The sequence below is a fragment of the Amblyomma mixtum genome, chromosome 9 (assembly GCF_055824585.1).
Source record: "Amblyomma mixtum isolate Tamu chromosome 9, ASM5582458v1, whole genome shotgun sequence".
Lineage (NCBI taxonomy): Eukaryota > Metazoa > Arthropoda > Arachnida > Ixodida > Ixodidae > Amblyomma > Amblyomma mixtum.
Window position 1 is genome coordinate 82,986,841 of NC_143020.1, and position 121,896 is coordinate 83,108,736.

The window sequence follows — 121,896 nt, forward strand, 5'->3', positions numbered from 1 at the left end:
AGCTCCGCCTTAAGGGCATGACTCGATTGCGTAGTGGGTTAACTGCCACATATGCAGAAGCTCATTCTCTACTTTACAGATCCCTGGGAGTCCTCATACTCCTCCTTGCGCTATGGTGCAGCAGTTAAGCGATGCACCACTGCCCTGCGATGGCAGATGCTCCTAGTGATGGGCCTTTTGCGGCCCAGATTGCTATTCCCGAGCGATCAATCAATAATTTAACTGCCGCCTGCAAGCTCGGATACCAAATTCGCATAGGCATTTCGTAGTGACTGCATGACTCCAGAGATTGGGCTGTCACTGTCATTCGTTGCCTCTCAGATGCATTGCCATTCCTCTAACAAATATTTTGACGGTAGCACCATCGTTCGTAATGAAGTTTATTATAACTGCGGCCATTATAAGTGGGCTCGACAGTATAAGGTGGACGCTGCCTGCACAGTACAGGACTAATTGGAGGGATATGGAAGAGGCCTCCGTCCCGAAGTGGGCATCATCTTCTTGATGTTGATGTTGATGACGGTGATGATGACGATGACGATCATGATGCTAATGCGCCCGGTATAGTTTTCTTGAAGCTTCTGTGCAGGCCTTTCACGCCCAAGCGGAGGTTGTATCCGATGTGGTTTACTGCATAAGAATATTAATGAGCACTGCACTTTCCGCGTCAAGGTTTTCAATGAAACTCAGCCCTATTTCCGTGAACCCTCGGCTTCAGGATGCTGCTTAATACGAAGGAAAAGGCGGTGTCGTCGAACGCAGCGTATATACTATACCTGGCTGTGGCGATATCGTATACGTTAGGATGCGGATATGCGTTTAGGTACATTTCCTACACGCATATATGGGAAGTATAGCGTGACTCGAACAAGGATGTTCCTGCGCGTAACGCGTACTCAGTGTACGGCATGCAATTAATTACTTTTCCCGTTGAAGGGCAATGCTCCATCTATAGGCAGCAGTGCGCGACTGTGTCACGTCGGCTGGCCTCTGTGTCTCGCATCCCTGCCTTTATGCGGGGAGCCGAGCGGTCTTCTATTGCAGTTAAGCAAAGCAGGAAGTTGTCTCAGCCGCATCACCGCCTTGCTTACCGCGTCCAGCAGTAATGGATACCACTTTAGGATAAGAGGGAATGTGCGTACGTTTTAGGCGAAACAGAAAAACCGAAAAGCGCAGCTAACGTTCAACAGAAAAACCGAAGCTAATTGGGGAAACTGGGGGCGGTTCCTTCTATTTCTTTATGAGCGCTGCAACACTTTTGCCTCACTATAGGTTTTGAGAAGCTAATTTTGGAAAGTTAAAACAATTCCTTTATTGAAGAAGCGTAGCTTGTTGGGCCAGTTGGTGCATGTTACAGAGGAATAGAAAAACCAGCCATACAGGAAGCGTTCACACGGCGAAGAAAAACACGTGGACAGTGTTTTTATTTGCCGTGTGAACGTGTCCTATTTTGCTGGTTTTCTATTCCTTTGTAATTCCTTTATTCTATGAAAAATTTTTAGCTATGAAACATTGTTGTGAACAGCCGTTCTGCTGGCGTAGGTGAGGGCAACGGTAATCAATCATAGCGTTCGTAAAATTGCTGACATCCTCCTCATACAGCGATCTAATTCATCGTTCGCTGCGTCATGCTGACCCGCTCTCTTTATTTCGAAGAATTCACCATCTGCGTCACTTGCAGCTGATGCCGTGACTGCTTATTCGCACCCACTGCCCGGGAAGGGCACATGGTGACGGGAGCGTGGACAAGATACCGCTGATCACTGCTGCTCAAATTGGTCACCCCGGGAGCCTATTCTCCACACGCATGGCCGCCGTTCGGTGCCATATTGTCTCTCTGATTGGTTCTCAGATTAACCACGTGCTGGTCGCGTATTTGAAAGCGCTAGCACGAAGCCTGCAGGAGAGTTGAAATCTGGGTTAGTTGGTGCATACTTATGAAAAACCAGCCAAAAAGACGGAGACAAAGGAGAGTCGTTGTGTGTGTCTCGTCTCTCCTTTGTCCCCGTCTTCTTGGCTGGTTTTTCATAAGCACGAAGTCGTTGGGATTGTGAATTCGCTTTTTGCGTTGACGTGAGAACTGACTTTTCGCAGAGCTGTTCTTAGTGCCTGGATGGAAAATACGAGTGATTGCGAAGGGGACACGAAGTTAGAGGTGACAGAGAGGAGGGCACTTGCGCTTGCTTTGGCAATTCTGAGAAGAAAAAAAAAACTGCGTAATGTGAACGGCTGCTTCCTAAAATGCGATTGGCTGGAGCAATGTCTCGGGAATCACGTGATACGCAAGCATTATACAGTGATGTCAAAATGACGTCTTGTCTCGCAAAGGTTGTGCCGCCATTCCCGAAAAGTGTCGCGTTTGGCCACACCGGAGCCACACCAGCGAACATAGTGTCCATGTCGCGGTGACGCCGTCCCCTATTTCTCCCTGAATTCGATATAGCGTACAGTTTCTTACCGTTAACTACAGTGCAAGATGGCGGCCGTGCGCTTCATCAAGCAAGGACGCCCGAGGCATGCCGGGAAAACGAGGCTTCGAACTGATATCTGGTGGCTTGTTGATTGTTGTAGTGATTGGGTTTCTTGGTTGTTCAGTTTCGTTTTCATTGCTGTTTTGCGTGCTTTGCGGTGGAGCAGTTGTCCACTTAGGCACGCATTTCATAGAAATGTGATGGTTTGGTTTATAGGAGTTTAACGTCCCAAAGCGACTCAGGCTATGAGGGACGCCGTGGTGAAGGGCTCCGGAAATTTCCACCACCTGGGGTTCTTTAACGTGCACTGACGTCACACAGTACACGGGCCACACAGTACACAGGGGGATGAAGTTCCCTTTTAAGAAACTCGCATAGATGATGGCGCCAGCTTTCCCTGTAGGCAATATTTCGAAACACTTTGCAAAATAGGGCTTAAAATCCACTCACAGATGCTCGCTTTCACAAATACTCGCAACCGTGTTTATCGGATGCCTGCCATGACTTCTTTCTAGTGCGACTACATGTGATTTGTAATTTTATTATTTCATCACATAGCATACCACAGTCTGCACCTGTCCGCTTAAGCATGCAGCTTGTATGCGGACAGGGCAGTCCGGCTGTATATACAAGGTACATATGCATGACTATGGCAGATCTGTCTTTCAAATCACCTCAAAACATTGGTTCATTCAAACAATTCAAACCGAGGTGTCATTAGTATTCACTCCCGGCAAAAAAAAAATAACAAAACGAGCAAACAAACAAAATGAAAAAAAAAATCTTCTAACCGCATACGTAATCAGCCTGCATTGGTCCTCTTCTACTAAAGATATCATGAGCATGCGAATCCACATTGTACAGGTATGTACAGTCTTTTCCAAAAGTAACCAGGCTGCATGGTTCGCTTCTCCTTCGTACAGTAGAGCCCTTACGGCTTCCCTTAAGACCAAAGAGTTCTTTGAAGGTGAGAACTGGGGCTCTTCTTACCATACAGAGATTTAGAACTTGAGGGCTGGCATAATAGAATTAATATACGAATGAGAAGCAAACCGGGCAGCCCGGTTACTTTTGGCAAAGACTGTACGTAATATAAGACGCAGTCGAGAGGAAAGGACTTGCTAAGAGCTGGGTGCAACATGCCACGCAGAGTTCAGAGAAACAACCTAGAAAAATCATTTGATTATTGTAATTGGACTAATTTGATTGCATCATGTCTACTTCAAACCGAAAATATTTCACAAAACTCTGCTTCACTGAGCTGAGACGTTTTCAAGACGTAATTGCTGCCTCGTTATCCTCATGGAGCGCCTGCGTGTGTCAGCGACCGCGATTGAAGTAGGGTATCAAAACAGCGCGCTGCCCGCTTCCGTGCGAACGATTCAGTGGGGCAGCCGCTGCTTTTAGCTCTCGCGTCGGGTGCGAGGGAGAGGAGGGGTTTCCCGAAACGGCGACCTTCCCAACCGGGCACCCTGTTATGCAACAGCCAGCGGGTTTGCGGCCAGAAGAGAGTGGACGGAGAGCGGGAAACAGCGATAGGATCGGCGAGACGCTGCTATTCCGGCTGCGATATAGACGTGCTCGCCGGGTGAGGCGCCAAACGGGCGCTGGCACAATGAAAGCAAAAAGTCGTGCGAAGAGTAACGGAGTTGTCACTCGCCCTTCTCCCCCTAGGCAGCTCGGAATTAAAGCCGTGGAAAGTGCAGCAAATTTCCGCACGGCGCACAATATATAATTTATAGGTGACCTCGAAATTATAATGGACGTTTTTAGCATGCCGAAGACTTCTTAGCGGAGAAGTTTAAGGGTTTCCCGGGCACCTCCTGCGCATGTGCAGAGGCATGGCAGGGGCTAAGTGGGGTCATTGCGCATGCGCAGGAGATTTCCGGTAAACCAATTTGTCTCCGTTATGCTAAAAACGTTTAATGAGCTTCGCTTGCTTTAGACAGTTTACAGACCGCTTGAAACGTTGCCGCGCCTGTGACAGAGCACCCTCATCGCTTTGAGGGCTCTAGACTGTTTTAAACAGAAAAACACATCTGAGGAGAAGATCAGCGCTAATTCAAAATTAGTGCTGTCACGTGATTATGTCGCAGTAGCCCCCGCGTGAATTCAGTGTTGGACACTGACTATAACCAGCGTTTGAGTGTTAACCGCAGCTTAAGAACTATTTGCTTTGAGGAAAAGTAACTGCTTGAGCACATGGCTTACTTCTGATCAGCAGAATGAACAGCTTGTAATTATGAACTAGCGCCGAGATATCATCATCTGTGGCCGAGTTATGCGTTGCAAATAAAGTGGCTCTGAGTGCCTCTCCTGAAGTACTTCTTTTGGAAAGTTCCCCTCCAACTTAGCTCTTCCCCTTTCTTTCATGCACTCGCCGCTGAGACTTTCTTTCCTTCTGTCTTCTGTACGTTCTTTCGTAATTCTTTCTAAGCTTTCCTCTTACCATTCATCTTCCTTTTTTTCCTTTTCTCTTCCTTTCTTTTTTTATTCTGACAGCTAAAGGGACAATGTGCACAAATTAAAGTTGGCCTGTGTGGATAAGGTACAGGCTTCTAATCACTAAGCTCTCACGGAAAACTGAACTTTCGTAAGCTAGAAAAGACAAAAAGAAACGAAATACAAGTGTTGCCTCTAGCGGCTCATTTCGCAACTAAAATGCATGCGTGGACAACTAACCACGGATCTCGGAGGCTACGCTGTACCGCCACTCGCTTCAAAATGGTGGCAACCCGTTCTTTTCGGTAACGACGTAAGGAGTTTGAATCGACTGCACTATAAATACGAATTAGCCTGTATGAGTAAAATGAGAGTACGCTGACCTCTAGCGACCTCCCTTTTAGGGACAGGGTGTGCAGCCCAATTCCCACGGTAGATTTTGATCACTAAATATACAGAATGCTTACTCTTGGCAATAGAGGCACATTCCTACCGCGAAGCATTGTAACTTGATACTGTTATCAAAAGGGGGGGGGGGGGGGTTAAGCACGGCACAGGAGGTCTTGATGTTATCAAATGGAAGAGATTAAAAGCATAGTTCAAAACTTTGTAACTACTAGAACTACGCTTGTTTTGAGGAGGAAATGTGGCTCCGTTGCCCACAACACTTGCCCGAGGTGTTCCACACCAGCTGCAGAGGTGGATGATCGCCACCTGCTGTGGACTTGCGCTGGGACAAGAGGCATCAAGGACACGAATTCTACAGGAAGTGGGACTAACGATGACAATTAAGGGAGAAGGATTTCTCCAAGTGGCTGGCTGACAGCAACAAGAGCAGGAGCCTTCTCCGGTTCCTGCATGAAAACAGCTTACATGATTTCCTTCAATTAGTACACGGCGAACCCAAATTATGCCTTCATGGCAAGTGAGCGAAATAAATAAAAAGTATTTATAGCGTTGCAAGCATTGGATACATACCCAACGACAGAATGCTATGTACTTAAAAGCCAGATAGTTAAAGAAGAGTTTATTCCCTTTTTATTCCCATATAGGCTAATTCGTGTTTACAGTGTGGCCGGGAGATTTTAAAATCCAATTTTCTCGCCGTTAATTGCGCCGGTTGCTGCCTTACAAACGTCAACATAACCAGAACCAAAAGAGCTGCTACTGGAGCTAGTTGGTAATACATTCTTGAAGGTATTGGTGAGCGCTATCAAAATACGGAAAAGGGACGAACACACAGGACGAAGCGCTTTCTAACAACTGTTTAATCTCTGAAGGAACATGACTATATGCACATATATTGACGTCATATGATACACAGAAGAGGCCTTCGGGGGTGTTAGGGGGAACTGAATCAACCTACCTCGAGAATAGTAATCTTCGGCTGTTGTAAGCGCACATGTTGATCGTTTTCCGGCTTCTTTTTTCCTGTTTGTTTTTCTTCTTTTTTTCCTTTTTATCCTTTTCCATAATTCTTGTCAGCGCCATGGGCTCCTCCCTGTTCTGTGTATGATATGACGTGAATATGTGTATATAGTCGTGTTTCTTCAGAGATTAAACAGTTGTTAGAAAGCGCTTCGTCCTATGTGTTCGTCTCTTTTTCCGCATTTTGATAGCCCTCCCCAATACCTTCAAGAATAGCCAGAAAGGGTCAGAGAATCAGTTTTCCTTAGAACAATAATTGGATGGAGCAGGCCTCGGTGTGCCTCTAAAGGACATTACACACCTAATTTTACTTGCATATTTCTTTCCTTCAAATGATGAATCAGATATTGGAATGCATGTATCACCGCGTGATATGCGCCAACGACTGCCAAAACAGTTGGTAACTGAATTTCTTCTCATGTTGTTTCGGTTTCATCAATTGAACGATGATTGTAACGTGAAATTGACCTTTAAGTCACTGAGCCACGAAAAAAGCCTGCAATATAAAGGCTAACACGTAGCTTTCATTCTAACAGCAAAAGCAAATTACAAATTGTTTATAGGTCGTAGGTGAATATCACGGGCGATTCATGCACATTATTGTCTAACGCACCATTGAAAGAAGAAAACACGCAAAGCGAAAATCAGGCGTCTATAGTCTTTTAAGTACCGACGAGTACCGAAAACTACGTACCGGCAAATAAATAGGTAAAAACCAACCAACATTCTCAATTACGAGTAGGTCAGAAGCCGAGAGGCACTCAGTCGGCCCGAGAACGCATACCGCTGCTTTCTTCAGCAGCTTCATTTGTATTCAGACGCTGCTTCATCCGCGCACAAGCGTGACCGGTTGGCTGCGTCCCGAGTCTATTTTCTTCTTCCGTCGCGAGAAGCCTTCTTCTTCGTAGTATACGCGTGGCCTGTCCGTCGGCATCTCGTTCGTGAATGCCGAAACTACGGCGCCCGTTTATTTCGGGAACAGGGTTACAGCCTCCTTCGGGTGTAGTACATGCCGCGGATTATTAAATACGGCAGCGCGACTAGCGCAGACGACGGCGTAAGCGCGACCCGATTACGCAACAGCTCTAATTCTGTCCTCTCTATATTCGTATAGTAGCCCCTGCCTCTTGCTTCTCTTGATCTCGTTGTGTTTTCTCAGTCCAGTTCGGATTGTCTGTGCGCTTTCTAGGGCGCAAGCTTGGACCGCGTTTGTTTCGGTCTTTGCAGACTTGAGATAAGTTCGTTTCTTTGCTCCATGTAAAGCGTCGAAAGGAGCTTGTGGCCTCCCTCTGAGCCACCATCATAGTACTACCAAGAACGTACAGTCAGGGACAAAAGTCTCCGGACCACGTGTTCCTCAAACGAAGCTTATAGCGCTACTATCAGACAGCGGCTGGAGACCGCACTTGTGGAGATGAAAGAACAAAAATTTAACTTTTACCTCCACAAGTGTGGTCTCCAGCCGCCGACTAATAGCAGAGCTATCGGCTTTGTTAGAGAACACGTGGTCCGGAGACTTTTGTCCCCGACTGTACATCATAGTACTACCAAGAACGTATCCCCCCAAAAAAAATTATGCAAAAAAAAATGACTGCTTCAACAAGGGTTGAAATCTGTTCAAATCGGATATTTACGTTGTTCTAAGCACCCTGATCTTAAGAACGCCGCAGGAGTGCTGTTTTATGGCAACAGCCAGTTTTATGGTAATACGAAGACATCACGCTACCGGTTAGTATCTAGAAAGGTGATCTAGAAAGATGGTTTTCGACGGACAAGTATAAATTCTGTATTTGGTCGGCAGAGTAACGGCTGACTATCAACAGGCGATACCATAATGGCTACCACGACAGTTAGAAAAGAATGCGTGGAGAGTGTGCGTATTGCGGTCACCGTGTTTTCTCTGCAGTAAGCAAGTCAGTGCTTTGCTTCACTCCTTGGAGCTGTACTTTTTATCATAGGCGTCTTTTTTCAACTTTTTACAATGCTCTGGTGAAGCAACGTCTGAACGCTATAAGTTTTGTACAAGAACCCGCTGGACTAGATAAGCAATATTCTTATATGTTTCATTCGCGAGAAGCCTGTACCATGTACCAACTCGTACAAAATCAGTTAAAAGTCGCCACTTCAAGATACATATCACAATCACAAACGCGACAAACACGTAATAAACACATACACACTCTAAACGAGTTTTCTTTCCGTACTGACACTTTCAAATATTCATACTTCCCTCGTGCTATACGCGAATGGAACACCTTGAACACATCCATTGTTAGTAATCCATCATTGAATTCCTTTAGCACATGTGTGGAAAATCAACTACTTATATCTTAGTATTTATTGAGTTCATATATGTCATTACCAAGTTATTCCTTCCGTTTGTGTTTTCACTTGTGGTATTATTGTCCGCCAAAATCATGTCACATGCTCCTCATCTGGTTTATTTGTTATTCGTATCTTCTAATGTATAATCTCGTGTCATATTTTTTATGTACTTTGATTAATTACCATTGTTATTTTTTTGTGTGCCTCTGTACTTTTGAATGCCCTCCCTGTTACGATCCCTGATGGGATTGACAGTATCGAATAAATAATAAATAAAATTCCCCTTTGCAGCGGAGAAGTTGAGACCGGTAGGAGAGATGTCCGGCATTTTTCGCCTGCGCTCCCTTCTGACCTCTAATACCTCTAATATAATAGGCTAATGCCTAGTGGTTGTTATAGGGCTTTGTGAGCCAGTTAAGAGCCAATACCACATGTATTCCGGGGATAAACACAATCTCCCACCCGCACCCTTGTACAATGACTTCCGTATGACTTCAATGAACGCATCGCACAACGTATCTTGCAACCTAAGTCACCACTCATGATAAATGACGGAACGTTGCACAAGAATTTACCAGGACCGCGGCTCCCATTTCAGTCGCTTAAAATTTCTTTCGTGCGCGCCTTATGAGACGACATTCGCGCAAAGTCAAATATAGAGAAAAAGACGCGTTACTATAACTGTCTAGTTATTATCTTCATGTCACTAGTTCATCAGATAGAGATCAAATACTTCAGTACAGTTAAGAGATAATTATTAGAGAAAGTTACTCTGGTTTTAACGCAGTTCAAGTGTGACCGAACTTGCCGCGCACGGCTGGTCCAAGCACGCGTACGCGAATTACTCCTTCCGGCTGCCTCTAATTTATCACTCAATTAGGCAAACGAGGGCCTTAAAAAGGAAATCAGAAGTACGCTTCCGGCGGAGAGCGCGTTCCGTTTCTGTCCGTTTCCCACGTGAAACTGCAGCGGTGTTTTGTTCCGGTTAACGGCGGAAGCGTATTTCCGGGAGCCCGGATGATAGCAGTGCAACTCGCACCGGAAGCAGCCAGAGAGTAGGAGCGCCGCTTAAGCGAACGGGAAGGGCGCACACGTGTATTCGGCGGCGGCCGGCGTTTACGTAACAGCGGCTGACCCAGCACTTGGTGGGACGAGGAAGTGTGCGCGCCCGGAACGTACACGTTCACACCCGGAAACGGTTCGCCCTTGAGAAACAAAGGCGTGCCCCGAGGACCGCTTTTTCTTTCGGAGGGAACACGTGCCTGTTTGTCGAGGTTCCATTCCTGAGACGTACGTGGTCCTTTTGGAACAGGTATTTCCACCGAAAGACAACCCGCGCCTATTCGCAAATTGTAGATCGTGCAGCGTGGGGCCTGCCATTTTCTGAATATTCAGTCAGTTTTCCAACATCTCGTGCAAAGCCAGAAGTTGGAAGCAGAAACCCCAATGTGTTAAAGAGACTTGAGAGGGGCCTGGATTATGTTTACATAGCAGCGAAATTCACTAAGACAAAATGTGCGGTGCTTTGTAATGGAAAGCAGGAAATGCACTGCATAAAATGCACACACATTCCATTCAAACCCACCGCGGTGACCCGGTGGTTAAGGCCCTCGTCTACTGACCCGGAGTACCCGGGTTCGAACCCAATCGCGGCGGCCACGTTTCGATGGAGGCGAAACGCAAGAGGCACCCGTGTGCTGTGCGATGTCAGTGCACGTTAAAGATCCCCAGGTGGTCGAAATTATTCCGGGAGACCTCCACTACAGCACCTCTTTGTTCTTTCATTGCCTCCTTTATCTTTTCCCTTACGGCGCGATTCCGGTGCCCACCGAGATATGCGAGACAGTTACGGCGTCATTTCATTTCCTCAAAGCAATTTTCATTCCTTCTAAAACCAAAAACAAAAAAAGCGGCAAACAACGTTTCAATATAGCTGTTTCGTATCTTAGATGAACATCAACTCTGAATTTGAATTTGAATTGGTTTTTGAGGAAAGGAAATGGCGGAGTATCTGTCTCACATATCTCGGCGGACACCTGAACAGCGCCGTAAGGGAAGGGAGGAAGGTGGGAGTGAAAGAAGGAAGAGAGAAAGAGGTGCCGTAGTGGAGGTCTCCGGAATAATTTCGACCACCTGGGGATCTTTACCGTGCACTGACATCGCACTGCACACGGGCGCCTCTTGCGTTTCGCCTCCATCGAAACGCGGCCACCGTGGTCGGGTTCGAACCCGGGTACTCCGGCTCGCTATACGAACGCCTTACCACTGAGCCACCACGGCGGGCACAACTCTGAAAGCCAATTTCGAATTTTGGGCCTCGAAGGCCTTGGCGGCAAGAGTGGTTCGTGCTCGTGCCGCTGCCATTACAGACGCTGCGGTCGCGGGTTGCACTGACCAGGATTTGCAAACAGTCACCCGGGGACGTTCAAAATTAGCTAGGCCCGAAGCAGGAAGACATGCGAGGCAGGCAATTCGGAGGAATGTTATTTGAAAAGGACAAACAAAACCTCTTGGATTGCCTGCCGCGGCGTAGCGGAGACGGCACCACCTAGAAAGGTGTTGCCTTTGTTGTCTTTCTAGGTGGCGCTGCCTCCCCTGAGTCTCGGCAGCAAACTAAGAAGTTGGCGGAGGGCTCACAAGCTTGCGGTCTCAGTCCCTGCGATTGTGGCGGCCACCTGTCGGAGAAGCCGGAAAATAAATATGAATGTGCCTTCCGTGGTTTCTGTGGCTTAAGACGACGTTGAGCAGTGAAAACTAAACCGGAATTACGCATATTTGCAGTGTGTCTAATAGCACACGTCTATATACATTTCCAAAAGGCTGCTCCTGGGCACCGCCTTATTGCTCGCAGTAACGTTGTGCGCATCTGGCGCTATAGGCTCGGGGTAAGTAGTAAGGGGTAGCGGAACCGCTTAGCAACAGTCCAGAGGAAGGGGTCATGATTGTAAGAATGTTACTGCACATGTCCTTTGTTCCTTGCGTGGTTAGTCCTTGTCTCTTTTGTAGCGCAGTAACGTTCTTTCAGTTATGAGTCAACTCGCCGAACTTGCTGCTTGACTACATCGGAGGTGGTGTCTCGTCACCTGCGCGTACGCAATGGGAAGGTCTATACGTTGGCATGATGATGTGAGTCAGTTCTCAATTTTCTGGTGTGCGTACCTGTCATGTGTTTCCTGTGCGTACACATTCTTGCAAAAGTCCCTGAAGGACCTGAAGGAAAAGAAGTGAATTTTTTTCTTCCACACAAAGGGTTTAAGCCAAGATCCGGCGAAACCTCCAGAGTCTGCCAATAGTGATCATGCAGTAACAGAGGGGAAAAAAACGAATGCGCCACAAATCGGATCAAAATTTGAAACCGCGCTGTACGAAATGAGCGACTTCCTGGCTTTATTACAAAACTCGTCTGCACTCTTCTAACTTTCTCCATATCCCTATCCCCTTTTCTAAGCATATATCTAATGATACATTCGTCGAAGAAAAAAACATATTTGCAAAAATTTCATTTCCTGCGTGGCACTCATGCTGCCGCCAAAATTGCCTTATGCACGCAGAAGGAATTACGAAATGAAAGGCCATTCTTATGAGAAAGACGATTATGATGGCAGCTAACAATCAGGGAACGAGCGCAGTACGTGTGCTAACCTCCGGCGTAATTTCCGGTCTTTTCATGTCACAGTTCTATTTCCCGCAACCGGACGAGCTGCAATCTTATTACAACCAGCGTTGAGAAACCAAGTATGGCAGTGTGTGCCGTCACTATCTCCGGTTATTTCACGTCTACAATTTACGGAAGAAATAGATGCGCTCAAAAGTAGCTGAGACAGCTTAACCAAAATATAATAATAGTCACAAAGCCGGATTGAATCTAAAGCTGGACAGAGAGAAGTGCAGGACCCAAATACCTGAAGAAATGAATGAGAACGAATACATGGTCAGTTCTCCTGACGATGATAATGACGATCTGATGGCTAGTCCCAATGTAGCGGGTGGACACCAGGGTGATGTGCCAGTCGGACACTAACCTGATATTTCCATCTAACGCCACCTGTCGGCAGCTAGCAGCAAACACCACGTGCCTCACTGAGAATATTTTTAGTTATAATTGGGAGTTATAAAAGTTCTAAACTACTTCTGATGCCAGCAGGAAATTGATTAGTGGGGTGCATGACACATTCAAAATTCCTGCGAAACATTTTGTTTTCCAGCGCCATGCAGCAGTAGCGTAAGCCGCGCGAACTAGAAGTTGCTTGTTTTGATTTCCTGGCCTTGAATGTTTGAAGAGAACGGAAATTGTAAAACAGCGACAAAACCGCTTTACATAGCGCTTTTGATCGTGTGATAGAAAATACTTTTTCGAATAATTACATACCCATGTTGATCGTGCTAATGGCCGTCCGATTTCTTAGTTATTTATTATATTTCGTTATTTACGAATCTCTCAATACACCTAAAAGATTTGTCGGCCTGTAAATGCAAAATTTCAAGCAAAGCATGCAACTAAACAGAGCAAGACGAAAATACAGTCTGTATTATTACATCGAAGCTTACGTAAGAGTCACACATGCAGTCACACCTCAAAACGTCCGAAGTGCCCAAAGCCAAATAAAAGAGTGCAGAAACCGACTGAACCAATACTCTCAATGGGCAGCCGTGCAGACGAAGAGTACATACGGGTCAGAATAAAATATAAATACCCTTCTTGTCACACAATACAAAACGCACGGAGTACCTGTAACGATCGCATGGAACGGACGTAATACGTTCTTGTTGCCTTGTTTGAATACGTACATGCACTCTCCTTTTGATTATTCATGAACACATTCCTCTTTCAACGCTTTCCAAACACGTACTGCTCTACTGCTCTTATTCGATCAGAAAGTGCCCTCATCGACACAAATAAACACATACAAATGTGGATTGAGTTGCGGAAGCACATGTCCGAAAGTGGAGATTGCGGCCTTTGAATGCCTTTCAGTCGATACTTTTCATCTGAGGAAGGTGCGGAGTGCATTACAAAGGCGCAGTTTTCCAGACGTCTACAGCGCGTTCGATGAGCGGCCTTTGCAGTTTCCAGCAAGATTCAGAACGGGATGGGCCCAGCTTTGCCGAGTGACCTTATGAAGGTGAGTTACTGCGACGCTTCGGCGCCTTGCAAGGGCGCACACTCTAAGTGTGGTGCACGTTTACAACAACCCCTAATTAGAGTGTGGCGACTACTCGACTATAGTACCGGTTATCATTACCACTACGCAGTGGCGTAGCCAGAAATTTTGTTCAAGGGGGGGGGCTCATGTTGCACCGCGGCCTCCTCATAGAATTTGTGGAGGGATCAAACGCAATAATAACTGCATTGCCATTGACAATAATGTTGTGTATTAGAGAACGCTACACACCGTCTAGACAAGTTAAATATGTATTTTTTACAATAAAAGAATGTATTCGTATGTCTTAAAAATCGTGGCAGACATAACTGATACCAATGCTTCCATTTTTTAGCGTAGGTATTTAATAAGTAAAGAAAATATCACTCGAAGTCTAGAACTTTATCAGTCCGAAACCAGCAAAGCAGTGTATGCCGCTGATATGAAAAACGTAAAGGCCATGAAATGAGCAAGTAGAGGACAAATATTTTAATGAATATTTGTTGTTCAAGAACCTTTACATTTCTGTACATATGCAACGGCCAGGGAAAAATCTCAATGACGCTGTCCTTTGTTCCAGTGCACTGCGCAGCAGCAGCTGTCACCGGTCATGTATTGCGAGTAATTAATTGCAGCGAGCACGTCGCAACAGCGAGCACGTGTATAAACGAGGAGTTCTGCAAAATATACGTTAAAAGTGCGAATGTACAACTTGATAAAGGACAAAAAAGTGTCACTGGAAACAAAGTCACTGTATGTATACACAAAACCTCGCAGCAAGATATTTAAATACACATATTTATCCCTTAAATCTACCTATCTAAGCAAAAGCCACTATAATACGTCAAACAAGGCAAATAAACAATTTGCGCAATCGCAGATAGTAAACTTTACACAAGGAAAGACAGACGATCCAGGCAAGAACAAAACTATGATAGCAAAGTCGCGATATGTACTTGGGCCATGCTGTGGTCGGTGACAGTTCGAAAAATTTGGGGGGGGGGGGGGGGGGGGGGCTGAAGCCTCATAAGCCCCCCCCCCCCCCCCCCCCCCCATTGGCTACGCCCCTGCCACTAGGCGAACGTGGCAGTGATCTGCGGACGTGTCCGGAGGCATAATTGCTTTGGGTACACCCCACTTCAACCGTATACAGCCCAAGGCGTTTGCTTCTGAGGTATGCAGCCTGCCTCGTTATGCATCCTCGGCGACTGTAATCTCTCGAAAGAGGAATGGCTTCACGTCGTTAATTTTGTCAAGCTTTGGACAGCTAGATGAGCAAGGGAGCCTCGCTAAAAAGCTTTGAAGCAAACCGCTCAGGCTGTACATTTTTGACGAGGGCTGTAGTACATCTGGCCCCGAAAGGAGCTTTGACGTGCCGAAAACAAAATTCGTCCGTCATTGCCGCTTATACGGAGAAGGGGGCTGTCTATTCTTCTGTTCTAGGTGCGCCGCTGCTTGGAAGAAATTCAGCGAATATAGATACTGTTACCGCCCATAAAGCGCACCTTTCCTTTTCATACGAATAAAAAAACTATAAGGTTTTTGTTGCTCATTATAGTGTGCAACTAATCTTCTCATAACGCACCTTTTTTGATTCCAGGAAACTCCGAAGTTAAATTCATGGGTAACACGAGCGCTACCAGTGAAGCGCGCTACGATTGTTCAGAAGCTCTTTAAAACGAAAACACACAGCGCAGTCCCCAAGAATGAAAGAACTCCGTGCCGACACAAGCATGCTAATTGTGCTTCACTAATGGCCCGAAGCTTCCGGTTCCACGCTAGCCTCTGTCGCATTTGCGGCTGCTTCTTCATCAAGGACCTGTTCGAAGGGAACGGACAGTCCCCACCCAGGCTCGTATGGAAGAGCTGGTACACTTTATACTCCTGCGGCTGCCTCGCTTTTCTCCTCTGGATAGAGATCGACGTCATCGTAAGGGAAGGCTACCAGGCCGCCAACAGCTTCTACTTCCTCGACAATACCCTCCAAGTCATCACTAGGAGCGTAGTTCTGGTCAAGGTCCTCATCAACCTGCTCTGTCTCTTCATCGGATCTTCTAGGATTCTCGAGTTTTACCTGCGCGCAGGTGATTTCGAGAAGCGGGTCGGCATAGCGTCTTGTGAATGCTGTGCGCCGAGAAAGTACTTCTGGTCGGACCTCCGGAGGGCTTGTCTGTGCGTGGTCTACTGCTCGCTCTTCGTCGTCGCGCAGCTCCTAGCCCCCCGTGCAGACATCTCCCACCACCGAGGATCTGGCAGCGGATGGATGGAGGCGTACGCCTGGACGAGATTCGTCATATCTTGCCTCTTCTACTTCGCTTACGACAGCGTTCACAGCATGGCGCTGATATCGGCCAGTCAGGTGCTTGTGGAGTACTTGAGGAGTCAGCTGAAGGTCCTGGAGGAGTGTATCTCTCGTTGCCAAGGCAACGGACCTCCACCTTCTCGCTTCGATGATGAGACGAGAGTGGAAATGGTTCGGATGCGACTGTGCGACATAGAAGAGCTCAAGGGTGAAGTCAACGATATATGGAAGTGGCCCCTGGTGGCGACCAGTGTCTGCGTCCTCCTGGTCCTCTGCACTGCGGTGTACGACGTCTGCAAAAACGGCCTGGCCAGTCGAGACAACTATGGAAGCTGCTTCTACGCTTTGTACATGACGTACGAGTTTGTCGCACTGACGTTCGTCAGCCAGTCACTGGCGCATATGGTGAGTCTCAAATTGTCGAGCTCATTAATATATTTCTTACAGCTTTGAAGGAGAGCAAGAGGGGGCTATTAGGATTTTAAAGGGCAACTGCACCACTTTTTGAAAATTCCACGCTATTCAAGGAATCAAATCTATATAGGCTGTAGGTAAAGCGTCAGAAGGGTTTTTGCGCTAGCATTTAAAACAGTCACGTAATCGACGGTTACATTTCACGCTTCTCCTAACCGCACCAGAGTAGTGCGGAGAAGCTTGGTAGGACGTCACGGAAGGTACGATTTCAAATTTCCGCTGCCGTCAACCACACCCTGCCGTGCCTCGTTGGCTGCCGCCAAACAACGCTCGGAGGGCTTTTCTTTCTGTGGTGTTTGTTTTTTTCTCAAAAGCCAGCGTTTATGCGTCGGTAATATAACCGTACTTTCGATGGCGTCATGACACCCCCCCCCCCCCTCCCCTCCTTCTTGGCTTTGTGCGCTACGGAGAAGCTTGAAGACCATCGCGATTTTGATCGGCGATTACTTCACCAGTTCTAATGCTATCCCGAAAGAACTTCGCATGCCTTACCTTCAAATTCCACACATTCGACCTCCTTAAACTCGTCGATTTCTAAAACTTATGCAGTTGCCCTTTAAGTAAATAACAGGATATTATACGACAGTGCTAAATGCGTCACTGCTCAGCACTGCTTCTCGGCCATTTATCTAATTATTAAGCTGTTTTGTAAAAACACCTAGCAATGCATTAGAAAGCAAATGATGCCTCCTCTGCGTGGCTGTAATAATCACTAAACAGAACAGGCTTTACTCATCGAACCAATTAATGCACCGTATCGCGAATTCCCTGCATAAAGTTTGCACTGCATGTAATATAATTACTATAAATCGAGCTTGCATATGAAATCTTACATTGATATGTCCTGAATAGCCAGCGTTTCCCGGTCACAACTTTGGCGTGACTGTGAGCAGCTGTGTGAAAAAATATGGGGGTGTAAATAGGCGGACTTCTTGCCAACATCGAAGTAATCCTCATCTCTCATTTTCTGACTTTTTCGAGAAAAATAGGAAGACTTTGGCTGGATAAAAAACTTGTCTATACTTTCCTTGAGCCTTGCAGTCACTTCGAGGACATTGATTTGATTTCTCAAACCACTCGGAATAGAATATAGACCAAATGCATATTGCTGCTTCAGTAAAACGGCGAGTTGAGCTAGTTGGTAAAAACTTGAAGAAAACAGTGCCGCAACAGGGACAAGAGAGAAGACAGGACAGGCGCTGTTAATTGTTGCTTCTAACTGACGACATTTCGATCTATCGCATATCAGCGGTGATGATAAAATTTTTATACTGGCTTTTAAATATGGGTACTTGGCTAGCATAATGTGGAGATAATGATGTTTTTGTTTTATTCAATCATACATTGGGCATCAAGCGGCTAATATGATTAGCAGCGACAGGGTCGAATGTCAGGCATAGCCACGTAGCGGTGGCACGAAGGCACATGCTTCGCGGCTTGTGAGAATAAATGAGGAATGCTTACATGACCAGCATTTCCTTGAACTTTGCTATTTACACACCTTGTTACTAGTATCTGAAATATTACGCTGATGAAAATTCTTTTTTTCGCAGGGAAAGAAGATAAAAGACGCGTGCAAGGTTGCCAGTGGTATTGACAACGATCCCTTCAGGCACCAAGTAGGTGGATTTGCTCGAAGGCTTCAAGAGAAGCATTCGTAATGTTAGCGTATGGATTTTGCAGCACTAGTACACTTTCCTCTTTTCTGTATCTGCACACAGCTGTGCGTATGTAGCTGAGTAAAAACTAAAACTTGTTAAAAGAATGAAACAAAGCGCTGAACATATTGAGCGAATTATTATATCTGTGAATTAAATGCTTGCGTTTTCTAGAGAAGAACTGTCAAGGAATTATTCGAATGCAAGTGGCGTCACAGCTCTGCTACTTTACGTTCAGGCGGGACCTATAGTTAACAAAGCCTAATTTCTACATTTGGGCGAGTTGGCTTGATGCTTCCTGAAGAAAATAATACGCAGGAACAACGAAGGGGTGCAGAACAACTACACAGGCTCCACAATTTCACAACAGCTCTCGAAAGCAGTCAACGTTTTGAAGAGGCAGAATACCCACTATATAGCTGCTGAAAGGTTCAACGTCAGAAAGCTGCATAAAAATGGCTGAGGCTTAACTTGGTTAAGCCTGGAGAATGCGAAGCATCATCGTGTCGCGTAATTTGGAGGCGCACAACCACAGCGACGGCGCGAGGTGCGCCCCCGTTTCTCCACTGTCGTGACGTCATCGTGTCACGTGGTGTGACGTCATGTATCACGTGATTTGGAGGCTCACAACCACAGCGACGGCGCGAAGTGGGCCCCGTTTCTCCACTGCCGTGACGTCATCGTGTCACGTGGTGTGACGTCATGTATCACGTGATTTGGAGGCGCATAACCACGGTGAAGGGCTGAAGTGGTAGCTAAAGTAGTATGCTTCGCATAAAACAAATTCTGCTTACGGTAACGCCATGGGGAGTTGCACATAGAAAGAAAAATGAAAGATAACGGTCGTAACATTTGTTGTTTGGAACCTCATCATCATCATCATCATCATCATCATCATGCAAACACATGCTGCGTCCCAGCTTCAAGAATATGTATCTCGTGTTGAAGTGGACTTGTTTGCTCGGCGCCCGAGAAAGTGTCAAAGCTTCAGCACGAGGTTAAACCTGTTACTACAGAGAGACGTCTGTGTAAAGAAGCGCATGGAACGGTTCGTGACGTAGAACTAATTGCGCCTGGGCCAGTTGGTACAAAGTTGGAATTGTCAACAAGAAGAACAAACTGTCTTACATGTACTGCAGTCTGTTTCTTTGATTACAATTGTCAACGCCAACCCCGTGACTTGCCCTCCTGCTAGTACCATGCACTCGACGCCTTTGCCATGCGGCAGGCATACTGTATATATAGGGTTGTTAGTTTTCGGGTAAAACCCGATTTTGCCCGATTTTTGCACCCCGAACGTGTTCCTAACATATCGGGTAAAACCCGATTTTTCCCGATTTCTGAAACAATTGTGCCCACGGAATTACTGTGCCTGTAGTTGGCGCGCAGGCGAGAGGCGGCCAAGGCGGCCGACAGACAGACAAGAGAGCGCAGAAATCTCCACAAAATGGGACTGTGCTTTGAAACCAGTTGACATTGTGGAAAGTTGACAAAGAAGAAAACCAGTTGACATTGTGGAAACTGGGAGCCATACTACAGTGGTGTAGCCGTACTCGATCCGTTCCAGAAGCGGCTGCTGAGTCAATCGTTTGATGACTACCTACCTCTCTTTATTTCCGTGATGGACGATGTGGGCTCGCTTCGCGAATATTTTAACCAGTACTTACTTGCTGGAAGCAAGCCCCACAAATGAAGGTGTTGAAGTGGAGGACTATTGGAACGACGCAACTGTGCATTACCCAAGTCTAGCAAATGCAGCGTTGTCATTGTTGTGCCTAGCTAATGGCAGCTGTGACGTTGAGCGACCGTTCTCTCCGCTAAGATACCTGCAGAGACCAAACAGGTCTCGGATAGAAACCGAGATGTTGCGCATGCAGATAGTTATGTATGTTAATAAGGACGTGTAGAACTTCGATGACCAGCCCTCGTGAATGAAATGTTTTTTTTTCTCAAAACTGACCGTTGCCTCTCACTGCGAGTAATAATTAATTACCAAAGAAACGCCAAATTTTGCAATATTTTCTTGAAAGCAGCCCAAAATATAGCCCTCATTGTCACCCACCGGATAGAGCAAATCGAATTAATTATTAGTTTCCTAATTTAACACGATAAAACTCGAATTTCGGAGTTTTTCCACGAAAAACCCGATTTCTCCTCTATTATCAAGCCGGAAAATAACGCCCGATTTTTACCCCCCGAATATGAAAAAATATAAAACCCGAAAACGAATAACCCTATGTATATAGTATGCACACCTATCAATCAGGCTGATGCTTAAATTTTAGTTTCCGAAGGATAAGTACGACATTAACAAGGCACTAACATGACTCGCCATCTAGGCGCAGTCTGCAGTTGTAGCCGTTGTTTTCCTTGGCACAGCCAGTGTCAAGTTCTAAGAAAAGCAATAAATATATTAAACAAAAAATTACAGAACCTTGCAGTATCATGGAGCACAAAAATGAGAGCGCAAGTGCGGAGTCATTAGTCGCGTGAAAAAACTGGCAGTGGTATAGCTCTGCTTAAACCTGTAGGATTGCGAAAGCAACGAGGAGAGAGAGAGGAGGTGGAGAGCGCGCAGCAGCAGCGGCGGCCCCGGAACGCTAGCTATGCGCCGCTACTGCGCGTTAGCAACTGGCGAGCGCGGCGGCGGCACCTCTGAGTCACCTGCGCAGCAACGGCGGCGGCGCGCCAGCTGTGCGCCGTGTGACGTCACTACTCTTCGGGCATGCGCACTATGGCCTTTCGTCAGCTCCGCGAAATGGCTCGGCGACTAGCGTAGTGTTGCTTGCGCAACAAAAAAAAATTGACACCGGTTTTTTAACACCGCACATAAAGCGGTCTGTTAGAGAATGCGCCCTTCCTGACTCTCAAGTGTGCTTTTTCGTCATTGGTGCTTGTTATTAAGGCGGAAGCCTTTAATGTCTCATCGTTGTAAGCAGCAGTTGTCGACAGAAAATGTCACGCTTTTCAATTGGTGGAAACGGTCGTGACGTCACAGTGCGCGAATTTCAAACCGGGCCAATTGTACTTTGGCTAGTAACCATGCAACCAATTGAAGGGATCGTATAGTGATGCTCCCAGTAAGTGGGACTGAGCTTAGTTAATTGCTTAATTACCCAATTAGCCTAATTAGCTTTACTAGTCAGGCCATATAAATAAATAAAACCGATTAAGAAATTGGTCGAGCTCAGGAATCGAACCCCGGTCTTCGGCGTGAGAAACGAGCATGCTACCCACTCCGCCATGCCTGCTCGATGGTTGGGAATGAACAAAGGCGCGTCTAGTGAATACGGTGTCTTCAATCACTCTCATCCTCCTCCATTCCCTTCCTGCGAGGTTTAGGTGTCCACCGACAAATGAGAGACAGATACAGTTCATTTCCTCAAAAAACAATTTACTGACGAGCGAGGTGTAGAACCGAATGGGCGATGGCGTTCTATGGACTCCTTGGCAGCGTTGCAAGACGCTGTCGCGTTCCACTCTTAGGGGCATCAGTGACCACAGTTTAGGTCAAAAAAGTGCCCCCCTGAATTTTGTGACACAGTTACTGCGTAATTTCCTTTCCTCAAATACAATTTTCATTTTCTTCATTACGGCCCCTCTTTCTCTTTCTTCTTTCACTCCCACTTCCTCCCTTCCTCTACGGTGCGGTTGAGGTGTCCACGGAGATGACAGAGAATTACTGCGCCATTTCCTTTCCTCAAAAAGCGTTGCGCTTAAAGGGCAAGGCATGGCGCTGAACGGGTGGTGTTCCGTGGACTCCCTGGCAGCGCTACAACGCGCTGTCGCGTTCTACTCCTAAAGGCGAAGCTTAAGCCTCACTGATTAGCAGTTAATTAGTATTCAGGCATTAATCAGTAATTAACCATTAATTAGTGATTTGTCATCACATAGTAATTAGTACTCAATTATATGTGACGCCACCGGTGCCACAGAAACAGCGAAGGTGGTGCAGAAAACGCTTCCGCCTCTACCCACTTTAGACAGTCAAAGTGCCCCCTGAATTTTTTTCATTTTCATGTTGTTTTCAACAGTACGTAAATTGCGTTAACGCCCTGACGAAGCTAGTTAAATGTCAGTGTCCTGTATTGTGGTTCTGTCTTTCTTGCCTGCGAGTTTTTTTTTTCAGAAAACTACGTCACCATGCTTAATTCCGAACGTTCAGAATTTTGCGCGTTGCATCTAAGGCCGTTCTTACGCTGTCAGTTGCTAAAAGAAAAGTTTTGCGAAAAAACAGTCTACTACGTGTTAGTACAGGCCAACCGGTAGAAAGCAGCCCTAACTCCTGAGCATCTCCGAATCCAAAAACTAGTGTTCTTCCAAATTTTATGCTTGTTTTGCAAACCTGATTTTTATTCTTCTTGTACAGATACGGTACCTTCACGAATGCCTCGACGCAGAAGACCTGTGCCTAACCGGAGGCGACTTCTTCAAGCTGACCGTATCACTCCTGGTCTCGGTAAGCCTGCAGGCTTCACTCGGCTGCGGGCACAAATACACGATGATCAACAGAATGGTGTTTCACAGACGAAAAGCTCCTGTACTTAGGAGAGCGCCTGTCATTGAGAGTGCGTGCTGAATAAGGACGAAACAGTAATCGCTAATAAGGATAAGGGTAGTTCCATGGAGATTTTTTACCTTATCCCTACTGCCAGGAATAATTTTTTTGTGGTTTGCTATTTTTGAGGAAAGGAAAGGGCGCTGTAACTGTCTCATATCTCGGTGGACACCTTAACCGCGCCGTAATGGAGGAGATAAAGAAGAAATTCAAAGAATAAAGGGAGTAAGAGATACCGTAGTATTCCTACCGTAAAGATACCGTAGAGATACCGTAGAGATTCCGTAGTAATTTCGCCTCCACGGAAACTGGACCGCCGCTGCCGGGATCGAACCCGCGTGTTTCGGGTCAGCAGCCGAGCGCCATAACCCCTAAGCCACTGCGGCGGCTCATATAGGGTAACATATAGACAACATAACGGTACATAACGGTAACTAAGGGTAACGTATAGAATGTGGCGATGAATCATCGTAAAATACTTTCCCTGGCTAATTTTTCCTAGAATTTCATTTCTCACTCCCTCTCCCACAAAAAAAAATGAGAATTTTATGTTTTCTTCTATTTTGTCATGTTGTTCCTTATTTAGCTAAATTATTTAGTGAATTCACACGTTCTAATGCTGCAATGTGAGCTACATATGAGTCGTTCACTATTCCTGATGCAGTGAAATTCAGCTTTTTTTTTCAATACGCTGTTTCTCATTGTCTTTGTCATTTCTTCTTATCTCATCTCTATCAATGCAGATGGCTGCAGCGATAATCACGTACACAGTAATCCTCCTGCAGACCAGCCAAAGCGTGATGGAAGCATCCGGGAGCAACTCGACAGAAGTTGTCGGCAAAGCCGCAGCTTAGCACCAACTGTTCGGTGCATACTTCGTAACTTATTCATTCTTAAAGGGCAATCAATAAAGTACATAAAACATCGTTCGTTTTTCAACCACTGCACGCCTCCATTGACTGCCATGCCAGGCGCGCCATAATTCTAGGCAAGATTCACTTCTCCTGTGGTTCGTAGTATTTACGCCCCCCCCCCCCCCCCCCCCAAAAAAAAAAAAATAAAGGAGCATATGGGGCACTGAAATAGTAATTTTCCAGTCAACGTAAACGAATATTCCCCGTCATGTTAGTAACGTCAACAAACGTTCCACGGTGATACGTACCATTCTGGCGAAATGTATAGCTTCTCCAGACTGTTCACCTGGTGGTATTTTTTTTACTTTTATTGCAAGTTTTAGTCTGTGAAGATGTTGGTAAGTAATTGAAGGTGCAGCTTGCTATTAATGAACATGAAGATTAATTGCGACAATGCGTTTTCTCAGCTACTCCATGAGCCGGAGAACCCGGGTTCGTACCCGACAGCGGTGGCCGCTCTTCGATGGAGGCAAAACGCAAGAGGCGCCTGTGTGCTGTGCAATGTCAGTGCACGTTAAAGATCCCCAGGTGGTCGAAATTATTCCGGAGCCCTCCACTACGGCACCTCTTTCTTCCTTTCTCTTCTCACTCCCTCCTTTACCCCTTCGCTTAGTGCGCGGTTCATGCGTCCACCGAGATGTGAAACATACTTCGCCAATTCCTGTCGTCAAGAACCAATTTTCCAATTTTTTCTCAGCAGTATTTTATCTAGCTGTCATACGTGCTTCGTCATCTCCCCTGAAACCCCTAAAGTCCCTATATCAGCTTTTCTAAGTAGCGACAAGTTCCTCCTCACCCAGACTTCTTTCCTGCTCGGCTCTCGTCGAGTGCCGTGTTATTCCCAAAGTCCCTAGATCAGAGTTCTTTTTTAACTGATCAAGGGACTTGAGTGTATTCCAGACAGCTGAGGACACAAATTCAGTTATTACATTTTGGAGCAAACACGAACGAAGTTCTTGATTTTTGACTATAACTCGCAGTTCAATCGTAAACACTGGTCCTGGGATCGAGAGGTCGTGCGTTCGACTTCCTTCCCTACCAGCGAGGAAGAACCTAGTGGCTTCTAGGGTGGGCGGTTAAACAACCAGCCACTCGGCGAATTACGACTGAAGTGTACTCTACCTGGTCGATCATACAGCAGGCAAATAAAATCCTAGATAAGTGCTTTTACGTATATCTTGACTGGGCCCAGCGTGAAACATTCAAAATGCGGATGGAACTATTCAATGTTTTTACGATATACAAGAGAAATGAAAAGTAAACTTTAGTCATCGACTTCCAACATCGATTATGGTTATCAATTAGATCCATTCTGCTACTGCGTCGCAAGGCCGACATTACGCTTACAATTGAGAGTTCGTTTGGTATGCATCGTTTTCAAACTCTCCGCTGGCAATGTTGCGATTGTATACGAGGGCCCTATGTAAGCAAGAGAAAGCACTTAAGATGTTTAATAGATATACCGATTTGTACAAGCTCGTTTCCCAAAGACATACATTGTGCTCAGCCCTCCAAATTTTATTCCGCAGTTCAAGACTAAAATAGCGCTCGTCGCGAGCACCGTCAGCATAATTGGCCGACCCTGACGTGCCCATCGGTCATCCACGTGTTTCATGCGGTCCCCGCTCCAATTGGCCGCCGCAGTTCTACGACTGCGGCCAATGAGGCTAAGCTCCTACACCCCAATAGCAAAACAAACTGCGACCCAACTTGGCGCGGTCGATACGAGTGCAAGTGTTAGCGCACATGCCATTTGTATTGAAACTTCTGCGATCGTGGCAAGGGGGCACCTGGAGTCGCATAAATCAAGCACGCGACCGCGCCCCATCGTAGTTCTACAGGTCCGGTGTCGAGCGGTACCATGGCAACGTCAGCTCTTGTCCTCGCCTCTTGGGTCAACAACGCGATAGGCGTGAGAGTGCCATTAAGCCATCGTTAATATTAAACCCGGACGCCGGTGCGCGTGGGGACATTCGGGCGGCGAGCACACGATGAATAGAGCGGGCGCCGGACATGACCGGTAGCAGAAGTTGACGGGAGGCTTCCGCCGAATCGACAACTTCTATAAGGTATAGAGCGATGATGTGTCGTGTGGAAAGAGGCTTTGCATTGTACCCCGCTTCTTCCGGCCTTGGGCTTTGAATTCGGTGGCGAGAAAGGAACACTGTCACGCTACGTGGTTCTGTTGAATAACAAAGGGACCGGGGGCGATAACATCGTAATGTGTCTTGCGCCGTTTGAGCCGTAAGCGTGGTGTCCGGCTTGGTCGAAGAGAGAAGAAAGAACTGCGGTCTTTTCTGGTCGAGCGTCGTCGGAACGACTCCGCCGGCGGGGTTTCTGCCGCCGTGGAAACTGCCTCTTCGAACGAACTGTTTTTCCAAGTTCCATTGGAGTTCAGCGAGTTACTCAAGACGGAGGCGAACTTTTTTCTCCCTGGCACGTGCGACGAAATGAGGTAAAGTATGCTTAGTATTTTGCACGCTAATAATTTATTTGCCTTTGGTTTGATACCTACTGTAAACTCACGTAATCTGACAGCTTCATGGCGACTAAACGATGTTTATAAACGAACCTTTCGCTAGCCAGTCGCTCTTGTAATGTTTTCATTTTGAACTCAAATCGACACTTCGCAGTCAGGAAGAAAATCTTCCTGTCTGTTGCGGTTTTCTTGCAAGGACCTTAAGCGTGGTAACAATTATTGCTACCAAAGCTTCTTTATCACCTCTTTGCATGCGTACTGCAAATGTGTGGTGAGTCCTTAGTGGAATTATTAGTAAGTGCTAGATATTCTTGAAGAGTTTAAGTACACTTTTAGAGTTCGCCAAATTCTCTTTCGCTATAAAAATATCAGTTAAATCTTGCATAAAGCTACCGCTATGCAATATACCCATGATTTCACTTGCGTGTGAAAAATTTACCACAGGCCATTTTTGAAGATTTGAGTAAAAGCAATGTTCCATTCTCTACCTAAACTCCGTCGATAACAGGCGCCTACTAGTAACCCGGAAATTACATTTCCGGACTACCACTTCCGGGCAGTAGAAAGCTCGCTAAAAGTACAGTGCTGTGAGCGTCGTCCGCTACAAATCGTTTCAGGCATTATAGACTTTTCACCCTAGTTTATTCCCTCAGCAAGCTTACAGCACTGGTCATTTGAACTCGTCATGCCACAGCTAGCGCAGATATACATAGCATCCAAATCCTTTCAACCCGGCATATTTTTTGCGTACATTAACAGTGTTCGCTTCCGGCGCGTGAATTAATTGCAAACCGCGTGCAGAAAAGAAAAGAGAGGACTGAATAAGCATTACTTCGATTTTACACGTTTCCTCACCCGTAAGGCGGAACATAACACTGCTTCGGCATAGCACCGCTTCCTTGTTTATATATGTTTTTACAAATTGACTTGAACAGGCACATCTACGCTACAAGGATCGCGGAATATCTATGAAGTTCGTTCGCAATATGTGAATCCCGCGAAACCTGAAAACTAATCTACAGTCGGATACAGCTCAAGAACCGAGCGGCTTTTCCTCGACACCCCTTTCCAGCCAATGGCGTCGGCCAATTCTCATAACTTGTCAACGTGACAACAAAAGGAAGCGGCGTAAAATGCAGGGAGGGAACTACCTCCTTTCACCTGCCACTCCTTGCATTGTCACACTAGATGGTTCATGACAATCAGCCAACGCTACTGGCTGGAAGGGGGCCCCTTTGTCGGGGAAAGGCCGCTTCGTTCCTGACTTGTATCCGGTTGTCAACCTGCACCTTCTAATCTTGCCAACTTGTTGGCGAAGCAAATTGCACAAGGTAAAGTATACCGATACTCTGCACTGACACAGCTCCTAAGCACTGTGACGTCACAAAGCCCGTGCGCACTTTATTTGTCTATCCTCTTGTTTTCGTACCCCTTTGTTTACGTAACCAAAAGTGTACAGCCTCGCGTTACCAGATGTGTTTGTCATTCGGTGTGATAGACGCAGCTCAACACCACAAAAAAAACTTTCTTCCACTTCGTATTTAACCGACTCTGCTTGATCAATTTGGTTATGATAGAGCTTACTGTGGATGCGAGGGCATGGTGAAACACACCGTCACACTCGACAACAACTGCAAATCTTGTTTCAGTGAGCCGGAAAAAGAGAACGAGACGATGAAGTGCGCGCCTACCAATGGCGCACCGACGAAAGAGGCCACGTTGAAGAGTTCCACCGTGGACATCGTGCCTGTCTGTGAAAATCTTGAAAATGACTCCAAGGAACGAAAGCACAAACCTAGTCAACACAGCAACATGCTGCGGAGCTTCGCCTTTCAGGCCCGGCTCTGTCGGCTCTGTGGCTGCCTATTCATCAAGGACATGTTCGCCAAACCACCACGGTAAGAAACCAAAGTTCCTCGGAGTTAAAAACGCCGGCTCGAAGAGTCGGCACGTCACACGCACAGAAGCATCGTAACAGATGCCAGACAACCGTCAAGGATGACAGCGTTCAACATGACTAGATGTGCATTTTTCTCAGCCGGAAGGTTTTTTACGAACGCATTTTTTTTTCTCCTTTTCGCCGTCGGCTTTTTCAAATCTCCTTTTTCTCCCTGAACTTTATATCCCCTCATCCCTTTACTCCAGTGCAGGGTAGCAAACTGGTTTCTTCTAGCGGCTAACCTCCCTGCCTTTCCTCATCCTCTTCCTCCTCATTTTTTCTTTTAGGGTTAAGATTGACCCATGATAATCAACTTAAAATCAAGTTTTTGTTCCGCGTCGAAAAATAGAGTACTCCCATCAATATGTCCACAACATATGTATCTTGCAATATTCTACAGTTCCGCCACAATTACTGTAAAAAACGTACCCCTCTGGTTTTCTTTGGCAGCCTTAACTATAAGGTGAGAGCGCAGGAGCCTTTTTATAAAAGCAAAATTTTGCTACTCGTCGGAAGCTTAAACAATTCCCAGCAGTATGTTCATAACAGTATCATATAATACTCCACAGTTGCCTCAAAATTAAAGGGACTTTGAAAAACCTGCCGAGGAGAGCACATGAACTCGCTCAATCGCTACATTGTGTTGTCATGAACACCTGGGCCAAATAATATAATTCTACACGCAGCAGAGAACCCGCAATCACGCGCGACTCGGCGAGCCCTTTCCGGAAAATATTTCATGCTCGCATCCTCCTAAGTCCCAACGCCCCTGCGTATACCAGCTCAGAGATGGCTATTGGTTAGATTCTTTCAGACGTCAGGTAGCTACCATGAACGCGGCCAATAAGCGGCGTAGCTCCGGCGGGTCAGGAAGCTCCGCCCCCGGAGGCGGGGCCAGTGGAGGGGCGCCGACCTTTCAGCGTGTTAAAAGGGACGAGAGGAGAGGAAAAGGCGCGAAGACGCGCCTGAATATCAAATTATGACTACAGATAACTCAGCTTCTACAAATGGCATGAAAATAAATTCTTGCTGGAGGATATTCGTGAAGCGGCGTCCTTTAATATCACAGGCATACCGCAACTTTATTAGAGCCCCTTTCAGGACCCATTTAAGAGTCATGTGAAAGAAAGCTCGACTTGCTCGCTTCGGGTCATGCAACTTTTCTGGCACACTGACGAGCGAGTGTATGACGAAGTACACGCTCACAGACCGATCGGCTTGCGTGACTTGGAAGATCGGTGGGCTACCATATAGCGAATGCTGTCGCGGCGTTTGTCCAGGGGTCGCATGAGCTGTGAGACGCTCAAATGTCCGCCTACCACCGCTCTGCATTTGTGCTCATCCGCTGCACCTTTGCGGATGCGGCACATCGTGTAACTAGCCAACAGCTCTTATACATTTAACGCTGTATAAGACAATGAAAAATACCCCGGACGTTTAAGCTGGTGGTAGATCGAATTTCAACGACAGATGTGGTGGCACAGAATGTCGACGTCACATTACCAGAAATCCGGGACAGCTTCCAGGCAGCGACCCTAAGTCTAGCGGCCTATCAAGTTCTGCTCCGGGGCCACTCAGTCGTTCTCTTTCTTTTTAACGACATGGATGATGACAGTGCGCTGTTTTTGAAGGTTCAAAGCCATGCGCCAGGCGGTGGCAGTCAAGGAAACTAAAAGCGGTCGTCCCGAATACCTAATGGCCATAGTTTTAGAAAAATTCTGGAGGTAGAATGCGTTCTCTTTTTCTTTTTTACGGCACTTCTTTCCCATTAGCGCTGTGAACATTTTGCTTAGAGTGTTGGAGAAGAAGCAGGGGAGGGCGGGGGAGAGAGTAGGAGAGTATGCATGAGTAACACATACGTCAGGCACGTGATGTGTGTGCGGCGCTGACAGTGTTGTAGCCGGGCAAAGTAAAAAGTCACAAGGTGAAAGGATTCAGGTTAGAGGTGCGGCGTTGGGATGTGCAGGGAGATTAGGCGTGCGCGTACGACGACGCTATCTAGGAGAACAACATCCATGTTTGCTAGTAAAAATATGCTGATAACCCTGTCTTCCGCAGCATTAGATCTTTACCAGAGCAGTGCACATTGTATTCCAGGTCCCCGAAGGTCGTCTGGGTGCACTGGTACACCCTGTACGCAGCGGCATGCTTCACCTTTTTCCTCTGGTACGAGGCAGACGTCGTGACCCGCAACGCCATCGAGCTCAGCGACACCAAGCGATTCTTCACCAAGTCCCTCCTCGTCCTTCTACACGCCGTCGTCATCGTCAAGGCGAGCGGGAACTTCCTCACCATGTTGGTCAATAGCCACAAGATTGTACAGTTCCTCCAGAAGGCCGAAGCTTTCGAGAAGGACCTCGGCGTCAAGTCCTGCCTCTGCTGCGGCCAAAGACACTTCTTTTGGACTGACCTTGGAGGATTAGCGACGTTCGCCCTCTACTTCGTCAGCTACACCGCGGCGCTATTCCACCAAGAGCAGAAGGTCGACACCGATGAAAATCTCACCGTGAGAGAGATTGTCAACAGGGTGTGCAGCTTCTTCGCCGCCGTACTGTTCTTCACGTACGACAGCGTCAACTTCGTGGCACTCAGGCACTCGGCCGAGGTCCTGGAGCGCTACGTCCTGTTCCTGAAGCACAGCATTGACGGATTCGTGGGTTGCAAGGTGACCGGCTGTGAGCTGGAGGCTGCGAAGAAGGTGCAGGCGGTCAGGCTGCACCTCTGCACCGTCCTGGAGCTGAAGAACGACATCAACCGCATCTGGCAGAGATCGGTGGTGGTGTCCAGCGTGGGTCTTTTGTTGGTGACGTGCATCTCACTGTACACGATCATCACCGAAGGCCTTAGGCGGACGGAGCTCTGGATCGCCATCGGCTACTCGGTGTTCACATCGTACGAGTTTCTCCAGTTGGCGAGAGTGAGTCAGTCGCTGTCCAATGCTGTGAGTACCCGCACAAAGTAACGGGGGTTGCTTTGTACATTTACTTTCTCAAGGAAGAATGGCGTCAATCACATATACGGAGTAGAAAACAAATCCGCTGAACAACTTTGAACATTGCCAGGCCTGATCACGGACGAACATTGTCCTACCCGTTCGTTCCTGTCTTACAAGCATTCACGGCACGATCATTCGTGCCGTTGAGTTCACTTCAGGCAGGAACTTGAGTTCTTTTGAGTGACTTGGGTTCACATCGTGGAACTCAAGTCCTGGCCATAAGACAGTGTACAATAGAAAAAATGCAGACTAAACAAGGTTTGCGTTCACCTCTGTATCAGTCGAGGTGGCCAGCGACCAAAAAGCCTTTTATTGCTGAACGTACAGTGCTTTTATATCCGAAGGGGTGTGGCAACCAAGGCGCGTATCTAATCTAGGCGAACACGATGAATCGCTGCACCAGGCATGGCACGTGCGTCATTCACGATACAACCTCGTCCTTCGTTCTCGCCTTACGTCTGCCTCTTTTCGTGAAATAAGCTATGAAGGTAGTTAACTTCGTACACTAACCCGTTCCGTCAGGCATCCATTTGTAGTTTGTCTTGCCTAGCTTCGCTGATATTCGAGAGCGCTAGATCTGCAGTATTTATCACACTTCTCGTCCTGCCCTCTGTTCTTTGTCATTGATTGATTGATTGGTTGATTGATTGGTTGATTGATTGATTGATTGATTGATTGATTGATTGATTGATTGATTGATTGATTGATTGATTGATTGATTGATTGATTGATTGATTGATTGATTGATTGATTGATTGATTGATTGATTGATTGATTGATTGATTGATTGGGTGAGTGAGTGATACTGTTCTTCAGACATGGCAGTTGCGCGAAACACACACACGCAAGACAGGTTACGGGACGAGCGCAAAAGTATTCAACCAACTAGCCCGACAACACGTTCTACTTAATGATACTGTTCTTATTCCGCAGTTCCAAGCGATCAAGGATTCATGCCGGAAAACGCCGACTATGGACAGCACAACTGCTTACAGTCACCAGGTGGGGACGCGCCGGTGATCATGCGTCATACGCTAACCCCTGCTTACCTAAGGACTGATTACAATTGGAGCATCAGTTGCATTGCAAATGCTGATTGATTGGGCTTCTGATTTGACAAAAAAAAAGTTTTGAAATATTGTTACCAGACAAAATTGTCTATTAGGATGCTCTAATTTGTAAATCCCGCAACAAACTGCGACAGGCTAATTAATGAATGCGTACTTGGTAAAAGTAAGCAGTACAACGCCGTCTTGAACATTTTTGTCTCAACTAGGTGTTATCCCAGTGCTTTTCTTTATTGGAGCTGTCAGGGTGAACTGTGTTGATCAAAAAATAGAAATAACACCGACAGTTTCACCAGCTAGGGCTCCAACGCAGGTTGAAGATTACAAGAAATTGTTACACGTAAAGAAACGGATTTCACACTTTCCGCGACGCCACAAAATTAACAGCCATATTCTTCCTATGGTATTATCCTAGAACAAAATCGAAATATTTAAGCCATTTTTTTTCGTTTCGAAAAGCGGATTGAGGTGACAATTACGTTAATAATAGGTCTAACAAAAGATCATTATTACATCACTGATGCCTGCTGCTGCTATCACGTTGCAGAATTGTGTACCACACCTTTAACTACCATGTCATTGCATATATTCTCCCAGGTACAGTACTTGCACAACTCAATCAACCCCGGTGACATAAGCCTCAACGGAAGCGATTTCTTCAAGATCAACTTGGAGCTTCTCGTTTCGGTAAGTCTGTTGAAAGAAATTACGACTTTGCTCACAACTGCCAAAACGGCGACTACACAGCGAGAATCAGAAATTTAGGATCTGGCAGAGCCAGCACTGCTTTTTGCAAAGGATGGCGCTTGAATAATTGTTTCAACCAAGAAAGCTAAATAATCTTTATTGAGAAACGCTTTTAAAACCTGAAGAAAGGAGTAAGTGCATTGAGATATCAGTACAGCAATTTTTCACGCCAGAAATCTCCCTTTTACTAAGCGAATTCATCTCACCTATATCACGTTAAAAATAGGTCTGTTAATAATGGGTAGGTTAATAATAGGTCATGTTAATAATAGGTAACATCATGTTAATAATAGGTAGGTTACCAGAGGAGACAAGAATCATGTCTAAAGTTCGTGGACAAAAAATTTGAAAATTGGTAAAGTTTAAGATACTGAAATAGAAATATTGAAGGAAATGAATTGTCCATTCTTTCGATATGTAGAAGAATCTTTCTAGTATTTCCATCACTCGCATCGAGCAGTTAAGATTTACATAAAAAAAAGCAATGGTGAGTGCTTATGATGATATAAAAAACGCTAATAACAAAAAAATACAAGCCTGTCGATGGGAGATCTGTGGATATATTGATTCTTACAGCGAAAGCTTATAATATATGAAAAAATCGCGCTCATAAACTTTATCCCGTTCAAAAACGCTTTCATCCAGAATTGTTAGGTATGGTCTGGAATAATTTCATTTCGAGTTTCTTATAAATTCAAAACCAAAATAACAATTCCTGGCTTCCGGCTTAGCTATGTTATCGAAGCGGCGGCCGGAGTCTGGTATAGCGATTGTACAATGGATCCTTCTTTATTAGTCCTAGCATCTTTATCTAACGAAAATCAATTTTGCTTCTTCCGCTGCTCATCACCGGATCTGGGAGGATTTTTACTCCTGATAAAAATCCTTCACCGAGTTAATGTAGGCCTGCCCGTTTGTGTGCGCATTGCCAACATGGTGCGATGTCCCAGAGGAACAGCACTTATAGTCTTCTTATGATGCAATGCAGCGCCAGTATAAGACGACGATAAAGGCATTCCTCGGCATACTGCGCAATTCTTTCTAAAATGTGCCAGCTTGTCTTTGGAGAACGCCCAGTCTAGAAATCGCGTCGTTACTACAGAAATCTGCATGAACGTTTTAAACTTCGTGGGGTAGAAAACGAGCGCTTGTGCACTGCTTGAAACTACCGAAAACATTTCACCTTCTTAGTTACGGTGTAGTACAATGCCTTCACTGTTAAATCGCAATTCAGTTGCATACCAGTGCAGAGGGCGTGTGTAACCACTAATATCTCCCTCTCCATATTTGTGCTTTTAATATCTTGGTTCACATTCATTCGCCCTCCTTCCTGCTACCAACAATGCGGCCGGTAAATCGTGCTGCGTTCCGAGGCAAGCTTTTCTAGACGGCTATACACTTCACAACAACCATAGCCAGCGTATACAACAGCTAATCTCTTGCCGGTGACACAGAGAGTCTGTCAAATAAGATAAGGTACAAAATGAGTATATTTCCAACAAGACGGGAGCTCAGGCAAAAGGGAAGCTTTCCCTTTTAATCAGACTGGACGGTCTCGCAACACCCTGTACACATGCAGGCCCGTGACCTTTGCAGGGAGTGAGACACACAACTACAGCGTCGCAAAAAAAAACAAAGCCATTTGTGCCGTGCTCTCCCGTTACCGAAAAAAAAAATGTTATGCGCGCGTTCCCGCGCTACAAGAGATGTATGAAACTCTGAACGGACGCACCGATGGAAAGGCGGTGGGGAGAAGGGCGGTACTGCTGTAATCACGGTCACTTCGCCGCGTGAGAGGGTGCCGGAATGTATCTTTTTTATTGTTTGTGCTGGAGTATCTGTATAGCTGTGCCACAATGAACAGTGCAACGCAAGGCCCACCCTGTCACGTTCCGCAGATGGCCGGCTCCATCATCACGTACACGGTCATACTGGTCCAGACGAGCCCCGAGTACGAGGCGGCAGCAGCAGCAGTAGTAGCAGCACCGACGCTCCTGCCTAAGACCACGGCCATGGCTACGACCACGCCCGCGATCACGCTTTGAACGGGGCCGCCAATAAAAGTGAAAGAAGGCAGACACGTTTCAACACCTTGTGCTTTTATTCACTGACCTCTGTCCGGTGTACGTGACGAGGAGAACGAACGTGATATGTCTCCCCATACTGTTCTGTTTTCCCTTTTCGCTTTTAAAGTAAGTATTCAGTTCTGCCTGTCCTTCTCCAAGCGTGTTCATTTTCATTTCACTTTGTTTATTATTTATCAATGTCTCCTTTTCTGTGTACAGCTGTTGTTGTTGTTTTTTGTTGTTGTTGTTGTTGTTATTATTATTTTTATTTACCGATTGATTGTGACCATGAATTCGGATTAGTAATATGTCGGGGCTCAAGCAGCCATGCATGACGGCATGTGTAGTTCCAAGTAACAGCCTCTCTGTTCGCGACATGCAGCTAAATATGATATGAAGAACACCTGTGATGTTCGAATAATACGGTGGAACATTCTTGTCCACTGCAAAAGCGTTCGATGAGCCCAATGTGCCAACGAGAAAACATAGTTTTGCGTGAGTAGGTACACTCGGCCTACTTCTGAATAAGTAAGGCCAGTTCAGTGCCGACATCCAGTATTGCATGTGGAAATGCAATTGTCATAAATATAAAACAAAAACACTCTAGTAACAATGGCTTCTGCGCGAAGCATAGGTATACGTTGCGGTGTCCCAAAGCCCGTCACATGCGCTTAGCGTGGCTGGAGCAATAATACGAAGCTGGGTTTCCATTGTAACCGATCACGCTAAAGGCCCATACAGCAGGCATACTTGGAGTCCACAAATCGACGTCCTTCCAAGTAATCCTCGCGGCCTGGCGATGAGGGGGCAGCGATTTAGGGCGATATCCGCTCTAGCGCGTATTTATAAGGTGCGGGGCACACATTTGCGTCGGTTTGAACGGAACATTCGGAAAGACTACATCATGCTCTAAGAAGTTAGAGCGAAATCGAACTTGCTCAAGGCTGCTTTCGCCTTCTTTTGGTAAAGCGCAGAAGTTCGAAAGTTGTTTTCGTTGCCGAAAGCAACAGATTTTCTGGCCTGTAGAAATCATGGGAATTCGAACAACACAGCTAATCGGCCGAATATTGGAAATGTATTGGCAATGGCCGGCCCAACAAAGGACCTCAGGGAAACCATCCATTCGCAATATTGGACATTGCATGGGCTGCTTGGGTAATTAACGTTCCATGGAAAAATTGGTGTAACCTGAAAAAAATCTTTTCGTGAGAAGTTTGGTTGGTTTGGTTTATGGGGTTTAACGTCCCAAAGCTACTTAGGCTATGAGGGACGTCGTAGTGGAGGGCTCCGGAGATTTCGCCCACCTGGGGTTCTTTAACGTGCGCTGACATCGCACAGTACACGGGCCTCTAGAATGTATATTTTCGAGCTGCATACCTCTTTTACCACGATATTGCGAAGCGCAGGAATGGACGCTTAGTGGTGAGTATGGCTGTTATTAATATGTCAAACTCGTCATCCTCGTTCACTTTATCTGACCTCAGATTTTGTCAGAACTAACATGTGTGTTAAAATTCTGTTCCTTCCATAGAACTAAGTCCGACCAGAAAAATGCGCTCGAGCACTGGTTCTGTTCTGTTGAACTGGCTAGAAACTTTGTCTAATCCCAGCGGAAAAACACAACAGAAAAGTCACTGTCGTCCCAACAGATTTTCTGCAATGTTTTTGACCAAGAAATTAGAGTAACAACAGAACTTTCTGTCATTACTACAGGAAAGTACTACAGAAGCACAGACTACAGAAAAGCACTACAGAAAAACTACAGTACTACAGAAAAATACTACAAAACAACAGAAGAATATGTCATTAAGACAAAACTGCAAAATATTTTGTGGTATTTTTGTCCCGGTTATGTCGTTGTGTCGACTAGGATGAATTAACTTTTGTTTTCTTTCGCTGACCTGCTGCTTATTGTTTCCTCTGTATCATTCATAATCTCTTGGAATCGTGTACTTCTGCATGTATCTTCTTCTGTAATAAACGGAGCACTAAATTAAGAAACAAATAAATTATGCAGATCTGCTTTGTTTTAGTATAAACACCAAACCCAGGCTATTAATGTCGGTAACTGGACATAAGCTACCACCATAAACAACAACGACAGGTGGGCACTTCTGCCTTCTGGAAATGTGGTTACCTTCTAAAACGCGCTAATTAAGAATAAGGTCTTGTCAGTTTAATAAGTAGAAATGCTAAAAAAAACTATTTCTACAGCTCCTGTTTTTATTCACACCATCTTCTCGGGGTTTCGCATTTTTCATAAATGAGCCGGAAAACATTCCTTGCAACTTTCCCTTTTACAGTGAGCATTGTTGTTTCTACAAGCCGGTGGAAGCTCGTAGAAGTACCGAAGCGTCCAAGGGCAAGCACTCGTGTTCCAGCGATCACAGCCAAAAGCGCCGAAAACGTCTTCTAAGTCACGCTGTGGCGTGGACATGCAAGGCTGTGAAGAGGACGACGGTACGTGAAAGGACAGCTGCTGGAACGCCAGCACTTGTAAGGAGGGAGTTGGTTCAAGGCTATAAGGCTATGCTATATACCAGGTGTTTTTTTTTTTCGAAGGTCCAAAATTTTTAAAGAAAGGTAAATTCCTTTAGATTTATTTTAACCCTGGGGGGGGGGGGGGGGGGGCTACGGCGGACGCCAGGCAAACTGCTTTAATTAGTTCACTGATTAAATGAATACGTTAATTAACTTTTATAATTTTTATTTTAAGGGATATGTTGTATTCGAAGAATTACAGATCGTCTTCCAAACAGTCCAGCCAAGAACAAAATTTTTGATTGAAGTAAACGAAAGATACGTGAAGACAGGACAGAGCGCAATATCCTCACGTATCTTTCGTTTTCTTTAATTAAAATTGTTTTTTCTCAGTTGGACTGTTTGAAAAACGATCTCCAATTCTGCGAATACAACATACCCCCTAAAATAAGAATTATAAAAGTTTATTAACATATTTAGCTGATCAGCGAAATAATTGAAGCAGTTTTCCCCTTGCCTGGTGCCCGTCGTAACCTCCAGTATAGCCCCAGTGCTAAAATAAATCTCAAGCAATTTACCCTTTTTTTTAATTTTGGACCTTCTAAAAAAACACCAGGTGTAGCTTCTTCACGGAGAGTTAGCCAGGTTAGGCCTCTCAAGTTTCCAGCTAACGGGCTAGAGCCGAGATTGATCCACCGTCTGCACCAGGATCACGGTGAAGGTGATTATAGCACCAGCCATCTGGAAAAAAAGAATGTGGGAGAGGCAATAGCGTTAATCGCTTTCTGCATAAAATTTCAAACTAGTTTCTGTTGAGGGTATTAATCAAGGTAGTAAGTGCTTTGCGACCATATAGGGCATACCCAACAATTCTGGACAAGATTATTTTTGAGCGGTAAACAGTTAATAAACGCTATTTGTTCATTTAGTGTAAGATTTCAGTATAAAAATCAACTTAAATCGCTTCCCATAGAAAATTTCAAGTTAGTTCCTCTTAAGGGTATTAATCAAGGCAGTAAGTGCTTTGCAACCGTATAGGCATACTCAACAATTCTGGAGAAAAGTATTTTTGAGCGGGAAACAATTTATGAACGCAATTTTTTTATATAATTTAGGATTTCAGATTAAGATTAAGACTATAACAGTCAATACATCCGACAACCACTCGACGGCAGTCTTGATTTTTTTGCGATTAGCGTTTTTGCTATCGTAAAAAGCGTATCCCATTGATTTACTATGGCAGCCTTAAACTGTTTGGCGTGATTGATGGAAACACGTTAAAAAAATGATCTTGTTACACATCAGAAGAATGTTCCATTACCTTCAATATTTATATAACAGTATCATACAATTTTTCAATATTCAAAATTTTTTTCCCCAGAATGTCGGACACGCTCACTCACGGAGAAAACTTGCTCCCTTGACTAAACCTACACGTTACGCTGAGTGTTTTCTTAAACATACACTTGACGGTTAAGCATGCAGGGGAAGGGAAAAGAGGAGCTCGTTACAGCACACATGACGGAAGCCAACAGCCACCAAAATCAAGGAGCATATAGGGGTGTTTTTTTTTATTTGTGATGTTGATGAATTTGAAATAATTAGCGTAAACATTTCTTCTGTAAATAGGTCGTTAGTTCGGATCCCACCGGCGGCATGTGGTTGTTTTTCTTCTGCTTTCTTATCAATTATCTTTGAGCAATAAAATCTTTACACTATTAATTTCCAATTAATAGACATCTCAAACTGAAAAAAAACACCCCAATGCTCCTTGGTTTCAGTAGCAGTTGGCTTCCGTCACTGGAGTGATAAGTGTATGTTGAACATCAGTATAGGTAAAGTGATGTTTTGTTCACTGTCAATGGGAGTTTCTGCGATTATTTGTTCCTTTGGCAGGGATGTTGTGATGATGGCTGATGAAGATAACGAAAGATATTTGAACGGAAGAGTGAAACTGAAAGATGCTTACTGTGATCTACAAAAACAATCCAACAAACTTATTTTTTTCTTCCGCTCAATTGCATATTCCACGTACGCGTATCTACTTGTGGTGTAAAGCATCCGTGCCAAGGTGATGCCTGAACGAGGTTTACAAGAATAGTACGCTAGTTTCTAGTGTAAATGATAGGCGCAACGCTAAAGCACTGAAAAATAGCAGCTGAAATAGAGTAAATGGACTCAGGCGAAGCCTTATCGCACACAACTCCTTGACTGCCATTCCTAAATCTTCTCAATTAAACGCTTTAGTTTTTCTGTTCCAGACATGCAATAAATAACAACCCAGAGACTGCGCCTCTCCCTCTGACATCCTATTTAAATAGATATGTTCTCACCACTAACACAGAGTACTGCGGCCGCTATGCAAACCTTGTAGACACTTTGCGCGCCCTTCGACGCCGTGGCTAGACGGTGAACTCTCGTCTGGTGTTCCCATTTATACAAATTATTAATTGTAATCTATGAAGACAATGAATGGAGACTTGTGTCCAGCCCATTTCTCAGGTTAATAAAATTTAAGCGCCAAATCAACACCGCGTGCAAAGAGGCATGCGTATTTAGAAGTGTTTAGCATTATTTAATCATTTCCGAAAGCCAACCTGCTCTATAGGACGAATTGGCCTATATGAAACGAGTCGTAGACAAGCACAGCCAACTGCTGGCGCCAAGCTATAGCTCCTCTTACCGTCACTAAGAGTGGTGTATCAAAATTGAAGAAGTTCCCGCAGTTCAGTCTCATGTCGTTCGGTTGGACGGCGTCGTAGAGAAAGTGAACCTGAAGGGTAAAATTCACTATGAGTGTAAGAAGTGAATAAGTGTTTCGGGGGAAAGCGCCATCTCTGTTTACCTAGTAAAATTGTCAACAAAAATTAATGCACGCCAATCGTGTGCTAACCGAATCGGTGCTGCCTCTGCATCTTCCGAGCTCTCACCTGGTTAATGTAGCACTCGGGACAGTCTCCAATCGCCATTGTCTTGAGAATCCCTTTCAGCCGAGTTGCCTAATGCAGTAGGCCGAAGAAAGAGAGTTCCAGAATTTCAGAACTTTATCAACGGAAAATGTGCATATAAAAATTACGGGGGGCACTTAAGGCTACTTACGTGCTGTTAATGCGAAAGTATGCATGCAGGTTGTTCGGCTGCTGCGATGATACAGTAATGCAGTGGCTAGCGAAGCTGTGTTCGCGCCGCCCGATTGGATGTTGATGAAGATTACGATACCCCAATTCAAAGCGAGAGACTAGCATTTTAGCGCGTGTGTTGTAGTGCTGCGATGATCGCGTAATGTCCTGATAAAGTGGTCAGGGAAGCTAAGCTGTTCCCGCCGGCCTGGGTTCAAGACCTACTTCGGAAGTAATTCTATTTTTCGTTCTTTCCTGATGATGTAGGCACCGCCGATGACGTCACGAGGTCACGTGGGTTTTGGGCCAGTTTCTTGTGGGCGGCACGCCGGACTTTCTGACATGATGAGCCGTGCTTTGGCAATAAATTTATTAAGACCCCCCCCCCCCCCCTCTCACTCTCAAGCACGAAGTTCGGCATTCGCGGAAGGCAGGCCTTAAAGGTGCACTGAAGAGGAATCTGAACTTGTCTTTTTGCCGCGGGAACTCGATCTACACGTTCCGAGCTTTCTTAGAAACTTCGATTTATTGCCCTGTGTGGCCGATTTCCCTAATTAAATCGAAGAAACGTCCGGCTCCCGCCTTTTTTTTTTTTTTTTTGAATTCTCCCTCGTACGGTGGGCGGAGTCGACCAACGCGTGGAGCGCCTTTCACCCAGTCCCGTGGCGGCTTGCCGCTCTGCCATCGGCGGAGTAATACGTAGTAGTCCGTAGTAGCAAATAGTCCGCGCGTATTTTTATTTCTTCGAGCTTATTTTGCGGCTATATTATCTGCGAATGAAACTATTTATTCATGGCAACCTAAAAAACAAAATAAAGCGAAAGCAAAGCCTCCACGGGACTGGGTGAAAGGCGCTCCACGCGTTGGTCGACTCCGCCCACCGTACGAGGGAGAATTCAAAAAGAAAGGCGGAACCGGAAGTTAATTCGATTTAATTGGGGAAATCGGCCACCCAGGGCAATAAGTCACTGTTTCTAAGAATGCTAGGAACGTGTAGGTCGAGTTCCCGCGCCAAAAAGACAAGTTCAGAATCCTCTTCAGTGCACCTTTAAGAAAGGAGCGCTCAGCGCAGCAGAACTTTAGTTTAGCATCCTGAGAACTATTGGAAACGACTGCACGCCAACCCTCGCGAGTTTGGTACCGCGAACTATTGCATTTCAACGTGATTACGTTTGAGCAAAACAACGTACAGTGCACTGGCTAACTATAATGGCATTTCCAAGTCCTACAAAGCGCTAAAAAAATCAAGCATTAAAAAATATGGACAGTCAGACTAAACTGACCATGTATTAGGCTCTAGCGGCGGCTGCCATATAGTACGCTGCTAAGTTCATAGTAGGGACTGAGCCGAGACGAACGCTGAGCGTCAGCCCTGCATCGCACTCACATTTTTTTTTTTTTTTTTGCAACAAAAGCAGTATCAGAAAAGACTGCCGACATCGATGAGGATAGCACCACAATACAAAATGGCATCACCGGTCCCGACGTCCCATTACGTGGTGCATTAATGCAGGCCCCTAATAACTCACGTCAAATGGCAAGTGGAAGGTAAAAAAAAATAGACCTTTCAGCCCGCATTGTGCAAACGTAATACGGCTATCGCTATAACGTTTTCATCATCCGAGGGCGAGAAAGCGTTGGAATATTTCCGTCTTAGTGAGGCTTGGATGTCATTCTTTTGCGCCAATCCATCAGGTAGGAGGATTCACTGTAATATGAATTATACGCACACGTTTGCGGCAAGAAATAAGCCGCACTTATTCTATTTCTTTGCCTGTGAAGAAAGGGAGCACTGTTTAGCCACTCCAGTAGCAGTCTGGCAACTCACGAAATGAGAAGAGTAAAATGTCAAACAAGGCACATTTACTACGTACTGAGCTCATAGGAACATTTATTTTTAAAAAAAACGTCACTACAGCAATTATCTGTCTTTACCTGCGAAGTTTGGCCTCACAAAAATGTCATTAGACAGTCTATGACTGCCCGTAAACTTTCGTCTCTAAAGTCTATAACCTTTCTGCAGACAAATTCTATAGACTAGTCTATAGGCAATACAAACCCTATAGACAGTCCATAGACAATCTACAGATCTATGGGCATACATTTTTAGTATACTTTTTTCTACAGACAGCCTATAGACTATGAATTGACAAAAGGAAATGTCATAGGAGGGCAATAGAGTATACAGGGAGTCTATAGACAGTGTATAAACCATTTTTACAAGGGTGGAATGGTCTTCTGAAAGATAAGGCGAAAAGACGGTAGAGTAAACTTACCTCATTCACCATCGCCTGACTTAGCATCGACAGGTCCGCAAAGTCGAGCGCCTGGTACGTGCTAAATACGGCCGATAGAAATATTCCCTCGCTGGTCACCGCCTTTTCGAACGCCGCGGAAATGTCTATCGACATAGAGAGTAGCACATTAACGCTGGCCATCAGAAGAGGCCACTTCCAGATGCGTTCCAGTCGGACCTTCAGATTCCTGATAGCGCACAAGTCGAACCTTATGTGTTCCAACCGACTGGCGTTCTGCGTTCGAGACATAAGATCGGTCCTTTGGGTAAAAGCGGCCAGTTCTTCGCACTGCGCCCGGATATAGGCCACCAAAACCTCGCAGTTGGGGCGCAGGACGCTCGAATAGACAACGTCGTGGGGAAGGAACAGAAACAAATCTAGGACGACGACTATTATAAGATAAACCCTCAGCAGGAGAGAGGACGTTTCGTTGTAACGATCGGCCAGATACGAGAAGGTCATAACGGCAGCGCTAGAGAAGATGGCGACCATGGTGATCCTCACCAACAAAAACACCTTGGACATTGCGAATGACTCCCTGGATCTCTGAAAACCAGTGACCTCTTCGTACCGCTCCGCCGCTCGAAAGAAATCTAGCAGCTCTGAGGCCTTGAACATCGAAGTGGCTATGTTCACGGCCACCTTAAACTGAGCGAATCCGTAGATAAAACCGTAGAAGACTCTTGTGGACAGACGGCTTTCGTTGAACTCACTCCTGGAACCCGTGACGATGTAGGTGAATTCGCCAACGTAAAGAGTTATAATGCAAAAGGACGCGTACAGTGAGTACCAACTTTTCAGGGAGGCAGTGGCGTTCTTAATATTCCTGTGTAAGCCACGAACGTAGAGACAGCCCGTAAGAAGGCACAGGCGACCGTACCACTTGAAGCGATCAGCCACGGCACAAGCCATCTTGGACAGCCAGCAGAACGGTGACTTGGTTGCGAAAAACTGTCGGTCCTCAAAGCGAGAAAGTTCACAATCGCACGCGATTTTGCTTGCTAAAGCTCTGGGTGCGTACGTGCTGCTCTTAGTCTAATGAAATGTCGCCCACACAGTGAAAGCAAGGTTACAGGGGAAAGTTAAACAAGCATATTGTTCACCAAAGCAAATGAATTGCACATAGTGTGGCCAGAGCCAGCTGGAAAATACAAGAAGCTATAGCTCGAGGGTGAAAGCGTTTCTCTGAGAGAGCTCCAAATTGGTTATACCACAGTGTATAAACACATAGAGAACAAAAAAAAATATTGCAATCACCATAAACCCCTTCTTGCATCATTTTTGTTTTGTTGTCGTTGTTGCCCGGCGTAGGGCGTCGACTGCTCAAAAGGAAAGCAGATTACAACAACCAATGAAAGCGAGCCATATGAATGCGGCTGACAGAGGGTCAGAATCAATACCGACAACTCTGATGGTCTTAATAACAGGTTGAGGTCAATGGCAACGTTAAGAAATTAACGTTGGTGAACAAAGTGGCGATCGACGCGTTCAGTGAATGACGACAATCAGAATTACATTGATTGCTCCTATTGAGTGCTCCGTGTCCTGTCCGTGAGGCAACGCTCCGTTCTCAAAAGGTCTGGATTTTCTTTCTTTTTTTTTTTTGATGATTTAGTGCGCATTTTCTATCCATCGCCGATGCAGTGCGGGCTTCGACTTTCAATGGAGATTTTGTGCAGCCCAAATGAAAATTTTCATATGATGAGCCCCATAATTATATACGTTTCCAAGTAGATTTCATGGAGTCGGCATGGAGCATATGGAGTCGGTGTGGACTATGTTAAAAGCACGTATAGAAGCTTATGGACACCATGTGACGTCATGTACACTGCATGGAAATTGTATGGAACTCATTTGGAATTTTAAAGGAATTTGGCAGTAGTGACAGATCTGCACTACATGCGTTGTAACTGACAACGTGTCAGAAACGCGGCGCTGATGCCATAGTGCGCATAACTGGCTCCCTGGGTCAGTGGACGCCTGAATCGCGCTAATAGGTACGTGGGGTGGTGAGAGAGAGATGTGGGCTGCAGGCATTGACAAGGTTGTGCCAGAAACGCGGCGCTGAAGCCATAGGCCGTCGGTGTTTATTGTGTTTATTGGCGCTGGCGTTGTTTTACACTCCGATCATTTTTTTGTGGCAACATGTTCGCAAAGCCCTGTTCTGTGCAATAAAGCTATTAGTTGTTTTCTAAGATACCGAATAAATAGTTAAACTCCAGCAAGCACATTTAGATGAAAACGTTTCTTAAACAATTAACTTATTTAAAATATTGGACGCGTACATATAAAACTAGATCTTCATTGCACTTCTGAACGTCTAAGAAATAATGCGCGAAAATATAATTATTCTATTGTCATTTGTTACGAAATGCCGAAGGGATAAGTGATAGCATAAGCACACATAACGAAAAAAAGAAAATAAGCCCTAAAGGAGCTCTGAAACATCTGAGCAGAGCTCAATCACTACATTCCCTCGTCATGAACACCCGAGCCAATAAATACACTTCTGCAAGTTCGTAGCAGAGAACCCACAATCAGGTACGAAAGTTGTCGAGTCCTTTCCGGCGACTTTTTCATGGTCAAGCCCTCCTCTGTCGCACGCTCCTGAGTGATTCTGTTCAGAGATAACTATTAGTCGTGGCCAGTCAGCAGTGTTGCTCCGTAAACACCCCCTACCTCCTTTTGGGAAGTACCGCGTACGTCCACGGCGGAGCCAGCGGAGAAGCACTGACCTTTGAGCGTGCAAAAAGTTACAAGAGGAGAGGGAAAGGCGCAAAGATGCTTAGCTTGTACAAAACGCATCTAAAAATTTCTTGCCGGAGGATACTCGTGAAGCGGCGTCGTTCAACATCACATGATTACGGCGCCTAAATTTATTGAGAGCCCTTTTCACAGCCCTTGTAAATTTATTCCCTCGTTTGCCTCGTTCATCGCCTCGCATTTTTTTTTGTTTCTGGACAGAGAAATGCGGCATTGAAACCACCATGAGCTCTGACCTATTGACCTCTCATCTTAATAGTAACACTAAAATGGGGGAGCGCCGTCGTAAGAAACACGCGGAATTCACGATGCTGTGGGGCCATCAGAAGCGCGATTTGCATACAATTCTCGACTACCATACGTCAAAAAGAAACGTCATTTTCTAAATTTACGCTCCATATTTCGCAACGATTTTTGATCCCAACACAGATAATGACCCAGGGGTTATGAAAAAAGTAAAAACAAAAAAAAAATTTCAAATCGGTCGTTTTATTTGCTCCATCCCTCTTTAATTACGCTGGGCTCGCAAATTTTTCCAGTGCATCATGCGAATTGCAGCTACATATACCGCTCCAATTGGCACCTCAAGACATCCAAATGCCTGGACAGAAAATAGAATGAAATGTCGCTAGAGGTGTAAAACTTTCTCGAAGCTTTGAAAGGCGGATCATGACCCAGCGGCTTGTCTTCATGAACAGACTGTGATAACAAAAACTACAATGCAATACAGCGGTTTAATAACAATATTTTTACGGGGAAATACTATTTACATTTATTTACAAGCCGTAGGTGAATAGTTCCTAGCCGGGAGCACCAGCGCGAACAGGAAGCACCATCAACCTCTTCTTCGTTCGTCCCTTTCACGTGGGAGTCCACTTCGTCTTCCACTTCCACTGTGTCGTAACATGACCCCTGGCGGCACAAGCGCCGTCCCGGTGCTAGGCCGATGATAGAGGAGCTGCGTGATAGGTCTTGGGGCGCGTAACGTGAACAATATCGGTGGATGGTGAACAATGACGGGCGATGTGGCCGACACGGGAACAGTTGAAACAGATGGGCCTGTCGTCAGGTGTACGCCACTCGGAGGGGTTGCGCGGTCGAGGAGCGGTGTAAACAGGCCGGACAGGGTAGAGAGGAGGGACTTCAGGTACTTGGGAGGGATGAAGAGCGGCGACATAGCTTAAACCTTAGTTAGCAATTTCCTGTCGCACGACGGCTTGAATAAGTTGAAGGGATTGGGGCTGGTTGGCTACGGGTGTTGCTAAGGAAGCCGGAGCAATGGCTTCAAGCTCACGGCGTACAATACGGGTCACGTTCTCAGGTGAGGTCGGCTGATTCCGAGAACAAAGATCTTGGCACGACGAAGACGCAGCCGTGTTGGGCAGGCGTGCGATATGCTGGGTGATCCGTCGGCTTTTGGCGTCCTCGAAGCGGCGGCATTCTTTTATGATGTCTGCAATCTTGTCAAAGTTTTTGTAAACGAGCAGATTGAAGGCGTCGTCTGCGATGCCCTTGAGCACATGGCCGACTTTGTCAGCCTCGCTCATCTCTGTATCCACGGTGTAGCAAAGAGCCAACACATCCTGAATATAAGAGACGTAGGACTCCGTGGATGACTGGGCGCGACTTGCGAGATCTCTTTTTGCGGCAAGCTGCCGGCCGAGTGGTTTGCCGAAAAGGTCGATAAGTTTCTGCTTACAGTCATCCCAACTGGTCAATGTCTCTTCGTTGGTATCGTACCACTTGAGCGCCGTGCCCTTAAGGTAAAAAACGACGTTCGCAAGCATGAAAGTTTGGTCCCACCGGTTGTTAGCGCTGCACCGTTCATACTTGCGAAGCCAAGTCTCGACGTCAGCGTCGTCGCCCCCAGAGAAGGATCCAGGATCACGAGGGTGAGTGAGGACGACGGAGGACACCGATGCTGCCGAATCTGGAGGAGTTGTTTCCGTCATTGTCGGCCGTGGAAGGTAGCGGCGGCGTGAAAGGTAGGTCGGGGGTGGAAGTATAGCGTCCGCTGCGTAGTTCCGTCTTGTCGCACCTCCACCAAAGATGTTACGGGGAAATACTATTTACATTTATTTACAAGCCGTAGGTGAATAGTTCCTAGCCGGGAGCACCAGCGCGAACAGGAAGCACCATCAAACTCTTCTTCTTCGTTCGTCCCTTTCACGCGGGAGTCCACTTCGTCTTCCACTTCCACTGCGTCGTAACAATATCATTTGTCAATAGTGACACTAGCAACTCTTAGAAAATCCTCTGTTGATCGTTTGAATGCGTTATTCGTTTTAACATAACATATATGCGTTAACATTGGTTAACATAAGATATATGAGGAACTAGACATTCTCTGCTTTACATTCATATATCCCTGGTAACCTTCATACCACTGCTGGGGCAGTGGTTAGCGATGCGCCACTGCCTCGGCAAGGGCTGATCGAAACAGAGCTACCGGCGGGTCTTGACCGACCCAAGTTGCTTTTCCCAAGCAACGTCTCGCGACCAATGATTAATTGAACTGCCACCTAACGGTGGGCAGGTTGTGATGAAGTCGCAAGGTTCGCACCGCGTCGCGTGCGACGGCGGTCGCCATTTCCGCCTGCACGGGCCCATCTAATGCTAACGCATTATTAACGAACTTATTCGTCAATAATGACACCAATAGTAGCGTGCCCCAGCCATTTCTATATCGCAGCCGCTACCATCACTCGCGGGCGATTCGCCTCACAGGAACCACCGCTAAGGCCACGTTTCCCTCTTTTAATAACAATAATGACGCAGTAACCACCTCACTTATCGGTGGACATTTCAACCGCGCCGTGAGGAAAGGGCTGAAGAAGGAAGAAAGGGAGAAATAATCGCCGTAGTGGAGGGCTCCGGAATAATTTCGACCACGTGGGCTCTTTAAAGGGCCACTGCCCAGGGTCCGGACATTTTTGAAAAACAAGCCCACTGCATAGATGAGGCATGGAAGATAACCTCTGCAAAATACTAGAGCCATGCGCGCCCCGAAAAGCTGCGAAAATTCAAATCAAAGCCCGCTCGTTCTTTCCTTCAGAAAAAACGGCCCGCCCCACTACTCTGAACCCCGTTGACGTCATGAGGGGTTACTTTCGCTAAAGGCACTCCATTGGTGCATCGTTCTGACTGACGGGAGAAGTTAAGCAAACAAGGGAAGGGGATGAGGGGCTCGTTATAAATATGACAGAAGACAACAGCCACAGAAACCAAGGGGCACAGGGGATTTTTTTTTAAGTTATTTATTTTGTGGTGTTGATCAATTTAGAATATTACTGAATATGTTATCGTTTAAAGATAACTGATTAGAAAAGCAGAAGAAAAAACAACCACCTGCCGCCGGTGGGATCCGAACCCACGACCTCCGAATTACGCGTCCGGTGCTCTACCTCTGAGCTACGGCGACGGCTGTCAATTCTTCTGCTTTCGGGGTATTTATGTTTACAAGTAACCTAACCTTGAGAGTGTTCATCAGCGCCACCCACGTTCACAAGCGGCGGACGTAGAACGTCCTGAGTTACCGCAGGTGTGACGTAGAACGTCATCGAACGGAGAGGGTGGAAGCTGCGTGAGAACCCTCTTATGCTTCCTAAGGCGTCAAGGCTGCCATAATCGAGGCCCTCGCTAAGCAATTAAGCAAACAAGGGAAGGGGATGAGGGGCTCGTTATAAATATGACAGAAGACAACAGCCACAGAAACCAAGGGGCACAGGGGATTTTTTTTTAAGTTATTTATTTTGTGGTGTTGATCAATTTAGAATATTACTGAATATGTTATCGTTTAAAGATAACTGATTAGAAAAGCAGAAGAAAAAACAACCACCTGCCGCCGGTGGGATCCGAACCCACGACCTCCGAATTACGCGTCCGGTGCTCTACCTCTGAGCTACGGCGACGGCTGTCAATTCTTCTGCTTTCGGGGTATTTATGGTTGGGCGTAGGCCCAACCATAAGGTTGGGCGTAGCCTTGGCGTCGCGTCGTCTGCACAACGCTTTCCGCAGCGCCTTCTGTTCTGGCTCATGCCTACAAACCCGCATGAAGGAACAAAAAAAAACTGCGGAGGGAGCGTGCGGCGACAGCCTTGAACCCTAGCCATAAAAAGTAAAAAAATAGTAAAACTGAGGGAGTTGGTTCGCCCCTCCGCCGTGATCACGTCACGAGACGCTCTGCGTGCGCGCTCCCTTCTCAGTTTTTTTTCTTCTATGCAAGCCCCCCAAACCAAGGTTTTAATTAGTAGTGCAGCAGAGCCTTTCCCTCGCTCGCCCACTTGACCGCTCCGCACAGACACCGCTTATCCTTCATGCATCTTGCGTACGCCTTGACTCCAATGAACGACATGGGCTTCGGAGCGGAGAAAAGACACAAACACACATGAAGAAAAGCAAACGGGCGGTTGCCGGGCCCGCACTTCGCCGTGTGTTTCGAACAGAACCGACTTCCGCCCCTCCACTCGTGAAGCGGTGGGGAGGCCTAAAAAATGAAAAGGTGGCTCCCTAACTGGGAATGACAAACAGATGTATGAAAGGATGCGCTCGCTAACAAGTCTAGGTGGTCGAGCCGATCGCGCCTCTCGATCGTTCAGTGTGCGCGCCCGCAGCGCCCCCCCCCTCCCCTCGAACAGACCCAGCAGCAAAAACTAAGAAAAGAATTCTATTGAAGGCGGGGCCATGACGTAGCTCTGTGACGCACTCCACAGACACCACGCCTCCGGCTTACATCGGAGAAGGAAGGGGTGATTTTGCCTTGCCGAACCTACTCGACGAGGAGCGGGAGAGAAAAATTTCGAGGAGGGAATGGAAGGAGAGCAGGCTCGCTCAAAGTTAGGTAGAGAGTGTTTGCGACCATGGGGTGGGCAGGGGCCATATAAAACAGACACTGAGAACTGCATCGAATTATTGTTCTCAGCAAAATTTGATTATCTGACTCATTCTTAGTATATTGTAGTCTGTCCAGTAGCAAAAAAAAAGAATATGGTTGAGAAAACTTTATAATTTTTCAGGCATTCGATTACAACTTGTGACGTCCACACAGAGAATGACACGGCATCTTCCCTTCGTGGGACCCCAGAGGCGCTTGAACAAGGCACTGTATTGGGCCAGGAATTGTCGAGAGTTGGGGCCAAAGCTCACAGGGGTCTAAAGGCCGACAGCCTGGCTGTCATCTTTGTTCCCACGCTAACAAGCATTTAACTTGTCAAACACACCCCGCAAGAGTGACAGGGGCGCCGGTGGGAGATACGGGAGAAAACGGGGAGTGGCACTGTGAGGGGGGCGAGGGAGGCACTCCAGCCTGGAAAGGGGGGATGCCCCGAATGGACGGGAAAGGAAAACACAAGAAAAGCTGGTCAGTGGGAGTAACGAGTAAGGCCCGAGACCACATCACTGGGCAGTCGGTCCTCCGGGCCCGAAGTGCTTAAGCCTTTCGAGAGAAGCTGAGCCTCAGCGAACGAACAAGGTAAACTTCGCAGTCCATCCGTTCCTTCGGACGAAGACTCCGGCGCCAACGCGGCGGCATGTAAGCTTGGGCAACCCAGCCTCTGAGTCATCTACTCAGTATTCTTGAACATATCAGTTCTGTTCCAACTGAATCTAGCGGTGTCTCTGCCTCTCCGTCCCGTGTGAACCCGCGCAGTATGTGGGGTCGCCAGGATACACGCCAAAAATTTGGTATTGACTCACGCAGTTTACTTGCGAAATCGGTCAGTGATGGCTACTTCGTTTCTTGATCTTTTCTGGTTTATGAAAGCTTCGTTTTCTATCAGAGTGGTCCCTGTCGTTACGCATCTAAACACGAATTGCGCTGTAAGGGAGTGAAAAGGGAGTAAACGGTCCCCTAGCGCACTCTGTAATAGGGGAAGCGTATATGCTGCCCAAGCCTTGAGTATGGTGGCTCCTTCTAGCCACCATACCTTGAGGTAGATTTTCGTCCCTAAAAATCCGGAATACTTACGGCTCGTAACGGAAACAGATTCCCTCTTCAAAAACAGCAAAGTTCTTGCACAGATTTTAACTTAGGTTTCAATCTCCTGTGTTAGTTAACTTCAAGACCTCCGGTGCTGAGTTTAAACCCTCCTTCTATTATTAACTCAAAGTGCTATGCTTAGCGTTAGGAGTATGCCTCAGTTGAAGCATTCTGTATATTATGTGATCAAAGTGTACTTCTGTACCCCGCGTGAGTCGGGCAGCATACCCTGCCCGTGAAAGGGAGTGCATTAGAGAACATATCTACTCCATTTTACTCTCATTCAAGCCATTTCATGTTTACAGTGCAGAATGTCGTCAATACCTCAATGTCCCTTTGATATGCACAACACTGCACACCACACGGACTTGCGGGTGGGTGGCGGGAGGTAACTGTTCCTAAGGTGACTCGATACGCCACCCTCCCTCTCCAGCGCGCATCGAGGCACCCTACCTGTTCCTGAAGCAGCCATCGTCGTCACTTCGGTGGGTGCGGTTACTGCGACACGTCTTTTTGTAGTTTTTTTTCCAATTTTTCCTTTTACATTTCTGACAACTTTCTTCTGTCTGTAAGCTAGCAACAGTTACAGTGTCCCAGTTGTGAAAGCTCACATTTCTAGCTGGATTATGGAACTGTAACTGTACCTTTCCAGCTGTAAACCTTCAATTCTAACTCGAATTGTGGAAACCGTGTACAGCTGGAACAGTTCTTTCTTAACCCTTTGAAATTTTTGCCGTATATGTACGGCGGCGGTTTTCTGTCCCGCAAGGTCTTTGCCGTACGGGTACGGTTTCGATCTTCCGTTTGAAAGTTTGCGCCAAAAGAACAATGCGTGCTCACTGGGGGGTGCTGCCACCTCTTAGGACTTACAAGAAGTGTTTGAATTTTGTGCTGCCTTCTTACGGTGATAAGCAGAACTTATGTCTAGCTTTAGCGCGGCGGCACAGACTGCGGCAACACCCCTTTTGTAGTTTTGGTTTCGCCGCGTGATCGCAACGGAGTCGGGCGAAATTAGAGTTTTCTTTTTGTCAGCACTATCTTGCAGGGGCTGCCGAAGTTGATTTCTATCTTTATTGGCGCTGCTCTTAGCTTGCTTATCACCGTTGCTCGCGAGGTATTCTCGCCCTCTGTGGCAACGCGCCTACGCGGTTTCGATTCCGCCGCGGGATCGCAACGGAGTCGCGCGAAACGTGTTTTCTCTTTGTGGGCACTGTTTTGCAGAGGCGGCGAAAGTTGATTTCTATCTTTGTGCTGCTCTTAGCTTGCTTATCACCGTTGCTATTCTATTCTATTGAACATTTTCCAGTTGCGAGTGATGCTGTCACCAAAGTACTGTTCCTAATTTTTTTTTTACTATTTATTCTCGATTATATACATTTTGTAGATTCAAGATCCGCAATAAAGTAATTTGACCACCTGGGAAAGTTTACTTACAAATAATTTGACCCTCAAAGGGTTAAAGCTGAAACATTTACATTTCCAATTAGTTCTGGCTTTCCAGCTGGAGTAGCTCCAGTGGGATTCTCTTCCACTTCCAGTTGGGAAATGTCACTCAGCTGGACAAGTTCTTTATCAGTTGCAATTGGTACCCTTGATGAGTCTGCCCAGTATCCATTTTTGGCTGGCACCACTATTGAAGCTAGTCAACAGGCATCTGCACTTTTTTCCTCTTCTCATGTCGGTCACATAAGTACCAGCACTACAACATATGAACACCTCCTGCATTTTGTCTGCAACGAAATGTGGCCATCGTGACAGGGATCATCCCTCCTTGGGCTCAGCAGACAAGCACTCTAACCACTCAGCCACAGCAGCGGGTAAAAAAAACGAGATGTCGGTGGCGCAAAAAGGCGGGTAAGCTCAGCCAACATTCAATCATCAGCCTGACTACGCCCATCACAGGACAAGGGCCTCTCCCATATCTCTCCATTTAAACCTGTCCTGTGCCAGCTACGTCACCCCCCCCCCCCCCCCCCAATTTTTCTGATCACATCTGCCCACCTAATTTTCTGTCGGCCCCTGCTACGCTTGCCTTCTCTTGAAATCCGCTCTGCTACCCTTAAGGACCAGCGGTTATCTTGGCTTCACATTACATGCCCTGCCCAAGCCCATTTCTTCCTCTCGATGTCGGCTAGGATGTCATTAACCTGCGTTTGTTCTCTCACTCACTCTGCCCTATTCCTCTCTCTTAAAATTACATGTATCTTTTCATTCCCATAGCTCGCTGCGTGCACTGTCCTTAAATTGAATCCTTTTTTAGCCTCCACATTCCTGCCCATACGTGAGTAATGGTAAGATACAGCTGTTCTATACTTCTCTCTTGAGGGATCTTGTTAAACTGCGATTCATGATCTGAGAATCTGCCAAATGCACCCCACCTCATTCTAATTCTAGTTATTTCACTCACGTGACGCGGATCTGCGGGAGGACGGGAATTGAATCAATTGGACTCGCCAACTGGAGTGAACTGGAGTTTCTAGAGCCCGATTGGAAGAGCCTTACTTCCATTTGGTTATGACTGAGTCAGAGGAGAAACCGAGTCCAACTGGAGCAGCCAGTTGGAAAGAACAGAAACCTGTTGGAACCAAATGGGGAATCATACCTCCAATTGGTAACGATTGAGTGAGTTCAAGAACCCACTGAGTGCAACTGGACTTGATATTATCAAGTGGAAGGAGTTCAAACAAAGCAAGAAAGCCTTACTTCGAGTTTATCATGATTGAGTCTGCAAAAACCATTTGAGTCCAACCATACCTTTCAGCAAAGCGAGCTGGAACCATCTGAACAAAAAAAACTTAAAACTATTTCCTCACTCTGTAATTGGTAGGTTACATTCCAATTGAATACTCCCTTGAATCAGTCTTTGCCAACTTGTGAGCCTAATTGGTCTGTCCAACTGCACCATATGTATCCATGAGAACATTTGCATATTTAACAAACACAGCAAAACTAATATGGTTCTTACAATAACAACTATATCTGCTGAAATGTATACATCATTTGTGCTCTTTTGCAATAGAAATGAAATAACCGCGCTTAAATGGTAGGCAGCACTAGCCTCATCACAGGAGTGTATACATGGATATGTGTTGTGCTTTTGTTAGCAATGTGTGACTGTACTGCACATCTTTTCAGTGAGATGTACACTTTGCTAGATTTTCGCAAAAGCATGTAGTTGTCATAATTTAAATTCCTTAGTAATTTGGTACCACGTAGAACATCCCCCAGCAATCCTCACAAATCAGTTTTCTTTTGCACCTTAATATCTCTCACATTGTGTATTTAGCACAACTTAATTGGATGGTATATTTTCTGACTTTCCTGGATGCAACAACTGCCTGCATGGGACCTAATAGGCACTATTGTCCACATTCCAGTTGGTCCAATTGTGTACTAATTTACAGCTGAAAATTTGCAACTGGAAAATTGGGAATTGAGAAGCCACTATCAAGCACGATCCAGGACAGCCAGCGTTACCTGATAGCCCAGGACAGCTGGATATATCTACGGCAAATGGGCTCACGACCCTTTCTGCCTGACTTTAACCTCAATTTGTGATGCCGGCCGGTTCCCATTGAGTTCAATACACATTCACTCAATGGTTCAAACTGCCCATGTGACAAGGGTATCACAAGGGTGAACTCAGACAGCCAAGTGAATCCAAGTGTCGCCATCTGCCAGGAAAGAGGGGAACCCACAAATACACTCAGCAGTATTGTTACCTTCATGAGCCTAGTGAATAAAACCACCAATTTACTTGGCTGCCTTTACTTGCCCTTGAGCAGGTTAAACTTGTAAATGGCACTGATTTTTCCTCTTCTGACACACACACCATGCAAGTATAAATTCCAATTGCATTATTGTACAAAAGCAACAAAGAATGTAACTGCAAAGCAAAACTACAGAGCAAACAACTAGTATAACAGGAATAACATTTCTTGGAAGTTGTCAAGACAATCTATAGAGCTAACCGCATTTGTAAGTACATAAGCAAATGTAGTCAACCTTCCAAAGATGCTGAGGCCTATTCTAAGCACACTTGTGCTGCTGAAAAGAGAATAACATATATACAAATAATCGTACTTTATCAGTCCTCCATGTGTCATAAGATGGGGTGCTTAAGCGACAGGAAAAGTGTGGTAGAGTCATTCTTCAGATACTGCAGAACCAGTGCTACACTTTCCCTGCATAGCTTGCATGACTCGAGCCAGCGATTTTGGGTTGGAGACGTCAGGGAATGCAAGTTTTCTGTGAACTTGACCACTGCCTTCAATATCCTGTAAAGGTAAAATAAAAAAAAAAACTCTATTAGCAGCCAGAAAAACTAAAGATTCCATGTGATAACTCAATATAACACAGCAGATTATTAAAGGACTTGACAGTAATAAAATACTGCCAAGATGCCAAACTTGTCATGCTTTCTTAAAGGAAAACATAGAAAGCATTGTCACTGTATTATCAGTCATAATGCAAATGAACATATAAAATACCAGTTTGTTTCTAATCTGACACACACACACACAAACCCTTTCCCCTTCATGACCTCACCCAATGAGAACTTAATCAGATTACTTTTCTGCAAAGATTCTGTACCTTCAAGACCACATAAAGTTTATCACCAAGCTGCAAAAAAGGAATCCAAGTATAACTTACCCAACTTTGTCACTGGTGATTACCCTACCAAAATTTTACTAAGGACTAGATAAGAAAAAAACACATGTAAAAGCAGGGCATTGTTTATCAGCCAATGGCTTAGAATACAACCTATGACATTCATTCCAATGGCTTAGAGTAAAATGCTTAAGCATGCATAAGAAAAATACAGCTAAATAATACATTACATATTACTGTACAATCTTGCGTAAGGGCTGCACCTGTGTATGGGCCGCATCTCCTATTTTGGACTAAAGAATTGAGAAAAAAATACAGGTTTACATTTCCTCACATTCATGCATGGACCACACCATCAAAATTCACACCCGAATATTTTTTAAAAAGCACGGCCCTTACATAAGTTTATAAAGTAATGCCGAACTAAAATGTGCCTGCTTCAAGATATCACAAGCCCACTTATCAATCCTCTGTAGTCCAGGTAAATAAACCTTGATTCCATTGCTACTGTTGGCATAAAAGTTAATGCTGTTTGCCTTTCCACGAATCCAATCAGCCACGACTTACCTCAACAACTTTCCAAACTGAAATTCGTCAAGCCTGTCAGTGTCATTGACTCGTCGAAGACAGCAATGGATGATCCAGAGAGCTAAAGCGATGCCATCATACAGTACAGGCACGCTGGAAGAGAACGAAAAAACAACTTTAGATGAACTCTCCACAACTACTTACTTTAGGAGATATCTCCTTTCCCAAAACACTGCCGCACTTTTTGTGACTAGCCTGAAGTCAATAAGCTATGCAAGATGTGTTTACAATATTTAATTGTCCATAAGAACAAGAACTGAATAGCACGTTCTGATTGCTGTACTTGAAGGGAAATTTCACTCCAGTCAAAAATAGCTTGAGAATCATAGACTCAAAAGTAATAATTGAGAGGCTGGCCAGACAGCAATGCATCTGTTCACAACAAGATAATCAACAATTCAAGGTCTCAAAGCACTCCGCTGAACGTTGTGAATCTTCCATTGATAGCAACCTCTTACACCATGACGACCATCGATGAATGCACTAAATGTTCGTTCCCAAGTGGCTCCAGCTAAATTAGAATGCACAAACCACAGCTGTCAGTTTGACATAGCAGATATCCGCAATACAAAGGCTGACTGTTATCATGCTTAAGTAGTGCATGGTGCTATGAAATCCAGAAGACAAATTCGAATCACCGCAGAGCCTCGACATAACGAACATGGATATTACGAATTACTGGTTATGCCGAACTCTCCGTAAATATTTTATATATATTGAATGCAGTTGGCCGTGAAATGGATATATCGAACTCTCCAGCACCAAACGGTGCCCGTTCGGCACCGTTTCAGTATACCGTATTCAGTATACGTTCATGCCACTGGCATCCGTCGACAGTTAGAAGCAGCGGCGCAGGTGGTTGTAAGCTTGCAGCAACAATCCTGCACTCATGTCGGCCGTTGCGGAGTGGTGAAAACGGCAATAGATTTCACTCTGACTTGCCGCTTTCCACACGACATGGCTGTGGTGCGGGGAAGTCACCACATCTGGCGCCTAAACTCCGCCTGCTGTGCTGTGCGGCAAAGCAAACCTCACAGGCACTCAGTTTTTGACGGCCTCCAGAATAGAAGCGGGCACCTTCGCAATGCCGCTAAAACCTGTGAAAACATCTCTCCATTTCTGTAGTAAGGATCACCTGATTTCCCGTCCCTTCACTGACTAAACTGCACCACTATCGTGTGTGTCGATGAAACTTTATAATTATGAAGTTCGGCTATACTGAACTATTTTACAATTTTACACCTGTTTGCTGTAACGAGGTTTCATTGTAATATATTGAGTGATTAATGTGTTCCACAGTGTGTATAGTACTGCAATAATAAACAAGTGGCCGTGAGCCCCTCCTCACACTAGTTATGCTAGACAGATTGGATATCTGGTATCCATATATATAATGAAAGTCAAATACAGCATTAAGTCAGAGATGAACAGTGACACCACTGTGTTTGTCCTAGTCTTCCCATTCTATTAGTACTAGCCACTAAATACCAGAAGTGAGTAATGGCAAAAAAAATGGCAGTGGCTTCGCTCTGCTATGCCAGGATATACGTAGCGTAAGCGGCTCACTGCCAAGCGACAACCTCGGGGTCTGAGGAATTGAGGTTTTCCAGTCTTCTTTGCCGACTGGCAGCGGCTCGACTCTTTTTAGCCTCCATGTAGAGTGCACTGCGTTAACTGCATGTCCCGCGCATTATATAAGCACGGTGCACCCTCCTCGCGCATGCGCAGTAGCGCACGGCAGTCATAAACACAGCGGCAGACGAGCACGGCTCCGGCACATCTGCCGAGACTGTGACGTCACGCGCCTCTGGAATGCGCCGACCGGCGGAGCGTCGGAGAGGAGCGCGCGCCAGAGGCAGTGAGGGTGACGCAGCTGCGCCTCTCGTGACATCACGCGGCTGCCACGCATGCACAGTATGGTCGGCGCAGAGGGGACGCGAAGCTCCTTCCAACCCGCGTAGTGTAGCTTACGCTACAAAAAATCTGCTCTTCAACATCAGGCAGTAGGTCCAAATAGGTTAGCAAGTGTGATGAAGTGGTTTACGTATACAAAAAAAAAATGAATAAGAACGAAAGCAACACAGGCGATAAGGTGTTATTTGCACAATAAACAACATGACAAAACAGAGAAATAGAAGAGGCATGGAACAAACAGAAACACTTCCAGGGCGAGCACCCATATATACATACGGCCCTTAATTTTCTGGTTTTATTTTTTTCAGAATTGGGGGGGGGGTACAAATCAGGAAAACTTTTTTACCTCAAATTAGGGTACATATCAAGTAGTTCACGTAAAATATGAATGAAGTGTTTTTTATCAGGTAATTTTTGGCCTGGATTATTTTAAATAAATAAAGATTTAAATAAAATTGTATGAGCACTCATTTTTGGCCCTTTCTTTGGCTGTTTATTTCGCAAACAATATGGAGATGGCAGGAAGCACTAAAACAGTTCACGAAATCAGATACGTCTGTTCTTTTTTTTCTAAAATATTACAATAATTTTTTGTATACAACACTTGCCTCCCTTTGTACACTGCTAAAACATTAATTCATTATTACACCGACTATTTTAAATGCACAAGACCCTTGAAATAGGACGTCTTCAGAGTGGGTAGCTCTTGATACAATGATAACAGTAAGATGTCTGGTTGGTATCCGTGTTTTCGCATCTCCCTTCTGAAACGTATACTTCCCGAACTTATCTCCAAACCAAGACGCATCATGTATAACAAGCATTAAATGTGGTTTAAAATCATCACATTCTACAGAAGGCGCATTTTTGGGTAGAAAAAGGGTTCAACCAGATTTTTTTAAGGAATATTTTCGGGGTGCGAGAATTGGGTAAAATCAGATTTTAACCAAAAACAGAGCCCTACGCATTCCAGAAGAGGGCTTATTCGGGATGGTTGATGCATTTTGATGGAAACCACTGAACTTAGCTAACACGCAGGACAAAAGAGAAGAACACAGACACATGCGCTGACTAGTAACCCAATGATTTATTGCAACATTGAAGGCAACAAAATTGATATTACTCTATTGTGGGACTTCCCAGCTATGTTTGATCCTTTGTGTTTTGCTTAGCACATTTCCTTTGTATTGCTGCCTTTCCTGTTGCAATAAATCATTTGGTTGCTATAGTCAGATACAACTCAAGGATAAAGCGGCTTGTCCCCGTCAAAGGACCCCCTTCCAGCCAGTGGCGTCGGCCGATTCTCATGAGCCTGCTATCGTGACGAAGCAGGGAGTGGTAGATGAAAGGGGATAATCCCTTCCCTCTTCGGTTGGCGATAGACACCTCTCTCCATTATTGTCGCGCTACCAGGGTCAAGAGAATCGGCCGACGCCATTGGCTGGAAGGGGGTCCTTCGACGGGAAAAGCCGCAGCATTCTTAAGCTGTACCTGACTACAGTCAGCGCACGTGTTTGTGTTCTTTTCTTCCGTCCTGTCTGTCAGCACTGTTCAGTTGTTTCCATCAGCCCTACATATACGTTTGTCCTTTTCAGCGTTTGCCCACGATTGCTTCTTTCAGTTCCTTGCCTCCAAATTCATGCGTACCATTCCACAAGTCTCTTGAAGTTCTCCCGCTGCCGTGACCGCAGTCCCCGGGAGTTCAAATCCTGAGCCCTCGAAGCCAGCACAGCATTTAAGTGGTCCAGTGCAATGCAGGCCTCATCACACACCTGCCTTAGCAGTGTGACCACCATCAGCTCCCTTCTGGGCCTGAACACAGTGGCCGGAACACAGTCTTCAATGGACGCCGCCAGGAACTCAACATCTGCAAGGAGGCTGCACAGCATCACAAAAAATGAATCTTGAGGAAAGAGCTGAAAAGAACAGGCGAGTGCAAAATGAACCTGGCTATAAGCGAGTCACATTTAGAACTCCTGCAATGATAACAGCAGTGAACAAAATTTTTTTCGCACCATCTGGAGACCCAATGCTCGAATGCGAAGCAGTTGAACAAACTGCAGGCAATCCAGTGAAGTTAAAGCTTTTGGCTCGAGTAATGTTACACTCCTGAAACAAATGGTCATCAATGTTGATAACAGAGTAATGTTCCACTCCAGAAACCGATGGTCATCAACGTTGATAACAGAGTAATGTTCCACTCCTGAAACCAATGGTCATCAACGTTGATAACAGAGTAATGTTCCACTCCTGAAACTGATGGTCATCAAGGTTGATAACAGTAATGTTCCACTCCTGAAACCGATGGTCATTAACGTTGATAACAGAGTAATGTTCATTCCTGAAACTAATGGTCATCAACGTTGATAACAGAGTAATGTCCCACTCCTGAAACCGATGGTCATCAAGGTTGATAACAGAGTAATGTTCCACTCCTGAAACCGATGGTCATCAACATTGATAACAGAGTAAAGTTCCACTCCTGAAACCGATGGTCATCAACATTGATAACAGAATAAAGTTCCACTCCTGAAACCCATGGTCACCTACATTGATAACAGAGTAATGTTCCACTCCTCAAACGGATGGTCATCAACATTGATAACAGAGTAATGTTCCACTCCTGAAACCGATGGTCATCAACGTTGTAACAGAGTAACGTTCCACTCCTGAAAGCGATGGTCATCAAGGTTGATAACAGAGTAATGTTCCACTCCTGAAACCGATGGTCATCAACGTTGATAGCAGAGTAATGTTCCACTCCTGAAACCGATGGTCATCAACATTGATAACAGAATAAAGTTCCACTCCTGAAACCGATGGTCATCAACGTTGTAACAGAGTAACGTTCCACTCCTGAAAGCGATGGTCATCAAGGTTGATAACAGAGTAATGTTCCACTCCTGAAAGCGATGGTCATCAACGTTGATAACCCAGTAATGTTCCACTCCTGAAACTAATGGCCATCAATGCTGATAATCAGGCATGCACCCAATTTATTTGCTAGACGCTTTGTTTTGCAAGTAAACATATTAGAAGTATACCTCTCACCAATCCCATAGTTATCTAAGTAAAACAGGCTTCACAAGGTTTCCTTCAGATTAGAAGTAGTTTGGGTACTACATAGTGAAGGTATCAGACCAACACTGATGACAACAAATTCTCTTTGCCTAGAACAGATTTTGTGCACTCATATAAGAGGAAATGTTGCCACTTGATACTTAATGCAATGCACTCAAGGCACATGCAGTTGTAAACTAGCGAGGAAAAATAAGAAACTCCCCAACTGCATTTCAAAGTTCACCTTTCTCATTATTTACAATGCTCTTTACCGCTGTTTGGAGTGTCATTAGGGAAATAAACTGAAAACATTGGCCACTTTGGTGTGAGATAACAGTTTCGGACTCCAGGAGAGAAAACTTTTCTTTTTAAACCACAGGTCGACACAAATAGTTATGTAAAGAGGAACGTTTCGTTTATTGGGGTTTAACGTCCCAAAGCGGCTGAGGCTATGAGAGACGCTGTAGTGAAGGGCTCCGGAAATTTCGACCACCTGGGGTTCTTTAACGTGCACTGACATCGCACAGCACACGGACCTCTAGAATTTCTCCTCCAAAGAAATTCAACCGCCGCGGCCGGGATCGAACCCGCGTCTTTCTGGTCAGCAGCCGAGCGCCGTAACCACTGAGCCACCGCGGCGGGGCAGATGGCACAATTGATCACAAAATATACAAAAGGTTTTGTGACAGGATAATCGTTGCATAGTTCACAATAGGCTGTCAATAAAGATGTAATTAGAAAAAAGAATTCAAACATGCAAGGCAGCTAACAATAGAGACAACTAAAGCCAGAGTTAAACCCCTGTCAAGCGGGCAAGTTAAGTGCACTTAAGGAGAGTGTACGTCGCTGTAAGTACACTTTGCCGCATCTAAACGACGCAAGTGGAGTGTCACTCGCTGAAGAGTGCACTCCGCTGAGAGTGCGTTCACGGACCACACTTTGCTGGCCAAGTGCGTAGCCTCGACGCCAGCGGTTCCAATGGTACAAAATTTATAGTGCATAAAAAGTACTTACAACTTTATTTTACATGCTATAACACTGTTTTCAGAAAAAAAGTTCCTTGGTTATAGCTACAAGCGAAGCAACAAAACAAGTAAACGTGATCAGATGCAACATTGCTGCCCGCCACCATCTTGTTTGTTGTCAAAATTCTGGATAGTCTTGGCTGGTCTTGGCTTTTCTTCTGTTTTCATTTTTTTCATCGCTAAAAACTGTTGAACCTCGTTTTATTTGCGCTATCACATTAAGCAATCAAATATTATGAGTCTTTTTTTCTTTTCCATCGTCCTGTTCAGAAATTCCGCTCATTTTCTGTCGCCATTTTTTTTTACTATGAGTGCACTTTGCTTTCCCGTTTAGCATCGCGTAGCCCAAAGTGTCACTCGGGATGCCAAAGCACACTTCCCGTAAGTGCACTTAACTTGCCCGCTTGACAGGGGTATTAGGCTGACCTTGAATCCCAGTCTCGCCGTAGTTCAATGTCCCATCTTTGGCCCAGAAGCGAAATGCAGGCATCCAGCTGATCTTTGTTAGCCTCAGTGGTTATGTCACCACAGCCCTCCAGGTTCCTCTTGAGGCAGCGTAGTTTGTCGACAGCGTGGACTGTCTGCAAGTCACGCAGGTTAGCTCACTACAGCATTTAAGTCATGAAAGCGGTGCTCTCTACATTTGCTACACACGCAAGGTTTTGAGGTGTTTCGACTACAGAAAGTGTTGACACAGATGTACAACTTTGCACTAGCGAATTCGAAGACACATGAGAAAAAGCTGCTAATAAGAAGATGGTTTGACTACAAAAGATATAAAGCACTTTTATACTAGTTACTTGAAAGATTTAATAAGGAGATGCGCAAAATTTTTATTATGGTTAATTGACGGGGTCATTTTCAAATTCCGGGGTGTTGATGCAGAGCTCTTCAAACAGCTGTGCTCAGCTCTGCTGATTTCTTGCATTTATTCACACTAAAGGCTGCAAAGCAACCCTTTTGCAATTCATCAGTTAATTAAGAATCTGAAGTTAGGCAAAGCAGTAACAAACTTTCATCAAAACAGCTGAACGCTGTGTTCCTGTATCGACACTAAAATAGCGAGTACATATCAAACGTAATTGAATGCAACGTATGCATAACTCATCTCACATAGAAGACATACCTTTTTCACCAGAAGCTGACTAGGATGGAAATGTGCCCGATAGCTGTTTGAAACCTTTCTTAGAGCTGCGATGTAGTTGTTCTGCAACAAAAAAAAGATGGGATTTCACTCTTTAATAATTGAATCTCCATAAACCGCAGCAAAATGCATATTTGTTGCCGACATTGGCTTTAAAAGACAACAGGTGTCCAGAAACAGAAAGACCTAACAGCACACAATCCACAGACATAGAGAATAGATCAAAGCACTTACCTCATTTGCATCACCGGATGACTCCACGCTACATGTGAGTGCCACAAGGTGAAAGATGTGGTGAACGAGTTTTTCGGTGACTGTTTCCAGGTTCACTTCACCGTGGGATATCTTATCTCGCAGCCTGGGCCCTTCAAGGTACGAAAAGATGTCGAGGAACATTTCCTGCATCGGCGACAAGGCTGGCTTCAGGTTTTCAACATTGTGATAAAGAAACCTCGAAGTGCCTTATCGTCTCCCGCACTGTTTTCCATTCCTCCGGCTGATAAAAACCTTGTAAGGAATGCTAGATAACATCAAGACGATGTTGAACAACTGAACGTTTTTGCGATCACATAGAATAAAAAGCTCAAGATTTTGCATTCTCCTCTAGAAGGAAGAAAGGAATCATTGATTACACATTTCACACATTTAGAGGGTCCTCTTCAAGCCCAACACTAATCACATAAACTCCATGTTCCATGGAGTTTATGCGAGTCCATAGAGTCCATGGCGACATGAACGCTGGTCATTATTAGGAGAGAGTCTGCAATGCAGGTGTCACTGTGAGATGGCAAACCATAACTGTGGCAAGCTTAACTTGAGAGTTAAACATGTCTGGCCAGTGCAAAAATCGTATGGCCATGAATCCAGAATGATTAGCATCCAGTAAAGTTTATTAGTGAAATTCATATAATTGACAGAAAAAGCACTACATTAAAAAAAACATTACAAAAGTTTGACATCATGGCGCTATCATTATGGATGGGTTCGAACTTTCACTTGCACCTCTGAGCATGACATGACTGTTAACAACACATATTATGGATGACAGTAAAATCCTGCAAATTAACATTTCTAGGGGTAACTCATGGGATCCCGACCTAACTAAGCACCTGCTTACACTAACCTAGTAACCTAAACTAACCTAACCTAATAACGATGACTACTTGCTACCTTTTATCAATCCATGAAAGTGACAAGCTTCAATACCCAAGCAGGAGCTAGTTCCCAAACACAAGTCGAAAATGGCCCAACCTCAGTAATACAAAACTACAATTAAATGCAAATGAACAACCCAGCATTTATGGAAAGAAACACTTGAAAAATCAAGTTGAGTAAGCCTCTTGAGGAACTGGTTAAGCTCACCTTAAGCCAAACTGCACGCACGGCAGTGTTAAAGTTGAAGCAAACAGAACACAAACTTACGAAGAGAGGGTCTCCAAGAGTTGACCTAACAGCATTCTGCACACCAGATTCCACTTCCTTTGCAAGGATCTAAACAACACAGCAAGACGTGAGAAAAAATAAACGCCACTGCTCAGTTCAGCACACCATCAAGCAGACAGAGGAATAACAACAGAGGACAAATGTCTGTCATTAACCCAGCTTGCATCTGCTCCTAATGAAATAACAAAGCAGCCAAAACTATGCATATTCTCACACAGAATTCAAACGAATATGCTCCATGTTACTTGACCAGCGGTGGCAAATAAATAATAATAATAAAAACAGCAAGAAAGTCATGCTTTCCAGCCATGGAAACTGCCACATATTTACCAAACACCCGTGGCCACCAGAAATTAAAGGCACAGGATAAAAAGATAGCTAAGAGTGCAAGTGCAACAAATGCAGGAAATGGCAAACAAGAGAGAGATAAAGGGGAGACGCAATCTTCATGTCTCATATAAACACACACAGACGTGCAAAGGGAGACATTTTTAAAAAAGATTGGCTGGGGCTTAGCTAAGGTTAAGCCTGGATATCTCGAAGCGAAAAGCTGCGGTGATCCGCGATAAACACGCGCTTGCGGCGAACGTCAAACGATGATGCATAGCGCGCGGCAGCGTGCGCCTGTTCTATGGGCAAGCGCGCCTTGTATCCTTTCAAATGCACACTGCGCACTGCTGCGGCGAAAGGTCAAACGGTGGCGAGGAGGAGAAGCGGCGGCGCACATGCGCAGTAGCCTGCGCCGTGCGTGACGTCACTCGTGCTCCGACATACGCCGGCTCACGCGAAGCGCGGTGTTGACCAGCGTAGGGAAGCTTTTCGCTTAAAAAAAAAAGAAGGCACAGATCAGTGCCCTATATCTGACCAGAAGGTTTTTGTGCCTGGTCATGGTGGAAATTGAGAATGACCTCATCTTTTCCAAGTTTCATCCTGAAAACATACCAAGCTAAAAAACAAGAACGTTTCAGTATACAAGTATCAAGAGTGACCATACTTGGCCGAATTAACTGAAAGTGTTGATATGAATACAAACAAAATCTGCTGACTGTCGATGGTCCTATCGGATGCACTCGGCAACCCAAACGACTCCAAAACGCCAACATGTATCTTACCTCGTCCAGGGTTGTATAAAATGTCACCATCTGGAGGGAGACAAAGAAAAGAATCACAGCTTGCAGTAAGCAGCGTGAACAATAGCATGTGCGTCTAATACATCAGCAATACCAGAGAAACTAATAAAGCTTTTAAAGGGACACTGAAGAATTCTCCAATCAATTAATGTTTTAGTAAAATTTGTTCTCTAGCTCATTCTGGATATGCTGACGTTTGCACGGCACCAAAAGGCACATTTATTGGCAAGAAAATTTGAATTAAAAATCTTACCGCCAGTGAATTCAAACTTTTTATGTCTTGCCAAAAAAGAAGACGGGTGGCCACCATATTCCAGTCAACGGCAATGTAGCCTGTACTTACCTCACAAGCTGTTCACACCGCTATGAAAGGTAGAGCTTAAGGCTTTTGCAACTGTCCTCATGCTACATAACCAACATCATCAATTATGGGCTGCATTTGGAAATTTTTCTAATCACAGTATTACAGCAATGACACCAGGAAGCACTGCTTGAAGATATAACATCCGCAGCTGCAAGAGAATTTCAAGATAACTCCATCTCCTGAAATTTGTACACATGTGGCTTTAACAAGAATTACAGCAGCACCTACCACAAGTTGTAGAGTGCGAGTAATTTATCAGGAACGCTCGTCTAATTTCAATTCTTAGAAACCACTGCACAAACAAGGTATACACAAGCTCTGATTTTATCTGATCTTTGCGCAATTAGGCGAACATCAAATACACAAAACTGGTTTCCTTGCAACTGTTTCATCCATTTCTTCTCTGATCCACTGCACAATTTAAATGACCAACACTACATTTTTCCTCTAAATTTTAGGATATACGCTGCTGAGCATGTCGGAAATGTACCAGTCAAGTCTTTTACAAAAGGTGTTGATGCGCAGCTAAAGTCCAGCAAGTTTCGCAAACTGACACCAAACTTCAGATTAGCCAGCAACTGCTCGTTGATATCCATAGCTAAATTTAAGCTATGCAAATTATCTGTCCGCTGTCTCGCCCTTTAATTATACCAGTAAAGTTCTCAAGTTCTTGCAGATCATTGAAAACACAACCTTTAAAATATAGCCGAACTATTCGGAGGGAGTCACTACCCTTCTATAGTATACGTAGTTGCAGAACCGACACCATGCACTACTTTTGGCCATTACCTTCTGCAACTACTACATTGTTATGATATAAAAGCAAGGAGATGTACACCACACTATGATTACAGTGCACACGGGAATATTAATATGGCCAGACACTGCATCTGTGGCAAGCATGTGTGAGCTGCTTGGAACTACTGCCAATCAAATCGGGAGACAGCCATGCACTACTCACCTCTGCCGTCAAAAGACGGTGGGAGCAGTTGTTGACTGTTGTGTACAGGACCCTGAGCATGCATTCCAGCTGGGGCAGGGCCAACATCAGGCATTTGGCGTACCTAGAGATAACGACTGCATAAAGAAGCGGCATCATTTTCAGCCCTTTTGCATGCGTTTTCCTCAAGCATGTTTGACAATACCATGTCGTAACAATAGAAAATACCTCACAATTTTCAATTTACCCAAGAGCTTTTCTCGAAAAAAACAATGCTTCTATTATTAGTCTTTCTAATTTTTAGGGAAATTATTATAATTTGTAGTCATTACACAAGTTTCAGTGATAGAACCACCAGAAAAAAAAGTATATTGCTACTGCTTTTCAGATATACCGCAGCTATCAATTACCTTCCCAAAATGAACCTTCCCAAATTTTGCAGTCATTAGTCACCCCTTTGTCACAGAGGTTTTTGTTTTTCAGATTAGATCTGTCCATACATACACAATACACTCACTCTATCCATGCTGAGCACAACATGCATTGTTACAAGACTTGTTCATTTAGATAAAGCTTTATAAACTTCTGACAGAGCTGAGATAAGGTCACAGATAAGATCTGACAACACACCCCTAGCAGGTAGCATTGGCATAAACTAAAAGCCCAAGCATATACCCTTCTGGCATAAACTAGGCCATATAGCATTTTACAGGAAAACATGTTCCTAGACAAAAGCTTTATGCAGTGTGACCCAAGCCATAGACACATTATCCTCACATGGTGCACTAATAGTGCAGAGAAATATTGCATTTCGTTCAAACAAAGGTTTATTAACTGCAAGTAGGAGTAAAATAATGAGAGATTGTTATTCGTACTTTCTGCTTGCTCAACCTGCAATGAACACATTACTTTCAAGCCAGAAAAACTGCAAACTGGCAACTGCCCTATCTGCATTTCCCCATGTAACACCTTGCGTGCCTGAACAGTTGAAAGATGAAGGAAAAAGCAGTGCTTAATTATTCCATCAAATTTGTGATCTACATACTTTCTAGTACAGTCTCCATAGCTATCCTTGCAATGACCTGGGTGAGATTGTTTCCTTAGCTCGGTCACAAAAACTATTTTAAAAAAAATGCATACACTCACAATGCTTTTTTCAAAAGGTCCACGCATGTCAGCCAGTATTGCATTCGACCAGGCAGGACAAGACAGCTTTTCTTGAGGATTGACAAAAACCTATCTTCATCGAAAGGTAAGCCTGAAACCAAGGATCAAAGAAGACAAGAGCACAGCGCACCTGTTGATTATAAGCTACCATACGCATTTAAGACATGGTGATAAATAAAAATAAATTTAGTGCCCTGCCGCGGTGGCTCAGTGGTTACGGCACTTTGCTGCTGGCCCGAAAGACGTGGGTTCGATCCCGACCGCGGCGTCGAATTTCTTTGGAGGCAAAATTCTAGAGCCCCGTGTACTGTGCGATGTCAGTGCACGTTAAAGAACCCCAGGTGGTCGAAATTTCCGGAGCCCTTCACTACGGCGCCCCTCATAGCCTGAGCTGCTTTGGGACATTAAACCCCAATAAACCAAGCCAAACCAAAAATAAATTTAGCAAGACACTGATATGCCACAGGAAAATTGCCATCTAGTTCAGTAACTCAGTAATTCAAGAGAAACCATTTAACAGACACAATTTGCCTGGGACAAAAACTGTTGGCAAGATTAAAAATGGCTATCAACACGTTGAGAAAATCCACTGCAGTGGTCGTAGAGAATGTTCCATGAAGCTCATAAAACAAAAATGTGAGGGTTTTAACTTGGTTAATTAAACCGATTATAGTAGTGCGAAAGCACGGGCAGTATTAGTGGACAAAGAAGACGGTGTGCACTTTCGCAAACGTCAAATAACTGCCATGAAAGCAAGCAGTTGAGACAGCTTTTCTGAGGCCCAAGTTTTTGTGTCCACAACGAAAGGTGCATTTTCACGCTTTTTGCTTCCCCTTCAAGGAAAAAAAAAGTGGCGATGATAGCTGTACACGTTGTAAAAAAGGAGTATTCACTTACGGAATTCTATGCCAATGATAACACCATTTACCATTCAAAAAATATTCCTCTGCGCAGATGTCACTATAAAAAGCCACAAGAAAAGGCACTGTCTCATTCACCATCAAAGTCGCACAGTACTGCTGTCTGCCGCTCCAAAGAAAACCGCTTGCGCTGTCGTCGACTGTGCGTCTCAGTGCTGCAACGTTGATTCATTTGTTCACCCAGGCTTAGGATGATGCAGATCAGGAGGTAGGCATACCTGCAGAGAATGAAAGGCACTCACTGAGGCAGCAATGGCAATTTCTGCAAAGGTATTCCTCCTGCGTCAATTTCAGCAGGAAACATTCTTCCTGTGTCTCAAAACACAAAGCAGGTCACAAAGGGTCAGGAATTACATGGAATAGCCCATCAACACTGTCTGATGTCTACTCCCATGCTGTTATTGCTTTCCAAGTGATCGGCTTCACTTAGCTCTCCTCTCTGCTTCAATGCAGCCTCATGCGTTCATCACTCTAGGTCATTACCGACAGCAAACTTTCTTTTATGCAAGGAGAAAAAAAGGCACGTAACACCAGCTTTTTTGTCAGTTATAAAACTGTACCCATCAGTAAATATGGCCTTTAAGTGCTAACCATGTGCTGCCATCTAAGAAACACAAGAAAATAACAAACTGGGTGAACTGTATTCATCACAAGTCTTTACAACAATGCAACTTCACAAATGAGGTAATCCCAAACGAAGCACGGTTACCAAAGTTGCATGGACAATGCAAACGAAGACATCAGCAAACTACAAACAAAGTAATATTTTAAAACTAAAATAAAAATTGGTCAGATTTTCAAATGATAGCTGATGATTTTTACTGGTGCACTGTGGGTACTTACTGGTACTGTACTGGTACCCTGGTACCCATCAGTCATGCTGGTGCTTACTGGTGGCACCTTACATCCACATGCTGGACCTTACGCCAACCCCACCAGTGTACTCCAAGAGCATTTATATATTATGTACATCTGGTCCCTACTGGTACCCCACTGGTACCAAGAACATGCCTGCTAGTACCTGCAAGATGTCTCGTACAATAACAGCCACAAGCTCATTCAAGCGGCTGATTCGGACACACAGTTTCTACCCAAGCAAAGGTGAAGACTTCCACCTTCCGAGAGCCTCACCTGCTGTCTACCTCCTCTGGCCTCACAAACCCATGCCAGACAACGTTTCGTAGATTCAGAGACTGCGGAGGCCCCACAATGACTTGAAGAAGCAGCATCTGCACGGTGAAACGAGGCCAGAAACTCTGTAAGAATTCACACCGAATTTTTCGATTCACTGAAGCTCAGTGCTCTCATGGCATCCTTAACTACCCTTTTTTGTTCCGATTTTCTGCATGAAAACAGTACAGTCTATTATGACAAGCTCATAGTTATGAAATCTCCTAGGAATCTTTGATGTCACTGGCCTCCCACCTCAAATAATGACACTGTATCATCTGTGATGATATGCCTGCTATAGCTTTATACACTCATCTCAGTACGTTTTGCTGCAAACTGTACTGCTGTGGCTGTTTAGGTGCTCTTTCCCATAAATTCCATCACTGCATTTCTTGCAAATAATTTCTTGAGAAAAAAAGCAATTACAGTCGAACTGCAGTATAAGTAAACAATTTATAATGAAATACTGGATATAATGAAGAAATAATGGTTCCCCTTGGAGGCTCCGTCAACGCAAGCTTCGGCTACAACGAAGTAATTGTCAGGCCCCTTCAACTTTGTTATAACAACACTCAACTACCAAAAACTACTACATCAGCATTCTGAAACAAATATGGACTGCCAGACATGGCTTGTCCTTTCTTTTAAAGGGGCAATCTAATGACTTCTATCAACTGCAATCTTTTCTGTGCCAATAGAAAGCTCCTTGCCAAAATAAACAAAAAGCTGGCTGCGGGCAGCAGAACAATTCTAAACCTAAATGTTCCATATGGCCCTGCTTTCTAGTGGTGGCCATCACCTGCAAACCTTGACGTCCTGGACATGACTGCCGCACAGCTTTCGTGGAGTGCAGTGACAATAACGAGCGTGACATTATTAGAACTACAGTTGAAGGCATTAAGGAGTAAGTGTGTGCGAATAGTTCTTTTACAGCAAAAGCTGTAACAGCTTCGTACAAATCATTTACTAGAAGCAGTTTAGGGGGTACAACTGGATACCACCGTCACATATAGGTGTCCACTGACCTATTGAGCCGGTTATCCGCCTTTCCTTTCCTCAAAACCAACGGAGGGTTTAGACTGTGAATAAGACAACACTGGGAACCAGACTATTCACTTCATGCAAGCGGACCCTGGAGTCTATGAAGTGTTCCAGGAATGCGACCAAACCAAAGATAGTGAGCGGAAGAAGGTGGAGGATGCATGTGAGCGTATAGCCGCCAAAATGGGCCTGTGAGAAATTCAACAGGGTAGTCACCTGTGAAACGACAAACTGGGCCTGCCACTCCAGACCTCTCGGCCACTAATGCCAACCAGCTTTAGCTGATTAATGCGTTAAGCTGGTCAGCTTAACGCCTATTCCAATCTCATCACAATGGCAGACTCTCCAGCGTGTGACCAGAGCGGTTGTGATGAAACGATCGGACACCTCCTCTGTGACTGCCCTCGTTTTGAGCGAGAGCGCGGTTTCCTGATTGGTACTCTGTACCGCTTGGACTCGCGTCCTCTAACAGAGTCCAACGTTCTGGGGCCTTGGGCACAACCTTCCTCACAAAGGAAAGTGGTGAAAGCGCTCCTGAGATTCTTAAGGAAGTCGGGGTTGTATTCCCGCCTACAATCTTTAAGTTTTCAGTGCGCGCCCTCTGTCTCGTGACATAGTGGTCGCTGGACACTTAGAAAACTCATTTCCTTGCCGCTCTTTTTCCTTTTTTCCCCTTTGTTCCCCTCCCCAAGTGTAGGGTAGCCAACTGGGCATCGCCTGGTTAACCTCCTTGCCTTTCCGTTCATTTCTCTCTCTCTCTTTTTCAAAACCCAAATCAAATACAAATAGGCTAGCTTTACTACTGAACCGATTACAACAGTGTAGTTAAAAACTGAATTGAATATTAATCAAATATTTGTGTGACTATAAGCTGCTTAAGTGTGCAATTATTCCAATGCAATGAATGTTAATGCAAAACAGAGGAGTGCAATAGGCCTTGGAATCAGCCCTATAATGCACTTTGTACATAACTGTGTACAAAGCCTTTGTATAAAAATGTGTACAAAACAAATTCATAGCTTTTCTGAGAGCACGCTTAACCTAGCAATAATTTCGATGGAGGCGAAATTCTAGAGGCCCATGTACTGTGCGGTATCCATGCACGTTAAAGAACCCCAGGTGGTCGAAATTTCCGGAGCTCTTCACTACGGCGTCCCTCATAGCCTGAGTCGCTTTGGAATGTTATACCCTAATAAACCAAACCAAACCGATTTCTTTGTTTCAGATGAATTAAACACCCGTCATGCTGCCAATGTTATGTTTTTTTTTGTTGGTTTTTTTTTGCCATTTAGTGAATGCAGTAAATAATATTTCGCGAAACTGTCATCATGCATAAAAAAAAAATGTCAACACATTGGCACTGTCACCAACTGGCAGCTAAGAGTGGCAGAAATGAGATGACAAGGAACAGGAGCTCCATTTAGGAAACACTGCGAGACAAGAACCAATGTACAGGTTTGTCTAACACCAGAGGCAGGCTCACAAGTTCAGGCCCGAAGTCTTCATGAAGCTGAGGTGCCGTCAGGATGTCTTTCAGAAGAAATGGGACTGGAACGTTTTTTCCAAAAAGTACCTGCATGAAATACTGACCTCAACTTGCAGGTTTCACAATTTCCGCTTACACAACCGTAAAGTGTCTGCTTTTCTGAATAAGAACAGCATGGCTCACGGCTTAAAATGCAGTACATATTTCCATTAGATTATGTTTCTTCTTTTTAAACTGGCTGTAAAGCAACTATTCCTCAGGTTCGCTCAGGCTTGAGAAGCATATGGTAAGGACACATTAGTATGGACAGAGCGTCTTACAACACTGTTTAAAATACCAACAAAGAGACGTTCTAGGCAGTTTTCAACAAGTACGCGCTATAGCTTGTGAATGAAGCAAACTTTTGTGACAGCTTTACTGATTTTCATTTTTGGCTTTTCAAATGCCATCTGATATCTACAAATGGTGCAATATTAACTCCACACAGACAGGGCAACTGTTCAAGCATCATTTACTCCAGAAGGGCAAGGGGTAGGAGGGGACAGAAGAAAGTAGCAATAACGAACAGAATGAGAGTGAAAGTACACAATGTGAATGGCAATTAAACAGCAGACTTCTCAACTTTTTTTTTTTCAGTAAAACTATAAAAAAGTAGTGTTTTATAAAGAAAGTCATACCGTTAGTGTTCTGCTGATATCTGTTCAATTGCAGAGTGTGAATTGTTTGACATGACAAAGCTTTAGTGGGCATCATTGTTTTTTGCTTTCTCCTAAGCAAGCCATTGTGTGTTTAAGTGACTGCAGACTTGAATGAAATAGTTCAATACAGTTCAACTTTGTTCAACTTCCCAATATCATCATGAAACCACAAGTTTGTTGTAAGGATAGCTCTTTAGATAAGAGTAGCCAAGCAGGAATTGCACGTCATGTTAAAGAGCCGTCTAAATGATCTCACACTTTATGACCATTATTTTATCATTAATGTCCATTACACCAAGGCTTGCCTATAACATGTTCAAGAAAGAAATGCAACAAATGCACTCACACTAGGTTTGGTAACATTACAAGCACTGCTTTGGTCGAATCATCACCACCATCAGCCTGACTGCACCCACTGCAGTGCAAAGGCCCCTCCAATCGCATTCCAATTAGCCCGATCCTGTGCCAGACACTTCCTGATCTCATACGCCCAATTGACTTTCTGCCTCTCCCTGCCAAGCGTGCCTTCTCTTGGAATCCCCTCCGTCACCCTTAACGACCATTGGCTATCTTGCGAAGGCATCAGTTATGAGTAATCAGTTATCTTCGACCATCAGTTATCTTGCCTTGGAAAGATAACTGATTCTTGGTCGTATATTTATAGAATGAAACAATTTGAAAGATTGAAGAACTGAAGAAGAAAAACTGGCAGGCAACTGTATGACCCCCACCCTCCCTGAGAATAACCCCTCCTTAATCAAAATAAAAAAGTGATTGTGCCACGTACATTGCCCACAGCATGCTCCAGAATAGCAGTGGTCCAAAGCACAGCAAGAACAGATCCACAGGGATCCCCCGATTGCAGCTGTCGAAAGCAGTCTTGGATGTCCTGTAAAAAAACCACACGCGTACACATAGGGCAAAAACCTCCTCAAAACACATACTGCACTTAGAATGCCTGCCATTAGTTAAACAGTAATATTCTTTATTTCAGCTTAAGTATGGACAACGCAGCGAGCTATGGAAAGAAAAATGATAGGTGTAATGTTAAGAGATCGGAAGAGGGCAGAGTGGGTGAGAGAACAAACACGCGTTAATTATATCCTAGTTGAAATCAAGAGGAAGAAGTGGGCTTGGGCAGGGCATGTAATGCGAAGGCAAGATAACCGCATGTCCTTAAGGGTGACGGAGTGGATTCCAAGAGAAGGCAAGCATAGCAGAGGGCGGCAGAAAATTAGGTGGGCGGATGAGATTAAGAAGTTTGCTGGGATGCGGTGGCCGCGGCTGGCGAAGGACATGGCTAATTGGAGAGATATGGGAGAGGCCTTTGCCCTGCAGTGGGCGTAGTCAGGCTGATGATGATGATGATTCTTTATTTATTTATACTTTATTTAATCTGCAGGCTTCTACAGCATGCTACGCGGCATTCGTGCAGGAGGAGGTACGAAACAGGATCAACAGTAGACATTCAGTGAAATATACAAAATACATCCATAACACAATTAAGAAACAATGCAACAATCCAATGATGTCCAGTTTAAGAAATGTGGTCATTTAACATTGTGAAAAAGGACAAAGAAGGCACAGAGACAGTTAGATCTGGCCAACAATTCCACTCATGCATCCGGCGGGTGAAAAAGGAAAATTTTAAAACATTCAGTCAGCAATACCATTCTCTTATTTTCATTATGTTGTCTGCAGGGGCAGACATGTAAGCGAGGTCATTTACGTAAACTTCAATATTAATTGCAGTTTTATTTTTTAGAGTATTAAAAAGCAATGCTTAGCCATAAGTACTAACACTTCTCGGGGGAACAAGGGACGCACCAAAAATGTTTTTATCCCAAACGTTTCACGCATGGAAAGCCGTAACAATGGTTAACAAAATTGCGGCTATAGGTAATTGTGTTTGAGCATAACTCCACAGCAAACTTAACCGTGGGTAACTCACTATCCATCGTTACTGCAACTTGTGAAACGTTAGTTATTAATTCAGGCAGCCTTAACTATGGCTGAATCCAGCTAACAAAAGGGGCACTTAGCCATGGTTACCCTACCTGTTTAACTAAAGTATAACTAGCACCAGGCAATGGGATGAGCTTTTCTGGCATGCAACATTCACGAGGCAAATAGTCCATGGTGAAGAACCTCCTTCCCAATGAATAACTATGTTATAGTCAAACAATCTGTGATAACAATTTTATAACCTTTTAAATTGGTTTAATTAGTTGCTGAGCTTTACCTCCTGGTCCTTACTGAGCAAATACACTCGACATAGAGTGCAGAAATGGAGAGAAAGGCATTCATGTCCAATTTAAATTGACACAAATAATGCATAGCCCCGAATTGCAGCCACCAAAAGCGGTTATAGACACCGCACCATACCTCCTCTGCACCGGTCCACCGCAAGAACTCCACCTTTTTCTGAAAGCTGTTGAGAGGTAGCTCGGCAAAAACATTCTTGATGCAGTGAATGGCTGGCGATAGACGTTTCAATGCACGGCAGTGCCATGACTCGTCGATGTCTCCGCCTTCAAAGAAAATTTCAAGATTTTAAGCCCGCTATGAACAATTCTGGATTGAGCCAAAGGAAAAAATATCTATAAATATCCAATAAAAATGAAGTATCAAATTATGTGACATTCCCGAAACATCCGACACATACACAATACATCCAACACATTTTGATCAGTATAGCTTGGGCCAGAAAGTCTTCAAACACATTCACAACAGACACACGGCTCAGAGTAAGTCTACGAAACAAAGAGTCCGTCTAAGATCAAATAGCCATCAAGCAACATGAAAAGCTGCACAAATTCTGCAGGAATTAAGAGTGCTACGGAAGCAACACACACCGAAAAAAAAAAAAGGAGATGGCAGCATGCTGAGTCTTCCTGCGTCTCATCTCCATGTTTGTACGTTTTCTCAACATCGTGTCGCACAAATTAACCGCCAACTACATATGGTAGATTGGTATGATAAGTCAATTGTAAAGTACAGTTTAACACGTTCTTCACGTCTTTTGCCTAGTTCCTTTAATGGTCTGACTGTGCTCAATTGCTTGTGTTTTCCGCGTTCTTTTCTTTCCAAAAATATTTACCCGCTGATTAGATTTCTCTCCACCCCGATTCTTGGCAGACTTCCCAACGTGGGGTATGTGCATGCCATTTGACGATGGGAAAATAACTTGGTGACGTGTTTTTGCGTCAAAGGGTTTCATAACTTCGTAACGTCAGTCACCTAACGTTTGCAGAAACTGAATCAAGACTTGCATTATGTTCCCAAAGGCAAATTTACAGGAGCCAAATGAGCAACACACACCGTCACAAGAGTCAAGAATGATTCGTAGCTGCGACGTGTCAATCGTAAGGGCGGTGGTCACGACATTCTCCAGCTCTTCGGACACCCCCGTTTCGCATATCATTCTCCGAACGTTTGAGGAGAGGCATGTTGCAACGTTCATTCTTCGCTACAGTGAAAAAAAAAAAAACACACACACATCACGACAGCTTGGCGCTTGGTTTCGGTTTATGACAGCATGCAACATGTAATCCCGATTTAACCGCATCAGGGCGCTTTCGGGCACTGCGCGTTTAATGCTAATTCGGTAAAGTGTAAGTTTCGCATCAGATTTCAAAAATTTTTGTAAGTAAATTGTAGCATAAATATTGTACATAAGTTTTAGCAAATGTTGTACCTAGATGTAGTATAAGTGTTTTTATTTTATACAGTATATTTAAGTAACTTTGCAGTAGTGTCACTAGCGGATGGATGTTGAATATCGACGTCTTGTGCAAGGCGGCCAACCCGGCTCGAAGCCGAACAGCCGAAAGCTCGCCGAATTTTGCCGAACGCGTCCATGTAAAATCTTAGGTGTCTGCTCGTTTGGCGAAAGTGTATGTGATAGGGTTTGTTTCCAAACCGTTCGTTTCCATGTGCGCGTCGAAGCCGTCGGGGCAGCAAGACCGGCGGCCGTCATGTAGGAAGCACGCCTAGGAGCCCCAGCGACGTCTGCGCGCCCGGCGCGGCACGGATATTCACGTATGGACGCACTACCGATGCGGCGATGTTAGGCCTAAGAGCCGAGAGATGATCGACGCCGTTTAGGCCTAATCGCTGCTTGTTTATTGCGAACCCCTGCGGCCGGCGACGGCATGGATCCGAAGCTCGCACCGGGACGCCGCGCCGGCACGCTGTGGGCGCGCGTCTGAGACGCCGAGAACCGCGCCGGGGCCCAAAAGCGAGCCGACGGTGAAAAGTAGCCCGGCCCAGCCCCGAAGCCGCCGCGGTTTCCGAGTGCTTTTTTCTTCTCTCTCGTCGTTAATATCGTGCGCGAAAACCCGCCAGGCATGTCGGCTCACTCCGGATCGCATCCGGTCTCATCGTCGGCGACATTCGTCGACAAAATCGACCCTTTCAAGAAGGGCTCGCTCAAACGGAAACAGCGCAAGTCGCAGGGATCGTCGCGCTACCGGTCTGCCAACGACGTCGAACTACAGCCCCTGCCATTGTTACGAGGTGAGGAGAAATGATTTTTTGCTTCCTTTTCCGAGATACCCTGTCTCCAGGAAAACTGGAGAGACTACGCATTCGCGGTCACCGTGCATTCCAACTGTGAGTCTAATCGTGCAGACAGCGGTCGACTAGTTAGCGCTCTCGCGATCACCCCTCCTGCGTCGTGCGCTTGCCTTTGGGAAGGTCGCGAGCTACAAACCTTCCGAGCCGGTGTTGTGGATGTAGTAAAAAAAAAAAATGTGTGCCGAGCCGCGTGTGTATTTTGAAGGGCGCTGTCGTTTTCTGTTTATTGCGTCTTTTCGTCGGGTTTCCCGAGCAGGTCGCGTGCATCTACCTTTGCGCGGTTCGAAGGGTATGAAGCCTAAGCTAGAATTGATCTCGGACCCGCGCGCCTCCCCCCCTCCACATCCACTCCCTCGCATCGCTAAACCTAAAGTCAAACCCCCCGAAACGCCGGGCGCTTTTACGATGCTGACCGAGGCGTTAGTAGCAGCGGAAGCGAAAGAACGCCCGAATTTGTCCCCTTCGTGAGCTCCGAAAGAGAGAGTATTGTCGCTCGCAGGTCGGTTCGGACGTAGCTCGTAGGTAGCCTCGGGGTAGAATGAAAGAAAACGGGAAAGGTTAATTGCAATTTTTCTGCCTTGTTTTTGTTTTGCGTGCCCTGTGGCTACCGGTGTCAAGCTAAGCAGACAGCAGCATCGATCAGCATCATTGATCGAGCTGGGTGATGTATTGATAGAAAATGCCTCGGGGGTGATGGGTGAGCGGGGAAGGAGGGTTATGTCTTATTAAACTATTATGGGCATGCACACTGCTATCGCATTCCTTCCACGTCGAGTGTTTGTTTTTTGTTTTTTCTATCGTCGCGGTTTCGTCGGAGTCGTCGCGTTGGTGAGGGGTGGGGGGACACAGAAAATGTCATCTGACAGATCGTATACGCGCGCATATTCACTTACCGAGCCAGGAAAACGGAAGAACTGCCGGAGGCTTGCCTCTGCGCCGCCGTCGTCGTTTTGGGTGCGGGTTCGAATCCCACTCGCCTAAAACCCTCTTTCCATTCAACCTCTGGGCCTCCCCCGCCTCTTCCGATCCCACCAGCGCTTGTTTGCTAGCACCAGCCTCCAAAAGCTCTCTCCGCATGTTCGTTTAATAACGGCCACACGCGCTGTACCTCGGAGGCGTGGTTCGCCAAGACGACCTACCCACGTACCGACGGCCTTCCTACGCGCGTCGCCGACGAAAACGGTCTTCTCTATGCCGTTCCACGGGAGAAGTGCGTTGGAAGCGACGCGAGGGGAAAGGAAAAAGAGAAACAAAGTCAAATACACAATAATCCTTGTGGTTTCTGAAGCTTGTGGCCCGCGCGTGTACCTGGTCCTCCCTGGTCTGTCTACTCGTGTGTGTGTGTGTTCCCGCCGCCCGCTTTGGAGAAACCACGGGATCGACACGCCGTTCGAGTCGCGAGCATGGCGTTTTCGACGGCGAACGTCAACGAATTGGCCCGTTGAGTGTCGCGACCTCGAGCGCGCGTAGTCACCGAAAGTCGTCGGCGTCGTGCTCATGATAGAGCTCAAGTGCAAGGGATACGCGGGATCGCGCGGCGCCCCTCTGGGATCGCTGCTTCGCCTGTCTACCGCGAAAGGTGAAAAGAAGCAAAGAAATATTTTATAGAGGTGGTGGAGGGGGTATTGCAGTTCTTTGGAAGATAGAAGAAGGAAAGAAAGAAAAAAGGCTGCGTGGTGTTTTCCAGCTGTTTTGTGAAAGAACACGCATTGTCTCCTCTCGATGCTGCTTGCTTGTCACGTTTAACCACAGGTGTTTTCGACACGTCAGGAATTCGGGTATTGGTAGCCGGTGAGCAACTACGGGATGCTGTGGCCACTTCAGTTTGTAAACGTTTCTGTGCGACTAGGCACAGAACGGGGGCTTTGTGTGAGCGCGTGTGTGGTTTGCACGTGTCCTGAATGGTGTAGGATGGAAAAACATAAGGGTGCAAGGAAATGTAACTTGTGCTATGCTGTCGGTTGACAGTTTGTACCTGATGCGAGTGCAGTCTTGGCTCTCGCCAATTGTTTGCTTGATGATTCATCTGCCTTGCTGTTTTGTGTTGCGTGTTTTCGAGTTGGAATAATCATGGGTGCAGATTGATTGAGCACGAAAATGCGGAAACTTGTCGGTAGGACCGGTTCCTGGTTTTCAAGGTGCAGAAGCAACTGTTACTCCGAGGGTTCTGAAATGTTTCTTTTAGTTTTGTGTGGTAGGTGAACTCTTGACATAGGCGTCGTTTCAGTGGTTGGAGGAAGATCGTTGTGTGTATATATGGAAACGGTAGGTGGCTGATATGATTTCAGTGTGTCCCATTTGACTTGCGGTCACATCATGTGTGGTCCGAACATTTCAAATCAAACTTGGTTTTTCTTTCACATACTTTTTCAGTTCTTTCTTTCTTTCTTTCTTTCTTTCTCTTGAAAGGGAGGGTATAGAGTTAGTGCATGCTGTACTCAGTGCACCAGAGGAGAGACTGCAGGGAAGGTTACTATAATGATTGATAGGGCTGCCAGCATGAGCTGAAAATGTCAGCACATCATTGTCTGTGCACTGCTGGTCCACAAAAGAGCTGCCACTACATCAAGAACTAAACTGGGGCTGTCAAATTTAACTAAGTGTCATTGCTGTTGGTGTTTGGCACTTCAGGAAAGTGCAAGGTTCAGTGTTCTGTTTCTTCTGTCCTTCTTTGTCTGAAATTTCGGAGGCTCGTTCGCTGAAATGAACAAGCCTTGCCCATCAATGGCCCTGCTTTCGGTTGTCAACAAATGTCGCTCTTCCACTAGTTGGTTGACACCCTTTAGCTCGGTTTAAAAAGGAAGAGCCTTAGAGCAACGATGGCTAGGTGCAGGCTAATTTGTGTGGTATCTGATGCTTGAAATGCATGAAAAATTTTGCGCGCGTGTGTTTGTAAACATGGAACTGCGGAGGGGACAGCTTTTTCGTTGCACGGGGCAAGGTCGTTCAGGCTGCGGCCGCCAGGTGACTGGCAATCAAAGTGGGTGTGTCCTGTCCGGAAGTCGGCTCAATGGCCCATTGGGTCGCATAATTTGTGGCTGCACCACGATGCGAGCAGGAAGTTAATGCAACCCAGTCCGGGCTTCGTGCGTTGTGTGCTCGCGAGTCATTGCCAACTGCTGCAATTCCGCTGTACGGTTCAGCGCTTGTTAGCTAATAACGCCAGATGAAAGTGTCCACGTGTGTGGTGGTTTGGCTACGTTTTTTTTTTTTGCTGATCCGCTCGGGCGTTTTGCGCGCCTCGTGTCTGTGATTGTGGTTTTCAGGTGGCAAACTACAGCTGACTAGTGGTTAGCTGCAGTCTTTTATATCTGAAAGAAAATTGGTGGCATTCTGGAGATCGAGGCTACAGGGCCATTTTGATCAGCTGCGAGCGCTTACACAACTTCGGAACACACAGCGGACATGAACCCAGGAGCACGACCAATCACAAACACTGAAGCATAGCTAGGAACTGTTATTTTACTTGTAATCAAGGATGGTGATTGAATGAATGAAAGTATCCAACACTGTAGTAAAGTCAGCCCTCTGGTAGTGTGGCCATAGTCTTTTGCCCTTATCATTTGCCTCTCCAGTAATCTTTTATATCTCTTGGACTGATATCAGTTGAGGCCCGGAGCATTTCTTCCCAAGGAGCAACACCTCCACGTCTGGCAAGGTGCAGTAGTTGGCACGCTTCCACACACACACAATGTTTGCCAGATTTTTTTTGTAGTGTTTCAAGCGTCAGATGGTCAGTGCACGTTAAAGAACCCCAGGTGGTCAAAATTTCCGGAGCCCTCCACTACGGCGTCTCTCATAGCCTTAGTCGCTTTGGGACGTTAAACCCCATAAACCAAACCAAACCATCACACCAACTAGAATGTACCCAACCATTTAGACTAAGGTTGTCGTTAGTCTAAAGCACTCGTTTGATAAACTGAGCTAAAACTGAGCTAACCAGTGTGCGCCAAACATGTGGCGAGCAAGGCTTATTTGGCAACCGTGTGTAGGACAAATGTGGGTTCAGTGCCTTAGGGCAAACATGGAGTAACTTTGAATGAGAGTGAAATTGCAAGCCCACATGGCTCGTCTTTTTTTTTTTTTTTTTCAATTCGGGGTCTGTTTCTCCTTGTAGGATTCCCTGAAAATATTTGTTTCTGGCAGCTTCAGGTTCCCAAATAGCTGTATACCTCCTAGGTATTCTTTTTAACCAGGACCTTTCTACAGCTCGATCACTTCCTCTTCAAGACTGTCAGGCCGGTCGTCAGTCACTGGGAGATTGTCTTAACTCGCATTATTGACGGGAGCTGTGCAGCATCCCAGGTTTGTGCCCTGCCCAAGTTTCTCGAAGGGATGTGGACTAAGCTCTGTCGGGCTAAGCTACATCAAGGTTCATTTCAAAATAGTGGTCACATAGACCTTTCTGTTACTGACATCGTGGGTTTGAATTGAGTGGGGGGGGGGGGGGGGGGGGGGTTCTATTTTTAATTCCATTTTTCTTGCCATGAATTTTTTTTTTTTTTTATGCTGAGCAAATGGTAGCCAGGCCTCTTCTCACTTCCACGTATTGATCTTTTGCCTTTTACTAAAGGTTACCGTGGGAAGGGGCACGCCAATGTGACTATCATACTCTCTTCTTTCATTCCTGCCTTCCTCCCTTCCCTTACGGCGCGGTTCAGGTGTCCGCCGAGATATGTGAGACAGATACTGCGCCATTTCCTTTCCTCAAACACCAATTTAGTGTGGGTGTCCTTGATGTTTCTTTTGTATCTTATTGTGCATGGAAGTCTACGTGGAGGCAGACAATCTGAGGACAGTTATCTGCCAGTGCTCCCCTCCTGTCGTGTATTAGGGCAGTCGCACCGACTAGTCTCATCCCATACTCTGTTTCATTTGTGGCTGTGAGCGCCTTCTGGCTTGCAGAGTGTATTGGCTTTTGCAAAAGATTTCACTTTCAGGATCACTTTCAACTAGGTGATCCTGGACACTTTAGTTTGTGCACGCATACTTTCTGACCTTCCAGTTATTTCATTTATTTTTCCCGTAAAGGCCCGAGGGCAGTACATAAGCTGGGAGCAGACTCAGAAGATTTTTGTGCCAACAAGAACAAGAACACATCAAAACAGAAAAAGAGGAATTGGGTTAAGGACAGCAATAAGAAAAGATGACAGTGTACAGCAGTTAAGTGATGTGAGAGGTTTCCAAAGCCAAGTGATATGCACGGGATCGGGTAAAAGCTGAATATATATATGGAACAAACACTTAATACAAGAGCAAACACAGCGCAAAGGGCAAGACATCGAAAAGAAAAGTAACAGCAATCAGCAGTTTGAAGTGCCAAGATGAATATGGCAGAAAAGACTGCCCTCATGAAAAATGTTTGTTTAGTTTTTCCTGGAATGATTTGTGGTCAGTGCATGATATGATAGTATTTGGCAGCGCGTTTCGTAGTTCTGTTGCATCTGTAAAAAATGAAGTCTTTAGTGCTAAGGTGTGACAGTTGATGCATGCAATGCTATTTATTGGTCATGGCTCAGACGGCTTGATGTCCTGTGCGGGGGGTGATAACAGAAATGAAGACAAAACGGAAGATATGACGCTGTGTGACATGAACGACATAATGGCAGGCGAGTGGATTTTCTTAAATAGCAAGATGTTATGAATCAGACTGCACGATTCTGTACAGATTCAAGGTCAGTAGCAAGGTACGCTTGTGATGGATGCCAATTGGATGACAGATATTCTAGTTTTTGCGAATTGATGTTATGTACGCTAGTTTTTATTTTATGTTGGGATGCAGCCTTTGAAGCACGTGACGGCACATGTGTCTGCTTCCCATTTTTTCTGTCGGGTATAACGACACATGCGCCATGGCCTAGGTCAGATCTGGGCTGAGGGGTTTTTTATTTTTTTTATAGCTTCCTGGCAACGTATCGGAAACTTACTTTCTTACTTGTTACTGATTAAATCTGTTTCAGTAACAGAGAGGCTCTCATCAAATCCACAAAAAAGCTTTTCGCTGCCGACTTATACTCAAGACTAACAGCTTGCCAGAAGACGCTGTCGTTTTGCTCTGCCTGAGGGCCGTATCGTTCCTCGCGGGGGCAGTTCCACGAAACCTGCTGCATGATTCTGTGACAGACGTGCCCTTGTGCTTATTGCAAAATATATATGTGTGCCATTGTTAGTTCAGCGGTTGATGTCCTCTCGGTTGGCACTCCTGGGATGAGTCGCGTCTGTCTGGGAGGGGGGGAGCACGAAATGACGCTGCTTTAGCGAGTGCGGCGATAAGATTGTCGTGCTCGCATGGGTGTCCTATCTTTACTGGGGGATGCCTACATATTGAATGAAGCGGTCTGGGCTAAGAGGGGGGGCCGTCTACTCAGCACGGTGCGCTTCACCTGCAGCGTCTATTGCGGGAGCTCCGTTGGGGGGATGAATTCGCCATGTGTTGTGTGGCTGTTCCGTCTTCCTGTCTGAATTCATGTGATGGTTTGGTTGATTTTGAGGGTGTTTTCGTAACCGGTGTGTGGCGCGTCTGTGTGCAAGATCAGTGCTGCTGAAAGTGGGCGGGCAGTTTCTCTCCTTTTACCATTACTCCTATTTGTGTAACGGAAATCTTTAGTCGTTTTAGCTCAGGTGTCTGAAGGAGGTTTATTTTTACTCCGTTGTTTCTACTGCAGCTGAGGGGGGGAGCAGCGTTGCTTGTTTCATTGCGTTTGAGATTGACTAGTTATTGGTCTGTCCTTTGTCTGTACCTGACAGTTTCAAAGGATTCAGCCTTTTTTTTTTGGCAACCCAGGCAGTCATTGCTTCTGGATAGATAATCTCGTCACTAGTGCGGCCGATATGCCCAGTGAGATGGCTCAGTGTCTTTGGCTCTTTGGGCGTTTGGCTGTTGATCTCAAGGTCATTGAGTCTACCCCGCTGTGGCGGTCGTATTTTGGTGGAGGTTGAAATACGGAAACGCCCATTTGTTGGGTCACATCAATGTGTGTCGAGGATCTCCAGGTGGTCTGAATTAATCTGGAGCTGTCCACTACGGCGTCTCTCGTAGTCCGTGTGTCACTTCGGGACATCAAAACCCCCGCAGCTTAAAATCGTTAACTTGTGCAGCAGACCTCTGCAGCTGATTCCGCTTTTCTTGTGTGTTTACAGGGCGTTCATTCGTAGAATCAGATGGCATTGTGAGATAGTTACTTCCGATCTGTTACGTCTTTACGTGCAGCGTGGTCCAGTGCTAGGAATAGAGCAGCTTGGTAGCAGAGTGTAAAGTGCAGTCCCCCTATTCTTCGCATTGCATGCTAAGGATGACAGGTGCTTTTTCTTGTGCTGCTCTAGCAAAAACACTGTGATGTAAGAAAGCACAATTTTCTTGAAAAAACCTGGTGCTGAAATTTGCACCGAAAGGTCCAAGAGGTGGAATTTTTACGGTACACAGTTATGGTACTCAGTCCCGTCTACCTTCCTTGTGTCTGTGTTTCGTGCCTGTAACCATAGGTGAAATTTGATTTATGTTTTATCGTTATTATTTTTTTTGTTAGTGAAAGGAAATGCCGCAGTAATTGTCTCACATCTCTGTGGATACCCGAACAGCGCCGTAAGGGAAGGGAGGAAGGTGGGAGTGAAAGAAGAAAGAGAGAGAGAGGTGCCATTGTGGAGGTCTCCGGAATGATTTCGAACACCTGGGGATCTTTAACTACACTGACACCGCACAGCACACGAGTGCCTTTTGCTTTCCGCCTGCATCGAAACGCGGCCACCACGCTCGGGTTTAATAATAATAATAATAATAATAATGCTTTATTTCCACCAAATCAAATACAATTTGATGGAGGAGGGGAGAAAAAAAGCGGCTATCCGCTTGACGGAGTTCTCCTCTCCTGTTCAGACGGCAGTGACAGAAAACGAGGAACTAAATTGAACATCAAGTTATCAAGTCATTAAGAACATAAAATGAAGAACTAAATTGAACATCAAGTCATAGATGAACAAAAACATCAATATAAGCAATGTCTGTAACCGAACAGAATACACAGAAATCAAAAGGGGGTATCAGCAACGAAAAAGGGGTATCAGCACAGTAGACGACCAGTCATCAAATAACAAAAAGGGTGGAGAGCAATTCATAAAACAGGAGTTGATGTATTAGCACTTAACCAAATGAACAATCATGCTACGCAGATTGAACCCAGGAACTCTGGAACACAGTTTAAATTTGGGCATGTCATTTTTTTTGTTTGTGTAAAACAAACAAAAAAGAAGAGGCATTTTTATTCATGCAGTCATGCACTATTCGAAGTATTGGATGCCTACCAAGTAGCCAAACGAAATTATTTTCTCTTCGTTTTCTAGGCGATGATTAAACCCTGAGATCTTAACTGCAGTAGACTTTTTGTTGTTGTTGTTAATTGTTTGGCATTGAAAACAAAAACAAGAAAGTGCCGGGTACAGTTGGCTGCAACGCCAAGAAATGTTGACGTTTACCTGCAGCTATTTCTTTTTCTCCCCGCATCTTTCTCTACCATTCTGTCACTCTCGATTTTCATCACCGGAGTGGATAGAGGTTGAGGGCAGGGGGGGGGGACACCTCCCCCCAAGCTTTTTGATGCTGCTGCCTGAATGTGCCAGACCCTGGCTTACTTCAGGGGCTCTCTCTTGGGGCTGCGTTTGCTCGGGGTACTCAAAAATAGAAGCATTCCCAACCGTGTGGCAAGAGCGCGCGCGCCGCGCAGCTTTTTTTTTTTCCTTCTTGTCCTCTTTTTCTTTTTTTTTTCGTTATTCGCTTGTGGTGTTTTAGCAAATGGGCCGGCGTCGTCTCGTGCCGAGTGGGCCCCCTTTCTGCATTCACTTTTGCCTTTTGCCAGCTCGCAGAAGGTCGGGGGGAATATAAATATATATTCCCGAGCGGGAAAACTTTACGCCACGCGAGGCAGCGCGACGACATCCGGAGGTGGACGTGGATGGGAGCACTGTTTTTTGCACCGGCATGGACGGGTACTTGCACCAGTGTCGCACCGGCTCCCAATCACCGGAACACGCTTTGCTCTCTAACTATGCCGACAATGTCCCTCGCTGTCGTTGTATGGGTGGGATTGTGTTCTGCGGCCCAGACTTCAGGTGGTGCCAGTATTTGAGTGGCTTTGGGAGGGGGCTTGTTGCGAGTGGACACTGCACTGGTGTAGTTGTATTTTTGTTGTTTTAATTCGGGCCACTGCTTCTTCGCTGTTAACAAAAGAACCAGGGTGCTGCCTCTGCTCTTTGCTTTTTTTTTTTTTTTTGCTTTGGCACATGTTTAACGCGCCTGCTTTGTACCTCAGTTCTTTGACAGTGCAGATGTTGGTGGAGCTACTGGAATAGAATCTCTGTACACATCTTGTTTTCGTTGTCGGGTACATTTAACCCCATGGCAGTATGATTCCTTGGAAACTGGCAGGATTGGAGGGAGGTCTATGGGATGGTGAAAATCGGCACCAGAGTCCCTTTGATTTCGCCTCTCATATCGACTCCTTTTAGGCTCCATTATCCGTGAAAAGAAAGAGAGAAATCAGCATCACCTGCACTGTTGGCAAGTGCAAGGCACAGCACTGCGGCAAGCCGGGCACCTGTACCAGTGCGGGTGGTCTTTTCTTTCTTGCTTGCTTCTTTTTCCTTTTTTTTTCTGACATTTACCACCACTGGAACATGCGTGCTGTTCATCTGTGTGCTTTGGCAGGTTGAACGTTCGCAGGGCAACAGGAACTGAGCCAGTGTTGTTTTCGGTTTTCATCACTGGATGCGTGCTTACTCCACCTTCATCATCAGCAACTTGACTTCACGCACTGCAAGGCAGAGACCTTTCCTATACCTCTCCAGTAAAACTGCCGCGGTGGCTCAGTGGTTATGGCGCTTTACTGCTGACCCGAAAGACACAGATTCAATCCTGGCCGCGGCGGTCGAATTTCGATGGAGGCAGAGGCCCGTGTACTGTGCGAGATGTCAGTGCACATTAAAGAACCCCAGGCAGTTGAAATTTCCGGAGCCCTTCACTACGGCATCCCCCATAGCCCGAGTTGCTTTGGGACGTTAAACCCCAATAAACTAATTAACTAACTACTCCATAGTTCAGTGTTGTAATGACAGCGGCAGTTTTGTGCTTGGAAGGAGACCTTAAGTGGATAGGAGGGTGTTCTGGTCTTCCGTTTTTTGCCACTGGAATCGGCTGCCTTGGTCTCTGGAGCTGGTGCTTTGGGTCACCTCACATACGCTGTTCATCGTTCAAGAAAGGCGGTAATCAGGAGATAGTGCCCCATGAATTTCGACTGGTAGGTTTGCTGAAAGCGAGTGAACTGCCAAACCAGTGAATAGTTGAACAGCACACACCCGAAACAGGCACTGTCGTGCCGTTGTTTATGCTCGGTTCGCATTTAATGCTCAGTCTGCTGGAAGTGATATGGAAGCCTGGAAGGCCGTGTGGTATTGCCATAAGTGCATTGTGCATGCCTGTAGATACAAGCTCGGGAGGGTCCATTTTCGTGCAGCGTTAGTTAGCTACTTATACCAGTGTCACTCTCGGCTTAAAGCACTCGAACTTGCATTCCCTTTCAACTCTTTAGGCTGTAACTGAGCAGGACTCACCGGTGTCGCTTGGTTTTCGGCTACATTTTGCTTTCTTGAATGTCTAGTGTTTCACACACACGCGCGCGCACACACGCACAAACAGCTTCTGACTCTCCCTTCTCAGGATGGGGGGGGGGGGGGGGGGGGGGGCTTCAAGAGTTCTCCTTCCACGACGTGCATTGTTAATCCTATTACCTCGTCACGCAACCCTCTTTGGTTCTTCCTTTTCTTTTTGCTGCCGTCCCTGTTTTTTTTTGGTTTTTTTTTCTGCTCCCCGTTTAGTTCTAAGTCAGCTGTGGTGGCGGTGCTTGTGCTCTCTCTGGGGCAGCCAGTGTGTTGTGCTCCTCGATCATCATCCCCCGCATGTCGGGCAATCATAAACGTTGATGACCTCGGGAAACCAAGCGTGTAAAGCGTGGCAGCGCCTTGCGTGCAAGTACAAGGAAGGAAAGAAGAACCGTGTGCATGCATCTAGATCGACGGAGAAGATTGTGCTGGGTGAGCAGAGGCTGTGTAGGAGAGGCGTATTATTCCGTCCGGCTGCTGACAGTGTGTGTAGGGATGCCGTCCGCTTGTTGTGGGGGCTCGGATGCCCTTTTCCTCTTTTTTTTCTTTATCTCTCTCCCTCTCCATCTTGCTTTGGTTTACCTTGAGGATTGGTGTGGCCACTAGGCCTCTCCCTCGTCGTCGGTGTTCTGATTCCGCTTACCATTCGCTCGCTCGCTTCGTTTTGGGGTAGAAAAAATACTAGGCTGTTGGCTGCGAACGCAGGTGAGCAGAGATAAGACTGAGCGAAGTGGCTCTGTACCATATTTTCTGGTGTACAGGGCGCGAATCCTTTTTTTTTTTCTTTTTTTAACTATTCTCACTGGTGCAAGTAGTAAGGGTCTGAACTATTGATGTAAATTGCACGAGCAGACTGGGGAATTTCTTCGGCACCTGGTTCCACGGACTTTATGGATGCCTTGTTTTCCTGCGTTGTATCAAGCTGACAGTAGTGAGATCATTACGGTGGTAGGTTATACAGCAAGCCGTTCACACAGCTTGCTTGGTGGACTTTGCCAGATGGATGATCAGCGAAGCGCGATGTTCGTTCTCCACGGCACCTAGTCCATCAGGCTTTCAGAAATGCAGGACAGACTGCCTCCGCGCTTGCACGCATTGCAGACTCAACACGGAGCCATTTCGGGGATGGTGGCTGTGGCAGAAAATGAGCCCCGAGCACAAATTGGAACTGAATCACCCCCAATGCCAGAGTGCAAATTTTGCACATGTGCAGGGGGGGGGGGGGGGGTCCTCTTTTCATTGGAATATCTTAATTGGACAATCAAAAGTGGCAAACAGAGGTAGGATTGCTGCTGGTGTTGGCTGGAAAAAAAAAAAATCACACTTCCGCTCGTGCGTATTTGGCAGTGCCTATGGGCAGCTGATTGGCATAATTTTTCCCCGAACTTTCACAGTGGTGCTGGTTGAAGTATTATACAGCGGAAAATGCAGTTTCTTTCTTTTTTAAACTTCTTTGTGAATTGTTTTGTTTGTTTTGATTGCGGCATCAAATAAATTATTGTCTTGATGAAAGCCAGTTCACAGTTCTTACAATGCCTTCTGGTAAATGCCTGTTACAAGTGACTTTCTTAATACTGTAGCATACTGTCAGGCTCCTTGAGCTGCTGGAAGTGAAGGGGGTGTCTGGTAGTGCTTGGATGTGGCATTGTGTCGGGCAAGTACCGGTGCAGGTGCAGCACAGCCCTCCTCTTTCACAGCTGCGGCAGGTTGACCCTTTTCTTTCTTTCGCTTCTTTTTCTTTCACTCGCAGCTACAGCTGTGCTTCCTCTCTTTCTTTCTGTCTGCAGACCATCTTGTTCTGTCACCCCCTGCTTTGCATGTGCATTGTCTGTTTTATTTGTTTGTTTTTTGTCTGTTTCAACCGGCAGAAGAAGAAAAATGTGGAGTTGGAGTGTCTTTAAAAAGAAAAGGAAAGGCCGCACTGTTCTTTGGTAGACTGAATACGAGAGCCCCTGCGTGGCCGAGTTTTTAGACTGTGCTGAAACGAAAAAGAAAGGGTTGACGGTATGCAGAGTTTTTATACAAGGACACGTCTTTCAGAGCTTGTGACGTAGCTCTATGAAGATTCAAAACCCTGCAGTGTAATGTGGACACGCACGGGATGCACTGCTCCTCATTCGTAGTGGCATTCGCAGCAGCTCCTTCGAGACGCGTGGGTGGGGAGGGGGTCAGGCTCGATTTCATTCTCCTGCGTCTCGACACGACACGGATCGTTGGCACGAACACCTGCGCTCCAAGGCGAGGAGAGGCGCGCTTGGCTCTCGAGAGCGACGCGCCGGCGAGGAGCCGCCCGCGACGCGCATCCTCTCGCCATCAGTGGCGGTTCCGCTTCCCTTTTGGGTTCTGTGACGGGCGGCCTTTGTTTGCCGTCGCGTGCCGCTGTCTGTCAGCGATCCACGGCTGAGTTGTCACAATGCGCTCTCCAAGTCCGGCTCCCCGCCGTGGATGGGAGGCGAGTGTAGTCGCACACCCCAACGCCTCTCCTGGCCTTGGGGCGGGGTGAAGGGGCACATTGAGTAACGGCAGTCGATGCGTGTCGCCTCTCTCTCCTGTTTGGATGAGAGGGTGTGGGAAGGTGAAAGTCACTGCACTGTGGAGAGGTGAAAAGAAGGGAGCGAGCCGGAAAAGGAAGTGTTTTGCAAACATTTCCCCCCTCCCTCTCAACAGCAGGGCAGCGAAGGTGTGGCGTAAGCTGCACATACGGCACATGACACTGAGAAAAATTTTAATTGCCCCCTTTTATTGGATGAGCAGAAAGATGTTCCGGGTCTGCAGAGCCATGTAGAGCTCATATGAGGCTGTGGCAGTTTTGAGCGAATATTTGTCTGTGGACGGATCAACGTAGCCCTAGATGGGGAAAAACAGTTCTGGCATCGAATGGATGCCTTGCACTTGCTTTGTATTTCACTCATCGGTGACATAGGCAGGAGGTCTTTCTACTTTGTGTAGTCGTATTTGTTTTGTTTTTTAACTGCCGTAGTCGTGGCACAGGATGTGACATTCAGTTTTGTTTGCATGTGGCTTGCTCGCACCTCCACGTAGTTGCTGGATGTATATATATGTTGCCTTGTGGTGTTGGGGGGGGGGGGGCTTTTTTATTGTAATTACTTCTTGGAATGCTGTCATTATATGCGGTTTCTGTTCATTAGAAGATCTCTGTCTCTCTCTCTCGCGCACAAACTTGTCAAGGGATGATTGCTGAGCAATTGTGGTGCCGTGCTTAAGCACTTAAATCATCCAATGAAAAGGCAACTGCATTGATTGTGGGCTACTGCTGTACACTTAATAGTGTGTGTTTATTTTTTATTCTCAGAGACCAAACTACTTTACTTTTTTTTTACTTTTTTTAGTCAGTCGTTAAATAAAGATCGAAGTTGGATAACTACACCCAGGCCACATTTAATCTGTTTAATGTTGCCTTGTTTGGTTACCGGGCCAATGCTCTGCGACAAACAGCCTGTAACTGTAAAAGAATGAAAAAAAAACAATCATTTTGGAATGCAAGTTAAATAAAGCAGCATTGCCGCTAGTACGATTGCTCTCATCATTAGCCTACACTTGAGAGGTGTGTCACTTTCGCAGTTCTCGAAGCTGAGTCAGTGTCACTGCCAAAAAGGGGGTGACAGACAATGATGTAGTGCTCTTACCTCTTTTCTTTCTTTGGTCTGTAAGCCATGCTGCTTTCTCAACCTGTTTGGCTGCTTGTTGGCACTAATTGCAAGGAGCGCACGGTCTGACTGGATGTGGTCGGAGCAGCACATGTTGCCGACTGCTTTCTGAACCAGTTATTCATGTGTGCACACACATATCAGCAGGAGCGTTAATTAATGTGCTTGGCTGTGGCATTGACCTGGTTGGGCTTTGGCCATCGTGATAACCCAATAGCTGTTCCGATACCAGGAAGAGAGAAACTGTACTTCAGCTGGCAACTTCCCGGGTGTTGTTTTGACATCACATAGTGGAAGTCTACGGTATGTAGCAATGCTACCTGCAGGCTAGGTCACAAGATATGTGTGTGCATTAACTATGCAAGCTGTAGGCTGTGGTCATGTAAGGGAACCACTTTATATTATTTCATTGAGCATGTGATCACATTTCATGATACTCTTGTGGCACTGTCTAAACTAATAATATACTTCTGTGTGCCATTTGTGGCTATGGGTTTATTATTTTAACCCCCCCCCCCCCCCCCCCCCCCAAAAAAAAAAAGATAAGTGCATAGCACGCTACAGAGGGCAAAGACTGAAATTGGACGATGTTAACATGAAGTCATCAAAACGGAAGAGAAGAGGAAACGGGGGAAATGCAGTGACAGCTATTACATATGTAGCAATAGTTTTGGATAACACAGGAATGTGCAAAGCAATTAAATCTTATCAGCGAGTGAGAAGTGAAACGGTTCATCGGCCTTTGTGGTGACTGAGAAAGGTGAGTAGGTTGCTGGCTCTATTATTGCATGTTTCAGGAAGGGGTGACTGTTAACGTGGCTGCAAACGGTCACCTACCTTTGTGCACCTTTCCCTTACCTGACCGTTGCTGGCCACTGTTGTTAAGTTGTTGTGCACATGCTGTCGGCCGTGCTGACCGTGCCGTTGTTCGTGTGCCTCCCCTGTGTGCAGATGTTGGTGCCGGGGAACAGGAAGAGCTTCTGATCCGCAAGTTGAGGCAATGCAGCGTGGTGTTCGACTTCATGGACCCCGTGGCCGACATCAAGGGCAAGGAGGTCAAGCGGGCCACCCTCAACGAGCTGGTCGACTACGTCACTGCGGGACGCGGGGTGCTCACAGAGCCCGTCTACCCGGAGATCATCCGCATGGTGGGTAGTTGTTTTTGGGGTAGCCATTAGTGCACTGGTGATCTCGGCGGAGGCTAAGAAACCTGCACGTGTGTGTGAAGAAGCACCCTTTTGAGAGCCTTGTGCGCTCACTCCGTTGCCTTTGGGATTTCAAGACCAGCGGAGGTGGAAGGAAGGATTTTGTACGTGCAGACTTCAGCTTGCAATGAGAAACACAAGGAAGGCTTTTAATAATTAATTCTTGACATTGCGTTATTACCCTGCTCCGTTATCACTCGCTCCTAGTTTACTCTGCCAAAGCCACATTGACCACGGAGGTGGAGTGTTACTCGCGGAAGAGCGCATTCTGGTGTTGCAGTTCGTTCGCGGGACAGACTTCGCTGACCGAGTGTGTAGCCTCGCTGGTGGCAACCTCAAAGGCACGTAGCATACTGCGTAATAAAAGCACTTGCAGGTTTAATCTACTTAATGTAACACTGACTCTTTATTTTATTTTTATTTTTTTATTTTTTATTGTAACAAGTGAAAACACACCAAAGAAACACGATCAGAAGTGGATCATGCTGTCAGAATTTTGTATAGGCTAGGAACTCGTCTTGGCCAGGCTTGGTGTACAGTACCTTATTAATATAAACTATATATATTTCTTTTCGTCTTTAAAAAATAATTAAACCTTGTTTCTGTTTGTTTTACTTCGTGAACAATCAGTTTTCAGTTCTTGCTTTATCTACTTTTTAAAAATCCGGCTCAATGCATGTCGCCATTTTCCTTACTGCGGAAGACGCTCTGCTTGCCCGTTTAGCTCCGCATGGCCTAAAGTGCGACTCCCAAGTGCCAAGCCACATTCCCTCTGTGTGCGTTTAAGGGCGGACGCAGTAAATAAAATGGCCAGTTTGATATTCTCAATTTTTTGTTGCGAAACCACTACTTCGTGAGGTCAGACCGGCTCACCGGTTTGTGTGATGCTTGACCTTGACGGCGACCTTGGCGAACCATAAATAAAATAAGTGTTGCCGCAACAGGGATTCGAACCCGCGGTGGTGCAAACAGTTCAGCTTCCCTGGCCCCTGCACGAGAGCAGTAGGCTATCACCACAGCCGATCACGCCTGGTGCTAAACTGCAACACACTGTCGCGCTGTGCATTTGACATCCTCGTCTTCATCAACGAATACTACTATGAAACGAATATTCACGGTTTGAGCTGTGTGGCGGTTAGTGGCAGAGAGGTGTGCGTTGCATGTTTCGGCGTTGAAAACATTGCTGCAGAAACATGGCACTGGAGCGAGGCCGCCGGTGCACATTAAGTAAATTGGCATTGACGATGAAAAACACGTATAACTGGCTCCCTGGGTCAGCGGACACCTCAATCGTGTTTTCGGGTACGTGGTTGTGTCCACCTGCAAAAAACATTGCTGCAGAAACATGGCACTGGAGCGAAGGCCGCCGGTGCACATTGAGTAAATTGGCATTGGCGATGAAAAGCACGTATAACTGGCTCCCTGGGTCGGCGGACACCTCAATCGCGCTTTCGGGTACGTGGTTGTGTCCACCTGCAAAAAAAATTCACTTTTTTTTTGTCATAATCCTTGGTTCTTCATCTGTCTCGTGACAAAAAACTTTATGGTGAAATATACAGTGCCTATTTCGAAAGGGACTTTTTTTTATGTATGGTGGTTGTAAATAGTGTGCGAATCTCAATTCTGGTGGTTGTGGTGCATTACACATTCAGCAGGTTACCGATGACTGGTCACCACCTTTTTAGTACCACCATGTAGAGGAGAGTTTTCCCTGGTTGGAGTGCCGCATTTTTCCTGACCTAATGCAATCCCATACGAGGTGATAAACGAGGCAAGCGAGGGAATAAACTTTTAAGGTTGCTTTTCTCAGCATCAACTTTTTTTGTGTGATTGCTATTGCTCACCCCTTTATAAATTTCTAACAAATGACAGTAGAGTGTTTCTGTTGATTGCGCATGAATCCTGAGATGTTGGTTAGTTCATTAAGGCTTTTTATTTTTCTATGTACGCATGCAATATATATTTTTTTTGTTATTTCTTTGAGAAACGTTTTCAAGTAAATATGCATGCTGGACTTTCAACTTTTATTACCGTGAGTGCAGGGCACCTAAAAAAGAGCTAACAGCTTCATTGCACAGAACAAGGCTTTGTCATCAGGGTGACATAAAAGCTTGTGCACTTTTCCCTTGCATACCTAATGCCTTGGGGATGAATTTATGAGGGTGGTAGCTGCGGCTACTCAGCAACTATAACAGCCAGCTTAAAATAAATGCAGTTGTAAATCAGCACGGAAAGTTATGTACCTATGCCAAATTTGCTTGACATTTGACGGATAAATAACGAAAACGAGTTTAGCCTTAACTTGAGCGCTTGCCATAGGGGTCTTACTTTATTGGATTAGCATGTAAAATTCTAATAGCTGTAATGATGTGTTGAGTTTTGTGGTGTCAGAAATGGCATTTTTGCCCCATTGCACCTAACAAAATTCTAATAGCTGTAATAATGTGTTCAGTTTTGTGGTGTCAAATTGCACCTAACACTTTTAATATTTGTTTTCTTTCTCTCTGGGCAGATCTCTGCAAACCTCTTTCGGACACTACCTCCAAGTGAAAACCCAGACTTTGACCCTGAGGAAGATGACCCAACGTTAGAGGCCTCCTGGCCACATTTGCAGGTGGGGCCTCTTTGTTTTGTGCTTATACTTCATTCGGAAGGGTTGGTTGGGGTTGATGGGTGTATTGTCATCTTGGAGCACCATTTTACGAACATGTTCTGGCAGTGATCTTCACATTGAGGTTATTCTTCGGTTTATTGTCGCAAGATGCCCCTTACCCCAGGTCAGTTCTCACTACTAAGTTAGTTGCTACTGACAACCTTAGATCATTTGTCTGCTACACTTGTAACTGTAGCGCTTATGTTTTATGGTTGCTCTACGGCTCTACCCAGTAGCAATCGGCAATTATACTGTACTTGTTTGGAGTGATTTCTCCTTTCTTTTTTTTTCTAACTCTGTACTTGGCGCTCATGGAAGTGTCCGTGGTTTCCGGGAGAGCTGCTGCTCCAATCACGGCGACACCACCTCTCGGAATGGCACCGTTTCTGGGGAGTGTCGGTAACTGATAGAAGAGCCGACAGCTCTCGCTCATAGTTTCTCCATGGCTCTGTTTGACTGCTGGCTATAGTTTGCCAGTTTTTAATGTAGTGCTTCATCAGTTGTCATTTTTGCTCTGGAGCCGGTAAGCGTTCGGCGCTCAATCACTGCTGCATTCAAGATGGCTGTCATTCTTTATGCCGAAGAAATGAGCAACTGCACGCCGGGCCACAGGTTCGGCATTTCGGAACGGGTGTTACTGCAGCAAGGCAAAATTTTCAGCTGTTCCACGCAATGTCGTGGTGCGGTTGTTTGCGAAGTGCGGGATTTCGCGGGACGGCGACATTAGAACGACTGGCCGTGGAACAACAGCGGTGACAATATCGTCAGCACTTGTGAGGACAGTGACGCAATCATGGACGAGTTGTCTATTGAATAATACATTTTCATTTCACAATGTGTCTGCGGGCGTCTTTAGCTCTTCTTTTTTTTTTTCTCCTGACATGTGGTTTGGGAGGGTCAACTTGCAGTCATGTAGATACGGTATGGAGCAGTCTTTACAGTGGCGCACACTGGGTGCTAGTTTGTCTGACACTCGTCCAACTGTGGCATGGCTAACTGTGCAATCTGATACTGATTACTATCAGATTACTATCTCTCTACTGCAACAGAAGGGTCGTTTGTGGTGGTACTGAAGTCAGACGGGGTGTCCTGCCTGCACTAGTCTTTGATTACAGGTTTGGAACACGTGTATCAGTGCTTCACGAGAATTAAGTTTTTGTATTGTTATTGATAGCTAAACATTCTACATGGCCTACGCTTCCTGTGGCTTGAAGAAAAGCTGGGTTTTCTTTAGACCTACGCTTGATGTTTGCTGCGACCTTCTTGTTGTTTGCAGTTCATTTTCTTCACAGTATGGTATTGTTTATAACTGTGTAACTCACTTCGTTTTCTTTTTTGTTTTTTTCTTTCCTTGTCCCATATTCAACTCCACGGCAACTGCAGCTTGTGTACGAGTTTTTCCTGCGGTTTCTGGAGTCTCCAGACTTCCAGCCAGCACACGGCAAGAGAGTCATAGACCAGAAGTTTGTTTTACAGGTGAGACTCGGGATTTTGGGATGGTCATTGCTATGTCTAACACTCCAGCTTCTCTTCTTCTACACTGCCTGTTTCTGACACGTTCATGTTCTTTTAACGAAGTTGGCATGCAGAGTACCAAGTTTGCAGGCATGTCACTAAGTGCCTCGTGAGGCTTAGCCATTTAAGGCTTGCTTTGGAGGTTTGTGAATGTAGGAGAGGCGCAGGTTGTTTTACGGACTGAATTAAAAGTGAGTTGTGTGTTTTATAAACCTCAGCACGGTTCACGAGATGGATCCGCGGCAGTCAAATTTTGATGGAGGCGAAATTCTAGAGGCCCTTGTACTGCGCAATGTCAGTGCACATTAAAGAACTCCAAGGTGGTCGAAATTTCCGGAGCCCTCCACTACGGCGTCCCTCATTCCCCTTCCCTTGTTTGCTTAATTGCTTAACGAGGGCCTCGGTTCTGGCAGCCTTGACGCCATAGGAAGCATAAGAGGGTTCTCACACAGCTTCCACCCTCGCCGTTCGATGACGTTCTACGTCACATGAGCGGTAACTCAGGACGTGCCACGTCCGCCGCTTATGAACGTGGGTGGCGCTGGTGAACACTACCAAGGTTAGGTTGTTTGTAAACATAAATACCTCCGAAAGCAGAAGATTTGACAGCCGTCGCCGTAGCTCAGCGGTAGAGCACCGGACGCATAATTCGGAGGTCGTGGGTTCGGATCCCACCGGCGGCATATGGTTGTTTTTTCTTCTGCTTTTCTAATCAATTAGCTTTAAGCCGTAACATATTTAGTAATATTATAAATTGATCAACACCACAAAATAAATATATTAATTAAAAAAAAATCCCCTGTGCCCCTTGGTTTCTGTGGCTGTTGGCTTCTCCCTTATAGGTCAAGTTATTTTGGCATGTTAACCCCCATAAACTGCAAACTAGGATGCAGCTTCCTCCGTGGGAGGTTTCTTGCATGCTGAGATATAGCCGCAATGCTGTCCTGACAGTGAGATTATAATGTGGGTGCAGCTTCCCCGAAACTGTTTTGTTGCGTAGTACATATAAAGAATAACTGGAACAAAGTCGCGGTTATTGCCCCGTTTGAGTCATCACTACGGCAGCTCCTGGATTGCTTTCTGACAGCGAGGACATAGGATGGATGCATTTTTATGTGTGACGGTTTTCGTTGCATGGTGTAACGAATAGCCAGGACGAAGTCACGCTTACTGTCCTATTGGGGTTGTGCCTGCAGATGTTCGCAGGGATGTTTGATATGAAGGGCCTGAAAACTAATGAAACATCAAAGGGCTTTACTCTCACCGCCTAATGCACTGTAGAATAGCCGGAACGAGGTCACGCTTATTTCCTCTTTTGCGTTCGTCGTTGCTTTGTGCAGCTGCTGGAGCTGTTTGACTCGGAGGACCCCCGGGAGCGGGACTTCCTCAAGACGGTCCTGCACCGCATCTACGGCAAGTTCCTGGGGCTGCGGGCGTTCATCCGGAAGCAGATCAACAACATCTTCCTGAGGTTCATCTACGAGACGGAGCACTTCAACGGGGTCGGCGAGCTGCTGGAGATCCTGGGCTCGATCATCAACGGCTTTGCGCTGCCCCTCAAGGCTGAGCACAAGCAGTTCCTGGTCAAGGTGCTCATCCCCCTGCACAAGCCCAAGTGCCTGGGGCTGTACCACGCGCAGGTGCGTCCCCCCAGGGAGAGAACGATGGCGGCCATTTTTAAGGAGGCACCGAGGACAGACGGAAGTTCGCCTGCGTCGAGAATGAAATGAAGCTTTTATAAGCTAAAAAGGTTTAGAAGGGTTCAGAAAGGCTCAGCTGGGTAGCACACGAAAGCAAGGTACATTGTCTGCCGTGATTCGTCCGTTTTTTCTCCAGTGAGGGCATCGTGCTGAGCCTGCAGTATTTGGGCACGCTTATGCACTGTCTTCGCGGCAGCCGCTCTAATCCTGCACAAACCTCTTCTGTTGGAATTTGGAAATTGCGTTCTTCTAAGTTGCAGGCGACAAAGCAAACACAGATCAAAAATGCCTTCATTTTCACAACTGAAGGAGCAAAAATTAAACCATGGTCCCTTCAGTGGCCTGCAGTCCACTTTGCATGTCACTTTGCAGACACATACACTGTTCTTTTGGAGGTTTGCTCTGAGAGATTGTACGAAGACGACGCACACTTCACACTGCTTGAGCGTCATCTGTTGGGGCAGCAGCGTACTTCTGGTAGGAGAGGTTTTCTGGTGGCTGCCACATGGTGGCGCCACTATGCCACATCAAGCAGAGGGGATGTGAAGCACCGAGATGCACTTTGCTACTCGCTTAATTACTACTAACGTAATTAGAACTTCTTTAATTACACACGCATACTCATTAGCATTCATTCGTAAGATACCACTTTATGTCAAAGACCATACATACATATAAACTTCGCATATACCCAAGCTGTACAAGCATGCCTGCATGCCCTAGGGGTAGCGTAAGAAAGGTTCACAGGTTTGAATCCCTACTTAAATTCTTGAAATTTTTCTTTAAGTGGAAATCATTACTTTATAAAGTTGCATCATTTGAGACACCCGGTGACCTTTTAATTCGCATGACATATCACTGTTTCTTAATCACCTCCATTCCACAGATCCATGTGTAACATCGCACTTCATGTTAAATGAGATTTCGCTGCATGACGCCAACAGGACGGTGCCACTTATTCCGCTGAACGGGACCCTTAATCATGTCACGTCAAGACCTAAATTGGTTCACCATGGACGCATTGCAGGTTATGTTGAGCACGATAGTGCCGTGACTCGAGCACTGCCAAGGCCCTACTGCGAAAGCCCTGCTAATTGTTGCCTTCCCTTTCTTCCTTCTACTTCCAGCTGGCATACTGTGTGGTTCAATTTCTCGAAAAGGATGCCACACTTACAGAACCAGTGAGTTCACCTTTTTTTTTTTTTTTCGCTTTTGTGTGTGTCAGTGTATTTCCTTCTTGCCTGGGGTGTGTCTGTGAGTGACATTGAGTCCTTGAATTTGCCCGAGTCGCCCTTCAAGCAACGTGCGATGTTTCAGCCCTTTATGAAATCTTGGTTTGAGACTTTTGGATTTAATGATCACACATAATTCAAACTGCCTTGTGTTTGACGCATTATAGCCTCAGCTGAGGCTGCATAATTAATTGTCAACTGCTACTACTTACACCCTTGATATTGAAGACCCATGCACATGTAAAAACAGACTAGGTGTACAAAGCCAAGAGTAGATGCTCTGATGTAATTCTAGAATCTAAGGACACCTTAAGGTCATTCGAATTTCTGTACTTTTGAGTGTGTAATCAGATTCTCCACTAGACCAGATAAGACTGTTGTAATTTTAAATACCACATATTACAGTGCATAAGTTGCTTCTGAGTATGAGTCGACCGTTCCTCCAACTTGTAGTCCTCACTATCCAATAAAAAGTATGCAGTCGTCAGGCCAGCTGTCAGTAGGTAATGGAGATCAGAGGTGATTAATGCGCAGCGATGTACGGTAGTCTTAGTTGTTACTTGGAAGTCGTAGAAGGTAATGAAAAAAAAGGGGGGGGGGCCGCATTCTAGGTCAAATAAACTTGCTCTGAAAGGGGGACAGTACAGTGAAAACTCTTTAATTCAACCCCCGTTAATTCGGAAAATCGGATAATTCGACGCGCACGCGAGGTCCCTACAATTATACATAGGAGTCTATGGGGCGAAACTCTCGTTAATTCGACCAAATTTTGCCGTGCGTCGGTTAATTCGACTTCACTCCGCAGCCCGCCAAGCCGGTGTGCCGAGAGCAAAAAGAAAAAAACACTGCCACGAGCAGGGCTACTGTACACCTGATAGGCCATGTGTATGGTGATCGCCGTCAGCAGCGTGAGAGAGGGCGAGGGAAGCGAGGTTAGCGGCAGCTGGCGTCTTTTTTTTTTTTTTTTGTGCTTCGCAGCAGTCGTGTTGGTGTCGTGTGTTGTCGTTTCCACGTGTTCTTGCTGCTACGATCGATCGCGGTTGTTTAACCATAAGGCGGCACCTTTTTTGGTAATTGCGCGCTTTGCAGCGTGTTTATTGGGCTGCTTGCTGTTGCTGCTTTGTTGCGACTGAGAGAAGGGTGAAAGGAAATTGCACGGGCCTGCCTACTGGCTCAGCCGAGCAACCACCACTGCCTAGTGCAGATAGAGGAGAGTTAGAAGATCAGAGGAAAGATAAAGAGAAAAGATAAGACGCGTGTTGCAGCAGCAACCGCGAAGCGGACGCTGGCTGAAAGAACAGATAAGCGGTCACCTCCTCCCTGCGCTGCTTTCGTGTGGGTAGGGCGCAGTGCCTGCGCGCCTCGCCTTTGTGTCCTGTCAGCTGACCGAGGATGTAATAATATAAGTGACAGGCGCTGACAACGACGATTCGTCGGAAGGTGACGATTGTGAGCAGTTGCCCCAAATGCCGAAGTGCACGGTGAAAGAAGCCGCAGAAGCCTTGTCCGTGCGGGAGGACTTCTGTGAAAAAATCCCTGACGGTGCGTGTGCCGCGCAGCACCTGGCAGCTGTGAGAGCTATCGTAGTCGCTCAAATTCGCTCGAAAAAGCAGGCAACGATAACAGATTTCTTTGCCAAATAAAGGTTGCGGCAAACATTGTATTTTTGCTGTTCATTCGATAATTCGACATTCGGATCATTCGGCAATTTTTCGCGGTCCCGTCAGTGTCGAATTAACGAGCTTTTACTGTAGTATGCAGTATAAATGAAAGGTTCGTGATCAGGGTTTTTGTATTATTATGTATTCATTATGTATTAGCCAGTGCATTCATTGTAGAACTCAAGATGTGTGCCTTCCTTATTGGTGGCTGAAGGAGTAGCTCTCAGGGGATGCAGTTCTGGAATGAAATGAGTCCACAGTACTGCCTGTAGTAAATGAAGGTTTCACTTGTTTCTTTGGGACGAAGTTATTTGCGACACTTTATTGCACTTTGCTGTATTTACGTGCTTCTTGTATGTGCATGGTAGAAGATTCATATCTGGCTCTGCTCGGCTTCTTGCTTTGAACCCAACAAGGAGGTGATTAAAATCCAGGCCTGTGTTCTGCAAAAGCCGGCTCATCAGTATGTGTTCTCCTTGTCTGCGAGGAAGGAGTCATTTCATCTCTCAGAAAGACATGTGTCCCTGATAGGATGGCTTGCTTCTAAAGCAGTGCCTGCCTTCATTTGTGCGAAAGGGGGACCGTTCCTTTTTTTTTTTGTTCTTCCCTCCACGTGCAGGTCATGAAGGGCTTACTAAAGTTCTGGCCAAAGACTTGCAGTCAGAAAGAGGTGAGTCCGGTGGTTGTTTTCTTTGGAGATGCTTTGCCCCTGCTGCCTTATTTATATTGTATTGTTCGTTTTGCTTTGCCTGGTAGTGAATGCGATCTGGACGCGGCAACAGTGAAAAGTGTGCAATAGAGATTAGCTGGCTACATAGGCGGTGGCCTTTTCTCTGTAGTTAATTTTGGGAAACTACGAGCAATAGCGCATGCCTCGCCATATGCTCAGTAAGGCATGTTGACAGGCTAGTTGGTTATTCATCTTGACACTTGGGGAAAAAACCCACCTAGGCGCAAACGGCCTGACGTTCAGCTGCATGTTTCAGTTCTCAGAGGTTGCAGTGGCGTTTGGTTTATGCTTGCAGCTTGGTTGGCGTGGTATTCAGGACGATTTCAAGCCCGCGCAGTTTCGCGAAAGTAATTTTTAACGTCTTAAGTTCTTCCCCTAGTGGAAGCTCAGTCTTACATAATCGTGATCGATGTGGTTATATTTCTCAAGCTGGCAGGTCAGTCTTTTGTGCACGCCGGTGTTGCTCCTTCTATTTACAGAGCCAATCACAGATCACTGTTGAGTAGCGTAATCTTCGTAGGCCTTCAAAAACCACTCGCTGAACGCTAATGTAGGAATACCAGTGCGGTCAGTCGCATGGGAAGGAACTGAACAAAGTGGTTGACCTTCAAGGCCCACCTGAGCAACGCCTATTACTTGTCTGTGTGATGACAGGAGGGGCTCGTTTGTTTGCAGCTTGGCGCAATCAAATTTGTGGGAAATGCAATTTCGTTGAGCTCTTGCTGCCCGTGCAACAAGGTGCCACCCACGCTTGAAAGCGAGTGCTAGCGAAACACGAGGAGAAATGTTCTTTCTTTTTTTTCGTCTCTCCGCCTGGAACGTCTCTGTGCAGCTAGCTTGGTCTTCGTGGCCAGAGTGCAATAAAGGGGCATTCAAAGTAAGCCTGGGTAGCTGGCTTTTCCTTGACCATTTCTTGCTTCGTCCGCGGTGGCTCAGTGGTTATGGTGCTCGGCTGCTGACCCGAAAGACGCGGGTTCGATCCCGGCCGCGGCGGTTGAATTTCTTTGGAGGAGAAATTCTAGAGGCCCATGTACTGTGCAGTATCAGTGCACGTTAAAGAACCCCAGGTGGTCGAAATTTCCGGAGCCCTCCACTACGGCGTCTCTCATAGCCTTAGTCGCTTTGGGACGTTAAACCCCATAAACCAAAACCAAACCAAACCAAAACCGTTTGGACAAACCTTGGTCGCTGTCGTTGGCCAGTCATAATTTCCTCTCCTACCATTGTTGCCAGTCTGGCGGGGGTAGGCGCTGGGGAAGAACGCCAGGCTTTGGGCCTGTAGCAGCAACAGCCTTTCCCATGTGACCACTCTCTGAACCTCCCCATGTGTAAACATCATCATGTGGCTAGGCCTATGATGATGGGGTGTCATGATGGAATAACACTAGCACTCACAGTTGCAATGTTGTTAGCTCGCATTGCCCCAAACACCCCTCCTTTTCTGCTGTTTTGTGCGTGTGTTGAAAGCGAGAGGGAGATTGGATGGACTGACTGCTCGGGTGCTTGTCCGTCCGCAGGTGATGTTTCTCGGCGAGATAGAGGAGATCCTGGACGTGATAGAGCCGACGCAATTTGCCAAGATTCAGGAACCCTTGTTCAAGCAGATAGCCAAGTGTGTCTGCAGCCCGCACTTCCAGGTGAGCGCCCCCCCGCCCCCGCGAAGGGTCGGGACGACCCGGTTTACGCGGTGCCCTGTTACGGTCGTGGAAATACCGATTGTGGTTGTGGAATTGCAGGTTGACCGAAAGCCGGTAAGAAAAACGAGAAGGGGAACGCCCTGTTGTGTTCGCTCTTCTCGGAACGCAGAAATGTTGCAAGGGACTTTAGAGAGGGGCCTTGAATATTGGTTTGCTTTGGGCACTGCGCTTATACGAGCACAGTTAGAACGAATTTTTAATCGATTTGTCCCACATATTCCGGAATACAGTATTTTGTTCTGCATATGTCGTGGTAAGATAACCAGAAGCGTACCACTCGATATACTGTTCAGTTTTGTAATTAGGTCTAGTTATAGAGAACTTCTGAGCCCGCCTTAATCGAATTGTGTGGTGGTGCGAAGGTGAGAAAAGTTCTGACCTCTCCTCCCCCTCTTTCGGTAAACCAGGTGGCGGAGCGAGCGCTGTACTTCTGGAACAACGAGTACATCCTGAGCTTGATCGAGGAGAACAACCAAGTGGTGATGCCGCTCATGTTCCCCGCGCTGTACCGCATCTCCAAGGAGCACTGGAACCAGACCATCGTGGCGCTTGTCTACAACGTGCTCAAGACCTTCATGGAGATGAACTCCAAGCTCTTTGACGAGCTCACGTCCGCCTACAAGACCGAGCGGCAGAGGTGGGTCCGACGGGGAGAGCATCTGGTGCAGGGCACTCGGGGGAAACGGAATACCGTAGAATGAGGTTCGGCCTGCGAGGCAGAGCCTAGGCTCAATGCGTAGATTCGGTCAAATCGTAAGACATCATTCAAGAGTTCTTATGACGTACATATGAATGCAGAGTGTCTTGAACACCTTTTAAAGGTAGGGGTTTCAATAGTAGTGGTGGTTGCAGTAGCTGTAACAGTAGCTGCGGCAGTAATAGTTGGATTTCAAGCTGGTGGTTGTGGTAGTTTTGACTGCAGGACAGCTGAATGTAATTTCGGGTTAATGAGGGGCAGTTGGAGTGCTAGTGGCAGCTGCAGTTGTTCAGATTACAAAGTGCAGCAGCAACAAATGAGGCCACACACGTCAAGACTTGAGGGCTGGCTCGCTCACAATAGTTGAGTAGGGCACAGGTGAGGGGTCTGAGTTCAGTATGCCCTTGAAGGTGGACATGGCACTGCTAAGGCTTCTTTCTCCCTTGACGAAGCTTTCTTTTTTCTTTTTTTTTACTGTGTATGACGTGATCTACTGAAGCTCCAAATGTTCTTGTTCCGGTTGATTAGAGTGAACCATTCCTGTTTTAAGACCTGTAATCCAGACTTGGTGGTTTAAACCTGTTGTGTCGCAGAGTTGTTGCATAACACACAAATGGACTAGTTAAATGTTTTTTCTGTGTCTCTTGAATGCCTATTAGTGTTGATCCACGCAGATGTACACAGGAAGCTTAAATTATAATCCCGTTTAGTAGCGTTGCTTTGTAATTGTGATGACAAAAGGAAGCTTAAATTATGATCCCGTTCAGTTGCTATGTAGTTGTGATGACATCTGCTCGTACTACTCCTGTAGTGACAGATATTAGTGTGGGCTTAAAAATAAATAAGAAAAAAGTGCCCTGCCCGCACTCCTGTAGTGACAGTTAGAAGGACGGTGCAAAAGGAGGTTGAGCGTAAAAGTTGACATAGTGGAGGGCTCTGAATGAATTCCAACTTCCTGGGGCACGCTGATTTCGCACAGCATTTGGAGCATATTTTGCATTTGACCACCATCGAAACACAGCCACCGTGGCCTTGATTCGGTCGCAAGTCCACAAAAGACAGCCAGAAATGTGCCACAAGTGCAAGAGGCTGGTAGAACAAAAGCTTCATAGACCCTAGGAATGTTTCAAGGACTATGAATGTTCCGTGGATGCTTGCTTAAGGGCCACTGTATTGGCACTTTGGGAAATGCTGGCAGCAAGCAGAGGGTTCGGTATCACAAGCACATTGCCTTGCATATGGAATGGGAACCGCTGTTATGTTGTAGTGCCGCGTGCGTCTTGTACTTTTTGCCTTCAGAGGGCTCACTGTTTTGTGTCTGTTCAATCTGGAGGGATTAGGGTTGCAAGGGGCGCTGTGCGGGTCTTGTGTGAGATGGGAAGAACATCAGAACGAATTACTAAGCAACCACCTGAATCAGGTAACCTGATGTAAAAGAGCAGGGCTTTTAAGTGCAAGTAAGATGTTGGTGCTTCTGCCAGGTGCAAGCAAACATATTGCATGGCAGTTTCTCGTGGAATTGTGGGCGTTGCAGCTTTGGTCGATGAAGAAGAGGTTGAGAAATAACTCGTTTTGGATTCTGGGATTGGACTGGATCTCCAAGCTCCTGCTGTGGGTGTTGTCTGGCCGTCACTCTCTCTACATTCGCTTTAAAGGGGGCAGCTGGTCCTAGAAAAAAAGAAATTGAATATCGTAGTCACAGTTGTGAAATCTTCAGGGAATTTGTTTTTGTGTGCTGATTCCAAGTAGGCCATTTAATTTCGTGCAGAACTAGGGCTTTGTCCACGTATGTAATACGTTATGTAAGGTTTTGGAGAGAAATAGTGAGAAATTTTGCTGCAGGGAACTGGCTGAAATACGTGCCATTAGTTTGTCTTGACATCAGTGAATGCAATAAGGGTGAAATTATTGTCTTATCTGTCGAAGAACTTTAGTAATGGCAATTTGAAGTGTTCGTTCAGAAACGGGAACACGAAATTTTTGTTCCAGTTTCTGAAGTGGAACTTAAAATCTTCATAGGTAAAGTACTATGACAGATAAGATTATAGATTAACCCATATTAGGTTCCAGTACAGGAGGATTGGGAACGATTAAAGTAACGGCCACAAAAACTGCGCAGAAGGGCACAAGTGCTGAAACTTGGCCCGTTCCCGCACGGGCTTTCTCCGCGCTGCTCTCCCTTCCACTGACTGCTACTCAGGATGATTTAGCACCATCACTGGGTGCTTCGTACATTGTGCGCATGCAATTACGGTGCAAGTTCCGTATTTACTCGCATAATTTGCACACTTTTTTCTTAAATTAAGGCTTCAAAAGGGGGGTTCCCAAATTACGTGGAGATTTCGCGAACACGCCCTAAAAAACTCAGTATAGGTCATATGCGCAGCATTAGCCGTATACAGCCTCCTATACATCCAACCCCCCCCCCCCAACTCTCGCCCCTTGCTGTCCAAAAAACAATGCACACATACTCTTCCCCACCTTATGTAGTTCCCCGCGGGATGTCGTTACGACAGTGCACAGCTCAAAGTAATGATTGTCTTACAATACATTCTCAAAGAGTGCAGTCAGAGACAACTGGAGATAAAACAGTGCCCTCGCATGCGGCCCGCCTAACTAGCAGCAAACCGAACTGCAAAAGGTTAGATGGTTTCGGAATCCGCCACGCACCGGAGGTTACCGGAAGTTTGCTGTTGCAACTATTCATCCGGGAAGCATCGTCAGCACAAGCAAGGCGGGCGAACAGTGAGCAATTCGAATTTTTTTTTACTGGAACTTACAAACAAGTTAAGGACCTTTACGGAGTGAGCTGTTTTACGGAGCTTACCGTGAGCAGTGAGGAGAAAAGGATGAGAGAACGAAGAGAGGGGCAGCAATGGCAGAAAGAAGGAGAGAAGATGGAGTGATGCTGAAGTGAAAGTGCTCAGGGGGAAGGAGGTCAGCCAAGAGTCTCTGTGCGGGCGGCCGGGGAAACAAAATAGCAAACCAAAAAACCAGCAGAAACATGGAGGCTAACAAAGAGGGTTGAGCTTAAGTTAAGGACAACGCAGCGAGCTGTGGAAAGAAAAATGATAGGTGTAACGTTAAGGTACAGGAAGAGGGCAGAGTGGGTGAGGGAACAAATGCGGGTTAATGCCATCCTAGTCGAAATCAAGAGAAATAAATGGGCTTGGGCAGGGCATGTAATGCGAAGGCAAGATAACCGCTGGTCCTTAAGGGTAACGGAGTGGATTCCAAGAGAAGGCATGCCTAGCAGAGTTTGCGGGAATACGGTGGCCGCAGCTGGCAGAGGACAGGGTTAATTGGAGAGACATGGGAGAGGCCTTTGCCCTGCAGTGGGCGTAGTCAGGCTGATGATGATGCTGAGGGCACTTGTCGTGCTATTGAAGGTCGACGTCAGCGTTGCAAAGACCCGATTGTGCTTGCCATTGAGCAAGATGATGATTGGCGGCATAGCAAGGCCGAGGAATGACTGGCAACGAATTTCTCGCAGCAGCGAGAGCAGTGCCGGCTGCAAAGTGTAGAGGGCAGATCTTCAACTGTTGGAACTGCCGTTGCAGACAAGGTTCGTGCAGTAGGACCGCGCTGGTGCGAGAGTGTAGAATGTGTCTACGCAAAGCAGGAGCCATTGCCTAGTTTAGCCTTTTTATCAGGTAGCACGGTGGCACGAACACATCAGCTTCGCTGGCCACTGCACAAGAGCACTAGGCTGTCGCCACAGCCTATCATGCCTCGTGTTACTCGGCAACGCACTCTCACGCTGTGCATTGTACGCCGTCTTCTTCATCATCTGATACTGCTTTTATACCAATACAGTGAACTCTCACTTGAGTGAACTTCATGGGACCGAAGAATTAGTTCACTAAACTGAATATTCACTAGACCAACACAAGACATGGCATACAGAGTCAAAAGTTTGAAGTGCAATTCGTGGATCATAAGACATGGCATCCATAGTGTCAAAAGTGTGAAATGGAATTTATACATATCAACATATACAAGGTGCATAGCAGCTATAATGCTGCCTTTCTCACTTTGAAAAAAAATCAGTAATCTTCTTCTGCACTTGTACTTTTAAAGCACAGGAAGTAACAAAACTGTCCAGAGAGTCAATGTTTTTGTACACTTCTTCTGGCACAGCTTGCTGTTGAGACACAAAATCTCTGAACTTTCCAATGCACCCTATAACCTCAGCTAGAGTTATAGGGCTTGAAACTGGCTCTGCAGTTGCCTCCTCTTCATCGCACTCTTCTTCTTCAGGACAAACAATGAAAACAATCTCCAGATCCGTCTGTAGAGCACAGGTAATCAGTGCACTGTCACACTGTGCATAGTCTTCAAACGAAGTATTGCTATCGACCTCCAGCTGATGACAGATCTCTGTCCACATCGCGGAGTCTATCATCTCGTCGCGCTGTTCCTCAGGCTCACATTCATTGCCCGGGGGGAAAGGCCAGATTTCTGCCAGCAGTTTCTAATGGCAGCCTGAGTTACTGACCACCAGGAGCCTGTCACCATCTCGGGCGCCTGCTTGATGTTGATCGGGGCATTGCAGCCAATCCTGAGATTGATCAAAATTCACTAAACCAGCCGCCGTTGGTGCTCCACCTTCAAGTTTTGAATGATTCCCAGGTCAAGCGGTTGAAGCACACCCGTGCAATAGGGCGGGAGGTATTCGACACGAACATTGCTCGAATCAACATCAACAAGGTGGGCTGAACAATTGTCCACTATCAGAAGAATGTTTCTCTTTGCCTTCCTCATTTCTTCGTTCAGGCTCAGGAGCCATTCGCTGAATATATTCCTGGTCATCCATGCTTTTGGTTGCTTTTATAGGTACATGCTGTAAACGCCAGCAATGTTATTTTGTTCAAGGCCGCCAAGATTACGCGCCCGCTTGTTCCGCTGATCTCGGAGACCATGCCTCGCTGCCGTTTTTCTTCCGCACCGCCGCTTTGCCCCATGGGCGCTGTAGTGCCAGCGACGTTACACTGCCGCAGGAGCGGGGGTTCGATAAGGGCGGGCAACGGTTGCGCCTGCAGTGCAGTGCACAAAACTTCATTGAACTGATCGGAAGAATAATCCTGGGTCCTGTGAGCAAGTTCGTTAAACTGAAATATTCACTATTCCGAAATTCGTTTAAGTGAAACATTTGTACATAAAATCTATAAGAAAATTGCCGGGGATTTTTAAAAAGTTCGCTATTCTGAAATATTCGATAAACTGGCGTTCATACAACTGAGAGTTTACTGTATTCACGCTTTGAGCTATGTGATAGTAGTGACAGAGATTTGCGCTGCATGCGTTGGTGTGGACAACGTCGTGGCAAAAACACAGCACGAGAGCAATACGCGTTGGTGTTGATAGCACTGCCTCAGAACACAGCATTAGAGCATAGGATGCTGGTGTACATTGGGTAAATTGGCACTGACAACGAAAAGGTTGAATATAGGGGTGTGCGAATATCAAATTTTTCGAATACGAATCGAATACGAATACTTAGTTCCGAATATCGAATCGAATATCGAATAATGAAGGAAAGACGCATTTAACCACTTCAAATCATTTATTTGAGCATCCAAGAACATCACAGCTCAACTATCAGTAAGTAAATGAACACAAAAGGTGTGTGTGGCTGCACAGAAAGTATCGAAGACTAGAACATTATTCTTAGAAGAGTGGAATTTTCAGAGAAAATGGCTAGTACACAGCACTGATTGAATCAAGCATGCCATCAGTGCAAAAGTGCGTTGCTGGGATGAACATTAAAGGTTGTTGTGAAGGAAAACCAGCTGCTCCACATGGTCAGGCAGGAGTCGTTCCCTTCTAGCTGAAACGACTTCTCCAGCCACAGATAATTCCCTCTCACTTGGCACTGAAGTGGCAGATATTGCGAGGTACTTCGTGCATAGCTCTGACTATACCAGCTTCGCAGGTGTAGCCACAATGAAGCTCACAAGCACAGTCAGCTACGGCATGTCCCAACATTACGCATGGCTCTAGACGTCGCCATGTTATGTCTATGTCGATTGGACTTGCGCACCGAAATGTACGCAGGTGCTCGCAATAAAATATTCGGCTAAATACGAATATTCGCATGGGATCGAATAATCTAAACGACACGAATACTTAGACTTCGAATCGAATACGAATAGCAAAAATCTAATATTCGAATTATATTCGAAAATTTCGAATATTCGCACACCCCTAGTTGAATATGCGCATAACTGGCTCCCGGGTCAATGGACACGTCAGTCATGCTTTCAGGTACGTGGCGGTGGTGTTGACCTACAAAAAACTGCTTTTGCGCGATATTTTGTGCTTAACAATGTTAAGCTAAGCCATCAGCTAATTATTTTTCTAAAAAGAGGTCGATTTGTATGTGCCAACATACGGTATATTGCATGTTATGCCCTTTGAATTCGTAAGGGAGCGATGTGCTCTATAGAGCTGTTGCTGTCGTCACTACTTTCCATTGTATCGTTATTATTTCCATTGCTGACTCATTTCCACTACTGCGTTGACATCTCCGGAAGCTGGGGGAGGGGGTGGGGGCTTATCGTGGCTATGGAAGCACTGCACTGTGGTTCTGGCACCTTAGCCTCGCACTCTCGCCCAAGAAAGGTGGTCAGGCTCGTTCCTCACACACATCATGCGTGACTTCACTTTGGCTTGGCCTCGGCAGTGTCATCTTCCTTGCAGTGCCCCCCCATTGCCTTTCGTAGTCGCATGCGGCAACGCTGCTGTGCCGATCTTCTCAAGTCTGCCTTGCCCACATTTGCATGTATATATATGTATATAAACCCAGGTTGTAAACTAGGGGTGTGCAAATTGCACAAGTAAATACTGTATGTTGTGTTCTCAAGAAATTTTAAAAAGAAAGTGACAGACATTTGTGCACTGTATTTGGCTGCTACATTTCCCATCTGATATGTTGTCGTTTTTTGTTTGTTTGTTTAGTGGGTAGCACTTCTAGGGGCAATCGGGGATTTCAATCAGTTCAAAACTGGGCCAGCTTGCACCTCTCTCGGTTTTGAGAAAAGGAAAGGTGCATAGCTAGTTCACTTTGTGGTGGACACCTCAAGTGCACCAGAGTGGTGCTTGAGGCAGGACACTTGAGGTATCCACCCACAAAGGGAACTAGCTGTGCACCTTTTCTTCTCAAAACCGCCGCCAAGAAAGGCCCATGGCTAGTTCACTTTGGCGTGTACACCTGAAGTGCACCAGAGTGGTGCTGGTGGCTGGACAAAAAGGGAATTCCTTATGCGCCTTTCCTTTTCTCAAAATCACAGTGAATAACATTAGACTGGGTTTTGAGAAAAGGAAAGGCACATAGCTAGTTCACTTTGTGGGCGGACACCTCAAGCACGACACCTACTAAAAGCCTGGTAACTCAATTTTTTGTCAGTGTTCCTGGGGCACCTGGGGTGGCCACCCACAAAGTGAACTAGCTATGCCCCTTCTGTTTTCTCAAAACCTTTACACCCTGAAAAGATTAGATCAGGAGTAAGACTGTTTTATTTGCTTCCTGCAAGCCGCCCTTGCTCTCTCTTCTCCGTGCGCTTGAGGGGGGGAAGGAGATGGTGGCGATGTGGCATTATTGCACGTCTTAGCCATCACTTATAAAAGTACAGCAGGGGTATAAGCAGTGCTGCGCACCTACTTTGCATTTGATTAGCTACACAAGTCGACTGTAGTTCTTGTTTTGTTTTGTGCGATCCTATGATAAATGCAATAGCGGAGTTCTACTGTGTTTTGAGCTCGAAGGAGGCAAAAAAATTTCTTCAAAGTTACGCGAAGTTTTGAGTTAAGGGGAGCCTCTTCTAAGCAGCTGGTATTGGTGGGCCCAGAGCACCAGTTGGAATGAACCGTTCGCTCAGATCACGTAAGTTTGCGATAACAGACGTTCACTGCAGCGAGCGCTCCGCTTTTAGTGCATTTCGTCGGGGTGACGAGGCCGATTCTGCACAGGTCAAACTCTCTCTGACGCGGTCTCCTCTCTCTCCCCCCCTGTGCTGTCTTGGCAGGGAGAAGAAGCGTGAGAAGGAGCGTGACGAGCTCTGGAAGCGGCTCTCCCAGCTCGAGCTGAACCACAAGTCCCGGCTGGCGGGCAACAACGCCGCGGGCAGCGGCGGGACGGCCGGCAGCAACGCGGCCCTGTCCTCATCCTCCTCCTCTTCCCGTCCGGGCACCTCGCCGCCCACAAACAGCGGCAACTAGCTTGGCTTCTTCTTCTTCCGACTCCTCTCCACCACCCCCCCCTCTCTCTCTTTCTCCCACACCCTCCGCCGCCAGGGAAAAGACCGGGAAGAAGCTGCGCGGAAGGAGGCGGGGACGGCTGGCAGTCTCTCTACGGCATCGACGAGTTCACTTAGTTCAGTTCCCCTCCCCCTGCACCCCCTCCCTGACGACACCCGCAGCGCGCTACCCCCCCCCCCCTCCCTTTCAGTGCAGCAGGAGAACCTAATTCGGCTGAGGCTTAACAATAGAGAGCACAGATGCTCGTGTCCGTGAGGCTTGAAGCTGCCGGTCAGCACTGCAGGTGTTCCGCGTTGTTTGGCGGACTACCGTCGCTCACGCCCCCTATTTTTGTTGGATACAGCAGTGGGCAGTTTATGTTCAATTTGTTTGTTTCTGTTTTTTTCTTCCCCTGCTCCACTGAAAAAGTGAAGTGGCAGCCACTCCAGTCGGATTGCCATTGAGAGCGGCCACAGAGTGAGCTGGTCCCTAGCCTCCCTAGCTGCCCCTTCTTCTTAGCTTTGTCCTCGTCTTTCCCTAGTCGCCCGCCGTTGCCGCGGCGACGTCGGCAAGGCGGTGGCACAGCGGCGAGCGTCCTGAGCCAGCGGCAAGAATTCGGCAATGACCGCCGAGTGTGGGCAGGAAAGAAGAGATTGGCGGCGACCTCTTGACAGGCGGCGACGACTACGGCAGTGGTGAATGACGGAGCTGAAAGTTGGACACAAGTGTGGTGGTGTTTGAGTGCGCCTTTTTTTTTTTTTTTTTTTGCTGTTGTTTCCCCAGTGACTGCACGTTCTCGCGCTGGCCCTTTTCTTTATACATTTCACTGCATTGCTCTCCGTGTTTTGACAACCTTGAAGTGTTGTAGCGAAACGGCGACGTTAGAACTTCTGGATGACGCTTCCTCCGTTGTTTGTTGGTGCAAGTTTTTTTTTTCTTCTTCTCCTTACTGTTGTGCAGGACCTCAGTTCTCCGTGTGCTTCTTGTGTACAGGTCTTCTTTTTTTATTATTATTATTCCTTGTTATTTCTCTATTGACTGTTCTCCGTTGCTTGTGAACTCGTTTTCCTTTGTTTTTTTCTTGAATGGTGTGAAAAATGAGATGTTGGGAGCGTGGTGTTCTTTATTTTTTTCTCGGGAGGAAGTTCCTGTCCGGGAGGGTTTTGTTGGCTTTTGTTTATTGTGGAATTGTGCTGCATTGCTATGTCATTGTGTGACATCCTGGTGAAACAATGTAGTAAAAGGACTGATGATTTTTTATATACATCCGTTGCCTGCTGCAAAGCTGTTTGGATCTGCATTATTCCCTCCCCCATTTTTTTTTTTTTATGGAATTTGCGGCCGCCGTGCCCGTTGATGACCAGTGTTGAAGAACTATCGCCTGGCGCTTAACTCTGCGGAATCAGAGGTGGTGTGCCGAGGTTGAGAGCCGTGGTAGGAATTCGAGCACACTTGCGTCCGAGCATTAGCTCTTAACGTGCTGGTGTCTCCATGGGACTAGCGTAACCTATTCCTGAATTTAAACCTGCCGTGTTGGTCTTACCGGTATCTGGTGTACAGTCTGAAGGAAAGGAGCTTTTGGCACCTGACGGAGAGGACTAGCTGTTATTGTGCTTTGCAGACAACGTTGAAAAGAAGTTGTAGAGAAAAAGTACTACTCTGCGGCTGGCCGTGTCGGTTCTTTTGGAACGCTCGTGTAAGCCACATAGCACAGTACTTAGTTTTGCATCTGGATGTTTGATATATAAACGGTGTGTGGTAACCGCTCGCTTTGTGTCTGTACTTGGCTCTAGGGTTAGGGTTGTAGAATGGTGTAAGAAAAAAAAAAGAAGACACCAGCAGCGTTTTTCTGAATTTTTGTTTACTTTTGTGAGTAATTTTGCTTGGCAGGGACTGCAGTTGCACATTCATATCACTAAATTTTCAGCTAACGCGGAAACGATCTCTTGACAGCACTTCGTAGTGATTACCAGCTTACCGCGTTTTAGTGCAAGGCTGGAACCTTGCACGCACTACAGGATGCGGGTTGCTTTGCAGTTCTTACAGCAGTGCAAGTGTGTGGTGGTTATGTTAAAAGTTCATAGGGTACGCAGTTTGAGAGACAACGGCCCATTGAGGCTTAGTGCAATGCGTTTCTTTTTCCTTGCTTTCCTTCTATGTAAGTTGCAAGAAGCCGAACTCTTCCTGGAGCCAGTGTTCCCCACGATGCCATGCGTGTTAGTTAGGCCTTTGCATTTTGGTCTGTTCTGAAGGATTTTCCTTTTTTTTTTTTGCTGTGTTGTTCTTTAGCGAGATGTGCATTGTGCCTGCTTTTCACACAGTTCTGTAATGAAATTCTTTCTTCGTTGTCAATCTTAATATAAGCAAAGCGCGTGCGAGTGCACAGATTTCATGTGACCTGAAGCTTGCAAGTTGAGCTTGCAGCTGTTTTCTTCGTGAGCTGTTCCCCGTAGGTTCTTAGACGTTTGTCAGAACTTTTTATTCAGAGGAATTAGAAAAGTCCATGGTGGATTTGTGAGTAGAGGAGGGCTTAACACCTTTGAACGCATTAACTGTTTTGTAGTCTTGAAGATAAACCCTTCATCACTGATGATTTTGCTTGGTGGGGAGCAGTGGTGTTCAAGAGTTCACAAGCACGGTCGAAGAGTTTGTGGTAGACTGGCAGTCCATGTGCACTTTTTTGTTGCACTTTGGATGGGCAGAATTTACAGAAGCGAATCGTGCACACATTTCCGCCGAAACCTGTCTGCTGTGACGACTAACCAACACAAAACTCGTTAATGCCTAATTGAATGGGAGGACGTTTAAAGCTAACAGGATCCTTCGAAAGAGGTAGCTGCAACACACGTACTGGGTACTGTAGGGTGTGGCAGATGCCTGGTGTTGATTTGGCTGGAGTGCCATTGTTTAAGCAAGTGCGGCAACTGTAGCGTGGCATGGCTTGGCTTCGGGTGGGGTGGCACTCACATTAACGCGTCGTGGTGTGTCTAGATATACCACAGTGATACGTAGCCCTGGACCTAGAAGAATCCCGCGTGATTCGTCATTTAACCGGTGACGCATCTGATGAAACCCATTCATTTTGTCTGCATCAAGCTGATGGCTGTGTGTTTGTTTTATTTCCGTGCGTTCGTTGCGACTGGTCACGTTTAATAATTTCGCCCACCATCATGCATATTTTTTTTTTCTCTGACCTCATTTCATAGCATTGTAGTACCTGGGAAGTAAGTTTCAGCATTTTGCCATTGAAACGGCTGTGCTGGCGGGCTAGGCCGTCAGAGTGGGATTATAGTGAAGCATTAACCCTGTATGACGCGAGCCGTTGCGTCTCGGGAGATTTTTTTTGTTTTCGGAAGTGACACGTTAGGCCTAACCAAGTTCACAGGTGGCGCAGCCGCCGCACTAACTGCACCGTTTGTGGGAGAGGGGGGATTATTACCAGTTTCCAAAGACCTTGTAAAACTTGCTGTCCCGTCTCTCGCGTGGTCACTTCGTTCCCTCAATCACGTGCACTTTACTTTTCCTACCAACACTTGGTCTTTCTCTGGTGGTCGTCTTCATCCTGTCTGTCCGTTTGCTTCTGAACATCTTCGACCTGTTCCTTCGTGCTTTTTTTTTTTCTCTCAACTTTCTGGAGGGGGAAGGAATGGTGGCGAGATCACACTGTTAGCCCGGGGTCGTGCCGTCCTGTTTCCAAATGACGAAGACAAAGCTAGGAGGGGGGTAGAACCGTCTCTGGGAGAGGGCTGAACGAGGAGCAATTGTTGATAGACGCGGTAGAGAGAGCTGGGGATGCGAACCCACCGCCGCGGAGGGTCGGGTGTGGATTTGGATATTTGAAAGCGAGGCGTTTGCTTCCCATCTTTTTCTAACGGTCGTCGGCGTCGAGACAAGTCTCGAATGAGTTGTACTAGAGAGAGACGTGCGTCTTTCGTGATATCGCTAAGCCCCGCCCCACCCCCAACTTGTGCATTTCTCGACTCGAGAATATCGATAACGGGGTAGAGAGGAAGTGAATAAAAAAAAAACGGAACTATATGCTTCCGGGGGGAAAGGAGGGCTTTCCTCGAACCCTTCGGTGCACTTGCGATACCCTTTCCCGCCCCTTAGACCTGTCCCCCACGCTCCACCGCCGCCATTCAATGTGTAACATACAAGTAAATAGCGCAGTTCGTTGAGGTAGCGAGTTTTACTTTTGACTTCGTATGTGTAACTTGCCTGCTCTGCACAGCGTAGGGATTTACTGATGATGATGATAAAGTACTGTGTGGAGCCTGTGGAAATGACGTACGTGGTTATAAGCGGAAGAGGTAACGGAGTGTGGCCTGATGTTTATATGTTAATTACCTCTCCTCTGCCTTGTGGAGATGTTTTCTTCCTTCTTATTCTTCTTTACTGGTTCGCCTGTTTTGATTTTTTTTTTCTGACTTACTGTGAAAGCCGGTAATGAAAGCTGGCGGCGCGCCTGAGGATGGAAGTCGCTTGAAATTTTTTTCTTTGTTTTCATTTTGTGAGAAAACACCTTCACCCTTAATTATTAACTATTAACCAGTGACTTGTAAAGCATCACTTGTCACAAACTGTGAGGATGGGTGATGTGATGTATAAAAATGAAAAGGAGTAATAAAAATTTTGTGACATGTCCACTGATTACTGTTGTACTATGTGCGAATAAACAGCACGGCGTGCGCTTTTAGTGGAGCAGACGCATGCATCGGGAAGATTAGCCGCGACTTGCAGATTGTGCGCTAGCGAAACGCTATGAAAACTGCACTGAATTGAAAAGGTAGGTTCTCGGGTAAGTTAAGTGTTAACGGCTGTGAAAACGCCGCGTGCATTGTGAAAAACCTCTTACATGACCAGTTTAACTTTAGCAATCGCGCTGCAACATTCGCAGCTGGCGAAATGTGGCTGGCATTTCAAAGAGTGAAGTCAGCACCCGTAAATCCCTCGCATGGCATGCCCATCGTTGGTGAGAGCAAGGCCGAAGCGTACGCAGGCCCAGCGCGACCTGGGAAACGTATCGCCCGCAAAGGAGCGGCACCTGCCTTTGCGTCACCGTCGAATACGATAGCGGCACAACACCAACTACAAGAACTCGATCAGGAGATGGTAAGAGCAACTTTGCTAGCAATAATGAAACACCATGTCAAAGTCAGTGAAGACCTGGAGAAAATGGACGGAAAATACAACTACATTAAAGGGAAAGTAGCGACTACAACGAAGGAAGCACACAGCAAACGCATGAGAGAACACATGAGCAATAGGCCCATCCATTCCGACGAGCAGGAAGCAAGAATACAAAATGTCTAACGACAAACACACAAAGCTAAACAAGAAAGGAAGCTTGAAAATTTGGCAATGGAACTGTAGAGGAATAAAAGGAAAACAAACTCAGTTAATCCATCTCATAAAGAACCAAGAAAAACTGCCGGACATCATTGCCATCCAAGAATACGGGGCCAGGACTAAAACAAGCATAACAGGATACGAGATGTATGACGGAGACGGTTCCGGCAAGGCCGTCACCTTAGTACATAAGTCAATTACGGCAATCTGCAAAACCAACATACCGGATACGGACGTACACCACACTGTACTAGAAATTGTACCAGAAAAACCAGCCGATGACAGCGCTTTCATCATAAACGTATACAGCCCCCCAAAACAAAAGAATCCCAGAATACACGAACTGTTCAAAAAAGCCAGCGATATGGCAGGCCAGAAGCCACTGTTGATCCTAGGAGACTTTAATGCGGCAAACCCCATTTGGGGGTACCAAAAACTCAATGCCAAAGGTAAAAGCATAGCAGAAAGCGCAGAAAAATACTGCATGGAGCTAGCTAACGACCCCACAACTACGACGAGGATAGGAAACAGCGTCTGCAAAGACACCACGCCTGACCTAGCCTTCTCAAAAAACAACGAGAATATCCAATGGGAAAATACAATGGAAACCTTAGGGAGCGACCACTTCATCCTTAACTTAGAAATAGCCGCCGGAGAAATGAAGAGATGCCTAGGGACTGCCAAAATCACAGACTGGGAAGCCTTCAGAAACCACAGCGACGAAATAATAAAACCGATAACCAACATAGAAGAGTGGTGCACGGAGCTTATGAAGGTCAGACAAAAATACACGAAGATGATCGTTCGCACGGAACAACACCCAGACGTAGACAGCCACCTACTTCACCTATGGGAAGCACGAAGAAGCCTTATCAGGAGATGGAGGCAGCAAAAACACAACAGGAAACTCAAGCTGAAGATCGCAGAACTGACTAAGAAGGCATCAGAACACGCAGACAACATCGCCACGCAAAACTGGCAACAGTTCACGGAAACACTTAGAGGAACACTAGGCACGGCCCGAACTTGGAATATACTAAGAGCTTTGATAGACCCCACAAAAACCAAAACGGAAAGCGGCAAGTCCATGAAAAAACTACTCCACACCTTCCCTGGAACGGAAGACCAACTAACACAAGCACTGAGGGAAAAATGCTACGGCACAATCATGCAACCAAAGCAAGACCAAGTATACACCGGCGAAAACAACCCCGAGATGGATAGGCCAATCACCGAGGAGGAAGTAAGGGCAGCCATAGGGGAAGCAAAAAAGAATACGGCAGCTGGAAAGGACAAAATAAATAACGCTACCATTAGAAACATGGTAGACACGGCCATCGCCGAGCTTACGAAGTACCTAAACGCTAACTGGGAAAAAGGAATCGTGCCGGCGGAATGGAAACATGCAGAGGTAATTATGATACCCAAGCCGGGTAAAAGACTCCAAATTGAAAACCTAAGACCAATCTCCCTAACCTCCTGTCTAGGGAAGATATACGAGAGGGTGATTAATGAAAGGATCACAAACTACATGGAGGACAAGGGATATTACCCTGATGCCATGTTTGGCTTCAGAAGGGGACTGTCCACGCAAGACGTACTCCTACAATTAAAGGAGGATGTCCTCACTGAAATACCAAGAAGCGGCGAACACATAGTGCTAGCACTCGACATAAAGGGAGCCTTCGATAACGTGGGACATGCGGCCATCATGGAAGGTCTCAATAACATAAACTGTGGAAGCAGAGCCTTCCATTATGTCAAAGCCTTTCTCACAGAACGAACAGCTACGATAGGCATCGGAGATACAAGATCGGAGAGCTTCACGGTGCCAAACAAGGGTACCCCGCAAGGCTCAGTAATATCACCGCTACTATTCAACATAGCGATGATAGGACTCACGAAAGTACTGGACGAAATAGAAAACATCAGCTACGCAATGTATGCCGATGACATAACAATATGGACAACCACAGGCTCCC

The 121,896-nt window shown here is 46.0% G+C and overlaps 5 protein-coding genes, 1 non-coding gene and 1 pseudogene across 8 annotated transcripts; 5 read left to right on the plus strand and 2 right to left on the minus strand.

Annotated features, from left to right (window-relative positions):
- The first annotated feature begins 15,560 nt into the window (after positions 1-15,560).
- On the plus strand, positions 15,561-23,653 carry LOC149329890 (uncharacterized). The gene is made up of 4 exons (XM_089560947.1): positions 15,561-16,514; positions 18,137-18,202; positions 22,611-22,700; positions 23,543-23,653. Exons 1-4 carry the CDS (start codon positions 15,561-15,563, stop codon positions 23,651-23,653), a joined length of 1,221 nt encoding a protein of 406 aa, XP_089417073.1.
- A 2,072-nt stretch (positions 23,654-25,725) lies between these two features.
- LOC149329891 (uncharacterized) lies at positions 25,726-35,004 on the plus strand. Its single transcript, XM_089559680.1, has 6 exons — positions 25,726-26,168; positions 27,842-28,090; positions 30,229-31,072; positions 32,060-32,128; positions 32,791-32,880; positions 34,839-35,004. The coding sequence occupies exons 1-6, from the start codon at positions 26,164-26,166 to the stop codon at positions 34,983-34,985; spliced, it is 1,404 nt and encodes a 467-aa protein (XP_089415806.1). The 5' UTR covers positions 25,726-26,163; the 3' UTR covers positions 34,986-35,004.
- Positions 35,005-38,035: 3,031 nt separating this feature from the next.
- LOC149329892 (endoplasmic reticulum membrane-associated RNA degradation protein-like) lies at positions 38,036-77,920 on the minus strand. Of its 3 annotated transcripts, none has more exons than XR_016285619.1 (19): positions 77,200-77,378; positions 76,730-76,875; positions 75,132-75,233; positions 73,644-73,733; positions 71,081-71,178; positions 70,028-70,167; positions 69,009-69,120; positions 67,884-67,986; positions 66,541-66,570; positions 65,408-65,476; positions 64,220-64,384; positions 63,968-64,048; positions 63,268-63,422; positions 60,404-60,634; positions 56,822-56,935; positions 55,727-55,920; positions 40,418-40,486; positions 40,171-40,260; positions 38,036-38,228 (listed from the first exon to the last, which is right to left on the minus strand). XR_016285619.1 is itself a non-coding variant. In XM_089560625.1 (17 exons), the coding sequence occupies exons 1-16, from the start codon at positions 77,805-77,807 to the stop codon at positions 55,746-55,748; spliced, it is 1,953 nt and encodes a 650-aa protein (XP_089416751.1). In that variant the 5' UTR covers positions 77,808-77,920; the 3' UTR covers positions 47,725-47,865; positions 55,727-55,745. The 3 variants fall into 3 exon arrangements, 1 of the variants encoding a protein (XP_089416751.1); XR_016285618.1 differs by lacking the exon at positions 77,200-77,378 and adding an exon at positions 77,666-77,920 and having other exon boundaries at positions 38,043-38,228; XM_089560625.1 differs by lacking the exons at positions 38,036-38,228; positions 40,171-40,260; positions 40,418-40,486; positions 77,200-77,378 and adding exons at positions 47,725-47,865; positions 77,666-77,920.
- Positions 46,854-47,618, minus strand: LOC149329893 (uncharacterized). Its single transcript, XM_089560626.1, has one exon. It carries the CDS (start codon positions 47,616-47,618, stop codon positions 46,854-46,856), a length of 765 nt encoding a protein of 254 aa, XP_089416752.1.
- A 243-nt stretch (positions 77,921-78,163) lies between the features above and the next one.
- LOC149329894 (serine/threonine-protein phosphatase 2A 56 kDa regulatory subunit epsilon isoform-like) lies at positions 78,164-119,209 on the plus strand. The gene is made up of 10 exons (XM_089560628.1): positions 78,164-78,862; positions 94,189-94,385; positions 96,955-97,056; positions 98,479-98,571; positions 99,951-100,250; positions 101,438-101,491; positions 103,823-103,873; positions 105,451-105,570; positions 106,038-106,267; positions 114,355-119,209. Exons 1-10 carry the CDS (start codon positions 78,694-78,696, stop codon positions 114,545-114,547), a joined length of 1,509 nt encoding a protein of 502 aa, XP_089416754.1. The 5' UTR covers positions 78,164-78,693; the 3' UTR covers positions 114,548-119,209.
- Positions 83,443-83,552, plus strand: LOC149329895 (U5 spliceosomal RNA; annotated as a pseudogene).
- Positions 99,222-99,293, plus strand: TRNAM-CAU (transfer RNA methionine (anticodon CAU)). The gene has a single exon. It is a non-coding gene; the product is annotated as a tRNA-Met (tRNA).
- Positions 119,210-121,896: the final 2,687 nt, after the last annotated feature.

Coding starts and splice junctions, on each gene's coding strand:
- LOC149329893 (XM_089560626.1), bottom strand. CDS start 47,618: ATGACGGAAACAACTCCTCCAGATTCGGCAGCATCGGTGTCCTCCGTC.
- LOC149329891 (XM_089559680.1), top strand. Junction 28,091..30,228: donor ATGTTCGCCAAACCACCACG/GTAAGAAACCAA, acceptor ATTGTATTCCAG/GTCCCCGAAGGTCGTCTGGG. Junction 31,073..32,059: donor GTCAGTCGCTGTCCAATGCT/GTGAGTACCCGC, acceptor CTTATTCCGCAG/TTCCAAGCGATCAAGGATTC.
- LOC149329890 (XM_089560947.1), top strand. CDS start 15,561: ATGGCCCGAAGCTTCCGGTTCCACGCTAGCCTCTGTCGCATTTGCGGC. Junction 18,203..22,610: donor ACGATCCCTTCAGGCACCAA/GTAGGTGGATTT, acceptor CTTCTTGTACAG/ATACGGTACCTTCACGAATG. Junction 22,701..23,542: donor CCGTATCACTCCTGGTCTCG/GTAAGCCTGCAG, acceptor CTATCAATGCAG/ATGGCTGCAGCGATAATCAC.
- LOC149329892 (XM_089560625.1), bottom strand. CDS start 77,807: ATGAACGTTGCAACATGCCTCTCCTCAAACGTTCGGAGAATGATATGC. Junction 69,121..70,027: donor AGTACTGTGCGACTTTGATG/GTGAATGAGACA, acceptor CCTTGGTTTCAG/GCTTACCTTTCGATGAAGAT. Junction 64,049..64,219: donor CATCCGGTGATGCAAATGAG/GTAAGTGCTTTG, acceptor TTTTTGTTGCAG/AACAACTACATCGCAGCTCT.
- LOC149329894 (XM_089560628.1), top strand. CDS start 78,694: ATGTCGGCTCACTCCGGATCGCATCCGGTCTCATCGTCGGCGACATTC. Junction 98,572..99,950: donor ACCAGAAGTTTGTTTTACAG/GTGAGACTCGGG, acceptor TGCTTTGTGCAG/CTGCTGGAGCTGTTTGACTC. Junction 106,268..114,354: donor TACAAGACCGAGCGGCAGAG/GTGGGTCCGACG, acceptor CTGTCTTGGCAG/GGAGAAGAAGCGTGAGAAGG.